Genomic DNA, 144179 nt, shown 5'->3' with positions numbered 1-144179 from the left:
CTGAAAGGGCAATATTACTCTCCCACTGTTTTTTTATGTATTTTTTGTTTTTTCAGGGAGACTTTAGAAACCCAATAATATTTTAAAAAAAAAAAAAGGCTTTCTATGGCCCACAATTAGAGAGAGAGAGGTGGCACAACCAGGAGTCAAGACTGGCGCACAAGCTGAAAGGGCAATATTACTCTCCCACTGTTTTTTATGTTTTTTTTTGTTTTTTTCAGGGAGACTTTAGAAACCAAATAATATTAAAAAAACCAAAAAAAAAAAAGGCTTTCTATGGCCCACTGAATGAGAGGGAGAGAGGTGGCACACCCAGGAGTCAAGACTGGCACACAAGCTGAAAGGGCAATATTACTCTCCCACTGTTTTTTTATGTATTTTTTGTTTTTTTCAGGGAGACTTTAGAAACCCAATAATATTTAAAAAAAAAAATAAATAGGCTTTCTATGGCCCACTGAATGAAAGGGAGAGAGGTGGCACACCCAGGAGTCAAGACTGGCACACAAGCTGAAAGGGCAATATTACTCTCCCACTGTTTTTTTATGTATTTTTTGTTTTTTCAGGGAGACTTTAGAAACCCAATAATATTTTAAAAAAAAAAAAAGGCTTTCTATGGCCCACAATTAGAGAGAGAGAGGTGGCACAACCAGGAGTCAAGACTGGCGCACAAGCTGAAAGGGCAATATTACTCTCCCACTGTTTTTTATGTTTTTTTTTGTTTTTTTCAGGGAGACTTTAGAAACCAAATAATATTAAAAAAACCAAAAAAAAAAAAGGCTTTCTATGGCCCACTGAATGAGAGGGAGAGAGGTGGCACACCCAGGAGTCAAGACTGGCACACAAGCTGAAAGGGCAATATTACTCTCCCACTGTTTTTTTATGTATTTTTTGTTTTTTTCAGGGAGACTTTAGAAACCCAATAATATTTAAAAAAAAAAATAAATAGGCTTTCTATGGCCCACTGAATGAGAGGGAGAGAGGTGGCACACCCAGGAGTCAAGACTGGCACACAAGCTGAAAGGGCAATATTACTCTCCCACTGTTTTTTTAGGTTTTTTTTTTTTTTCAGGGAGACTTTTGAAACCAAATAATATTAAAAAAAAAAAAAAAAAAAAAATATAGGCTTGCTATAGCCCACTGAATGAGAGATAGCGCACACACAGCAGTGGCACACAAGCCCTGACTGAGGCCAATATTTTTCTCCCACTGATTGATGTAGTGTTTCTGTGTTGAGGTAGATTTTAGAACACAAATCACGGAAAAAATAAATAGGCTTTCTATGGCCCACTCAGTGAGAGATGGCACACACAGGGATGGCACTGTAGCAGAAATGCCAATCTTAATCTCCCCCAAAAAAAAAACAAAAAAAAAAAAAAAACTGTCCTACAATTACTATCTCCCTGCAGTAATGTAAGCCAGGTATGGCAGGCAGCAATAGGAGTGGACTGATGCACAAATTAAATAAAAAGTGTGGACAAACAAAAAAGATAGCTGTGCAGAAAGGAAGGAACAAGAGGATATGTGCTTTGAAAAAAGCAGTTGGTTTCCACAGTGGCGTACACACAGCAATACAGCTATCACGGAGCCTTCTAGGGCAGCCCAATGAGCTACAGCGCTGAGGGGAAAAAAAAAAAAAAATAGCTTCCACTGTTCCTGCACACCGAAGGTGGTGTTGGACAGTGGAAATCGCTGCAGCACAAGCGGTTTGGTGGTTAGTGGACCCTGCCTAACGCTCTCCCTGCTTCTGATGAAGCGGCAGCAACCTGTCCCTAAGCTCAGATCAGCAGCAGTAAGATGGCGGTCGGCGGGAACGCCCCTTTATAGCCCCTGTGACGCCGCAGACAGCAAGCCAATCACTGCAATGCCCTTCTCTAAGATGGTGGGGACCAGGATCTATGTCATCACGCTGCCCACACTCTGCGTTCACCTTCATTGGCTGAGAAATGGCGCTTTTCGCGTCATTGAAACGCGACTTTGGCGCGAAAGTCGCGTACCGCATGGCCGACAAGCACAGGGGTCGGATCGGGTTTCATGAGACGCCGACTTAGCCAAAAGTCGGCGACTTTTGAAAATGATCGACCCGTTTCGCTCAACCCTAGTGGTGACATCATCAAGGTTACCGCAGGACACTGAGGCTGTGTTCCCACACTTCACTGTGAGCTGGGATGATTAACTGCAGTGAACACATTGAGATCACCGTGAGCATGATGAGAATCTCATGGTGCCCACGGTGATCTCAATGACGTCACCGCATTTCATCATCCTGGCTTACAGTGACTAAATACTTTTTTCCCCACTGTATATGTGTTTCACTTTTTGTACTGAAGAACTGAAATAAATTAACTTTTTAATGATATTCTAATTTTGTGAGATGCACCTGTATCTGTGTATATTCTTCATGTATAAATGTGTTGCACACTGTGCTGTAGTCCTGAGTCAATCCAATCCAGTTAGACTTTGAAACTTACCGGTTAATGATCAGACCACATTGGCTTTTATCTGTCTCTACTCTACATGTTTTGTACATTTTACGTCAAAAGATGATTCTTTGAATTCTATAATCTTATCTAGTCAACCACATTTATGTGCATAGTTGGAGCAAAGGTTAAGGTGATTTTTTTTTTAAATGCATTTGAAACATATATTTTTTAATGACTGGGCAACATCCAACTTCAAGAACTTGGATGTTTTTGGAAGTTCTAATAGTTCTAACTCTATGTTCTACTGGTTTTTCTCTTTTTGGATCCTTCAATACAGGAGTGTCTGCTATCAGCCTTTGGCCATCCGGTAAAAGAAGTACGTATAATGTAAAAATAAAAAAATAAAAAAATAAAATAAAATGGATGTAAAAAAATACAATTTGAGTTAACCAAAATTTATTATTTTTTTATTAAAAAAATAGGAAATTTCACTGTAATTTATGAAGAAGGCAAGAACTGTCAAAAATAAGGGACTCAGATACCCCCTGTATTAGACATAATGAGGCCTCATACTCATTCTGTTCACATTGTCATGTATTGGTCTCCTAGACACATAAAGGTTGTGCACTTTTGAGGGCTATATATCAAGAAAATGTACTCAAGACCACGGAATAATGTATGGGTGAGCAATATAATACCAAAAGGAGTATGTGGACATGATGGGTCAAATTTCTGCACCATTTCTACATCTCTTGGCAGGAAAATTAAGCTACAAAGTGTGCTTTGTTGGTGCCTTTTTGCAGCATTTTGGTGCTTTTTTGTCAAAAATACTCAACGTTTGCAAGACACTTTTGATTTCTCATTCACTTTGCTTGCATCAGGTTTTGCTACAGGTTTTGTCACAAATTTGTGCAGAAAATCTCAACAAAAATGCACCAAATCTGCAATGTGTACACATGGCCTAAATTTTTGAACAAGTTTTTAGAAGCTTATATAGCAACGAAATGTACCCAAGAATATGTAATACCCTATGGATAAGCAATATGATACCAATAAATTTGGAACAAGTTTTTTGAGTGTTATATGCAGTGCTGGTCGCTAGTGATGAGCGAGCATGCTCGCCACTATTCAGTGCTTGCGATGCTCAGAGCTTGCCGAGTAGGGGTTGCTCGGCTGGAGCTCGGGTCCCCACCCTGCATGTTTGGCGCTCTTTAGAGAGCCAATGAACATGCAGGGGCTGTGTGCTACACACTATAATGCCGCAGCCATGTTGGTTGTGGCATTACAGTGATTGGCTGACCACACAGCGTCATCAGGTCTATTTCAGACCTGGCGCCGCCATGCTCGTCACATGCTGGATCTGTGTGTGCAGCTGTTTGCAGGTGTCTGCGTGTGTGTCTGTGTGTGTGTGGGTGCCTGTGTGTGTGTACATGTGTCTGCGGGTGTGTGCAGGTTTCTGTGTGTGCGGGAACTCTACCGCCGGTACTCTCTGTCACAGTGCTGTGGAATCATGCTGGCAGATGTCAGCGTTAGGGTTGAGCAAAACGGATCGGTCATTTTCATAAGTCGCCGACTTTTGGCAAAGTCGGGTTTCATGAAACCCGATCCGATCCCAGCGTGGGGTCGGCCATGCGGTACACGATCTTCGCGCCAAAGTCGCGTTTCATATGACGCTTTCAGCGCCATTTCTCAGCCAATGAAGGTGAACGCAGAGTGTGGGCAGCGTGATGACATAGGTCCTGGTCCCCACCATCTTAGAGAAGGGCATGGCAGTGATTGGCTTGCTTTCTGCAGCGTCACAGGGGCTATAAAGGGGCGTTCCCGCCGACCGCCATCTTACTGCTGCTGATCTGAGCGTAGGGAGAGGATGCTGCCGCTTCGTCAGAAGCAGGGATAGCGTTAGGCAGGGTAAATTAACCCCCAAACCGCTTGTGCTGTAGCGATTTCCACTGTCCAACACCACCTTTTCTTTGCAGGGACAGTGGAGGCTAGATTTCTGTGCAACAGCTCTGTAGCTTATAAGGCTCCCTGATAGCTGCGTTGCTGTGTGTACGCCGCTGTGCAAACCAACTGCTTTTTTAAAGCAAAAATCCTGTTGCTCCTTCCTTTCCGCACAGCTATCTTGTTTGCTTGTCCTCATTTTTTGTGTGCAGCAGTCCTTTTTATTGCTGCCTGCCACACTTTTCAGAGATTATTGTAGGGAGATAGTAATTGTAGCACAGTCCTTTTTTTTTTTTTTTTTTTAATATCTTCCAGCCACTTTCAGCCCCTGAAACTGTGTAGTGTAAAACAGTGGGCCTGTATTTTTCTGCACTGTCCCACACCTAAGAAGGGAGATTGATATTGCCAATCAGTGCATCTGTGCCAGTCCTGTCTGTGGTATATGTCATTCATTTTGTGCCACAGAAACTATACTGTAATATAGTGGGCCTGATTAAATCACTAGTCTCCCATAAAAAAAAAAATAAAATAAAATAAAGGGAGAATAATCTTGCCTTTTCTGTGCATCTGCGCCAGTCCTGTCTGTGGTATCTGTCTTTCATTTTGTGCCACAGAAACTATACTGTGATATAGTGGGCCTGATTAAATCACTTGTCTCCCATATCCAAAAAAAATAAATAAAATAAAGGGAGAATAATCTTGCCTTTTCTGTGCATCTGTGCCACTGCTGTCTGTGGTATCTGTCATCCTTTTTGTGCCACAGAAACTATACTGTGATATAGTGGGCCTGATATATTCACTTGTCTCCCATATAAAAAAAAAATTAAAGGGAGAATAATCTTGGCAAACCTTTGCATCTGTGCCAGTGCTGTCTGTGGTATCTGTCATTCATTTAGTGCCACAGGAAATATACCGTGATATAGTAGGCCTTGATTTATTCACTTGTCTCCCATATCAAAATAAAAAAAAAATTAAATAAAGGGAGAATAATCTTGGCAAATCTGTGCATCTGTGCCAGTGCTGTCTGTGGTATCTGCCAGTCATTTTGTGCCACAGAAAATATACTGTGATATAGTGGGCCTGATTAAATCCTGCATTCTCCCACACATAAAGAGTGAGATTTCTATTGCCAGTATGTGCATCTGCGTGCGTCAGTCCTGTTCGTGGCATATCTGACAGCCTCTTTCTGCCAATCAAACTGTGTAGTGTAATACAGTTGGCCTCATTTTTTCCAGCATTCTCCCAGACATAAAAAAAGGAGATTTTAATTCACAACAAGTTTACGTACACCTTCTACCTGCTTGTACAGGACCACATTACGGTTGTTAATTTGGTTTAATTTTTTTCTGGGAGTAGGAAAACCGCTTTTAAAGCCGGAGCAGCAAAACAAATTTTGGCTTTCATTGCTGACTCTGCCTCTAGCTCTTTCGCCTCCTCCTCGGAAAGTGCCAAATGTAAGAGCAGTGCGTCGTCAGTGGATGTTCCCGGTCAGGGACAAGTCGCTTCCTTGTGTTCTTCACCCAGAACAACAGAGAAGGATGCGTCAGGCGACACAACAGGTTACTCCATGGAGCTATATACACATACCGTTCCTGGGTTAGAAAGGGAAATTGTTAACAGGCCATGCCCATTACAAGATGAATCGGACATGGAGTGCACAGATGCACAGCCACAGCCAGATTATTATGCTCAAAATCAACATATAGGTGCCGCGCTAACAGGAGGAACTGTGACTACGAATGAATCTTAGCCACCTACCTCACTGTTATGAACTAACGTGTCCACTCGGGACACTGGGCTGCTGCAAACCGTCCTCTGTAGTCTTGAAAGATCTATGATCCACACAGTGCAGCAGCACTGGCAATGCACTACCAGCCAGGGAGCGTCCTCCCGTAGTGCTAGAACCCCACTAATCTCACCGCTGTAGTTCCCGACAGGCAGCTACAGCCGATAATGCCGCCGAGCAGTAGCGTGGTGAGTGGGGGGCGTGGCTAATAGGTGACATCACCAGTCCGTATGACGGACACTCACAAGGGCCAATCCTGATGCGTTTCGAGGGTACCGACCCTCTTTCTCAAGGTATGGCTTCCCTGTCAGCGCTGGTTACTTTATAGCCACACTTCCTAATGTCATGCACAGCGTAAAGCCGCCCACCACCTGGGGACGTCTGCAGAAAACAGATCACAAACAAATGCATACTGGCCACCCCTTCGGGTGACCCACTGGAGGATACCTAAACCCTTTGATGATGCCAGGGGAATAAATACTAGTGGAAAAATACTTATTACGCCACTCTTCCCCATGGAAGATACCCCTTCCTGCTATCACATAACCAAAGCTCTGTTTAATAGTTAAAACTATATACCTTTATTAGACCTCTAAAAACATTACAATGCATAGTATAAACCCCTAAACACATGAATAAGTTACCCTAAAACCATTACACTCAATAAAACCTGACGATTCCTCATTTTATTAAAAAATGCCAAAAACTGTTAGTGAACCCCACCCCTAGATCTCTAAGTCCCAAAATTATACACATGGGGATAACTATACGCCGTTTTCAAAAAAATCCATTTTCTTTTTAAAATATTTTATTAAAACAATTTTAAAACTTTTTTGGACTAGTGATTATAATAATTATAATGCCAGAAACCCTCCCCCAAACCATAAAAATATACTTTTTTTTTTTTTCCCCTTTCCCCTTTGTTTGGTTTGTTTGAACCCGCGCAAATTTACAAAAGACCCTACCTCTTAAAAGGCAAACAATTCAATTTCATAATTGAGTCCTTTGGGAGCCAAACTATCTAGTGTGAAAATCCATTTGGATTCCACTTGTGACATGCTTCTCAGATAATCTCCGCCCCTTGGATTTTCCTTTACTAATTGAATCCCACAGAAGGAGGTGTGACTACATGACCGATTGTGTTTGTCCGAAAAATGGCGAGATAAAGGGTGCCCCAAAAAACCTTTTTTAATATTATCCAGGTGTTCCTTTATTCTCTCTTTAAGCTGCCTTTTCGTGCGGCCTACATAGAGTTTGCCACACTGCATTTGTTTGTGATCTGGTTTCTGCAGACGTCCCCAGGTGGTGGGCAGCTTTACGCTGTGCATGACATTAGGAAGTGTGGCTATAAAGTAACCAGCGCTGACAGGGAAGCCATACCTTGAGAAAGAGGGTCGGTACCCTCGAAACGCGTCGGGATTGGCCCTTGTGAGTGTCCGTCATACAGACTGGTGACGTCACCTATTAGCCACGCCCCCCACTCACCACGCTTCTGCTCGGCGGCGTTATCGGCCGTAGCTGCCTGCCAGGAACTACAGCGGCGAGATTAGTGGGGTTCTAGCACTACGGGAGGACGCTCCCTGGCTGGTAGTGCATTGCCAGCGCTGCTGCACTGTGTGGATGATAGATCTTTCAAGACTACAGAGGACGGTTTGCAGCAGCCCAGTGTCCCGAGTGGACACGTTAGTTCATAACAGTGAGGTAGGTGGCTAAGATTCATTCGTAGTCACAGTTCCTCCTGTTAGCGCGGCACCTATATGTTGCTTTTGATTTTGATTACTGGTTGGCAGGGTCGCACACTACGTGCCAAGGTGCCTGCAGCTGGAGTCTCGGGCCAGAGCTTAGCGCCAGTGTGTTATTTTACAGTGTCTGGTATTTACTATTGTGTGTGCATCACACGGAGGCAGCTTAATCATGGCCATTACGTGCTTAAGGCAAGATAGGGAATATCACCTGAATTACATTAGAGAGCCTGTAGGACAACCACGGATTTCAGGTACAGATTCAGACAAAGCTAGGGGGTTGTTGAAAGGTTTGGAGAAACTTCTTTTTAATGAGATGAGGGACCTCTGGGAGGTTGCCTCTCTAGAAAAATATGTCCAAGCACATAAGGTCCCAAAGGGCTTGGAAGTTTATAAATCCCTTGCAGGAGATTTTGGGGATTGTACCATACAGAAGGAGTGGGATGACATGTTTGCTGGTTTCTCTAGGAGGGCACTGGGATTTATTATTGAGAAACGGAGATTGAGTCTCCATAAAACTGGTGTTGAAATTCTGAATACATTTGAACAACTTAAAGTATATGATCATTTGGGGGAAATTCAGGATCTTGTGTCCAACATCATTTTTAGATTGGAGGAAAGAGAAAAAGAAATCAGGACTAAGAAAATGAAGAAATTTATTAGGGATAAAGTTACAGTGGAAGCATATTTTAGTCCTGTGCCGTGCTCGGCTACTCCCATTGTCCAGTCCTCCAATGACACTATCCCTAACTACCAGCAGACAGGGACAAATTTTATAGTAGTGGACGAATATAGAGTCACTCCACCACAAACACCATCCGATATTTCGGTGGTCTTTTCCACTTATACGGACACTAACTCTACGCAATATACCCCCGTGTCAATTAATAACAGACACCATATTGTGCAGGAGGAAACCCCTATGGCACCAATAGAGGATAATATGGACATACCGGAGCACTCAGAAGCCATATTGAACGACTCGGTAGTGGATCCGTGTACTCCTATCACTAGTGGCATCCCCATCAGGAATAGATACTCTCAATTGGCATCAACCTCTGAGGATCCTGGTACATCAGGCACGGTAGGGATGCCTACATTAGTTAATAAAAATAAGTCAAGTATAGTGGGTAAACCTCGGTGGCCACCACTTGCTCAAAGGAGTGTGAATTTCAATAAAAAAACATCATCAAAAAAATGTTTAACTAAAGAGTCAGGGGATAATAGCAAAAAAGGAGGGACTTCCAAGGCCTATCAAAATTTTTTTCGTTTAGGAAATACAAAAAACAGGGGAAGAGGGGAGGGAGGAAACTCTCCAAAACGAAAAAAGTAGAAAGGAGGGTTGAGACTCCACCGGTACAACAGACAATTTTCAATTTAAGTTTGTATGTTCTGACAGAGAATGAGGAATCCCTCTTGCGAAAAGGGTTAAAGTTTGCTCCCACTATGGAAACTAACCCGTTCAACTTATATGTATGCTTGAAAAAGTTCCTTCACAACCTGGTCGTTAAAAAACATTTTTTGAAAAAGGGACCAGAGGGTGTTGGTACACAAAATAGGGCAAATGGAGAGTACATACATACAACATTAGCAAAACCATCGGTATTTAACCCCATCAATGAATATTCCAATGCGTTCAATACATTTGAGACATTGGTTACTAGAGATATTAGAAAAATTCAAAAGAGGAACCCTAAATATGCACCGTGTAATCTTACTAGAGGGGAGAGAACCGCCCTGATAAGCATGCAGGAGAACCAGGACATTATTGTCCGCACAGCAGATAAGGGAGGAGGCATCGTTATTATGGATCGATCTATGTATCAGGCTGAAGCGACATGCCTTCTTAGTGATGAAACTACATATAAGAAACTGTTGGGGGACCCCACTAACCGGTTCATTAAACAGTTATTTGTGTTGGCCTCTAAGGGTAAATCCCTAGGCATATTAAATAAAAAAGAGTTCCAGTTTGTGTACAATAAGACACCAAGTGGACATCCACTTACAGAAATGTACTACACTCCTTCCGGCATACCTGAAGGATACAGGGGATACTATTAGGGCATTAGAAACTGTAATGTGGTCTGAGAAGTATGTATTGGGCACCTTAGATGTTAAATCTTTGTACACAATTATTGATCATGATAAGGGGTGCGTAGCAGCGGAACATTTCCTCAAACGTTTGTCTATTTATGATGTTACTCAGATCTCATTCATTGTTGAGAGTATTAAATTCATTTTAACCCATAATTATTTTGTTTATGGTAAACAATTTTATTTGCAAACCTGGGGCACTGCAATGGGGATGAAATTTGACCCAAGTTATGCTAATGTTTATTTTGGATTATGGGAGGAGTCACATATTTACAGGGGGGGCCAATTACGCAAGGGCCTCATTTTGTGGCATCGCTTCATTGACGATGTGCTTTTTATATGGGAGGGATTACAAATGGACCTACAAAGCTTTTTAGCCAGACTTAATGATAATGCCTTTGGCCTTGAGTTCACTCCCACAACAAGTAGCACTGATATTATTTTCTTAGATTTGAATATTTTCGTAGATAACGATAGGCTCTCCACTAAGTGTTACCGGAAGGAGGTTGATTGCAACAGCTATATACATACGGATAGTTGTCATCTACCAGCATGGTTGTTAAACATCCCAAAAAGTCAGTTCACACGTGTCAGAAGGAACTGTACTAGAGATCAGGACTATGATGTGGAATCTAAGTATTTGCTGGATCAGTTCACAAAAAAGGGTTATCATTTGCCATTCCTTGAGGAGGCAAGGGAGAAGGCAAAAACCCTATCGAGAACTCATCTGGTTCATGGTGTAAAACCAAGAAATGGGGCTCGTAGTATAGCAGAAGAAATCGGAAACCTTCCGTTTATTAATCAATTTCATGTTAATAGGAAAAAATTTACGAGCATCATCCAGAAACACTGGTCCATCTTAAAAGAGGGCAAGAATGTGGGGGAATTATTACTGGTTAATCCCAGGTTCATTTATAGAAGGGTCCAAAACATTGGGAGTATTATGGCCCCCACCATGAAAATGGGTATGGGGGGTCTGGGACATAAATCAACTGGCCACCAACAGTCCATGAATGTAGGATTCACTAATTGCAGAAGGTGTTCGTGTTGTGTACGTACAGTGAGTAAACATTCAGTTCAAAAGCTGTTCTGGAATGCGGATGAAACTAAATCATTCAAAATCAGGGATAGTATCACCTGCCACTCTAAAGGGGTTATTTACATTGTGAGATGCCCGTGTGGCAAACTCTATGTAGGCCGCACGAAAAGGCAGCTTAAAGAGAGAATAAAGGAACACCTGGATAATATTAAAAAAGGTTTTTTGGGGCACCCTTTATCTCGCCATTTTTCGGACAAACACAATCGGTCATGTAGTCACACCTCCTTCTGTGGGATTCAATTAGTAAAGGAAAATCCAAGGGGCGGAGATTATCTGAGAAGCATGTCACAAGTGGAATCCAAATGGATTTTCACACTAGATAGTTTGGCTCCCAAAGGACTCAATTATGAAATTGAATTGTTTGCCTTTTAAGAGGTAGGGTCTTTTGTAAATTTGCGCGGGTTCAAACAAACCAAACAAAGGGGAAAGGGGAAAAAAAAAAAAAAGTATATTTTTATGGTTTGGGGGAGGGTTTCTGGCATTATAATTATTATAATCACTAGTCCAAAAAAGTTTTAAAATTGTTTTAATAAAATATTTTAAAAAGAAAATGGATTTTTTTGAAAACGGCGTATAGTTATCCCCATGTGTATAATTTTGGGACTTAGAGATCTAGGGGTGGGGTTCACTAACAGTTTTTGGCATTTTTTAATAAAATGAGGAATCGTCAGGTTTTATTGAGTGTAATGGTTTTAGGGTAACTTATTCATGTGTTTAGGGGTTTATACTATGCATTATAATGTTTTTAGAGGTCTAATAAAGGTATATAGTTTTAACTATTAAAGAGAGCTTTGGTTATGGGATAGCAGGAAGGGGTATCTTCCATGGGGAAGAGTGGCGTAATAAGTATTTTTCCACTAGTATTTTTTCCCCTGGCATCATCACAGGGTTTAGGTATCCTCCAGTGGGTCACCCGAAGGGGTGGCCAGTATGCATTTGTTTGTGATCTGTTTTCTGCAGACGTCCCCAGGTGGTGGGCGGCTTTACGCTGTGCATGACATTAGGAAGTGTGGCTATAAAGTAACCAGCGCTGACAGGGAAGCCATACCTTGAGAAAGAGGGTCGGTACCCTCGAAATGCGTCGGGATTGGCCCTTGTGAGTGTCCGTCATACGGACTGGTGACGTCACCTATTAGCCACGCCCCCCACTCACCACGCTACTGCTCGGCGGCGTTATTGGCCGTAGCTGCCTGCCGGGAACTACAGCGGCGAGATTAGTGGGGTTCTAGCACTACGGGAGGACGCTTACTGGTTGGCAGGGTCGCACACTACGTGCCAAGGTACCTGCGGCTGGAGTCTCGGGCCAGAGCTTAGCGCCAGTGTGATATTTTACAGTGTCTGAGATTATTATGCTGTTCCTTTGACTCAGATCAGAACATTGCCCTCGCAGTGTACTGATCCAGAATCTGACCTTTATGACACTATTAAGCCCCGTCACGAATGCTATAGCACCGGCTTACACGGTGACCCAGAGGAAGGTTCCCAAGACATAGAAGAGGAGGTCATAGATGACACAGTTGTTGACCCCAATTGGCAGCCATTGGGGGAACAGGGTGCTGGCGGCAGTAGCTCTGAAGCGGAGGAGGAGGAGCCGCAGCAGGCATCAACATCGCAACAGGTTCCATCTGGCAGGCCCGTATCTGGTCAAAAACTTGTGGCAAAACCAAAACCAGTTGTAGGACAGCGTGGCCATCTGGTTAAAGTAGCTCAGTGTGCAATGCCTGAAAAGGTATCCGATAGTAGGAAGAGTGCAGTCTGGTATTTTTTTAACCAAGATCCAAAAGATCAGTGCAAAGTCATCTGTAAGAAATGCTCAAGGACCTTCAGCAGAGGTCAGAATGTTAAAAATCTAAATACAAGCTGCATGCGTAGACATTTAACCACCATGCACTTGCAAGCCTGGACTAACTACCAAACATCCCTTAACGTTGTAGCACCCTCTCACAATGAAGCTAGTCAGCAACGCTACATCCCTTTCCCTCACTGTAAGCCCACCGTTTACCACACCACCAGCAGTAAATGTGGCGGTTTCGTCGCAAGGCCAAAGCCGTCAGGGAATCACCAGGTTCGTGGTAGGAAACACTGTATTTTTTGGCAACAGCAAGAATACCATCACCAACACTCTCTCAGTCTGCCATGTCCACCGGCACCCCCGCTAGTTCCACCCTATGTAGCTCTCCAGTCCAGCTCACCCTACATGAGACTCTCGTTAGGAAAAGGAAGTACTCATCCTCGCATCCGCGTACACAGGGTTTGAACGCCCACATTGCTAGACTAATCTCGTTAGAGATGATGCCCTACCGTTTAGTTGAAACCGAAGCTTTCAAAGCCCTGATGGACTACGCTGTACCACGCTACGAGCTACCCAGTCGACATTTCTTTTCGAGAAAAGCCATCCCAGCCCTCCACCAGCATGTAAAAGACTGCATTGTCCATGCACTCAGGCAATCTGTGAGTAGAAAGGTGCACCTGACAACAGATGCATGGACTAGTAGGCATGGCCAGGGGCATTACGTCTCCATCACGGCACACTGGGTTAATGTGGTGGATGCAGGGTCCACAGGGGACAGCAATATTGGGAAAGCTCTTCCTAGCCCACAGTCTAGGAAACAGTTGGCTGTAGGCGTTCGTCCCCCCTCCTCCTCCTCCTCGTCCTCCAGCAGAATCGAGAGCTCGTCCACAGACCGCAGTCGCACGACCACTCCATCCGCAGCTGCCACTGTTGCACACGAGGTGTCCCATTATGGCACAGCTAGTAGCAAGCGTCAGCAGGCTGTATTGGCAATGAAGTGTTTGGGCGACAACAGACACACCGCTGAAGTTCTGTCCGAGTTCTTGCAGCAAGAAACTCAGTCATGGCTGGGCACTGTACATCTTGATACAGGCAAGGTAGTGAGTGATAACAGAAGGAATTTTATGGCTGCCATAGCCCTTTCACAACTGAAACACATTCCTTGCCTGGCTCACACCCTAAACCTGGTGGTGCAGTGCTTTCTGAAAAGTTAACACGACCTGCTCCTGAAAGTGCGCAGACTTTGCTCGCACATCCGCAATTCGCCCGTACACTCCAGCCGTATGCAGAACCATCAGCGGTCTTTGCAACTTCCCCAGCATCGCCTAATCATCGACGTTGCAACAAGGTGGAACTCCACACTGCACATGCTTCAGAGACTGTGCGAACAGAGGCGTGCTGTTATGTATTTGTTGGAGGATACACATACACGGGTAGGCAGTTGGATGGCAGACATGGAGTTGTCAGGTGTGCAGTGGTCGAAGCTACAAGACCTGTGTCAAGTCCTTCAGTGTTTTGAGGAATGCACACGGCTGGTTAGTGCAGACAACGCCATAATAAGCATGAGTATCCCCCTAATGCGTCTGCTGATGCAAAGTTTGACGCACATAAAGGAGCAGGCGTCTGCAGCCGAGGACGAGGGAAGCCTAGATGACAGTCAGCCATTGTCTGCTCAGGGAAGTCAACAGGACGTGGTGGTGGGCGAAGAGGCGGAGGACGAGGAGGATGATGGGGATGAGTATTTTTTGGATGAGGAAGCTTCTCAGGGGGCAACAGAAACTGCTGGCGTTGCAAGGCCGGGTTCTGGTTTTTTGAAGGAGACAAGTAACGTTGATTTGACTGAAAGTGCTCCTCAACCCAGCACATGCACAGATTTGACAACTGGAACATTGGCACACAAGGCGGATTATGCCTTGCGTATCCTCAAAAGGGACCCAAGCATTATAAAAATGATGACCGATGACGATTACTGATTGGCCTGCCTCCTTGATCCTCGCTATAAAGGCAAATTACAAAATATCATGCCACATGAGAACCTCGAACAAATATTGGCAACCAAACAAGCTACTCTTGTTTCCGTTTGATTCAGGCATTCCCAGCACACAGCGCCGGTGAGGTTTCTCATACGAGCTGCAGGGGGTAACAGGGCAGAGGTGTTAGAGGTTCACAAATCAGAAGTGGCGTTGCACAGAGGGGTTTTCTGACCAGGTTGTGGAGTGATTTCGCAATGACCGCAGACACGACAGGTACTGCAGCATCAATTCAAAGTGACAGGAGACAACATTTGTCCAGTATGGTTACTAACTATTTTTCCTCCATTATCGATGTTCTCCCTCAACCCCCCTTTGATCACTGGGCATCCAAAATAGACACCTGGCCTGGCTAGTGTGCTATCAGAAAGAGTATTCAGTGCTGCTGGTTCAATACTGACCGAAAAAAGGACTCGTCTGGCGACCCAAAATGTTGATGATCTAACCTTCATTAAAATGAGCCACGCATGGATTTCTAATTATTTTGCCCCACCTTTCCCGGCTGACACCTAGCCTTCCTGAAAAAAGGTCTTGCTTTGGGACTGGTGTTACTGACTGTTCCAATCTCGAAATTTGCAGCTGCTGTTTGTACAGCATACGACACGTTTACACCACCCTAAATGGCCTAACTCCCTTCACGGGGCCGTGGTCTCGCCACTTGGCGCAAGCACCCGTCAGAGTGCCGTTTGTCTGAAGAGGTGGGTGTGCCCACTTTTGGTCGACGGCACTGCCAATGGGTCCCTCATAGTACAATGAAGTGTCTCTGGCGGTGGTGGCACGCACCCAACGTTAGACACACCGTTGCAACATGAGGGGCCCTGGGCCTGTACCGCCGGCCACGAGAGAGTGCCCCCCCAGCTCAAACAGTGCTCTTCCACTAGCAAAAATATCTCTTGCTGCTCCACCACTGTTTAGTCTATGCGCTGAAATCCTTCAATGCCTGGCACTGACAATAACAATTTGTTGACATGTATGATGCTATTTAAAATAGGCAGGGGCCCTGTCCTACTTTTACAACAGTAAATACTTTGCACCAAATTACAATGTCTGAAAGTCAGCATAGGAGCCCAACCCTGTACCGAAGTATGCCCCCCCCCCCTTTTTTTTTTTTGGGGCGAGACATTGACATCTATTTAGTTTTTTGGAGTACTAAGTCTGGCTGCAGTCCCTCCTTCGAATTGTCCTCTGCTGAGCACACCAATGCTGCCTGTGTACCCATGCCACATAATGGAAGCTGCATAGAGCCTATTTAGTTATTTTAGGCCCTCTAAGTCTGTCTGCGGTCCCTCCTTCGAATTGTCCTCTGCTGAGCACACCAATGCTGCCTGTGTACCCCTGCCACATAATGGAAGCTGCATAGAGCCTATTCAGTTATTTTAGGCCTTCTACGTCTGTCTGCGGTCCCTCCATCGACTTGTCCTCCGCTGAGCACACCAATGCTGCCTGTGTACCCCTGCCATGTAAAAGAAGCTGCATAGAGCCTATTCAGTTATTTTAGGCCTACTAAGTCTGCCTGCGGTCCCTCCTTCGAATTGTCCTCCGCTGAGCACACCAATGCTGCCTGTGTACCCCTGCCACATAATGGAAGCTGCATAGAGCCTATTTAGTTATTTTAGGCCTTCTAAGTCTGTCTGCGGTCCCTCCTTCGAATTGTCGTCCGCTGAGCACAACAATGCTGCCTGTGTACCCCTGCCACATAAAGGAAGCTGCATAGAGCCTATTTTGTTATTTTAGGCCTTCTACGTCTGTCTGCGGTCCCTCCTTCGAATTGTCCTCCGCTGAGCACACCAATGCTGCCTGTGTACCCCTGCCAAGTAAAGGAAGCAGCATAGAGCCTATTTTCTTATTTTAGGCCTACTAAGTCTGTCTGCGGTCCCTCCTTCGAATTGTCCTCCGCTGAGCGCACCAATCCTGCCTGTGTATCCCTGCCACGTAAAGGAAGCTGCATAGAGCCTATTTTGTTATTTTAGGCCTTCTACATCTGTCTGTGGTCCCTCCTTCGAATTGTCCTCCGCTGAGCACACCAATACTGCCTGTGTACCCCTGCCACGTAAAGGAAGTTGCATAGAGCCTATTTTCTTATTTTAGGCCTACTAAGTCTGTCTGCGGTCCCTCCTTCGAATTGTTCTCCGCTGAGCACACCAATGCTGCCTGTGTACCCCTGCCACATAATGGAAGCTGCATAGAGCCTAATTTGTTATTTTAGGCCTTCTAAGTCTGTCTACGGTCCCTCCTTCGAATTGTCCTCTGCTGAGCACACCAATGCTGCCTGTGTACCCCTGCCACATAATGGAAGCTGCATAGAGCCTATTCAGTTATTTTAGGCCTTCTACGTCTGTCTGCGGTCCCTCCATCGAATTGTCCTCCGCTGAGCACACCAATGCTGCCTGTGTACCCCTGCCATGTAAAGGAAGCCGCATAGAGCCTATTTTCTTATTTTAGGCCTACTAAGTCTGTCTGCGGTCCCTCCTTCGAATTGTCCTCCGCTGAGCACACCAATGCTGCCTGTGTACCCCTGCCACATAATGGAAGCTGCATAGAGCCTATTTTGTTATTTTAGGCCTTCTAAGTCTGTCTGCGGTCCCTCCTTCGAATTGTCCTCTGCTGAGCACACCGATGCTGCCTGTGTACCCCTGCCACATAATGGAAGCTGCATAGAGCCTATTTTCTTATTTTAGGCCTACTAAGTCTGTCTGCGGTCCCTCCTTCGAATTGTCCTCCGCTGAGCACACCAATGCTGCCTGTGTACCCCTGTAACCTACTTTAAACTGCATAGAGCCTACTTTCCATTGTAGGCCTACTACCTCTGTCTGTCTCGGCCAGTCCACTCCTTGCAGTTGTCCTCCACTGAACAAAGCTATGCTGCCTGTGTACTCCTGTTACCAATTGTGAACTGCATTTATCCTACTTACTTATTTGTGCCTAGTAGCTGTGTAAGCCTGTCACAACAGTTGTCCTCCACCACAGAACCCAGCTATGCCACATGTGTACTCCTTTTACCAATTTTGAACTTAATATAGCCTTCATTTATATTTTAGGCCTACTTCGTGTGTCAGAGCCACTAATTACACATGCCCTCCTCCGCTGAACCACGCTATGCTGCAAGTGTACTCCACTTACCAATTTTGAACAGCATTTTGCCTAATTACTTATTTAGGCCTACTTATTGTGTCTGTCTCCCATTACAGTTGTCCTCCACTGCACAAAGCTGAGCTTCAATCTACAGGCTCTCATTAAGTAGTTGTTGTTTATATGTGTGGTTGGGGCCTATTAATGGTGTCTGCCGCTCCCTGGTGTTGTCCTCCACTGTGCAAAGCTGAGCTTCAATCTTCAGGCTCTCATTAAGTAGTTGTTGTTAAGATAACAGTGCAGTTGGCCTATTATTTTGTTTGGGGCCTACTAACGGTGTCTGCCGCTCCAAGGTGTTCTCCAGGTTTACTTGCCTGAGCTTCAATCTTCAGGCTCTCATTAAGTAGTTGTTGTTAATATGACAGTGCTGTTGGCCTACTATTTTGTTTGGGGCCTACTAACGGTGTCTGCCGCTCCAAGGTGTTCTCCAGGTTTACTTGCCTGAGCTTCAATCTTCAGGCTCTCATTAAGTAGTTGTTGTTAATATAACACTGCTGTTGGCCTACTAGTGTGGTTGGGGCCTACTAACGGTGTCTGCCGCTCCCTGGTGTTGTCCTCCACTGTACAAAGCTGAGCTTCAATCTTCAGGCTCTCATTAAGTAGTTGTTGTTAATATGTGTGGTTGGGGCCTACTAACGGTGTCTGCCGCTCCCTGGTGTTGTCCTCCACTGTACAAAGCAGAGCTTCAATCTTCAGGCTCTCATTAAGTTGTTGTTGTTAATGTGTGTGGTTGGGGCCTACTAACGGTGTCTGCCGCTCCCTGGTGTTGTCCTCCACTGTACAAAGCAGAGCTTCAATCTTCAGGCTCTCATTAAGTTGTTGTTGTTAATATGTGTGGTTGGGGCCTACTAACGGTGTCTGCCGCTCCCTGGTGTTGTCCTCCACTGTACAAAGCAGAGCTTCAATCTTCAGGCTCTCATTAAGTAGTTGTTGTAAAGATAACAGTGCAGTTGGCCTACTATTTTGTTTGGGGCCTACTAATGGTGTCTGCCGCTCCAAGGTGTTCTCCAGGTTTACTTGCCTGAGCTTCAATCTTTAGGCTCTCATTAAGTAGTTGTTGTTAATATAACACTGCTGTTGGCCTACTAGTGTGGTTGGGGCCTACTAACGGTGTCTGCCGCTCCAAGGTGTTCTCCAGGTTTACTTGCCTGAGCTTCAATCTTCAGGCTCTCATTAAGTAGTTGTTTTTAATATAACACTGCTGTTGGCCTACTAGTGTGGTTCGGGCCTACTAACGGTGTCTGCCGCTCCCTGGTGTTGTCCTCCACTGTACAAAGCTGAGCTTCAATCTTCAGGCTCTCATTAAGTAGTTGCTGTTAATATGTGTGGTTGGGACCTACTAACGGTGTCTGCCGCTCCCTGGTGTTGTCCTCCACTGTGCAAAGCTGAGCTTCAATCTTCAGGCTCTCATTAAGTAGTTGTTGTTAAGATAACAGTGCAGTTGGCCTATTATTTTGTTTGGGGCTTACTAACGGTGTTTGCCGCTCCAAGGTGTTCTCCGGGTTTACTTGCCTGAGCTTCAATCTTCAGGCTCTCATTAAGTAGTTGTTGTTAATATGACAGTGCAGTTGGCCTACTATTTTGTTTGGGTCCTACTAACGGTGTCTTCCGCTCCAAGGTGTTCTCCAGGTTTACTTGCCTGAGCTTCAATCTTCAGGCTCTCATTAAGTAGTTGTTGTTAATATAACACTGCTGTTGGCCTACTAGTGTGGTTGGGGCCTACTAACGGTGTCTGCCGCTCCCTGGTGTTGTCCTCCACTGTACAAAGCTGAGCTTCAAACTTCAGGCTCTCATTAAGTAGTTGTTGTTAATATGTGTGTTTGGGGCCTACTAACGGTGTCTGCCGCTCCAAGGTGTTCTCCAGGTTTACTTGCCTGAGCTTCAATCTTCAGGCTCTCATTAAGTAGTTGTTGTTAATATGACAGTGCAGTTGGCCTACTATTTTGTTTGGGGCCTACTAACGGTGTCTGCCACTCCAAGGTGTTCTCCGGGTTTACTTGCCTGAGCTTCAATCTTCAGGCTCTCATTAAGTAGTTGTTGTTAATATAACACTGCTGTTGGCCTACTAGTGTGGTTGGGGCCTACTAACAGTGTCTGCCGCTCCCTGGTGTTGTCCTCCACTGTACAAAGCAGAGCTTCAATCTTCAGGCTCTCATTAAGTAGTTGTTGTTAAGATAACAGTGCAGTTGGCCTACTATTTTGTTTGGGGCCTACTAACGGTGTCTGCTGCTCCAAGGTGTTCTCCTGATTTACTTCCCTTAGCTTCAATCTTCAGGCTCTCATTAAGTAGTTGTTATTAATATAACACTGCTGTTGGCCTACTAGTGTGGTTGGGGCCTACTAACGGTGTCTGCCGCTCCCTGGTGTTGTCCTCCACTGTACAAAGCAGAGCTTCAATCTTCAGGCTCTCATTAAGTTGTTGTTGTTAATATGTGTGGTTGGGGCCTACTAACGGTGTCTGCCGCTCCCTGGTGTTGTCCTCCACTGTACAAAGCAGAGCTTCAATCTTCAGGCTCTCATTAAGTTGTTGTTGTTAATATGTGTGGTTGGGGCCTACTAACGGTGTCTGCCGCTCCCTGGTGTTGTCCTCCACTGTACAAAGCAGAGCTTCAATCTTCAGGCTCTCATTAAGTAGTTGTTGTAAAGATAACAGTGCAGTTGGCCTACTATTTTGTTTGGGGCCTACTAATGGTGTCTGCCGCTCCAAGGTGTTCTCCAGGTTTACTTGCCTGAGCTTCAATCTTTAGGCTCTCATTAAGTAGTTGTTGTTAATATAACACTGCTGTTGGCCTACTAGTGTGGTTGGGGCCTACTAACGGTGTCTGCCGCTCCAAGGTGTTCTCCAGGTTTACTTGCCTGAGCTTCAATCTTCAGGCTCTCATTAAGTAGTTGTTTTTAATATAACACTGCTGTTGGCCTACTAGTGTGGTTCGGGCCTACTAACGGTGTCTGCCGCTCCCTGGTGTTGTCCTCCACTGTACAAAGCTGAGCTTCAATCTTCAGGCTCTCATTAAGTAGTTGCTGTTAATATGTGTGGTTGGGACCTACTAACGGTGTCTGCCGCTCCCTGGTGTTGTCCTCCACTGTACAAAGCAGAGCTTCAATCTTCAGGCTCTCATTAAGTAGTTGTTGTTAATATAACACTGCTGTTGGCCTACTAGTGTGGTTGGGGCCTACTAACAGTGTCTGCCGCTCCCTGGTGTTGTCCTCCACTGTACAAAGCAGAGCTTCAATCTTCAGGCTCTCATTAAGTAGTTGTTGTTAATATAACACTGCTGTTGGCCTACTAGTGTGGTTGGGGCCTACTAACGGTGTCTGCCGCTCCCTGGTGTTGTCCTCCACTGTACAAAGCAGAGCTTCAATCTTCAGGCTCTCATTAAGTTGTTGTTGTTAATATGTGTGGTTGGGGCCTACTAACGGTGTCTGCCGCTCCCTGGTGTTGTCCTCCACTGTACAAAGCAGAGCTTCAATCTTCAGGCTCTCATTAAGTTGTTGTTGTTAATATGTGTGGTTGGGGCCTACTAACGGTGTCTGCCGCTCCCTGGTGTTGTCCTCCACTGTACAAAGCAGAGCTTCAATCTTCAGGCTCTCATTAAGTTGTTGTTGTTAATATGTGTGGTTGGGGCCTACTAACGGTGTCTGCCGCTCCCTGGTGTTGTCCTCCACTGTACAAAGCAGAGCTTCAATCTTCAGGCTCTCATTAAGTAGTTGTTGTAAAGATAACAGTGCAGTTGGCCTACTATTTTGTTTGGGGCCTACTAATGGTGTCTGCCGCTCCAAGGTGTTCTCCAGGTTTACTTGCCTGAGCTTCAATCTTTAGGCTCTCATTAAGTAGTTGTTGTTAATATAACACTGCTGTTGGCCTACTAGTGTGGTTGGGGCCTACTAACGGTGTCTGCCGCTCCAAGGTGTTCTCCAGGTTTACTTGCCTGAGCTTCAATCTTCAGGCTCTCATTAAGTAGTTGTTTTTAATATAACACTGCTGTTGGCCTACTAGTGTGGTTCGGGCCTACTAACGGTGTCTGCCGCTCCCTGGTGTTGTCCTCCACTGTACAAAGCTGAGCTTCAATCTTCAGGCTCTCATTAAGTAGTTGCTGTTAATATGTGTGGTTGGGACCTACTAACGGTGTCTGCCGCTCCCTGGTGTTGTCCTCCACTGTACAAAGCAGAGCTTCAATCTTCAGGCTCTCATTAAGTAGTTGTTGTTAATATAACACTGCTGTTGGCCTACTAGTGTGGTTGGGGCCTACTAACAGTGTCTGCCGCTCCCTGGTGTTGTCCTCCACTGTACAAAGCAGAGCTTCAATCTTCAGGCTCTCATTAAGTAGTTGTTGTTAATATAACACTGCTGTTGGCCTACTAGTGTGGTTGGGGCCTACTAACGGTGTCTGCCGCTCCAAGGTGTTCTCCTGATTTACTTCCCTTAGCTTCAATCTTCAGGCTCTCATTAAGTAGTTGTTATTAATATAACACTGCTGTTGGCCTACTAGTGTGGTTGGGGCCTACTAACGGTGTCTGCTGCTCCCTGGTGTTGTCCTCCACTGTACAAAGCTGAGCTTCAATCTTCAGGCTCTCATTAACTTGTTGTTTATATAACACTGCAGTTGGCCTACTATTTTGGTTGGGCCTAGTATTGGTGTCTGCCGCACCTTGGTGTTGTCCTGTGTTATTTTCCAGAGCTTCAATCTTCAGGCTTTCGGGCTAGATTTGTAATATTAAACTGCATTGGGCCTAATAGTGTGCTTGGGCCCTTAAAACGGTGTCTGCCGCTCCTGGGTTTTCTACTCCACTGAACAAACCAATGCCACCTGGTTAGTCCTTTTACCAATTTTGAACTGCATTTAGCCCACTTTATTATTTGGGCCTATATCTGTGTTTCATCCTCATCCTGCCCATTGCCCAGCCAGTGCTAGATGAGTCTTGTGGTACATTGACCCAGACCACTACATTCCCCTTGCACGCTACACAGACACAATCTGACCCTGCTGAAAGTCAGGTTCCCCGTCCCGCATACTATACCACCTTACACAGGGACAAAGAGGAAGGTGCAGATGAAAGTGCAGGTTCCTTCATCAGGTGGGGGGGCATACTCGTTGGCGACGTCACAGGCACAGGGCCCCTCAGAGTACGCAGAAGTGTCGCTGCCGGTGGGAGGCGCCCCCGCCGTGCAAACACCGCCGTACTTTGAGGGGCCATGTGACCGCTCTACCCGACTGACCGGAGCTAATTGCCCCAGCGGTGTATCAGCTGATCGGCTCCGATGCTGTCACTTATGGCACAACTGTGTGGGAAAGTTCTCACACAACTGAACTGCCGTAAAGTGAGAGCACCGGAGTGAAGAACTCTGGTGTCACGGGGAGCCCAGGGAAGCTAAGGCTGGTTACCTGGGACCCTGTGATATCCCTCAGACTAAGGGAAACCCTGTCTGTCCCTCTCCCAGAATTTACACTACTGGTGTGCTTGTCTGGGCCACCAGGCCTGGCCCTGACTCCTGCTTCAACCCTAAGCTGAAACCACCACCCACGACCCAGTGAAGAGATATCACACCAATCCCCACAGAAAACACAGAGAAAACTGAAAATGCACCACGCCGCACACACACAGGAAAACACAATAATGTGCTCAGGGCAAAGCAAATACAAATATAGGAAGGAGAAATATAACAAAGGTTAATACGCCACCAGATACGATATATCTCCTACAAGACCGCCACTCCAGACTGGAATCACTAGGCACGAGGCACAAGCTATAATCGGCAACGCCCAAAGTCCAGCATGACTATTTAAAGGCCGTGGGCATGACCCAGACTCCAACCTGAGTACCAGCTAGATTAACCCCGGACAACCTGAATAAAGTCTTGCCGGCGCCACTGAACATATAGTGGACGTATGTTGAATTACCGCTGTCTGTCGGATGCCCTAGTGTGAATAGCGTCCGACATGACATTTGGTAAACTCTCACTGCAGCTCCGTGATTCATTGCAGGAGATATTAGCTACAAGGCATGTGGGAAGATCAAGGCTATGTGCCAGAATTGGCGCATCTATAAGATGCACATTTCTGGGGCGGCTGAAAGCTGATGTTTTTAGCCTGGGAAGGCAATATTCATTGCCCCTTCTCAGGCTATTAATATCAGCCCACAGCTGTCTGCCTAGCCTCTGCTGGTTTGATTTTATAGGGGGACCCTATATCAATTTTTTTCTAGGGTTCCCCTGTAAAATAGCCAGTAAAGGCTAAGCAAACATCGGTGAGCTGATATTAATAGCCTGGGAAACTTTATGGCTATTGGCTCCTTCCCAGAATATTAACATCAGCCCTCAACCGTCAGCTTTCCCTCTGCTGGTTATGAAAATTATGATGGAGCACAAGCAATTTTTTTTTATGTCTTAAAAAATAAAGATATTGCGTTTCACGCATAATTCATGTGTGTGTGTGTGTCTTTATTATACTCTTTATGAACCGTTTTATTATTTGGGGTATCTGGGGGACACCTGTTAATTATTAAACCTTGGGCTTGGTATTACATATATACTGCTCAAAAAAATAAAGGGAACACTTAAACAACAGAATATAACTCCAAGTAAATCAAACTTTTGTGGAATCAAACTGTCCACTTAGGAAGCAACACTGACAATCAATTTCACATACTGTTTTGCAAATATAATAGATAGCAGATGGAAATTATTGGCAATTATCAAGACCACCTCAATAAAGGAGTGGTACTGCAGGTGGGTACCACAGACCACATCTCAGTACCAATGCTTTCTGGCTGATGTTCTGGTCACTTTTGAATGTTGGTTGTGCTTTCACACTCATGGTAGCATGAGATGGACTCTACAACCCACACAAGTGGCTCAGATAGTGCAGCTGATCCAGGATGGCACATCCATGTGAGCTGTGGCAAGAAGGTTTGCTGTGTGTGTCAGCATAGTGTCCAGATGCTGAAGTTGCTACCAGGAGACAGGCCAGTACACCAGGAGATGTGGAGGGGGCCGTAGGAGGACAACAACCCTGCAGCAGGACCACTACCTCAGCCTTTGTGCAAGAAGGAACAAGAGTAGCACTGCCAGAGCCCTGCAAAATGACCTCCAGCAGGCCACAAATGTGTATGTTTCTGCACAAACGGTTAGAAACCGACTCCATGAGGATGGTCTGAGTGCCCGATGTCCACAGATGGCGGTCGTGCTCACAGCCCAACACCGTGCAGGATGCTTTGCATTTGCCACAGAACACCAGGATTGACAAATTTGCCTCTGGCGCCCTGTTCTCTTGACAGATGAAAGCAGGTTCACACTGAGCACATGTGACAGACGTGAAAGAGTCTGGAGACCCCGTGGAGAACAATCTGCTGCCTGCAACATCCTTCAGCATGACCGGTTTGGCAGTGGGTCAGTAATGGTGTGGGGTGGCATTTCTTTGGAGGGCCGCACAGCCCTCCATGTGCTTGCCAGAGGTTGCCTGACTGCCAATAGGTACCGAGATGAGATCCTCAGACCCCTTGTGAGACCACATGCTGGTGTGGTTGGCCCTTGGTTCCTCCTAATTCAGGACAATGCCAGACCTCATGTGGCTGGAGTGAGTCAGCAGTTCCTTGCAAGATGAAGGCATTGAAGCTATGGACTGGCCCGCCCATTCCCCAGACCTGAATCCGATTGAACACATCTGGAACATCATGTCTCGCACCATCCACCAACGTCACGTTGCACCACAGACTGTCCAGGAGTTGGTGGATGCTTTAATCTAGGTCTGGGAGGAGATCCCTCAGGAGACCATCCACCGCCTCATCAGGAGCATGCCTGCACATTGTAGGGAGGTCCTACAGGCACATGGAGGCCACACACACACTACTGAGCATCATTTCTTTGTCTTGAGGCACTTCCATTGATGATGGATCAGCCTGTAATTCAATTTTCCACTTTGATTTTGAGTGGGATTCCAAATCCTGGCCTCCATTGGTTAATAAATTTGATTTCCATTGATGATTTTTGTGTGATTTTGTTGTCAGCACATTCAACTTTGTACAGAACAAAGTATTCAATGAGAATATTTCATTCATTCAGATCTAGGATGTGTTATTTGAGTGTTGCCTTTATTTTTTTGAGCAGTGTATATATACATAAACCTAGAGGTATAGGGTGTGTGGGTGAAACACCAGCCAAGAGTGTAGAGATCCCACACAATGCGAAAAGTCTCACTACATATAGATATGAAAGAAAACTGGAGGATGAGGAGATTGTGAGTGCATATAAAAAGATTTAATTGATTGTAAAAAACAGCTATAATCACAAAAATATAATATCAACAAGGTAAAAAAGATACACAGGTAAAATGAGAGGTTACTCCATCAAACCCAAAGAGAGCCCATGTGTAAGGCAAGGTAAGGATGTGCACAACCTCAGTCACTGTTTTCAGTTTTATCCCCATGATAAATCTGTAAACATTACATGCAAAACGCGCGTTGGAGTACCAGCTCTTGCTTTTTTACCAGCCTGGTTCCTCCCTCACCCTTTGTTAAGCGATGCACTCCTTTTTACTTGTGTACCTCTGGGCCCACTTGGCCTTTACAAACCCTTGTCACACTTTGTGACTGAGGTAGTGTACATCCTTACCTTGCCTTACACATGGAATCTCTTTGTGTTTGATGGAGTAACCTCCGGCTAGCTTTTCACCTGTCTATCTTTGTTATCTTCTTGATATTATATTTTTGTGATTATAGCTGTTATTTTACAATCAATAAAACTTTTTTATATGCACTCACAAACTCCTCTTCCTCCAGTTTTCTTTCATATCAGTTCACAGCTCATCTCCTGCTCTCTCCCTTTCAGCTTGTGATAAGGCGCATTTACACTGCAAGATAATTGCGAATGAGTATTTTTAAAAATTATTATTTCATAATATTCGTGCAGTGTACACAGGCTGCTGATCACCCAATGAGTGCTAAATGTGTTTTCATAGGATGAAATGATCTTTTGTGCAGCAGAAAAGATCATAATTCTTGGGGGTGCATTGTCTTGTGTAAACACGACTCACATCACTGAGAACCATGGCTGCCAATGATCACTTTCTTCGGTCTGCCTGTGTAAACAGCCATTTAAATGACCTCCAATCAAAGGTTATATTGAGCCGCTGGTCAGGCCATGTAAATGGACCCTTACAAAGATGTCAATACAAATTTTGGTTGCTTAGAGAGCAGGTATCTGATAGCTAATGTTCAGTTCCTTGTTTCATTCCTATCAGTGAAGCATTACATAATGGTCATTGAAATCAGTGTGCTGTCTTGTAATGCAGGGATACAATGTTAGGTGTCGAGTTCTGATCGCTACACAGGGGGAATCTTGAACCATATTCTCTGCGGTCTTCCATTCTTCCTCAGCTGCAGAGGATTCGGCTCAGCAGAGACGTCAGTCCCAGCGTCTTTCTGAAGCTGATGCTGTGAGTCTGGTTACTGCTGCCGTCCCAGTTACAGCTATTGTAACCAGCATTAGGCAGCAGCAAGCAGACGCTCTTGGGACGAAGTCCTGCTTTTTGCCTACTGAGCATGCCCATGGGACGACCTCTCATTGGAGGTCGGAGGTCACATGCCCAGGTCCTCAAGCAGCTCTGATTGGACCGCTGGCAAGGTCCCGGAAGGCTGTGACTATAAAAGGTTTGCATGGCCACTCGGCCATGCACTAGTATAACCTGATATCGTGCTGTGTGGATGCACGTATGTACTGGTGAAAGCTCCTAAATTTTTCCCTTCCCTAGCGTTGTTGTCTGAGTGTGGGTGATTGAAGCTGATATAGCGCCAGTTAGTGCAATCCAACGCTGAGCACGAATTTACCAGAGTCAATAGTGGCGTTCACCAGTATGATGCTGTGCGCAATTAGTGCACTTTCCTACCTTAGATAGGGTGGTTAGTGGCGCTCGCCACACGACGCTGTTCTCACTCTATGCGCTAAATTGACTAGATAGTTCTCCAGGCATCACAGTTGCAGCGCCGTGCACTTAGTGGGTCTAGAAGGACTCTTATCCCACGTCCAACTGGCTGAATCCTGTGACCATACACTAGCGCTCTCAGCCAAGCTCTGTGACTCCTAACATGCTACGGCATTTACATTCCACAGTATTGTGGATCTGTGAAGCAACAGAGTCCACCTCTGTACACATCGAGTGACATTAAACCACGAGTGTTCATCTATTATACCGCTATATAGTGTCTGCCATTACCAGGCAGAAGGTAACATCTCTGCATGGTGGACCCCGGGCTGCGAATGCACCTTATCACTATCTTTATATTAATTGGTGCATTCTGCCAGCCCTAACATCCATAACCTTCTTCTGTAAAGGGCAATATTGTTAGACTACACCTATTCCAAGCGCCAATATAAAAGAAAAAATATTATGGCCTTGTAAGAGTAAGGCAAGGTTCAAAAAGTGCTTTTTTGTCTCGGTTGAAAATACAAACCGCAATGCGCTGCCTAATTGCTGGTCTACCAACCTAAATTTACAGCCTCATATGTGTCTCTGAGGCTGTAAGGTCAGGTCTGAAAAGTCTGGGCATTTTTTAATGCTTATAGAACGTGATGTACTATATACTCGAGTTAACCCGGTCTGAAGAAGCTGTTAATGTTTGCAGGCCTGCGGAATTTCACACATAAAAAATGGTGCGGTAGTTCCTGTGACGGAGCTAGAACAAAGAGGCTGATGAGAGGTGATGACTAATCCGTGTGGATATAGAGAATGTCATTTACTTACTATGCAGCGATAAATGCTGCTATTTACTATCATGTACGACATGCCTACCGTTATGTATGGAACAACATTATTCATGAAGGGTATAATTCTAGGAAGCCCCTGGAGATTACATGAAATTTTGTGTCTGTGTATTTCTTCTATACTCACCAGCCAAAATGTACTTCCAAGAAACTTCTAAATTGGAGTAATGGCCACTCTTACCAAATCCATATGAAACATATATGATGTTTGGATAGTAGAGGTAATAAATAGGTGGGGCAGTTTTGACAGTATAAGTGATAAATGGAGATTGCCCCCATTAGAACAATCAATGTCCCTTGTTCCGCATTCCTGGGAAGAGAAGGGAAGTGTCTGCAAAAATAGTGACTATCCTCACAGAAATTTATGGGACTCACGAAGGCATTTGAGCCTGTCGGAACTTTCATTAAGTTCATTAACGAGAGCTTCACCCAAGTACAGGCACCATCTCCATCTCATCTCAACTCTTCAAGTACCAAATCTGTAAAGTTTTCATTTGACCCTTAGGTTGCAAAGGTCACAGGTTTCGCACCCCTGGAGTAAGGCATAGAGGGTCACATCCTCCATAGAGAAAGGTGATCTTCATTCTATGTTCCGGTGTATAATGGAGGACCTAAATAGGAATTATATTTTGGCAAAACTGCAAACTGTTGCAACTTTAGAAAAAAAACTTGGTTTCAGTATTGAGATGTGATGTGTATGGTGAAATTATGTGCCATAAATGCAGTGGCTTCTTAATAAAAAAATATATATTTTAATTTCTCGTTTCAGATTCTCTTACGGTATCTACTCATTTCAATCATTCTAATTCACATCTGCTATTCTATTTTGGACCATCGATTCTACATACAAAGTCATCATGATTCCTTTAATTGTCACAAGTTTCCAGGTCTTGGAGAAACAGATAATTCTTATATAGTGACACTAACACAATTACTCTTATTTATAGACATGATGGTTTAACTATGGAGTGATGAATTTTCTCTTCTGAACTTAACGTTACTTTTTTAAGTAGATCTTCTGATATTTAAATAGGCCTGCTTTTTCCCCCTAAATTTGATACAGGAGAAATAAATTTGCTCAAATCTCAATATTGGAAAGCTTGAAATTGTTTGGAAAATATAATTGAGAGAGACTGAAAGAGAGAGCTCTGTTGACCATAAGAGCTTACACTCTACAGGAGAAAGAGGACTCTGCTGACCATAAGATCTTACACTCTACAGGAGAGAGAGGACCTCACTGACCATGAGAGCTTACATTCTACAGGAGAGAGAGGAGACCCTGCTGACCATAAGATCTTACACTCTACAGGAGAGAGAGGACCCCGCTGACCATAAGAGCTTACACTCTACAGGAGAGAGAGGACCCCACTGACCATAAGTGCTTACACTCTACAGGAGAGAGAGGACCCCACTGACCATAAGAGCTTGCACTCTACAGGAGAAAGAGGACCTCACTGACCATAAGAGCTTACACTCTACAGGAGAGAGAGAGGACCCCACTGACCATAAGAGCTTACACTCTACAGGAGAGAGAGGACCTCACTGACCATAAGAGCTTACACTCTACAGAAGAGAGAGGACCTCGCTGACCATAAGAGCTTACACTCTACAGGAGAGAGAAGACCCCACTGACCATAAGATCTTACACTCTACAGGAGAGAGAGAGGACCCCACTGACCATAAGAGCTGTCACTCTACAGGAGAGAGAGAACCCCACTGTCCATAAGAGCTTACACTCTACAGGAGAGAGAGAGGACCCCACTGACCATAAGAGCTTACACTCTACAGGAGAGAGAGAGGACACCACTGACCATAAGAGCTTATAGTCTTCAGGAGAAAGAGGACCCTGACAATCATAAGAACTTACACTGTTATGAATAAAGAGAGGACCCCACTGATCATCACTGATCATAAGAGCTTACACTTTACATGAGAGAGGACACTACTGATCTTAAAAGCTTATACTCTACAGGAGAAAGAGAGGACCCCACTGACCATAAGAGCTTACACTCTACAGGAGAGAGAGAGAGAGGACCCCGCTGATCATAAGAGCTTACACTCTATAGGAGAGAGGACCCCACAGACCATAAGAGCTTACACTCTACAGGAGAGAGAGGACCCCACTGACCATAAGAGCCTACACTCTACAGGAGAGAGAGGACCCCACTGACCATAAGAGCTTACACTCTACAGGAGAGAGAGGACCCCACCGACCATAAGAGCTTACACTCTACAGGAGAGAGAGAAGACCCCACTGACCACAAGAGCTTAAACTCTATATTAGAAGAAGAGAGAGCTTACACTCTACAGGAGAGAACGAGGGGACCCTACTGACCATAAGAGCTTTTACCCTACAGGAGAGAGAGAGAGGACATCACTGATATTAAGAGCTTATACACTACAATAGTGAGATATAGAAGACCCCTCAGACTATAAGATCTTACACTCTACAGAGGAGACTTACCCAGTAATTCTGGAAATGGAAATTGACTCTACTGTACAAACTGTGCTCCAGTAGGGATAGCTGATCTGTGATAGCCAAGATGTTACTACTACAGTACAAGGTGTGGAAATCTTCTAGATGTAAAACCTGTAGGACATTTTGGGGAAAACCAGGCAACCACACAAATATACATTAGATCCCCTGTATAATGCTTCAGCAGTGTGGAAATTGGTGCTGGTTAAATATTTTTTTTGGGGAGAACCCCAAATGAAAACTCAAAGTGTTTGTGCGAAACCGTGAAATTCAGGAAATTAGACTCAAACTCAATTTTATGAGTATCAATCTGCTCATTTCTACTAAATGGGCTTTCAAACAGTATTTCAATGTTAATCTCCAGGTGAATTGTTTTTCAGCAATATTAGCTTTCCTACGAACCAGAAATTAGCTCATTGCTATATAAAACCAGTCATTGAAATATAACATAGACTTTAGCCAGAAGAACTTGGTGGTTAAATTTGTTGTTAACATCACCTGAATAAGTCTTCCCATACTTTTCTTGAATTGAACTCTGTGGTCATCACAGACTGGGAGATGAGTCACAGAATTACTTGAAATGTAAATAAAAATTATTGCTAAAAAATCCATAAAGTTTGGAGGTCAGCTAATGGACTATTAGCTACTGAAAAACAATCAGAAATTTTATTACATTTTCTGAATGATAGGTTCAACAGCAAGTCAACAAGTCCTTCTCTAAAGTAGGTAGCAGTAGTGGTCAGCATGGGACAAGCTGGTAATGAAACACTACATGACACCTGTTCAAAAGAATAAATGCAAATTGGTTTTACCAAATCTGCAAGTATGAGAAATGCTGCAGCTCAATGTTCTGTGTAATAAAGAGGCAGGCCAAAAGTAGGTGGTTCATGACAGATTTTTGTCCTCAAAGGCTCATGGACATCGTGATGATGCTCTCAATAAAGCCCTAGTGTTAGCTTGCTTTTCTAAAGCTGCTGTATGTGTATGTTTAGGCCCTTCTAGCTCCCTTCTCTCCGCTCCACACAATCTATGTGTAGCTTTGCTGTGCGGAATATGGACCCACAGTGAAAAGCTCAGATGACTTTCATGTCTCATAGTGAAGGAGATTTTCAGTTAGTGTAGAGAGTCTGAACAGTTCTATACAGTTTATGAGCCAGGTATGTGAGAAAAATAATCTAAATAATTTTTAGAAACAAAATAGATTTAAAAAAAAAATAGAGAGCTGCTACAAAGAGCAAAAAATGATTCAAGAGCATCGGGTATGTTCATGCGTGACACTTAATCTACATTCATATCAATGGTCACCCAAGTAATGCGTCATTTACACGGAGAGGAAATTAATGATTTACAGACACTTCCACTTTGCAGCATAAGATAACATACTATTAAATGTGGGCAGCACGGTGGCTCAGTGGTTAGCACTGCAGCGCTGGAGTCCTGGGTTCAAATCCCACCAAGGACAAAATCTGCAAGGAGTTTGTATGTTTTCCCTATGTTTGCGTGGGTTTCCTCCAGGTACTCCGGTTTGCTCCTACATTCCATAGACATACTGATAGGGAATTTAGATTGTGAGCCCCATGTTAGCGCTATATAAAAATAAAGATTATTATTATTGTTAGGACTGGCAGAACGCACTAAATAATAATTAGAAAAGATATAAGGTGCGTTCGCAGGCCGGGGTCCACCGTGCAGCTAAGACACCTGCTGCTTGGTAATGATGGACTATATGGCGGTATAATGTGAGTATACAGACCGGTTAGCTTCACCCGGTATGAAGGAAGCGAACCCTGTTGCGTCACAGGGCCGCGACACAGCACAGAGAGCGCAAGCTAGGCAACACAGAACTCTGCCCCAAGACTCAGGGTAGGAGTCCCTCTCTTGCGCTCGACACCGCTACTATGGTGCCAGGGAAACAACTAAAGTAAATATTAACCGCACAGGAGTGCGTGCAGCACTGCTCTGGCGGACGCCTCTAACCACCCTAACTACGGCCAGGAAAGTGCACTATCTGCGCACGGCGCCGCTCTGGCGATTACTGCTAACTGGATTCAGCAACTTGTGTAATTGTGCAGGATAGCACTGTCGGGCGCTAGGTAGCTCTACCATTCGCGAGCAGGCAACATCAGTAGCGACTGGAATGATTCGGAGCTTTCATCCATCGACAGGCATTCATCCACAAAACACACACAAACAAGTTATTAAGTTTACACTAGCGCATGCTAGCAGCCTTGCGAACCTTTCATAGCAGTATCGCTCCGGGGCCTTCCTGATGGTCCAATAGGAGCCGCAACAGGACCTGAGCATGTGACCCCTTACCTCCAATGGGAGGTTGTCCCGTTGGCATGCTCAGTGTGGGAAAAGCAGGATTTAGTCCCTGAAACACCTGCTCACTGCTGAACAGTGCTGGCTACAAAGGCAGAGCCTGGAAAGGTAGCAGTACCCAAGTGCACTGTATCAGCTTGAGCCAGACGCTGGGACCAACATCTCTGCTGAGCAGCTTCCACTGCGGCTGGAGGATAATGGGAGACTGCAATGGACATGGTTCGAGATTCCCCCTGTGCAGTGGAGGGAACTCCACATCTAACAATTATTATTATTATTATTAAATGCCATATGATAGGACTTCTAGCAATAAAGTGCACAGGGGCTTATCATTACATCTTTTACTACTTGCTCATTTTATTTCAGCTTTATTGACTGCATAGCAGAAAAAGACAACTCAATCATCTAGGTCTTCAGAAATTAAAATGTAAAACAAGAAACTCAACTCCCTGGAATAATTCCTAAAAGTTTTAATCACATTTGTAGTTACATATATTTTTTATTTATTATTGCTTTTCAGCTTTCTTGTTCTGTATTATCTTACTTATGAGAAGACTCAGGTGATAACAGAGTACAAGTAGATAAATGTATAGCCACTCACGCCCAGCCGTTAATAACAACGATATGGAAAGTCATTTAGATATTGATCGTCTTTACTGTGTAGTGTCAAAGATCATTGCAACATAAGTGACGATCCTTCATTGTTTCCTCATTTTTAATTTTGAAACTGGTATTGGTGTTGAATGGTAAATGCATTGGGATTTTCAGGAATAACAGAATCATGACACGGCTGGTCATCCTACTCTTGGTTTTACCACTTTTAACAGGTAAGAGGGCACTGGAAAGTGTTCTGAATGTCTTAATGTCTGTTATCTTCATTTTTCCTTCAGTTAAAGTTTCAATGAAAAAAAAACACTGGATGTCAAATCTCAGTTGAAATAATTTTCTCAAAAATGTGTGTAAAATTTGTAATTGATTCACTGAAATTTTAATTACTAAAGTTAGGAAGATGGATGAATTTAGAGTCTTGTACACCTAAAACCCGTTCATGACCTCATGCCTAATTTACAAAATCAATTTGAATCTTTCTAACCATTGGCCTGAACATAGTATGGAGTAGGTGGTTGGGTAAGCTAAGAAGAAATCATGCTTTGGCTTGAGTTAGTAAGGCATCACTACCAAACTTTTGAGTCCAAGGGGGCCAGGTTTTTAGGTGAATTGAATGCGAGTGTGTTTCCCAACTTGATACTTCCTCCAGTCTACGTATTAAATGGATCTTGCTTATCCATTCCATATGGGATGGATGAGAGAGGGATTTCCAATGAATTGAGAGGAGATGTTTTGCTGCTCCAATCATTAATGCTAGTAAGTCATGTATTTTTGTTTTAAAATTGCTTGAAAGGCAAGGCAGAAGGACTTCCTTTGGTGTTAAGTCATTTTTTATTAATCCCAAGTTGCTCAGTGATTTATTTACTTCTGTCCAGAAAATCTGTATGTTAGAGCATGTCCAGAAAATACGGAACATGCTACCTATACCTGAGTTACATCTCCAGAAGAGATAAGAGTCAGAGGGTCCTAAATGATTTAAGAACTCCGGAGTTCTGTAATATCTAGATAGAAGTTTCTAGGAATTTTCTTGAAGAGGCACACACCTCGAAAAACCATGAGAGTATAAAAGTATCTTATTAACTTTGGACTCCTTTAGGTTAATGCCTAGGTCCTTTTCCCAAGACAATATGAAAGCTAGTTTAAAGGGTATTATAGGGAAAGGTAGGCTGCTATACAATTTTTAAATCATTTGAGGAAAAATGGAATTTAGTAAGTAGATCTAGTCATGTCCATTTTCCCTTATTCGGGAACTTAACTTTAAATTGTTTAAAAAGGTGAGTGACGTGGATTTGTTGTAAGAAGTTTACAGGATGCTTTCTGGCTTCTTTGAGCCAGGAGTTTATTATGGGTATTTTATTGGACATCAAATGGGATTTAGTGTAGGTAGGAAGGTGTGAATACAGATCATATATGTGTATGTAGTTGGGGTCGAATAGATAGGGAATAGTACAGATTGGGCGTGTTAGATTTATAAATGTTTTTGATTTTGGTATGTCTCTTCTGATTTTTAAGGTTGTTTTGGCAATCTCGATAATTTTATTATTTGATGGAGGTGGTATATCAATCCATGAATATTGGTAAGAATTGTTACTTAAGAGAAGAAGTTTCAAGTTATTATCCATGGATTGTTTTTGCGTCTGCACTAAGTTAAATCATCCACCTACAGGAGTTGCTTTGGAATATGAGTATATATCTAGATCACCTAGTGATTTAGGGTAGGCTAGTAATGTGAAGGGTAATCTAGCTTTTTTATATTTCAATGTATAGCTGGAAAAGATTTTCCTGATCATATTGAAAAATGCCTTAGGTAGATATATGGGCAGCATATTACATAGTTACATAGTTATATAGGTTGAAAAAAGACCCAGGTCCATCAAGTTCAACCTTTCTCCACCAATTGTCCATTTGTCACTACTTTAACTATAACCCAAAATGTTATGTATATCGAGGAAATCATTACCATAAAATGTCAACTAGAGATGAGCGGACTCAGGGATGTTCAGGTCCAGCGGCTTCGGCCAAACAGTTACAAAAAGTTCAGGTTTGGGTACCATAACATTACCCAGACCCGAACCCAGACCCCATTCACTAGAAAGGTGGACCCGAGCTCCACTGTTTGCCACGGTGTCATGTCCAAAACCACTTCTCATCAGAGGTGAAATCATCCCCACCGGTCAGAGAGCCACAGTTCCTTTTTTTTTAATTATTTCTTTATAGTGCAGGAGTGGCTGATGAATACTCTCATCCGTTGATCCTGCTCTCACTCTTATTAACAGCTGCAGGTGTCGGATAATGGGAGCAGTTGTCCCATCAGGTGACACGAGTGACTGGAGGTGAACTTTATACCTCTGATCACAACTGAGCGATTATGCTGTCTTTTGACAGCGTGGGAATGGAGGCTCTCTGACCAGCGGGGATGATTTCACTGCCGATCAGAAGCGGTGTTTGCCGGGCTGCCATAAACATGACAGCGTGACAAACACCTGGTGTTCGGGTAGCTAACCTGAATAGTAACATGGACTTCCTGGGTAAGTCCGTGTTCAGTGTCCGTGACTGAATAATAGGTTTTCGGTGTGGATACCGAACTTTACTGTTCGGGTTCACCCATGTTTAATGCCAACTAACCCTATCACTGGTAATAAAAACTTGCAGATAAAAAAGAAAAGCGCAGATAGGGTTTTATCTCATGATTTACAAGTGTCGTATTAGCAAAGAGCTGCTCACCTCATCATGGTGTAGTGAAAGCGTGTGTATGCCAGCTGCCGCAGATCCACGGGTCGACAAGCCACCATAACAAGAATGTAATAAAGGAAGATTTGTGGATTATGACCGAGCTGCTTGCCAATTCGAAGCCAGACGTAGTGGAGGAATCAATGGTGGTTTATTCAACGCGTTTCAGAGTCTATATGACATTAATCAACATCTGACTTCAAGTTGGCAAGCAGCGAGGACATTATCCACAAATCTTCCTTTATAACAAACTAACCCTATCAAGCGCTTTTTCAACATGTGTAGAAGCGTTAATGGGTTTTTGTTTTCAGTGTGTGTGTGATTGAAAGTAAAATCCTAGAAGCATTATCCTTTCTCTGTCTACCCTTCACAAAACCTATTTGGTCAGAATGAATCGGTTTTGGAAGGATTTTGCTAATTCTTATTGCCAGTATCTTTGCCCATATCTTGACATATAATAAAGAGATCGGGCGGTAACTGCTACATAGTTCTGGGTCTTTACTCTCGTTAGGTCTGTTTGAGAGGAGCGGAGCCTTGTAAAAAAATATTGAATACATTTGTTAGTTGGGGTAATAAGGGTTTGCTGAGCTTTTTATAGTATATAATTGGAAGTCCATTTGGGCCAGGGGGTTTCCCATTAGGGATAGTATTAAGGGTTTCCACTATGTCCTGCGAAATAAAGTAAGACATTAGAGCTTCACAGTCCCTTGCTTGGAGTGTACAGAGATTTGTTGAATTTAGGAAATCACTAATTTTGTCAGCCGCTTCTGAAGGGTTTAACAGCTATATCTTCAGTTTTATCAGCTGTTGTATTCTCAGTCCTTGAGGAAACCAGGCATTGTTGCATCCTCGTACTGGGGTACCCAAAAGGAGCCTGACTCTTCCAAAAAGGGTTGCAAAGCCACAACCCAGGGGGAGTCTGAGGTCCCAAGGAGTCACTGATGGGTTTCCAAAGGCCACTGGTAAGGACTTAATTTGTTGGAGATGTCACTTCCCTGGGCACATAGCTGTCCATTGTCCTATGTCCACCAAACAAACAGATGAACTGCAGCATAGAAAGGCATTGTTTGTATTGTGCCTATCCAGCCTGCAGTGTGCACTAGCAGCCCGGTGAGGAGCTGCAGGCATGTCCCGTGACAATAAATGGGGTACTAGTGTATGGATTCTTGGATTTGGGGAGTTTGGTGACCCTGGTATGGGCCATACTCATCCAACAGTTCATAGCCGAAAATCTCTTGGTCATGCGCTGGTGATCCAAGGACTACCTCATAGCCAGAGTGCCTGTAAAAACGAACTGTGGCACTGAGTCCCATGAGGTTGGACTTTAGCTTGTTCTGGGACTCAGTATTTTTGTTTTAAAGAATAGTATTTTTCATTTTCTTTGCCTAATGCCATAAAAATCTATAAAACGCTTGTGGGCTCATGGTACTCATTACACCCCTTGATGAATTTCTTCTAAGGAGTAATTTCCAATATTGGGTCACTTTTTATTGTTTTTTTACTGTTCTGCTACTTCAGGGGCTCTGCAAAAGTGATGGGGTTCAAGCAAACTCAGTAATATCTGTCCTCCAAGAAATGCCAAATAGCACTCCTTCCCTTCAAAGCCCGGCATTGAGTCCATATTTATGACCACAGATTGGTTATTGATGCACTTTAGAGGAACTGCATTACACATTTGGGTTGATTTTCCCATAATAATAATAACGATAATCTTTATTTATATAGTGCCAACATATTCCGCAGCGCTTTACAATTCAACAGTTCATATACAACAGTCATGACAAAGTTAACAATAATACAATAATTCAAAGATATTGATGACGCCGCAAAGAGCTTACAATCTGCAAATTTACAATCTTTTCCATACTATTCCTTCGGAATTTGAAAAATTTAGGGCTAAACAACAGTTAAATGGAAAACAACTGAAGTTTTTCATTTTTCATTCCACCTTGCATTTTTTCCTGTGAAGCACCTGAAGTGTTAACAAACTTACTAAATACTATTTTAAATATTATAAGGCCCTGGTGCTGTTGCAATTGGGGTAATGGGGCCTAGGGTTGATGTCAGCTGTGAATTGTCCAAAAAGACAGCAGCCATCAAGCCCTACTGTTAGTAATGGAGAGGTGTCAATAAGATACTCCCATAAGTAACCCAGCACTGAAACTATTTTTGTGTTTGTGTTTTTTACTTTAATTTGAAAAAAATGCATGCAGGTCCCACGTAGCCCAGGGAATCCTACGTAGTCTAGGGAATCCAGCATAGTCCACAAATCGAAACCTGAAAAACATAAAAAGAGAGAAATAAAAACAAGACACTGTCTCTCCTTCACCAATTCACCAATCCAACGCTTCACATGACATTCCACAATTCCATCGTTCTAAGCCTATGGAGCCTAATTCAGATGTTCCATAAGCTTTGAGCAGCAGCCTTTTCCGGCTCATGCTGCGTTCCGCGAGACCCAGCTACTGTGAAGAGCAGTAACATTACCCATTCATTTTCATTCATTATGCTGGCAAAACACTTGACTTGCTGCAGTCTACAGCACAATCACTGAATGGCCACGTATGTCACAAACATTTCCAAAATTCCCCAAAAAACATGTTTTTTTCCCTGAATTCAGTAATCTCAATCTCCAAGGATTACTTGAACCAAGACTGAAGCTAAGGAAGTATACATTTCTGCATCTTATGAGCCCCATGGAAAATTTTGGACCTAAGCCCACACGAGATTGTTGCCCCAGTAGTGTTGAAAAAAGTAATTCCCATGTTAACTCCACCTTCCATCAATAAAGGCCACATAAAACATCATCTTCTTAACTTCCACATCCATTGATAGTTCCCACACACAGAGGTCCTCATATTAATTCTCGCCTGCATTAAAATTGTCTCTACAAACAAATTCCTATATTTAATCCACCTTCCATTAATAATGCCCACACACAGAAGTTATCATGTTATTTCTCTCCTCCGTTAAAAGTGCCCCCACACAGAAGGCTTCATATTAATTCCCTCTTTAATTAATATTGCACCCCACGCAGAAGACTTTGTATTAATTCTTGATAGATTGATGGACTCTTAAATGAATTGATGGGATCTAATGGTTTTCTGTTCCACCATAGTTTAAATTTTATTTGCGTCCCAATGATGCACATGTAGTTGAAATCAATGTTGGCCACCAGTGGGTCCCTCCTTCCATCTGGACGATCGCAGTCCAGGCCAACAACAATTATCCCTCGATTTATCAGTCATCGAAGGACAGGTAAGATTGAGAGTATCTCACATTTGCAGCATTTTGGACCAGGGCTATGAATTTAGGACAGTCTCGATGATTCATGGACAGTTACCGGGAATGTAGATTTTGCCACAAAAAGGCAGCCAGAAAAATGTATGTGATATACGCTTCATGTCATGTCAACACACCTGCTATGAATATCAATAATAAAAATATAATAAAATACCAAAATTAGTAATATTAGTAATTATTAAAAGGGGGTTATCACTATCCAGAAGAATGGGAAGTCCTGAGTTCTCCAGCATTGTCAGGCAGTTTCATGCACAAACGTGACCACTTTTTCTGTTCAAAAGGGGTGACGCAGGAATCCCATTCTCATGGTCAATGATGATTTCCGTGATCAGACCCCCACTGATAAGATCATTTTTATCTCTTATAGATCATTGAGTAAGGAAAATAATAGAAACTGACATCCAGTATATCTTATTACATGGTCAAGGACAAAACTTACCAGGATAGCATATCTCCATGATTGAATATTCAGCTAATCTCTATTTTTACCAAAGCCCATCAGGATCTGTACTTGAAATCATTGGCTTATCCTACTTTTTATATTTGTACCATGGCATTTGCCATTTAAAATGGATTGTCCAGCCACTAATAAAAATTATACACAAAAATCCTCGGAATGCTTTAAAATAATTAAAAATCATTCCCTCTCGTTTAGTTGCTGCCCCCATTATTTACTGCTGCAGCTTAAGATGGGCATCAGTCACACGCCCATCTGGACCAATCCCTAAGTGCGAATATTGGCATGGAACCCAATCAATGTTGGGATAGAAGTGACAAGTAATTATAAAGTAAAATATTATTTATTGTATTATTTGAAAGAATTCTTAAAAATTATAGTGGCTTGACAACCCCTTTTTTACTCCTGTATTTGACTTAGAAATTGCTATAAAAATGGAGGCTATATTTTAGCAGTGAACAGTTTTTGTTCTTTTATTTTTGTTTGAATTTGTTAAAACTGACATTTTCAATAGACAACATAAAATAACATAAAATAATATAAAACAAATTAACAAACTCTAATAACATTACAATTGACATAATTTCTCCACAGTATTAGGGAAAAACAACCCACAGTCTGGAGATATGTCCATTCAAAGAACCAATGCTGGAAAATTAACAAACTCTCAACAGGATGCCATGACGAACCAAATATATCCTGTATGGAAGGAAAGTACGGTTTTAGAGGAGAGAAAGGTTACCTACACTGAGCAGAAAAAATCAAAAATGAAGAGAAACGTAGAAATGCTTGAAGACATTGAACAAGAGGATGCTCCGATGGAGCCTCCAGAAACTACCAAAACTCTTACAAACTCTCAAGAAGATGGAGTGCAAAAACAAAATCATCCTAAAAGGCAGAATACTATGGTTTTGGATGAAAGAACTGTTAGCTACAACAACGATCAAAAAAAATTTAGAATGAAGAGAAGTATTGAAATGTTTGAAGATGTTGAAGCAGAGGACATGCTAGTGCAACCTCCAAAAAACTCCCAAACTCCTAAAGGATCCAAAGATGAACTTACACCACCCAAAAGCTCTGGAGACAACCCAACTTCTACTGTGAAACCAAAGCACTTTGCAGCCACTACTAATCCACCATGTAAGTATCTTATTGATATTTATCAGACTCTCTCCACTGGCGTATTTTTTTATTAGGTGCATTGAAAGTTCTGGGTAAAACTCAGACTCACAGAATAGTCTAAACTGTTCATAGCATGGACTCAATCTGGTGCTAAAAAAACATTACTAGTCTATGTTGTTCTCTATCCATCTTACAGTTGGAGTAAGGTTTGTGTTTGCTTATCCATAACATTTCACTTTTAGGTCACGTTCACATATTCAGTATTTGGTCAGTATTTTACATCAGTATCTGTAAGCCAAAACTAGGAGTGGTAGTAAGGCAAACTGGGAAAATGTTAAAACAACACATAAAACAACATGGATCTGCTCACCTGGTGGTGTTTCACCAAGGCACCTCTATGCTGATGACACACAGATCTACATCTCTGGACCAGATATCACCTCCCTACTAACCAGAATCCCTCAATGTCTGTCCACTATTTCATCCTTCTTCTCCGCTAGATTTCTGAAACTTAACATGGACAAAACAGAATTCATCATCTTTCCCCCATCTCACGTGACCCCCCCAACGAACCTATCCATTACAGTAAATGGCTGCCCACTCTCCCCAGTCCCACAAGCTCGCTGCCTCGGGGTAATCCTTGACGCTGATCTCTCCTTCAAACCACATATCCAAGCCCTTTCCACTTCCTGCCGACTTCAACTCAAAAATATTGCACGAATCCGTTCATTCCTCAACCAAGAATCTGCAAAAACCCTAGTCCATGCCCTCATCATCTCTCGCCTTGACTACTGCAACCTTCTGCTCTGTGGCCTCCCCTCAAACACTCTCGCACCCCTCCAATCTATTCTAAACTCTGCTGCCCGACTAATCCACCTGTCCCCCCGCTATTCTCCGGCCTCTCCCCTCTGTCAATCCCTTCACTGGCTCCCCATTGCCCAGAGACTCCAGTACAAAACCCTAACCATGACGTACAAAGCCATCCACAACCTGTCTCCTCCTTACATCTGCGACCTCATCTCCCGGTACTTTCCTACACGCAACCTCCGATCCTCACAAGATCTCCTTCTCTACTCCCCTCTTATCTCCTCTTCCCACAATCGCATACAAGATTTCTCTCGCGTATCACCCCTACTCTGGAACCCTCTACCACAACACATCAGACTCTCGCCCACCATCGAAACCTTCAAAAAGAATCTGAAGACCCACCTCTTCCGACAAGCCTACAACCTGCAGTAACCACCGATCGACCAAACCGCTGCATGACCAGCTCTATCCTCACCTACTGTATTCTCACCCATCCCTTGTAGATTGTGAGCCTTCGCGGGCAGGGTCCTCTCTCCTACTGTACCAGTTATGACTTGTATTGTTCAAGATTATTGTACTTGTTATTATGTACACCCCTCCTCACTTGTAAAGCGCCATGGAATAAATGGCGCTATAACAATAAATAATAATAATAATAAATAATAATAATAATACCAAATGCATAAATCAGATGCTGGAAGACACGAGTTCAAAGGACAGAGAAAGAACATATCCGGGTGAAGTGTCACTGGATGCGCTGCTGATAATTGAATGAAATGGAATATTTTCATTAAACGCTTTATTTTAACAGGTTTACAAAGCCAACGCGTTTCAAGGTCAACGCAGGACCTCTTCATCAGGACAAAAACCTAGTGGATCCTTGTAGTAGATGATCTTCCTTATATGTGGTCCTTCCTTCCCAAACAGGCACAACAGGAGATATACTGGGTGTACAAACTTAACACCCTCTCCCCAAATGGCCTTAATGAGATAACAGACACTTTTTTGTAAAGCACTTCCTTTTCATTTTTGTTTTTTCCCCTGGTTTTTCAAGTAGTATTTACGATCCCTTTAGCTGTGTTCATTAAGGAGCCAGATAGTCTCATTAATTAATTATTGTTCCATAAGTCTAGATATATTGTAAGAGCTTCTTGTCCCGTTCTTATTCTCATTCACCATACACATACACTATGCAATGTAATTCATCAGCTCCTCCTGTGCCCCTGCACTATATTTCTTTAAAATTATTATTCTTTGGTGAGGTCACTTTTTGATTGTAGTTTCCCCTAATTATTCCCTGTGGATGTTTCAAATTCCATATATTGTCCCTCATAACATTCCCAATCGAGCACTGACTGTTTAGCACTAAGATAACACAGGGAACTTTTCCGGTCTTCTTAGCCGCGGGAGCGTGAGGTTCAGAGTTCAGTTCTTCATCATATAGCTGGCTTCTACCTCTCTTCTCCTGGACCCCCGCCAGGTGAGTCTTTGTTTCATCATGGTTTTATAGTGACACAAAAGCTTAAATTCTATCCATTACCTTCACACATTTTTTGTTTATTGATAGTTCTGGCTTTAGGCATACAATAAGCCTTTTTTGGTGATATTCTGCGCGGCTCTTTTTTCTTCAAATATACATATTTTAATTATTTTTTATATACTCTTAGTCATTATTCATTTTAATTAATTTCATTATACAATTCTTATACAAATATTTGAAATAATTTTTAATGATAAATAGTTTGACAAAATATTTCCAGGGTTGTTCTGGTTCCTTACACATTTTACACGTGTGTTTTTATGTGTGATTATTCAAGGTATCCTCTCAGTGGCTCGCAACAATGGATCTTGCACTTGTTCGCTCTAGAGACCAGATGTATACCTGTTCGGATCCCCCTGTTTTCCAGACACACATAAGCCCAATCAGTAAGAAGAAATATGAATGGCACTGAGAAAAACCGCTCTTAGTACTCACTGTTAAAGGATGAATGAGTCTGAATCACGGACACATTCCAGAAACCTTCACCTTGCTGGAGGTGCTTGCTATGAAGAAGGTGCATACAAAGTCCAATAAAACAAGAAAAAAGCAGCAGCACTCCAATTGTTGGTGAAAAAAACAACCTTAGTCCTTTATTACATAATAAAGATCATGGACAAGGTATTGCGGGTAAAAACAAGTGCAGATTATGCAGGCAAATGAAGCAGGACGACGGCCGTTTCGCGCAATAAGCGCTTCCACAGGTCCAGATACAGAGAATGGTAAGTCAGTTCTTTTAAATACACACATCTGATCACATTTGCATACAATTAAAAATCATGAAAACCACATGCGGCGATGTCAGCATAACATACAACAAGAATGTGCATTTAAAAAACTGTTCCTCAGAACAGTATAATCCAGAATGACAAAACATTCAACATTGAATGCAAATACAAAGGCTGTTTAGAGGTGATAAAACCCGTGTGAGACAAGTAATCTGAAAAACAGAAAAAGAAACATCAACGAACATCAAAAAAAAAAAAAAATTCTCAAAAAAACTTTTTAAAAAATTCTACAAAAAATTCTACAAAAAACATGAATAATCCAATCTTTCATTCAGTCCCAATGGACCTTGGGCATTTGCTTTAATAATCCATTCAGCTTCACGCCTCAAAAGAATTTTATTATGATCCCCCCCGCTTGGTGGTAATTTAACCACTTCCAAGCCTGCAAAACATAATACGCATGATATTTCTGATTTCGAAAAATTTGTGGCGTATTTGAAAAACATCAATGATGAAAATATGCGCTTTACTTCTAATTTTGGATGTAACAATTTGTGTTTTCTTGACATTGATATAAGTATCAAAGATGATGTTGTTATAACAAAAGTCCATAGAAAACCCACAGCTTCCAACTTATTGTTACATTATGATTCTGCCCACCCGCATTATACGAAAAAAAGTTTGCCTTACAGCCAGATGTTGCGTTTAAGGTAAATAAATAATGATGAAAGTGTGTTTCAACAGCAACTAGACGATTTAAAAACGCGGTTTGAGGCAAGAGGCTATCCAAAAAATTTGTTGAATGCATCTGAACAACGTGTTAAAAAAGTAACGCAATCTGCTTTGTTGAGGAAGAAATCAGGTCGCTCCTTAATGCGTTCTGGTAGTTCACAAAGGATTTTTAACTTTTGTTTTGAACATACCTCTCTTGATCAGGCGATTTATTCGTCCATACGCAAACATTGGCACGTTTTGGCTTCAGATGGGGTCTTGCACAAACGCGGTGAAATCGCTCCACGATTTTCTTATAGACGCACGACTAATCTAACTGATATGTTAGTGAAACACCGTATTTCTCAACGTAATACTATCTGGCTTTCTACTAATACCCCAAAAGGCAATTTTCGTTGTGGGGATTGCAATTTCTGTTCTTATCATCAAACAGGTAAATCGGTACAAATTGGCTCTATATCATCATGTAAGAGACTTGATCACATGGAAAACCAAATATGTGGTGTATATAATTCTTTGTCCATGTTCCTTCTATTATATAGGTAAGACTATAAGATCTGTCTTCATTAGATTCCATGAACATTTTCATTCAGTCACAACGGGCAAAGGCTCCCCTAGATTCATTAAGCACATTCAAGAAAAACATGATGGTAACCCTCGCTGCCTGCGTTTTGCAGGCTTGGAAGTGGTTAAATTACCACCAAGCGGGGGTGATCGTAATAAAATCCTTTTGAGGCGTGAAGCTAAATGGATTATTAAAGCAAATGCCCAAGGTCCATTGGGACTGAATGAGAGATTGGATTATTCATGTTTTTTGTAGAATTTTTTGTAGAATTTTTTAAAAAGTTTTTTTGAGAAATTTTTATTTTTTATTTTTTATGTTCCTTGATGTTTCTTTTTCTGTTTTTCAGATTACTTGTCTCACACGGGTTTTATCACCTCTAAACAGCCTTTGTATTTGCATTCAATGTTTGAATGTTTTGTCATTCTGGTTTATACTGTTCTGAGGAACAGTTTTTTAAATGCACATTCTTGTTGTATGTTATGCTGACATTGCCGCATGTGTTTTTCATGATTTTTAATTGTATGCAAATGTGATCACATGTGTGTATTTAAAAGAACTGACTTACCAGTCTCTGTATCTGGACCCGTGGAAGCGCTTATTGCGTGAAACGGCCGTCGTCCTGCTTCATTTGCCTGCATAATCTGCACTTGTTATTACCCGCAATACCTTGTCCATGATCTTTATTATGTAATAAAGGACTAAGGTTGTTTTTTTCACCAACAATTGGAGTGCTGCTGCTTTTTTCTTGTTTTATTGGACACATAAGCCCAAGCATGTGTTTTTCATTGAAGACAGCAAGGCACAATTTTATATTATTTATTTATTTATTTATTTATTTATTTATTTTTTGTTTCTCAGTAATTTCAGCTCACTGTGTTTTATGTCCTAATTAGTGATGAGCGAGTATACTCGTTGCTCAGGTTTTCCCAAGCACGCTTGGGTGACCTCCGAGTATTTGTTAGTGTTCGGAGATTTAGTTTTCATTGCCGCAGCTGCATGATTTACAGCTATTAGCCAGCCTGAATACATGTGGTGATTGCCTGGTTGCTAGGGAATTCCCACATGTAATCAAGCTGGCTAATAGCTGTAAATCATTCAGCTGAGGCGATGAAAACTAAATCTCCGAGCAGTCATAAATACTCGGAGGTCACCCGAGCGTGCTCAGGAAAACCCGAGCAATGAGTATACCCACTCATCACTAGTCCTAATGTATTTCCTTTTTAAAATAAGTAAGATGATTTTGTTTTTCATTTTAATCTTGTTTTAATATGATGAACTTTGACATTATCATGTTCCTGTTTGGTGGGTTTTTTCTAAAGAAGGACCACATATAAATATGATCATCTACTACAAGTTTTTGTCCTGCTGAAGAGGTCCTGCGTTGACATCGAAACGCGTTAACTTTGGAAACCTGTTAAAATAAAGTAGCTAAGGAAAATATTCCATTTAATTAAATTATCAGCAGTGCATCCAGTGACTCTTCACCCGGATATGTTCTAAACCAGGAGTGGGTGATAAATACAGAAGTGGTGCATATGTTTCTATTATACTTTATCTCTGATTGTTCCACTCCTGATTTTGCCTTACAAATACTGATGTAAAATACTGACCAAATACTGAACTTGCTTACATGGCATAGGGGTGCGGACAGCTTGCTATTTCTGTATGTGGGCCACATGGTTGAGTAAAACATTCTGCAGGACAATACATCAGTGTAAATAGTTTTACCCGGGGTGGACAAAACATTGATGAAGCCAAAGAAGCCACACAAGGGCCCAAGAAGTAAGGGGACACTAAACTCATTATGTCTACATTCAGGTCATATGGTTAAGGAAATTATTCAACACAGTGTTAGACAAGTACAAATAGTGTGACCCACTCATAACAGCAGCCATCTTGCCCTAGCTAAGGGTACCGTTTCACAGTGGCACTTTGATCGCTACGACGGTACGATCCGTGACGTTCCAGCGATATCCATACAATATCGCTGTGTCTGACACACAGCAGCGATCAGGGACCCTGCTGAGAATCGTACATCATAGCAGATCGTTTGGAACTTTCTTTCGTCGCTGGATCTCCCGCTGTCATCGTTGGATCGGTGTGTGTGACACCGATCCAACGATGCGTTCGCTTGTAACCAGGGTAAACATCGGGTTACTAAGCGCAGGGCCGCGCTTAGTAACCCGATGTTTACCCTGGTTACCGTCGTAAATGACGTCACCGCTGTGATCTGCTTTCACTTTACGGCCGGGAGTCAGTCAGTGCGGGAAGCAGACGGCAAGGGACCTGACGGACACCGGAATGTGAGTATGTAGTGTTTTTTTTTTTTTACATTTACGACAGTAACCAGGGTAAACATCGGGTTACTAAGCGCGGCCCTGCACTTAGTAACCCGATGTTTACCCTGGCTACCCGGGGACCTCGGCATCGTTGGTCGCTGGAGAGCTGTCTGTGTGACAGCTCCCCAGCGACCACACAACGACTTTCCAACGATCACGGCCAGGTCGTATCGCTGGTCGTGATCATTGGTAAATCGTTTTGTGAGATGGTACCCTAAGGCTTTATAGCCACCCTAGGCACTGGATCTCCAGCATGCAGTAAGAAGTAGGCCATTGGCCACAGATGTTTGATTAGATTGAGGTCTGGAGAAATTGGAGACCAAGTTAAAGCTCTGAAGCTTTTGCCAATATTTGAACATTCTGTTCTGATACAGGGTCTTCCAGACTTTGGATCCACCTTTCTTGGCCATTGGCCACATATGTTTGATTAGATTGAGGTCTGGAGAATTTGGAGACCAAGTTAAAGCTTTGAAGCTTTTGCCAATATTTGGACATTGTGTTCCGAAACAGGGTCTTCCAGACTTTGGATCCAACTTTCTTAGCCAATTACAAAAAGCTTTATAGAGTAGATATTGCTCTGGAGGAGCCGACTTATTCATACTTTATATACAAATGGTGAAACTGTTCATTTTACTTGAGGAAATTATTCTGTAACTCATGAGTTGCCGAATCAGTGTAACATACTGCGGAGCGCCCCCACACCGCCGCAGGGCCGAGGGGTACCCGGAGCCGGGCCTCTGGGATCTCAGTCCTGGGGTTGTCACGGTGGCTAGACCCGGTCCGTGGCCCTGTCTGTCAGTGGGGGACGTCCGTTGTAAATAGGTGCTGTTAACGGTGGTGTAGCGGTGCAGTTGTGGGGTGCAGGTCGCGGTAAATAACGAGGACACCAGGTTGCAGTCTCTTTACCTCTTTACTGAAGATGTGGGAGACCTCAGTCCAGAGCGCTGTTAACTGGGTTTTCAGAGACCGGCCGGTCCAACGACACATCAGGAGCTCTCTTTACAGGTGGGAATCAGTATCTACCTTCTAGCGCTGTGTGTTGTAGTTCTTCCCTGCTGAGCTCCCGGGATAGTCCTCACAACTGTTCCTTTCTGTCTCTACTGTTCCTTCTCCGTCCTCCAGTTGATATGGTAGGACGCACCCGTATGACGGGGTAGGCCTGGAGTTCTTCCGGGACCCTAGAGTCGCCCCTCTCCCACAGCTGCCTCCGTTGTCTGCTTAGGTGTTAAGTGAGACAGCCAACCTGTAGTTAGCTGCCCTGCCGTGGTTTGCAATGTACTTAAAGTCTCTTACTTGCTCGGCGTTCCGGCCACCGACTGTTTGCGCCTCAGAAGGATGTTGCCTCGGTCTAACAGCAAGACCCCTTCTGGTATTTCTCCTTTTCTGTATTCCCGTTGTTTACTGGTTAGTTCTGCTCTGAGGAGTCTGCCAGGATCCCATCCCTGACAGGTCCTCTCACTAGCTCTTCCCAGCTACTTCTCTCTGTCTTCCTGTCCAACCCCCAGTTTTACCAGAGTTGTGAGGAGTGGCCTACTAGATAGGACCACCCCCCCTGGTGGCCGGAGTGTGAAGTGTGGTGTGAGTGTACCTGATCAGAGAAACTCCCTAGTGCAATCAGACGCACCATAGCTCCCCGTAGTGGCGGAGCCACAGCACTGCAACAACCAGGACTCTGGGGTGCTGCACTCCCCCCCGGTTAAATCCAGTACTCCGGGACTGGGAAAACAAGAACAATAATACATGTTAACAGAAAACACACAAATTTTTGAAATAGCATAACAATTGAACATAACAGAGCTTCCCTTTACGGGAGGTGAGGATTCTTGAACGTTGCGAAAGTTTGGTCATGCACAGTTTATGACTCTCAGTTCAGTGGTTGAAACAGCGGGGACCCCGGGTAAACAAAGGGGCCCCCCTTGTGGAAGTTTTTGAGCAATTCACCGTCCATTACTCTAGTGTCCATTTAAAAACCTGTAACAAAAGGATATGCATACAAACATTTTCAATTACATAGCAGCCCTATCAATACCTCCAAGTTTTGTAACGGAGGGGAGTTTGATTTTGAGTGCTGCCTGTGGACCTTCGCAGCGCAGGGGTTGCTATTGGTCTAACAGGGCCCGCTATGCTTGCTACCGCTGGTGTAGTGCGCTGTTTTCTAACTACACTTCTAGTGAGTCTGGGTAGCACTGGCAGGTTGGGGCTCTCAGAGCTGCTGCTATCAACAGTGGGTACGGCAGGCTCACTGATAACAGAGGGAGGATTTGCCGGTTCAACGGTTGGCATGGCTTCTTCAGGCAAGGCTTGTTGAGGTTGCGGGACCGCATGATCTGGTACCACCATTGTTTCTGGTGGGTCCGGCTGTGGAAACATTAGAACAGGTACCGCGATGGCCTGATTTATCTGAGTCCAGGACTGGGGAAAGTCACCAAGGACAGTATGGAACATCTTCTCCTTTTCCACCGGCGGGGAGATTTCTGGGGCCGGGCCCCTCTCTTTCAACTTATCGGGGCAGACCTTAAGGTGATCCCTGGATACCGCTGTCGAGGTCTCCCCTCTGTCCTTGCTGATGAGACAGACCTTAGTGTTGTCGAAGTCGGATGGCAAGATGGTATACGGTTCCGCTTCCCATTGGTCATCAAGCTTGTGTAACCTCCTCTTTCGTTTAAGCACTTGCTCACCAGGTGACAGGGGAATCGCAGGAGCGTGTTGATTGTAGTCCCTTTCTTGTTTCTGCCTAGCCTGGGCGAGACTTCTCTCCACACACTCCTGTACTTCGCGGTATCTTCGCTGCCTTTCTGTATCCCAATCTGCCTCCGGCGAGGTATCTTCGGGTACTAGGACCCCCATGTCCAGATCAACGGGTAACCGACTAGACCTTACTCGCATCAGGTACGCTGGAGTACAGTTGGTGGAACTTACTGGGATGTGGTTGTACATATCCACCAAGTCAGGCAACTTTGTCGGCCACAGGTTCCGTTCCTCCACAGGCAAGGTCTTCAATAAATCGATTACTACCTGGTTCATCTTCTCGCACATCCCGTTGGTTTGGGGGTGGTACGGTGTAGTTCTGATCTTCTTACACCCGTACAACTGGCAGAATTCTTGGAACACTTCCGCTTCGAATGCAGGCCCCTGATCGGTCAGTACTTTCTCTGGGTAGCCATGGGGTCTACAAAAGTGCTGCTGGAAGGCCCTGGCGGCAGTCCTAGCTGTTAGATCCTTGACAGGCACAACCACCAAAAACCTGGAGTAGTGGTCCACGATGGTAAGGGCGTAGATATAGCCCGACCGGCTAGGCGTCAGCTTCACATGATCCAGCGCGACCAGTTCGAGCGGCCATTTGGTGATGATAGGCCGCAGGGGAGCCCGTTGACTGTCACGGTCCTTCCTTCGCAGACTACACGGACCACACTCTCGACACCACTTCTCAATGGTTCTCTTCATGCCAATCCAATAGAACCTCCCTCGGAGCAGCTTCTCCAGCTTCCTCCATCCGAAGTGTCCGGCTCCATCATGGTAGGCTCCCAGAACCATGGGCGCATCTCGCCTTGGCACCACTATCTGCCACACCAATTCATGAGTACGTGGGTCGATGCTCCTCCTGCACAACTTGCCATCATGGATAAACAGTTTGCTTCTCCCCTTCCACAGCTGTTGAGTTTCTTGTGGATCATCTGGGCCAGGGTGCAACCCAGCCTGCGTCAAGAGTTCCTTCACCTGACGGACCGCGGGGTCACTATCCTGGGTTTCTGCCCATCCGTGGTGGGGCAGGGGATTCAGCGTGGCATCCGGTTGGTTCTTGTGCCTGTTCTTCACATGGTGAGAGTTCTGAGTGGCTTTGGGGCGATGGAAGGCAGGCAGCTCCACCTCTTCAAGTGCCTCTGGGTCTTCTCCCACTTCTGGTAGATTGGGCATTCGGGACAGAGCATCGGCATTGGCATTCTGGTGTCCTGCCCGATATTTGATGGTGAAATCATAGTTGGACAGCCGGGCCATCCACCGCTGTTCCAAAGCCCCGAGTTTGGCAGTACCCAGATGCGTTAGCGGATTGTTGTCCGTGAAGACGGTGAATTTCGCGGAGGCCAGGTAGTGCTTAAACCTCTCTGTCACTGCCCAGACGAGGGCCAGGAATTCCAGCTTAAAGGAACTATAGTTGTCAGGGTTCCTTTCCGTGGGACGGAGTTTCCTGCTGGCGTAAGCGATCACCCTTTCTTTGCCGTTCTGAACCTGGGACAGCACGGCTCCTAATCCCACATTACTGGCATCTGTGTACAGCACAAACGGTTGATCGTATTCGGGGTAAGCCAGTATCTCTTCTCCCGTCAGTGCCGACTTCAAACAGGTGAAGGATTCCTCCAGCTCTTCGTTCCAATCAAAGGGGGTTTTCCTCCCCTTGGTCTTCTTTGGTTGGCCCACCAGCAGATTTTGCAAGGGTGCGGCCTTCTTGGTGAAATCCTTAATGAATCTCCGATAGTAACCTACCAACCCGAGGAACTGCCGGACTTCGTGGAGGTCACTAGGCTTTGGCCAGTCCTTGATCACTGTGACCTTGTCGGGGTCTGGGGCCACTCCTTCAGCGCTCACCACATGGCCCAGGTACTGCACTTTAGGTTTGAGCAGATGACACTTGGACGGTTTCACCTTTAAGCCGAATTTGGACAGGGCTTCGAACACCTCGGCCAGGTGCTTCAGATGGTCTTCGTAGGTCTTAGAGAAGACAATGACATCATCCAAATACAGCAGCACAGTTTCAAAGTTCATGTGTCCTAGGCAGCACTCCATCATCCTCTGGAACGTTCCTGGAGCATTGCACAGTCCGAAGGGCATGTAGTTGAACTCGCAGAGACCCATTGGTGTCGTGAAGGCCGTCTTCTCCTTGTCCGCCTCCGCTACAGGAACCTGCCAGTACCCACTGGTGAGATCTAAGGTAGAGAAGTAGTTAGCAGATTTTAAAGCAGCCAGAGATTCCTCTATCCTGGGCAGTGGGTATGCGTCCTTATGTGTAATGCGATTCAACTGCCTGTAATCAACACACATCCTCATTGTACCATCTTTCTTTTTAACGAGGACTAACGGAGCTGCCTAGGGGCTACAGCTGTCTCTCACCACCCCAGCCTCCTTCATTTCCCGCAACATGTCCTTGGCACACTGGTAATGAGCTGGGGGTACAGGGCGATATCTCTCTTTTATGGGTCGATGATCTCCCGTGGGGATGTGATGTTGGATCCCTTTCACCTGCCCAAAATCTGAGGGGTGTTTGCTGAATACCTGCTCGTACTCGTGTACCACCCTGTAAGCCCCCTGTATTTGATGAGACGGGGTGGAGTCAGTGCCCACATGCAGTTCCCGACACCAGTCTTTCGAGTGCTCTGCAGAACCTTTGTTCTCCGCCACGTTTGACGGGACCAAGGGTTCAGGTGTCTGTATTACACTATTATTGACAGTGAACAATTTGGCGAGCGTGGTATACTTGGTTAGGTGGACCTCTTCCTCCCCACAATTGAGGACACGTACGGGCACTCTCCCCTGTCGGACGTCAACCACCCCCCGGGCTGTCAGAACAGTAGGCCTATTGTCTGAATATACAGGTTCCACCAAGGCCTGGTAGTCCTTACCCCTGAGGCCTATGGCTGCTCGACACCATATTAACATTTCACTCTTGGGAGGTATCGCGATGGGGTTTGAATCACTTACAGTGACACGACCAATCTCACCACCAGTCAGCTCTACCTGCTGTCTCTGCATCAGAGCTCTGATTTCCTTCTGCAGGGCACGTTGCTCACTGTGGCCAGCGTTTTCTGCCACCTGTTGCAACAAAACAATCACTTCTGCAAGACAATTTTCTATAACATTAGTACCAAGAGTCATCATGGGATTACATTCTCGACGATCAATATCTACAATCACAATCCCTTGGGCTTTCAATTCCACCCACCCCACTTTGATGGTGACCTCCTTATACCCCACTTGTGGCAACGGCTGACCATTACTGGCGATTATGGTGAAATCATCGTCAGGGCCACGAGTAATATCAGCGTCCTCCCAATACCGTTTGTAGAGCACGTAAGGTATAGTCGTCACCTGAGAACCGGTGTCCAGCAAAGCATTCAAGGGGATTCCATCAATCACTACAGGGAGAACTGGTCGTCCTCCAATATACTTGGTTCGCCAATGCTGCGGGCCTGACCGTCCTACTCCTGGGGGTTGGCCCTTTGCCCCAGGGGTTGCTCGTTTAAAGGACAGTACCTTGCAAGATGGCCCACCTGATGACAGCGGCGGCAGATGGGTCGTCCATCCTGGTGGAAGCGATCGTCGGGCCGGCTCCTGGTCGGCGGAGTCCTCCTCCGTCGCATCCAAGGGACATCCTCCGGGCTGGAAGCCAACTGGATCTTCTCTTTGGGGGCCTCCTGTAGGGACTGTACCGTCCGGGCCAGGGCAGCAACGCTCTTGGTTAGCTCTTGCATCTGGAGACGGAGTCCTGCAGGGGAGTCGTCCTCGAAGCTCTGGGCGTCGGCCTCCGCGGCAACTGGGGTATCCGATGCCACCTCCTGGTGGTAGGTGAGAGCGGGGCGCCTGGGTGGTACTGCGCGGCTGGGCTGTCGCTCCTGCAATGCCTGGATAGCTTTATCTTTAAACTGCGCAAAAGTCAAGTCTGGATTTTGCATGGCCAGGAAGTGCAATTGGCCCCGCTGGTGACTGCACAGGAGCCCCTCGATGAACCGCTCCTTCAGGATTTTATCCTCATCCTGCATGCTGCCGGGGTCACTCTGCTTAATGGCCCGCATCGCTTCCTGGAGATTAAGGGCATAGTCCCGTAAGCTATCCTGCGACCTCTGTTTGCATCCATAGAAAGTCAGTTTAATCTCTGTGGCAGTGCGAGTATCAAAGGTGGCTTTAAGCTTGGCAAAAATCTGTTGTGCAGTTCCTTTATCCTCAGCGGGCCAGGATTTCACTTCTCTCAGAGCCGCCCCAAAGAGTTGACTGGTTATCATATGGACCTTCTGAGGCTCGGTTAGGGGATAGAACTCGAGCAGGCTGCAGAGCCCTTCTTTAAAGTCAGTGAACGTATGCGCCTCCCCAGAGTATCGTGGGAGCCAGGCCGCTCCGGGCAGGTAGGGCATGGAGAAGGGCATTATGGCTTTCGCATTAGCGGCAGTGTCCGACTGGCTGATGGGGGCAGCGGGTTCTGCGGCAGCCAGTGGTGGTATTAGGGCCGCGGCTTCGCCCGCTGCGGGGACCGGAGCTGCCCCTGCGTCCGCGGCTGCGACCGCCACCTCCTCTCCTCCCGACTCGAACATGGCCGTCCCTTCCTCCCACTAACCTGCTGGAGGTCGGAGTTCCTCTTCCGGGATTGGCGTCTCACCGCGCTTTCCGTTCCGCGCTTCTTTTGGCCGATCCCGCCCACGTAGCCAAGGCTCCTCCCTCCGCGCGCGGCAATGGCGAATTTTGGCGGTAACTTTCCGCGGCAAGCAGTAGCACACAGTTCTCTCAATAAAGCTACAGTTCATGCACAACAAATCACAGTCTCTAGGCACACATGACCTGATTCTTCAGGCTTAAGTAGATCCTGTTCGTGACGCCAAGATGCGGAGCGCCCCCACACCGCCGCAGGGCCGAGGGGTACCCGGAGCCGGGCCTCTGGGATCTCAGTCCTGGGGTTGTCACGGTGGCTAGACCCGGTCCGTGGCCCTGTCTGTCAGTGGGGGACGTCCGTTGTAAATAGGTGCTGTTAACGGTGGTGTAGCGGTGCAGTTGTGGGGTGCAGGTCGCGGTAAATAACGAGGACACCAGGTTGCAGTCTCTTTACCTCTTTACTGAAGATGTGGGAGACCTCAGTCCAGAGCGCTGTTAACTGGGTTTTCAGAGACCGGCCGGTCCAACGACACATCAGGAGCTCTCTTTACAGGTGGGAATCAGTATCTACCTTCTAGCGCTGTGTGTTGTAGTTCTTCCTTGCTGAGCTCCCGGGATAGTCCTCACAACTGTTCCTTTCTGTCTCTACTGTTCCTTCTCCGTCCTCCAGTTGATATGGTAGGACGCACCCGTATGACGGGGTAGGCCTGGAGTTCTTCCGGGACCCTAGAGTCGCCCCTCTCCCACAGCTGCCTCCGTTGTCTGCTTAGGTGTTAAGTGAGACAGCCAACCTGTAGTTAGCTGCCCTGCCGTGGTTTGCAATGTACTTAAAGTCTCTTACTTGCTCGGCGTTCCGGCCACCGACTGTTTGCGCCTCAGAAGGATGTTGCCTCGGTCTAACAGCAAGACCCCTTCTGGTATTTCTCCTTTTCTGTATTCCCGTTGTTTACTGGTTAGTTCTGCTCTGAGGAGTCTGCCAGGATCCCATCCCTGACAGGTCCTCTCACTAGCTCTTCCCAGCTACTTCTCTCTGTCTTCCTGTCCAACCCCCAGTTTTACCAGAGTTGTGAGGAGTGGCCTACTAGATAGGACCACCCCCCCTGGTGGCCGGAGTGTGAAGTGTGGTGTGAGTGTACCTGATCAGAGAAACTCCCTAGTGCAATCAGACGCACCATAGCTCCCCGTAGTGGCGGAGCCACAGCACTGCAACAACCAGGACTCTGGGGTGCTGCAATACAATGATGAATAATAGAGATAAAATATGACTAAATAATCTGTCTGTTGGAGGGTCCTACATAAACTGGATATTAAAGAGGTTGTCCATCCTATAAAAATAATAAAAAAACCTCACAAATTTGGTAGTGCCTGGAAAGTGCCTTTTGAGTTTACGGGAGAAATTGAAGAACTATGTTAGCAGCAAGTAATAGTATTCTTTTATCTATGTCTAATTTTGGCAAATTAACCACAGAGACCATATTTTAGCAAAATAGTTCAATTTACAATAAAAAAAAATAAAGTATAACAAAAATAATATATAAATTCCTACTGACTCCATTTATTTCTTTACAGTAATAGGGAAAAACAATTCAAAGTCTGGAGAACTGTCCGTACCAAAACCCAAGGCTGGAAATGTGACAATGACCCAACAAGAGGCAGTGCAGAAACAAAAACATACTGAAGGGCTGATGGGAAATACTGGGGTGCAGTCTCCAGAAATTGGAAAACTTCAAGAGGGTTCACCATCAAAAGGGTCTGGAAACATGCCCACTTCTACTGTTAAACCAAAGCCCACTGCAACCACCACCAAGCCACCAGGTAAGTGTCTTTTTGATATTTATCAGATGCTCTTTGGCATTGGCCATTGTTAGGTGAACTTCTACTGCCATTTAGGACTCTGAAGGACCCACAGAAAAAAGTAAACTTTTAAATAACATGGATTCAACTGGAAGCTCGAAACATTACCGGTTTCTGTTGGTCCATGTATGAAAGAATAAAAAAAATGTGGTAAGACATTTTTTATGGCGCAATACAGCAGATAAAGCATAATTAGTATTATCAAGAACACATGATAGCACAATATTATTGAGACGGAATACAGATGAACAATGAACCTAAGACCTTGGCCAACCGTGACCAACTGCTGTGACATCATTAGTGACATCATCAGAGCCTGGATAGAGTACTTCCTATATCAGCATGTGACAGACTAAGATGTAAATCACCCTTTAAAGGGGCTTTCGAAGAATGTAATAAAATAGCCCCATCACATAATTCAAGCAGCAGCCTGTACTAGGCAGATATCAGAATGGGCTGTTGTCTGATGAAAATCAGCTCCCTTGACCTTTGTCTCAACCGTCAGAATACCAATACTGTAAACACACATATCAGAGCTATCAGAGAAGTGTGTGATAGGAGAGGAAATGTATCATCTTTTCAGCTGACTGAGCATTGAGGACTGACTCTGGAGATAAAATGTTTTGTGCTTAGTCAGCTGACGAAAAGATTTATTTCTTTTGACGTCACAGCCTTTTCCTTAACTCATCGAGATATGTATGCTTGTGATACAGCTATTCTGTCAGCTGAGACACAGGTCTAGGGAGCTATGCTTCTTCAGACTGCAGTCAATCCTGACACGTGACTAGGGCAGGCTGCTGAGATGGCACATCCAAGGTACATAAAAGTCAATAATTCTTAATTTGTATTCATTAAAATGACAAACAAGGGATTTAAAACCGATGATTTTCTATCAAGCACCATGGTACCATGATTAAGAACGAGTGACTCGCCAGAAATGCGTAGGTTTTATATCCTTTGTTTGCTATTTTAATGGATACAGATTAAAGAATTATTGACTTTTATTTACCTTGGATGTGCCGTCTCTTCAGTCTTCACCCTGGTTTGTCATTGCTGCGCTGCACCCGCCTGAAGCATGGCATCCTTCAGGCCTATCATCTTGTCTGCATTTGAACTAGCGTGATCAAGCTCCTTCACCCTCTTTTTCTTATAGGACAGGCTGCTGTTAGAGTTATGTCACAGGGACCATTTTATTGCATTATTGATAGACCTATTTAGCCCTTTAACCCCCAAACCATTTTCCGTTTTTGCATTCTCATTTTTTGCTCCCCTTCTTCCCAGAGCCATAACTTTTTTATTTTTTTGGTCAATATAGCCATGCGAGGGCTTGTGTTTTGAAGGACAAGTTGTACTTTTGAACAACACGATTGGTTTTAACATATCATGTACTGGAAAACGGGAAAAATTTCCAAGTGTGGTGAAATTGCAAAAAAAAAGTGCAACTTTTTTACCATGTTAACTAAATGCTAAAACTGACCTGCCATTATGATTCTCCAGGTCATTACGAGTTCATAGACACCAAACATGTCTAGGTTCTTTTTTTATTTAAATGGTGAAAAAAAAATCCAAACTTCGTAAAAATAAAAAAGGGCGCCATTTTCCGAGACCCATAGCATTTCTTTTTTTTCTGATTTGGGGCTGGGTGAGGGCTTATTTGTTGTGCACCAAGCTGAATTTTTTATTGATACCATTTTGGTGCAGATACGTTCTTTTGATCACCCGCATTTTATTGCAATGTAGCGGCGACCAAAAAAGCAACGTAATTCTGGCATTTTGAATTTTTTTCTTGCTCCGCCATTTAGTGATCAGGTTAATTCTTTTTATATATTGATAGATTGGGCGATTCTGAACATGGTGATACCAAATATGTGTATGTTTGATTTTTATTGTTTTATTTTGAATGGGTCGAAAAGGGGTGATTTGAACTTTTATATATCTTAATTTTTTTTTATATTTTTAAAAACTTTTTTTCACTTTTTGCATGCTTCAATAGTCTCCATGGGAAAGTAGAAGCTGCAGATGTCTGATCGGCTCTGCTGCATACAGCCGCGGGTGGATCGCGTTCACTGTCCCCACAATCTAGATTCCATATTGCATAGACAAAAACTGAGGACACTACTACTATCTGATGATTCCTATGATGCTGCACAGTAGGAAAGAGGCGGAGGGAGATGAGGGAGAGCTGCAGAGAAGTACTTTGCAAGCCCAAGATTCCCAGCACCACAGTTTGAATAAATCAGAAGAGACTGCGGGGTGGGATCTCGGGCCGCGCATCCACGCAGGTGCAAGAAGCAAGACATCATGTGATGTCAGTGGACGAGCAGCGCTAACTGCGCATGCCCAAGAAAAAAGATTACAGCGCAGGTGCCGGGTAAATAACTGAACGCTGAGGAGGCGGCGCCCAGAAGAAAGGAGGAAATGACTGATGGCTGTGAGGTGTCTGTGTCAGGGGGGAAAGACCTGCCCCCCTTACAAACTAGAGGTATGAGGGGCAAATTATAATAGCGATTCTTTCAGCGGTGGAAGGGACCCAAACTAAAAGAGCCACCTTGGCAGAATGCAGCATTAGTGCTGCACAAGGTGAAGCCTGGGGGTGACAGGTTCCCTTTAAGTGTTCGTGGGAGTGGCCAGCATAATGCCGGTCAGTTTGTGGCCATTTTTCTTCACATGGATCGTCATGTGACCGCAAGGTCCTAGTGTTTTCACCTCTAGCCTGTTCATTTACTTATGCTCTGTTGATAGCTATGTAGCTCCTTTTGTCGATCACTGTTTTGCACATGTGCTATGTCAATGAGGGTTAGAGCATGTCACGATTCACACCGTGACTGTCAAGATCCCTTAGCCGCGGCCAGCAGTTTGTCACGAAATCCACAGGGATTCCTGACCACTGCCACCAATATGTCACGGATTGGGGTGACTTTAGACCAACAGACGGCTATCACATGTGCAGGGGGCTTATCTTAGTTATCCCTCCACTGCCACAATGTGATAAAAAAACACACACAAGTTTAATGACCTCTTAGGTTACAGCAGGGGCTTATTTTAGGTATCCCACTGCTCTTCAATATACCATGAACTGCAGGGATTTGTGTATCCCGCTTACAGTTCCACTTAAACCTTGCAGCTCTCTGGCGCCCCCCTTACCGTCAGGTCAGATTACGTACTGCACCTAGGGTAATTAGTCGCCAGAAAGGCTGCCTGCTATGTACTAGCTATTGGGCACGCTGCAGCGAGGCGATAACTACTCCCGCTCGGGCAGGAACAATAATTATCAAGCCGCAGTCGCTGCAGTGACACCCAACGGCCTGTACACGGTATTGCTGCCACCAGCTCCGATTAAACGGGTCCAAAGCTAACCCCAAAACAGTAGCGTAATTTCCCTTCAAGAGACTTAGGGTAGAGTGGGGAGAAAGAACTGGCATGAAATAATATACCCCACAAAAGGTAGGCAGTGCTTTATAAAAATATGTTACAAATGAGACAATTGCAAATATGTACAAGGTAATTATGAAAAGAAAAGGATTAAATGAAGAAAAGATAACACTCACATATTCTCAGATCATTGCATTGCAGGCAACCATACGTCCCAGCTCATTGGACGTGCTGAGGGCACTTCAGGAAAGGACAAGAAGACTCCAATCTGATCTCTTGGATGCCTGCCAGCACTTAAAACCTACAGTCTGTGACCTCACAGAAAGGGCTGGCTTTTCCAACCCCTCCTACTTCTTCTGCTAACTGATTTTTCCCTAACCTATATCTAATTTCTATAACTCCGCTACACAACATGCCATAGTTGTGACAAACCCAGCATTCATCTGGGATTAACGTGGGCTTTCTAATGAGATCAAATATGTCCTATTATTTACAGAGCAGCAATCCCTACTTCTTCACCCGATGGAGTTAGACATCTGTGTTTAGAGTGATGGGTAGATGCTTCGATGGAGATCAACGATATGTATTTATCATTCTCCTATCTTAAATAGTTTGCCTAATATCTCACAATAACAGAACAAAGGACTTTCAGATTCTAGAAGTTTCTAATCCAGTTAAAGCTGGGCACTTCCTACTACAGGAAATGCCGGTCGTAAATACCTTAGTGCGGGGGATGAGGGCTTGTGAGCTGAAAGTCAGGCATTTGCAGCCACAAGCTGTTACAGAATCACTCCAAGAAGGGGGGCTTAGCCCACAGCAGGCTAGCAAGAGAACTAAACTTATATGATATTTCCTACCATATCGTGACACCTCTCCCTTTTAGCGTGCGCTACGGCGGCAGAACCTCTCGGTATGCCTCCATGCGCACCTCCGTGGGTTCACTCTGGCGGGAGTGTCCATCTGCATTCCCATGCTCTTTGCCTGCTTTGTGTTTAATGGTGAAGTCAAATTGCTGAAGGGCAAGGCTCCAGCGTAGCAACCTGCCATTGGTTCCACACATGGTGCTTAGCCAGCGCAAAGGGTCGTGGTCGGTCACCACAGTGAAGGTGCGACCGTACAAGTAGGGCTGCAAGCGCTGCAGGGCCCAGACTATGGCCAGGCACTCCTTCTCAATGGTGGAGTAGGCCACTTCCCTCAGCAAAAGTTTCCGGCTCAGGTACAACACGGGGTGCTCTTGGTCCTCCGAGTCAACCTGGCTGAGCACAGCACCAAGGCCAAACTCGCTGGCATCGGTCTGTACCAAGAATGGTCGACTGCTGTCGACTGCTTTCAACAGAGGGGCGTTGCATAGTGCTGTTTTCAACGCCTGGAAGGCCCCCTCACAGCCATCTGTCCAGTTGACGATGTGGGGTAGCTTCTTCCTGGTGAGGTCCGTCAAAGGTTTTGCCAGGCTACTATAGTGCTGCACGAAGCGCCTATAGTACCCTGCAGTGCCCAGGAAGGACATCACCTGTTTCTTGGTTCTGGGAGTGGGCCAGTTCACGATCACGCCCACTTTGTCAGGCTCTGGCTTTAGGGTGTTTCCACCTACCCGGTGCCCCAGGTAGTGAACCTCCCTCATGCCCATCTGGAGATTTCCGGGCTTGATAGTCAGTCCTGCTTGATGAATTCGCCTGAGCACCTCCTCGAGATGCTGCAGGTGTTCATCCCAGGAGGGACTGAAGATGGCAATGTCATCCAAGTACGCCACAGGGAACTTCTCCAGTCCCTGAAGCAGGAGGTTGACCATCCGCTGGAAAGTGGCAGGGGCATTCTTCATGCCGAAGGGCATGACCGTGGACTCGTACAGTCCAAAGGGTGTGATAAAGGCGGACTTCTCCTTTGCCTCGGGGCTCAGGGGAATCTGCCAGTATCCACGACTCAGATCCATTATTGTCAGGTATTTTGCGCCAGCTAACTTCTCAAGCAGCTCCTCGATGCGCGGCATTGGGTGCGCGTCAGAGGCTGTAATGGCGTTGAGCCCCCTGTAGTCCATGCAGAACCGGGTGGCCCGGTCCTTCTTTGGCACGAGCACTACAGGTGAGGCCCACGCGCTCTTTGACCGTCGAATCACCCCCAGCTGTAACATCTCATCGATCTCCTGGTGCATAATCTGCTGCACCTGGTCAGAGATTCGATAGGGTGTTCGCCATAGTGGGGCGTGATTCCCGGTGTCCACCTCGTGGACGGCTAACTCAGTCCTTCCAGGCCGGTTGGAGAACACGACCCGGAAGGGTTCCAGTGTGGTTTGCAACTGCAACCGCTGTGGTTCATCTAGCGAGGCGCTTACCTCCACGTCCTCAATGGACCCACGGGCCTTGGCTTGGGCCAGCATGTCCAGGAGGGTGTCTTCCTCCCCTTCTTCGGGTGCGCTGCAGACCGGTAGGATGAAAGGTTCACGTTCGTGATGAGCCTTCATCATGTTGACGTGAAAGGCCTTTCGCCTACCCCGAGTGTGGTCAAGCGTGACCACATAGGTGACCGGGTTGAGCTGTTGGTGGACAACATACGGGCCCTCCCAGGCTGCCTGAAGCTTATCCGTTGGTACAGGAACCAGCACCCACACCTTTTGACCCATGTGGTAGGTCCGCTCCCGGGCGTTCTGGTCGTACCAGTGCTTCTGATCAGCCTGAGCCTGCGTCATGTTGTCATGCACCAACTGCGTCAAGGTCTGCATCTTGTCACGGAAGCGCATGACATACTCCACTATGGACACTTCAGAAGGGTTCGGCTCCTCTTCCCAGGATTCTCTTACCAACCCAAGGGGTCCCCGGACTCGCCTGCCGTACAGGAGCTCGAAGGGGGAGAACCCCGTCGAGGCCTGCGGAACCTCTCGGTAAGCGAATAGCAGGTGTGGGAGGTACTGCTCCCAGTCGCGCCCTTGAGTCTCAACCAGCATGCGTAGCATCTGTTTGAGGGTACCATTGAAGCGTTCACACAAGCCATTGGTCTGTGGGTGATACGCACTCGATACCAGGTGCTTTTTCTTACAGAGAGCCACCATTAGGTGAGACATAAATTGGGTCCCTTGATCAGTAAGCATTTCCCTGGGAAATCCTACACGTGAAAAGATGGCCAACAGGGCATCCGCCACCTTATCTGCCCTAGTTGACGACAGAGCTACTGCCTCTGGGTACCGGGTAGCGTAGTCTACCACAGTAAGAATATATCGCTTTCCAGAGCTGCTGGAGATGGCCAGCGGGCCCACAATGTCCACCGCAATCCTCTGGAAAGGCTCCTCTATCACTGGCAAAGGGATCAGGGGAGCCTTAAGAGCAGGCCCCGCCTTCCCCACTCTTTGACAGGTGACACAGGAGCGGCAGTAGTTTGACACATCTGTCCCCATCTTAGGCCAATAGAAGTGTTGAGACAGCCGGGCCTTTGTTTTGCTGATCCCCAAGTGTCCAGCTAGCGGGATCTCATGGGCAATCCGCAACAACTCACCCCGGAATTGCTGCGGGACGACCAGCTGTCTTTCCCTCAACCACTCCTTTTGTGATTCTCCGGGTACTGTCTCCCGGTACAACCTTCCTCCTTCCCAGAACACCTTCTCCTTATCAGTCTCGGAGAATGACGTCCCGGCGAGTTGTCTCAAACTCTCTAGGCTCGCATCTGTGTGCAGAGCGGCCTGAAACTCCTGGCTAGGGGAAGCCAGAAGCGACATCAGGGTCCCTTCCCCACAGGAGCCCTCTGGGACCTGCACTGGGTCCACCTCTGGTTCAGTCATACTGATGACTGAGGAGGGTCTGGGAGGCAGACAGTTATCTGCGTTCCGGGCACTCTGACTGCGGGTGACAGCAGCTACGTAGGCTGTCTCCCCGGGGATTTCCACAGACCCATCAGCCGACGCTGCTATGGGCTCTACCTCCCCATCCACCCCCATTACCTCAGGAGCATTGCTACTTATGGGCCAGTTACCTTCCTCGGTGGCACTGGTCAATTGCATGGCATCACCTTCCTCACGGTTCCCATGTATCTCCCCATTTCTTGTAGCACCGACACTTGCCCCTGCTAGGGGTTCCTCAGCCGTCTCACTCCGCAGAGCGACGTGGGTGAGCACTCCTGTACCTATGGACACATCAGCTTTCACAGAAACATCATTATCAGATACAGTTGGCACAGGTACAACATTTCCACCATCAATCCTAGGGAAAAAATGGTTATCAGATGCAACATCACAAGATAAAGCATGGTCAGGTAACACATGCGATTTCCCATCATCATCATCATCATCATCAGGGTTAACTTTACCCTTATTAGTAGATTGGGGAGGGGTGTCAATGACGAAGTGTGCCACCAACCTCCCCAAATCCGTCCCCAACAACACATCAGTGGGCAAATTATCAGACAGCCCCACTTCCTTCACCCCGCTCCCAGCACCCCAATCAATATAAACCCGGGCCATCGGTAAGGGACAGCTGATGCCCCCAATCCCAGTAACAGTTAGGGTTTTCCCCGGAATGATTTCTTCAGGGGCCGCCAGTTCGGGTCGGATGAGGGTTCGTTCAGCCCCGGTGTCCTTGAGGCCTGTAGCAACATGGCCTCCCACAATGACATGCTGTATGTTATCACACCCCCTCCCAGCCACACCACCCACCAGAACTGCTGCATTAGGCCCTGGGGCCTTGGATGAGGGGTTCTTCTGCTTGGCTGGACATTGGGGACTGATATGAGCTGTCTGCCTGCAGTGGTAACACTGGCGAAGTTCGGTGGTAGGTCTGGTGCTGTTGGCCACGGGGACAGGACCTCTGGTGTGTTGGCTGGCAGGGGTACTGGTGTTGGAGGCAGGCTTACCCCCTCTCCAGCTGGAGGTGACTGGCTTCCGCACTTCCGATCTACGGTTGGCCTCATAGGCATCGGCAATCTGCGCAGCTTTCGTCACGTCTTTGGGTTCTCTGTCCATCACGAACTGTCGCACCTCAGTTGGGCAAAGATGGAAGAACTGGTCTTTGATCATCAGGTCTCGCAGCTGGGCAAAGGTGGTCACTGACAGTCCTTGGGTTCACTGGTCAAAGTGGGTCCCCAGTCCATGCACCACATCACTGTAACTGTCGTGTGGGCCATGTTGGAGGGTCCGGAACTTTTTACGGTACACCTCGGGTGTAAGCTGGTACTTGGCTATGAGGGCCTGCTTGATAGCCTCATAGTCACCATCTTGTTCTTGAGGGAGGGCAGCAAACGCCTCCAGAGCTTTGCCTCTCAGCCCTGGTGTCAGGTATCGTGCCCATTCTTGTGTAGGCAGCTGGTACTGTCTGCAGGCTTTCTCAAAGGCCCGCAGAAAAGTGTCCAAGTCCCCATCCTTTTCCATAACAGGAAAGTGGTCGGGCCGGGGCTTTGGTGTCTGAGCGCTGCTGGGCTCACGACTGGACTGGGACGACCCCTGCATTTGCAGTCGGGCCATCTGCAGCTGGTACTCCCGCTGCGCTTGGGCCTCTCGCTCGGCTCGCTGGGCCTCTCGCTCGGCTCTCTCTGCCTCTCGCTCAGCTCGGGCCTCGGCCTCCTGCCGGTATTGCTGAATCAGCTGCCGACGTCCCTCATGGTCATCAGTGGGGAATTCTTTCAAGGCCGCCTGCATGTGGGGGTCCAATTCGCCCGGATTGCTAACAGGGCCAGCATTCAGTGGTTGGACCTCGGCTGCAGCACCATGTTCGCTGGTGCCGGCATCTGCGGCTCCTGGGCTCTGTGAGTGGTCTAGAGCGACTTCCCATTGCATCAGGACTGCGACCAGTTGGCTTTTGTTTTTGTTTGCATAGTCAATGTGCTGTGACTTGCACAAGGCCACAAGGGTGTCTTTGGTCTGCTGCTCATAAAAGGTTTCTCCCAGCACGACCATGGTTGCCAAATAAAAGATAGGATAGAAAAACGAAGAGAAAGGGAGGGGATAATTACCAGTACACAATTGTCTCACAACTAATAAGCACTGAGTTCGTTCTCCCAAACTTATTTGCGCAGAGTTCTCGCAAGAACTTTCTGCAAGTTTTTAGTGAGAGGAATGATTGCTCAAACCAAATCACTAATGCTCTAATATTCCACCGTCTTGCCACCAATTGTCACGATTCACACCGTGACTGTCAAGATCCCTTAGCCGCGGCCAGCAGTTTGTCACGAAATCCACAGGGATTCCTGACCACTGCCACCAATATGTCACGGATTGGGGTGACTTTAGACCAACAGACGGCTATCACATGTGCAGGGGGCTTATCTTAGTTATCCCTCCACTGCCACAATGTGATAAAAAAAACACACACAAGTTTAATGACCTCTTAGGTTACAGCAGGGGCTTATTTTAGGTATCCCACTGCTCTTCAATATACCATGAACTGCAGGGATTTGTGTATCCCGCTTACAGTTCCACTTAAACCTTGCAGCTCTCTGGCGCCCCCCTTACCATCAGGTCAGATTAGGTACTGCACCTAGGGTAATTAGTCACCAGAAAGGCTGCCTGCTATGTACTGGCTATTGGGCACGCTGCAGCGAGGCGATAACTACTCCCGCTCGGGCAGGAACAATAATTATCAAGCCGCAGTCGCTGCAGTGACACCCAACGGCCTGTACACGGTATTGCTGCCACCAGCTCCGATTAAACGGGTCCGAAGCTAACCCCAAAACAGTAGCGTAATTTCCCTTCAAGAGACTTAGGGTAGAGCGGGGAGAAAGAACTGGCATGAAATAATATACCCCACAAAAGGTAGGCAGTGCTTTATAAAAATATGTTACAAATGAGACAATTGCAAACATGTACAAGGTAATTATGAAAAGAAAAGGATTAAATGAAGAAAAGATAACACTCACATATTCTCAGATCATTGCATTGCAGGCAACCATACGTCCCAGCTCATTGGACGTGCTGAGGGCATTTCAGGAAAGGACAAGAAGACTCCAATCTGATCTCTTGGATGCCTGCCAGCACTTAAAACCTACAGTCTGTGACCTCACAGAAAGGGCTGGCTTTTCCAACCCCTCCTACTTCTTCTGCTAACTGATTTTTCCCTAACCTATATCTAATTTCTATAACTCCGCTACACAACATGACATAGTTGTGACAAACCCAGCATTCATCTGGGATTAACGTGGGCTTTCTAATGAGATCAAATATGTCCTATTATTTACAGAGCAATCCCTACTTCTTCACCCGATGGAGTTAGACATCTGTGTTTAGAGTGATGGGTAGATGCTTCGATGGAGATCAACGATATGTATTTATCATTCTCCTATCTTAAATAGTTTGCCTAATATCTCACAATAACAGACCAAAGGACTTTCAGATTCTAGAAGTTTCTAATCCAGTTAAAGCTGGGCACTTTCTACTACAGGAAATGCCGGTCGTAAATACCTTAGTGCGGGGGATGAGGGCTTGTGAGCTGAAAGTCAGGCATTTGCAGCCCAAGCTGTTACAGAATCACTCCAAGAAGGGGGGCTTAGCCCACAGCAGGCTAGCAAGAGAACTAAACTTATATGATATTTCCTACCATATCGTGACACCTCCCCCTTTTTGCGTGCGCTACGGCAGCAGAACCTCTCGGTATGCCTCCATGCGCACCTCCGTGGGTTCACCCTGGCGGGAGAGTCCATCTGCATTCCCATGCTCTTTGCCCACTTTGTGTTTAATGGTGAAGTCAAATTGCTGAAGGGCAAGGCTGCAGCGTAGCAACCTGCCATTGGTTCCACACATGGTGCTTAGCCAGCGCAGAGGGTCGTGGTCGGTCACCACAGTGAAGGTGCGACCGTACAAGTAGGGCTGCAAGCGCTGCAGGGCCCAGACTATGGCCAGGCACTCCTTCTCAATGGTGGAGTAGGCCACTTCCCTCAGCAAAAGTTTCCGGCTCAGGTACAACACGGGGTGCTCTTGGTCCTCCGAGTCAACCTGGCTGAGCACAGCACCAAGGCCAAACTCGCTGGCGTCGGTCTGTACCAAGAATGGTCGACTGCTGTCGACTGCTTTCAACAGAGGGGCGTTGCATAGAGCTGTTTTCAACGCCTGGAAGGCCCCCTCACAGCCATCTGTCCAGTTGACGATGTGGGGTAGCTTCTTCCTGGTGAGGTCCGTCAAAGGTTTTGCCAGGCTACTATAGTGCTGCACGAAGCGCCTATAGTACCCTGCAGTGCCCAGGAAGGACATCACCTGTTTCTTGGTCCTGGGAGTGGGCCAGTTCACGATCACGCCCACTTTGTCAGGCTCTGGCTTTAGGGTGTTTCCATCTACCCGGTGCCCCAGGTAGTGAACCTCCCTCATGCCCATCTGGCACTTTCCGGGCTTGATAGTCAGTCCTGCTTGATGAATTCGCCTGAGCACCTCCTCGAGATGCTGCAGGTGTTCATCCCAGGAGGGACTGAAGATGGCAATGTCATCCAAGTACGCCACAGGGAACTTCTCCAGTCCCTGAAGCAGGAGGTTGACCATCCGCTGGAAAGTGGCAAGGGCATTCTTCATGCCGAAGGGCATGACCGTGGACTCGTACAGTCCAAAGGGTGTGATAAAGGCGGACTTCTCCTTTGCCTCGGGGCTCAGGGGAATCTGCCAGTATCCACGACTCAGATCCATTATTGTCAGGTATTTTGCGCCAGCTAACTTCTCAAGCAGCTCCTCGATGCGCGGCATTGGGTGCGCGTCAGAGGCTGTAATGGCGTTGAGCCCCCTGTAGTCCACGCAGAACCGGGTGGTCCGGTCCTTCTTTGGCACGAGCACTACAGGTGAGGCCCACGCGCTCTTTGACCGTCGAATCACCCCCAGCTGTAACATCTCATCGATCTCCTGGCGCATAATCTGCTGCACCTGGTCAGAGATTCGATAGGGTGTTCGTCGTAGTGGGGCGTGATTCCCGGTGTCCACCTCGTGGACGGCTAACTCAGTCCTTCCAGGCCGGTTGGAGAACACGACCCGGAAGGGCTCCAGTGTGGTTTGCAACTGCAACCGCTGTGGTTCATCTAACGAGGCGCTTACCTCCACGTCCTCAATGGACCCACGGGCCTTGGCTTGGGCCAGCATGTCCAGGAGGGTGTCTTCCTCCCCTTCTTCGGGTGCGCTGCAGACCGGTAGGACGAAAGGTTCACGTTCGTGATGAGCCTTCATCATGTTGACGTGAAAGGCCTTTCGCCTACCCCGAGTGTGGTCAAGCGTGACCACATAGGTGACCGGGTTGAGCTGTTGGTGGACGACGTACGGGCCCTCCCAGGCTGCCTGAAGCTTATCCGTTGGTACAGGAACCAGCATCCACACCTTTTGACCCACGTGGTTGGTCCGCTCCCGGGCGTTCTGGTCGTACCAGTGCTTCTGATCAGCCTGAGCCTGCGTCATGTTGTCATGCACCAACTGCGTCAAAGTCTGCATCTTGTCACAGAAGCGCATGACATACTCCACTATGGACACTTCAGAAGGGTTCGGCTCCTCTTCCCAGGATTCTCTTACCAACCCAAGGGGTCCCCGGACTTGCCTGCCGTACAGGAGCTCGAAGGGGGAGAACCCCGTCGAGGCCTGTGGAACCTCTCGGTAAGCGAATAGCAGGTGTGGGAGGTACTGCTCCCAGTCGCGCCCTTGAGTCTCAGCCAGCATGCGTAGCATCTGTTTGAGGGTACCATTGAAACGTTCACACAAGCCATTGGTCTGTGGGTGATACGCACTCGATACCAGGTGCTTCACCTGCATTTTCTTACAGAGAGCCTCCATTAGGTGAGACATAAATTGGTCCCTTGATCAGTAAGCATTTCCCTGGGAAATCCTACGCGTGAAAAGATGGCCAACAGGGCATCCACCACCTTATCTGCCCTAGTTGACGACAGAGCTACTGCCTCTGGGTACCGGGTAGCGTAGTCTACCACAGTAAGAATATATCGCTTTCCAGAGCTGCTGGAGACGGCCAGCGGGCCCACAATGTCCACCGCAATCCTCTGGAAAGGCTCCTCTATCACTGGCAAAGGGATCAGGGGAGCCTTAAGAGCAGGCCCCGCCTTCCCCACTCTTTGACAGGTGACACAGGAGCGGCAGTAGTGTGACACATCTGTCCCCATCTTAGGCCAATAGAAGTGTTGAGACAGCCGGGCCTTTGTTTTGCTGATCCCCAAGTGTCCAGCTAGCGGGATCTCATGGGCAATCCGCAACAACTCATTGCTGCGGGACGACCAGCTGTCTTTCCCTCAACCACTCCTTTTGTGATTCTCCGGGTACTGTCTCCCGGTACAACCTTCCTCCTTCCCAGAACACCTTCTCCTTATCAGTCTCGGAGAATGACGTCCCGGCGAGTTGTCTCAAACTCTCTAGGCTCGCATCTGTGTGCAGAGCGGCCTGAAACTCCTGGCTAGGGGAAGCCAGAAGCGACGTCAGGGTCCCTTCCCCACGGGAGCCCTCTGGGACCTGCACTGGGTCCACCTCTGGTTCAGTCATACTGATGACTGAGGAGGGTCCGGGAGGCAGACAGTTATCTGCGTTCCGGGCACTCTGACTGCGGGTGACAGCAGCTACGTAGGCTGTCTCCCCGGGGATTTCCACAGACCCATCAGCCGACGCTGCTATGGGCTCTACCTCCCCATCCACCCCCATTACCTCAGGAGCATTGCTACTTATGGGCCAGTTACCTTCCTCGGTGGCACTGGTCAATTGCATGGCATCACCTTCCTCACGGTTCCCATGTATCTCCCCATTTCTTGTAGCACCGACACTTGCCCCTGCTAGGGGTTCCTCAGCCGTCTCACTCCGCAGAGCGACGTGGGTGAGCACTCCTGTACCTATGGACACATCAGCTTTCACAGAAACATCATTATCAGATACAGTTGGCACAGGTACAACATTTCCACCATCAATCCTAGGGAAGAAATGGTTATCAGATGCAACATCACAAGATAAAGCATGGTCAGGTAACACATGCGATTTCCCATCATCATCATCATCATCATCATCAGGGTTAACTTTACCCTTATTAGTAGATTGGGGAGGGGTGTCAATGACGAAGTGTGCCACCAACCTCCCCAAATCCGTCCCCAACAACACATCAGTGGGCAAATTATCAGACAGCCCCACTTCCTTCACCCCGCTCCCAGCACCCCAATCAATATAAAACCGGGCCATCGGTAAGGGACAGCTGATGCCCCCAATCCCAGTGACAGTTAGGGTTTTCCCCGGAATGATTTCTTCAGGGGCCGCCAGTTCGGGTTGGATGAGGGTTCGTTCAGCCCCGGTGTCCTTGAGGCCTGTAGCAACATGGCCTCCCACAATGACATGCTGTATGTTATCACACCCCCTCCCAGCCACACCACCCACCAGAACTGCTGCATTAGGCCCTGGGGCCTTGGATGAGGGGTTCTTCTGCTTGGCTGGACATTGGGGACTGATATGACCAGTCTGCCTGCAGTGGTAACACTGGCGAAGTTTGGTGGTAGGTCTGGTGCTGTTGGCCATGGGGACAGGACCTCTGGTGTGTTGGCTGGCAGGGGTACTGGCGTTGTAGGCAGGCTTACCCCCTCTCCAGCTGGAGGTGACTGGCTTCCGCACTTCCGATCTACGGTTGGCCTCATAGGCATCGGCAATCTGCGCAGCTTTCGTCACGTCTTTGGGTTCTCTGTCCATCACGAACTGTCGCACCTCAGTTGGGCAAAGATGGAAGAACTGGTCTTTGATCATCAGGTCTCGCAGCTGGGCAAAGGTGGTCACTGACAGTCCTTGGGTTCACTGGTCAAAGTGGGTCCCCAGTCCATGCACCACATCACTGTAACTGTCGTGTGGGCCACGTTGGAGGGTCCGGAACTTTTTACGGTACACCTCGGGTGTAAGCTGGTACTTGGCTATGAGGGCCTGCTTGATAGCCTCATAGTCACCATCTTGTTCTTGAGGGAGGGCAGCAAACGCCTCCAGAGCTTTGCCTCTAAGCCCTGGTGTCAGGTATCATGCCCATTCTTGTGTAGGCAGCTGGTACTGTCTGCAGGCTTTCTCAAAGGCCCGCAGAAAAGTGTCCAAGTCCCCATCCTTTTCCATAACAGGAAAGTGGTCGGGCCGGGGCTTTGGTGTCTGAGCGCTGCTGGGCTCACGACTGGACTGGGACGACCCCTGCATTTGCAGTCGGGCCATCTGCAGCTGGTACTCCCGCTGCGCTTGGGCCTCTCGCTCGGCTCGCTGGGCCTCTCGCTCGGCTCTCTCTGCCTCTCGCTCGGCTCGGGCCTCGGCCTCCTGCCGGTATTGCTGAATCAGCTGCCGACGTCCCTCATGGTCGTCAGTGGGTAATTCTTTCAAGGCCGCCTGCATGTGGGGGTCCAATTCGCCCGGATTGCTAACAGGGCCAGCATTCAGTGGTTGGACCTCGGCTGCAGCACCATGTTCGCTGGTGCCGGCATCTGCGGCTCCTGGGCTCTGTGAGTGGTCTAGAGCGGCTTCCCATTGCATCAGGACTGCGACCAGTTGGCTTTTGTTTTTGTTTGCATAGTCAATGTGCTGTGACTTGCACAAGGCCACAAGGGTGTCTTTGGTCTGCTGCTCATAAAAGGTTTCTCCCAGCACGACCATGGTTGCCAAATAAAAGATAGGATAGAAAAACGAAGAGAAAGGGAGGGGATAATTACCAGTACACAATTGTCTCACAACTAATAAGCACTGAGTTCGTTCTCCCAAACTTATTTGCGCAGAGTTCTCGCAAGAACTTTCTGCAAGTTTTTAGTGAGAGGAATGATTGCTCAAACCAAATCACTAATGCTCTAATATCCCACCGCCTTGCCACCAATTGTCACGATTCACACCGTGACTGTCAAGATCCCTTAGCCGCGGCCAGCAGTTTGTCACGAAATCCACAGGGATTCCTGACCACTGCCACCAATATGTCACGGATTGGGGTGACTTTAGACCAACAGACGGCTATCACATGTGCAGGGGGCTTATCTTAGTTATCCCTCCACTGCCACAATGTGATAAAAAAAACACACACAAGTTTAATGACCTCTTAGGTTACAGCAGGGGCTTATTTTAGGTATCCCACTGCTCTTCAATATACCATGAACTGCAGGGATTTGTGTATCCCGCTTACAGTTCCACTTAAACCTTGCAGCTCTCTGGTGCCCCCCTTACCGTCAGGTCAGATTAGGTACTGCACCTAGGGTAATTAGTCGCCAGAAAGGCTGCCTGCTATGTACTGGCTATTAGGCACGCTGCAGCGAGGCGATAACTACTCCCGCTCGGGCAGGAACAATAATTATCAAGCCGCAGTCACTGCAGTGACACCCAACGGCCTGTACACGGTATTGCTGCCACCAGCTCCGATTAAACGGGTCCGAAGCTAACCCCAAAACAGTAGCGTAATTTCCCTTCAAGAGACTTAGGGTAGAGTGGGGAGAAAGAACTGGCATGAAATAATATACCCCACAAAAGGTAGGCAGTGCTTTATAAAAATATGTTACAAATGAGACAATTGCAAATATGTACAAGGTAATTATGAAAAGAAAAGGATTAAATGAAGAAAATATAACACTCACATATTCTCAGATCATTGCATTGCAGGCAACCATACGTCCCAGCTCATTGGACGTGCTGAGGGCACTTCAGGAAAGGACAAGAAGACTCCAATCTGATCTCTTGGATGCCTGCCAGCACTAAAAACCTACAGTCTGTGACCTCACAGAAAGGGCTGGCTTTTCCAACCCCTCCTACTTCTTCTGCTAACTGATTTTTCCCTAACCTATATCTAATTTCTATAACTCCGCTACACAACATGCCATAGTTGTGACAAACCCAGCATTCATCTGGGATTAACGTGGGCTTTCTAATGAGATCAAATATGTCCTATTATTTACAGAGCAATCCCTACTTCTTCACCCGATGGAGTTAGACGTCTGTGTTTACAGTGATGGGTAGATGCTTCGATGGAGATCAAGGATATGTATTTATCATTCTCCTATCTTAAATAGTTTGCCTAATATCTCACAATAACAGAACAAAGGACTTTCAGATTCTACAAGTTTCTAATCCAGTTAAAGCTGGGCACTTTCTACTACAGGAAATGCCGGTCGTAAATACCTTAGTGCGGGGGATGAGGGCTTGTGAGCTGAAAGTCAGGCATTTGCAGCCACAAGCTGTTACAGAATCACTCCAAGAAGGGGGGCTTAGCACACAGCAGGCTAGCAAGAGAACTAAACTCATATGATATTTCCTACCATATCGTGACAGATCATTTATAGAAATAACCTTGACAACATAAAACAGGAAGTGGCCATTCACTTACACACACCTACGCACCTGTTGCTCCTGGATGCCTCCTACACCTGCTTTATTGGTTATTTACCTAATGATTTTGACTATATAAAGTTGACAAGTTTTCCAACTCCTCACTTTGCCCTGAGGAAGCCATGTTGTGTGGCAATACGCATGGGGTTCTTCCCTCTCCTCTATGATGTGACCAGGTGATCTTTCTTTCAGATTCCAACAGGTCTTGTACAGCCTTATTTATTTGCTCTCTCCTCCCCTTTTCCCTTTGACTTATGTTTTTTATATTCCTTTTCTTAGGGATATCTCCTTATCTTCTTCACCTTTAGGAATTATAATATTCCCTTTAAGGAGTTTAATTATCTGTAGTCCACAAAGCACAATTTTAGTTTATACTAGCGCATGGCTGAGCGGCCATGCAAACCTTTTATAGCGGCGTCCAGTGGTCAAATAAGGGCTGCTTCAGGACCTGAGCATGTGACCTCCGACATCCGATGGGAGGTCGTACCATGGGCATGCTCAATAGAGAAAAAGCAGGACTTAGTCCCAGGAACGTCTGCTCGCCGCTGACCCCTATTGGTTATAATAGTAGAAACAGGAATGACAATGGTAATCAAACACACAGCATCAGCTTGAGCAAGATGCTGGGACTGGTGTATTTGCTGAGCAGGCTCCTCCATTGCTGGGGAAAAATGGGAGACCACAAAGGACATGGTTCAAGATTCCCTCTGTGCAGTGGTGGGAACTGAACACCTAACATGCATTTTAATTTATGGAGTCTCTTGAGCTTTTGATGTTCTGTATTGTATAAATGGTGTTTTCTGTTTAGTGTGCCTTACCTCAGCACACTCCCGATGCACATAGTGGAGGAGACTGGATGGCACTTATACGGCCTTCCATGTTGTTATCTATCTGTAAATCTTTTTGGTTTTTTAATTGTTTTTAAATTGTCTTTTGCTTGTCTAATTTAAATTGCTTGAATAAAGATAATTTTGTTAAAAGTTGTATATTCAATGGTCATCCTTGCCTTTACACGTCACTCCCCTTTTGTTGTTCACAATCTAAATTCCCTATCAGTATGTCTTTGGAATGTGGTAGGAAACCGGAGAACCCGGAGGAAACCCACGCAAACACGGGGAGAACATATATACTAGAAACAAGAAAAAAAATCCTAGAAACCTCTGTCAAACAACATACGTACTAGATAAGGATCATATAATGCAAGGTTCATGTAAAGACGAGTCATAGGAAGATGTGCAAAAAATCACACTGAAATAGTGTGCACACACAATTAATTTTGTAGAATACCATAAAAGATCCATTAGAAAATAGTTTGTATAGGATATGAGGGCAATGTATAACATGTTGACATAGGCAAACTGGTACAACCTGAGTCAAAGTAGTACTGGCCCCAACGCACGTTTGGTACATATGTTGTTTGGTGTAGGTTTCTAGGATTTTTTTTCCTTGTTTCTGTCCAGACAGTACTCTTCAAACATTATTATTACATTTTTGATATTGGTTGATCCAATCTTTATATGGTATGGCTGTGGCCATCAGTTGTGTGGTAGTGTCTGTGTGTGTTTTCCCCAATTTTTAATGTTTTTATATATGTGTTTTCCATTATAAATAGTGCCCTCCTATGTAATCAACATAAAATTAAACATCATAAAAAATAAAGAATCTGCTTTATAAAGGTAATAATCAGGTCTGTCTGTACATAGATACTGTAGCTTGGTCCATCTCTAAAAAATAAGTAGAGTCACCACATGCAGCAATAAATATTAGCATCATAAAGTGATGGAAAAATCTACTTACTGGCAAATGCAGAAATTAAGAGGTTGTCCAAACACTAAGAAATTGTACAAAATAATAAAAAAAACTTGGATTTTTTTTACATTGCAACTCTTATTCTGAATTACATAGACGTTGATAGAAAATGTATATGTATAATTTTGCCAGAATCACCATAAACTTTGTATTCCAAACAAAGCAAAAATACTCTATATGATGCTAATGGCTTTATTAATAACCGCTTTCTCCATATTTTTAGGAAAAAACAAGCCACAGTCTGTAGAGCAATCAATACCAAGAACCAATGCTGGAAACGTCGCCATCTCCCAAGAAGAAGCTGTGCAAAACCAAAATCATCCAGAAAGGCCAACCATTGTGGTTTTGGATGAGAGAAATGTTAACTACAAAGATCAAAAAAATACTAAAAAAAAGGGGAACATAGAAATGTTTGAAGATATTGATCAAGACGAACCACTGATGAAGACTCCAGAAACTGCCCAAACTCCAAAAGGTTCCATCAATGAATTGACACCACCCAAAGAAGCTGGAAACAAAGCAAAGCATACCGCAGCCCCTGCCAAGCCATCATGTACGTGTCTTATTGATATTTGCCGGATAATCTATTCTTCACCAATGGTGATTTTTAGACACAGTATATTTCTCCGGCTAGGCTGATATCTGATGGAGCCACAGAAAAGTCTATAGCATGGATACAACCAGGTGCTAGACACTTTGCTGGTCTACTGGTGTGGCCACATTTTACCACACACTTGGTGCAAAGCGTTTGGTTGCTGCTCTACCATGCATTTATACTTCTGTATAGGACTATAGCCTTAAAGTGTTCATAGCATAGCCTCAAGAAGGTGGTAGAAGCAATGCTGGTCTATGATGGCTTCATTGCTCCTCACAGTTGGTGCACAGTTTTTGAATGATGTTCCACCAGATCCCACTTTAATAGTTCACTAAGCTCATTATTTCTAGACATTTATCATGTGATTTAGGAAAACAATCCGCACAGTGTTACACCAGTATAAATGTGTGACCCATATATACCATGGAAGCCATGCAATACCTTTTAAACCTTTCTAGCCATCCAAGGCAGGGGATCTCTAGAGCAAAGGAATAAGTATGGCCATTACTAGAGGTGCCGATCAGATTGAGATCTGAGACATTTGGAAACCAAATCAAGACCTTCAAGATTTTTTTCATGTTCTTCAAACCATTCTGGGTTTGCAATTACGGTAAATGCAATCCAATAAAAAATCGGATTGCACTGGGCCCAATGTTAAACTATGGGGCAGCTCACATCTTCTATTCATTTCTCATGTCGATTCAGCATGCAAAAACAGTAGCAGCATGCTGCAAATGGCAGCAAGAATCGGATCGCGCGCACCATACAAGCCTATGGGTGCGTGTGAAACATCGCACTGTAGTTGGATATCACCCTACTGCAATTCTCGCTGACACCGGCATATGGAGTAGATGGAGAAATTACTATCTCCATCTCCTAAGCACCTGTGCTCTGATTCTTTCATGCAAGAGGATCGGAGTACAGAGCACTGACACTCGGCTCACACTCACAGGAGAGCAGGAGCAAGAGTCATTAGCATATCGCAATTGATATTCTCGCATTGCATGCCATACGCTAGTGTAACACCAGCCTTAGGGTGGCGTTTTGGTGAACAGCCGTCCCACCCAGCTCTTTAGCTGTTCACAAAAAACCTGGCCCTGTCATGGCCGTTTTACCCCTCTCAGCACATAACACTCTGGAGCAAACTTCCAGGTTCATATCACTGAAGCTAACGCTCTCAGTGAAACATATCTCCCTTCCAGTACTTTACCAGTGACCCTCTTACAATATATACCTTACTATGTATAATATATAGATTATCTGTACTTCTAAATAACAATAAATGCATTATCTAAACAATAGCCAAGCATTGACTAAGTAATACTGCTATACAGTGATCAATACCACCAGATACTGTTATCAAATAACACAACATTGTACCTAAAAACATTGGAAAAATATTTACTAATTGGTTACAAACCGGACAACATAAACCCACCAAAATGACATATTGTACAGAATATATCACCATTTTAATAGTGCCTGACAGTAAATATCTCCATCCAGACAGTAGCCCCTAAGGTGCTCTATAGATAATTATGCTACACAAGCCAGGGGCTGATTCATCATTCATCCATTCACATTTACTTATGTTCAATAGATTCCTAATGAATTTATCTATAATAATATAATTTCTATACAGTATTGGAAAAAAATAAGTCGAGGTCTGAAATGTTGTCCATACTTCCCGAGAGTCCAACTGCCGTGGTTTTGGATGAAAAAATTGTTAACTACAATTTTCAGAAAAATACGGGTTTAAAGAGGAACATAGAAATGTTTGAAGACCTTGAACAAGAGGATACCCCTGTGCAGCCTCCAGACAGCACCAAAACTCCAAAAGGATCTACTGGTAAACCACAGCCTGGTGAAGCCACTAACAAGCCTCCATGTAAGTGTCTTATTCATATTTATCAGACTCTCTTTGATGTTGGTAATTTTTGGGTACAATTCTACTACTACCACTAGAAAAGCCTAAACTATTCATAGCAAAAAATCAACCAGGAACTAGAAACATCATTGGTTGTTGTTGGGCTCAATGATGGCCTCTATGTTGGCCTCATTACGCCACACAGTTGGTGTTTAGTTTTTAGTTGAGATCAGGAGAATTTAGTGACCATGTCAAAAAACGTTAAGCTTTTGTCCTGTTCCTAAATCATTCTTTGACAATTTTGGGGCATTCTGTGTTCTTATATAATGTTCTCCACTTTTTCAACCAGTGATGAGAACTTTCAAAGAGTAGATCTTCTGCTGGAGAACGCTACGCATTTGTATGCTATATTATTATAATTATTTATTAATATAGCGCCATTTATTCTATGGCGCTATACATGTGAAAAGGGGTGTACATAACAAAAGCCTAGTTCAATAATTTTGAACAAAATGAGACAACAACTGGTAGAGGAGGAGAGAGGACCCGGCCCACGAGAGCTTACAGTCTACTTATATAGAATATTGTAATGTCTTATTTTACCTGTAGAGGTGATTTTGAAACTTGGGAGTTACTGAAACATCCAGATTCACCACAAAATGGCTGAAGCATTTCCAGCTTCTGCTTTTATTTACTCCATGATAATCCCTCCAGATTGACTGGGCCATACCATTTGATGTGATAGTTGCAAATCATTATGGTGAAGCCCTTGGTCATGGGAATTTTTTCTAGCTCGTGAATTTTTATGCAATATGTAAGATGACAGTCAGATTATTCAGGCGATTTGCAAAAATGTGATGAAAAATTGTTTGAACTAACTGAATTCCTAAAAATATAACATCAATTTAATTTGCATTTGCAATCAATTTGCCCATCTCTTAAAAAAATTAATTAATGTGTAAACGCCTCATTGCTTTATTAATTTCTCCACAGTATTAGGAAAAAACAACCCACATTTTGGAGAGATGTCCATACAAAGGACCAATGCCATAAACCACCTAGCCCCTAGAAAAGATGCAGTGCAGATACTTATACATCCTGAAGGGCAGGAGGCACCTTTTGTTTTGGATGAGAAAAATATTGCCTATATTGATCACATGAAAACTATAATGAAGAGATACAGAGAGTTTTTTGAAGACATTGACCAAGATGATTCCCCGGTAGAGTCTCCGGAAACCTCCCAAATGCCAAAAGCTTCCAGTGACAGATTTACACCATCAAAAGGATCTGGAGACATCCCAACTTGTACTGTTAAATCACAGTCTTCTAATGCAACTACCAAGTCATTCTGTAAGTGTCTTGTTGATGTTTATAACATATTCTTTGGTAGTAGTCAATTTTTAAGTACATTTCTTGCATTGAATAGTGTCTTGATAAACGAGAACAGCTTGTACTATTCAGAATGAGGATTTAAGAAGAAACATTCAAGCAGAGATATCAGAAACATGGATAGCTATACAAGTCATCAATACTGTAATCTTGGACAATTCCTTTAAGATTTCCTTAACAAAAAATTATTGTAACCCAATGATCTATAATGGTCTTTAAAAAATGTTTGCTCCTAAGTGTCAATTGTCAAAAAGTTTCCAAGTATAATAGTGGTAAATTCTGAGTACATGCCTTATCCTTGTTCCTATTGGTAGTCCATTGTCGTAGGAGATTGCGGCAATGCCTGAGCAGCCTACTGTAAAAATCATATCGGGAGCACACAAATGTCATTGCTTAATTGCACTGTGAGACAATACTAGGAACTGAGTGGAAGCCAATGCACTGATTTACCGAGCAGACAACCAACTTCAACTGGCTGAAACTGGTGGCTCTTCAGATGTTTTTGAGCTATGGTTGAGACTCATCAGACCTAAATTTTTCTTAAGCAAATGAATGAAAAAAACAATCATACAGTTCCTCAGAAATTTAATTGACCTAAAGATAAAATTAGATATGAACTGAGTTATACTGTAAACAATTGACAGCTAGAGAGTAGGCAAATTATGTTAAGGTGGTAAGGTTTAAACATTTCTGTTATGGGCCATAAGCAAAAGGAAATCCATCCATTGAAAAATCCAACTTACAGTCTACAAAGAAAAATCTACTGTCTTAATTTATGTAGAGGTTATTATGTTGGCTATATCTTAGCATTTGAGGGAGTATGCATATTCTTTTACAAGTGATACATTTTTGCCAAAATGACCACAGACAACAATTCAGACTAATGTGTTTAAGTGTTTAACTGAGAGTAGAAAGGTAAAATATAACAAAAATACTGTAAAGCTTCTAATGAGTTAATCAGTAACTTCATTTCTCAATAGTGTTAGGAAAAAGCTACCTACGCTCAGAACAGTTGTCCATACAAAGAACCGATACTGGAGACACCACAGCTTGTCGGAATGAGGTAGCACAGAATCAAAACCATCCAGAAAGGCAGATCATTAAGATTATTGATGAGAGAAATGTCGACTACAATGACCAAAAAAAATCTAGAATGAAGAGGAGCATAGAGATGCTTGAATACTTTGAACAAGAAAATACCCCGGTGAAGTCTTCAGGAACCTTCAAAACTCCAGAAGGATCTGACCATGGATTTTTACCACCAAAAGAATCTGGAAATATCCTAACTTCTACTGTTAAACCAAAGACCAAAGCAGCCACTAACAAGCCATCATGTAAGTGTCTTATTGATGCTGTATTTATCAGTTGCTCTGCAGAAGTAATTATTTTTTGTTGCATTTATGTAGGGCAGTGTTGGATCCACTAAAAAACCTAAACTGTTTATAACATGGATTTAACCAGGTACTAGTTATATTACTGGTAGACGTTGTCCTCAATGAACCATACAGCTGGTATTGATGACTGTTCCCCCAAATCCAATTTATTGTAGTAAACTTTTTATTTTTACACATGCGCTATATAGTTGCGGAAGATCTTCTGTTCAATATTGTTCACTTATACCTAGCAGGATGTGCTGCCCCTTATAAGCCACTCTAGGCACTGGACTTACCGTATTTTTTGGACTATAAGACGCACCGAGCCATAACATGCATGACAAATTTTGGGGTGGAAAATAGCAAAAAAAGATTTTCATAAGATGGGGGGGGGGTCTGTCTTATCGTCCAATTTTAAGGTATCTTACCTGATGGCCAGCGGGGTTACTGGAGGCATGGTCCTTTCCTCAGGAAGCCGGTGGTGGCAAGAGTGGGGCAATGCTGCAGTCCCAGGGTATCCCAGCAGTGCTGTGGGTCTGGTGTCGGTGGTGAAACAGAGCAGAGTGTGTTGCATGGAGCAGGGTCCCTTCCTCAGGATGCCAATGTCAGATATATGTTGATGCTTTGGCCCTTTGTCCATGGTGAGCAGAGCCGGGTGCATCATTGGATTTTCGGCGACCATTTTCCTGAAGCTGAGGGCCGATGAGATCTCAATCTGCACAAGCGCGGCCTCCGGTGGCCATTTTCCTGAAGTCCACAGCCTCAGGAACATGGAGCGTTGAGAGGCCCAGCCAAGATCTCAATCCGCGCATGTGCCACCTCCAGCAGCCCATGGCTTCAGGAAGATTGCCGCAGGGAAACCAATGATGCACACCACACTGCTCACTGCCAACACCGAGCTTCAGCATTGCCACACTTCTGCCAACCCCCAGTTCCCTGAGCAAGGGACGATGCTACACCACTGCCGCAACCCCCTGGATAGCCTGCGTTCGGAATATAAGACGCACCCCCTATTTTCCTCCCCAATTTTGGGGGGAAATAGTGCATCTTATAGTCCGATAAATATGGTATATATCAATCAGAGACATTCAAACTTCTTCACCAGAGACTTCCGCCACCACTACCAATTCACCATGTAAGCATTATTGATATTTATCAGATGCTCTTCAGCAGTGCTCATGTTTTCTGGTTTATTTCTAGTACAGGGCAGTAACCTAATAGTCCCACAGAACAGTTTGTACTATTCAAAGCATGAAATAAACCAAGCTCGAAAAATATTTCTAGTTAATGTTTGCCTTATATCATCGCATGATTTTTCTATAGTTTTTGGCTGCTCTTCCACAACATCCTGAAGCTGTTCTTCTCGAGATCTAAACTCAAAATTTCCGGACATGGGAAATATATTTTGATCCAAATTCATAACTGGCAGAATGAAGCCACTTAAAATCTTTGCTTATGGCAAATTCTTGTTCTACCGTTTTCATGCTGAGAATTATAGCTAGGGGGTTGCATATGCCCCTGTGTTGGGTGCAAGTTGGAGATGGCAAGAAAAAAATCTGCCATTATCAGGATATTTAGATAAAGAAATAAGTCAGTATATTGAATCTTTTGCACTGAGTGAATAAAACTAACTCTGTCTACAGTACAGACAAATTTATAGGGTTTTCCACAATCATAAGAAATTAGTTACCTTGCTTCCTCCTCTGGACCCAGTGAACATGTTATCACTTGGTTTAGGAGTCGTGCAGTATCTGCTGGGTCCTAGTTCCTGCAAAGCAGTTAGGAGGCTGAAATTTCCCTGTAGTTGGGGCTAATATACCAAACCCAGTTGCAGAAGAAACCAGCAAAAACGTATGCATTGACATGTTAACAAATCCCACCCTCCAAGGTTTTTTAAGATCTTATTTGGTAAAAAGTGTTTCAAGTAAAAGAAAAAAAAAAGAAAAAAAGAAAATTGAGAAAAGACCATAGATAAAAAAAAAGTAAAAAGTTTTAGCGTTTTTTTGATCCTAAATAGAAATTAAAATATAAAAAAGTGACAAATAGATCAATGTTTCTATATTTTCTTTACATAATTCCCTAATATCAGCAAAAAAGGAACATTAAAAATACATAAAAAATAGAATAAAAAGTAAGTTGAATATCCGAATGAAAAAAAAAAACTAATTGCAGAGCAGCTTAAAGCGCATGTACACAAAATATGTGCAGAAAACGTGACTGGTCAGAAAGGATAATGGCCTGGTCATGAGTTGGTTATAATAACTATAGGTACCATAGTCCGACCATCATGTTCAATGGACAAAAGAAAGGGGTACGTAAAATGTAACAAAAATATTTTGTAAGCTCCTAATGACTTTTTTATTAATAACTTTATTTCTCCACAGTATTAGGAAAAAACAAGCCACAGTCGCGAGAGTTGACCGCAGGAAGAATCGGTCCTGGAAATGTCACAGTCTCTCAAAAGGGTGAAATGCACAAACAAAAAAATCCTGAAAAGTCGTCTATTAGGATTGTGGAGAAAAGAAAAGTCACCCACAATGGAGAGGATCAGGAAAAATCTGGAATAGTTAGGAACACAGAAATGTATGCAGGCATGTCTACAGCCATGCTGTTTTTTGCAGAAGCCTCAGGATCTGGTTCAGGTTCTGGTGAAGGACCTGAAGACACCTGGACCTCTACTGTTGAGCCAGTGCCCCAAACAATTTTCAGTTCACCATGTAAGTGCCACATAAATATTTATCAAATGCAATATATATATATTTCTGGCAAGGATTTTACCGATGTTTCCATGATAGCCTCTTTGCACCACACAGTTGGTGTATAATTTTTGGTTGCTGTACCACCACCTCTTAATATTTCTCCATAAGTTTGAGACCTTTAGACCTTGGCTCAATTTATGATGACCTAACATCTATCTTAGGATACATCATAATATCTGATCCGTGGTAGTCCACCATCCAGCACTCTTTGTTTTGAGCAGGTTACCCCAGAAGTACACAATTTACAGAGCTGGAAAACCACAGCTCCATAGTTTGTGTAGTAGACAGTTTAAAGAACTGCAGCTCAAATCCCACTCATTTCAAAAAGAACTAAGCTGAAATAGTGAAAACAAGCAACTACAAAGCGTTCACAATAGTGGTGCATTGCCAGTTATGGAGGGGTGATGTGCTAATAACTTATCAATGTGGGTACTAGATGTGACACCGCTTAGCCATGGACAACTCATTTAACAGGTAACGCAAGCTAAAAGAGGCTAAAGAATGAAATCCTGAATAGAAATATCAGAGAACTTTAATTCACCTGTAGAACTGAATCTTAGTAAAAAATAAGATATAAAAAATGACCCGTACAAAAGTATATAAATTATCCTTTTCTTTCAGTACCAGATTCAACAACGAAACAAACTTCTCCAGAATCTACAGGAAGCACCGAAGGAGAATCTCTGCGAACAGAGCCAACAGCATCCTCACTAACTGAAATTCCAACGGACACAAATGCAGTATCCTACACAGCAACAGACAAGACATCAGTATCTACTGCAGAGACATCTACAATAGTTGTAACAACAGCAGAAGCATCCTCACTATTGGCAATATCAACTGAAACATCTCCAGTATATGACCCAACAACGGGAGAAATATCCACAGCAGTTGAAATAATTACAGAGACCTCTTCCACAGCAGCAGAGACATCTCCAGTAGTTGACACAACTGCAGAAACCTGCTCATTGCCAAAAGTATCCATAGAAACATCTCCAGTATCCGACCTAGCTACAGAACGAACACATTCAGTAACTGATACTACAATATCAGAAGCATCTTCACTAACTTTTGTACCGTCAGAGACTTCTTCAGTATCTGATGTACAGACAAAAGGGACATCCGTGATTCCAGATTTCACAGCAGCAGAGACAGGCCCAGTGGTGGAAACAACTACAGAAACCTCTTCATTAACAGAAGTACCCACAAAAACGTCTCCAGTGTCTGAAATGGCAACAGAAGGAACACATTCAGTACCTGATACCACATATATAATAGAAGCCTCTTCATTATCTTCTGTACAGTCAGAGACTTCTCCTGGATCTGATGTAACAAACGTAGAAACATCAGTGGTGCCAAATTACACAGCAACAGAGACACCTCCAGTGGTTGAAACAACTGCAGAAACCTCATCATTACCAGACATATCCACAGAAAGTTCTCCAGTATCTGACCTAGCCACAGAAGGAACACATTCAGTATCTGATACTTCTACAGCAGAACCATCTTCGTCACCTTCTGTACCATCAAAAACTTCTCCAGTGTCTGATGTACAAACAAACGGGACTTCAGTGGTGCCAGATTCCACAGCAGTAGAGACAGTCCCAGTGTTGCAAACAACTACAGAAACCTCCTTATTACCAGAATTTTCCACAGAAACTTTTCCAGTGTCTCATGTAACAACAGAAGGAACATCAGTGGTGCCAGATTTCACATCTGTGGAGACAACTCAACTGGTGGAAACTACAGAAACCTCTCCACTGCCAGAAGTATCCACAAAAAACACTCCTGTATCTGTTCCAGATATCTCAACTGCGGAGACCACTCCAGTGGTTGAAGCAACAACTATAAATATCTCTACACTATCAGAAATATCAACCAAAATACCTTTACTATCTGATACAACAGGACCTGTTTCTACAAAAGCAACAGTAAAAGATACAAGCTTGGTGACTGTTTCTGAAAATTCAGAAACATCTCATCTAACAACGCCTGAAACATCAACAGCTGAGGAGGACACATTTACAACAAGGCCAGAAACTCCTTTGGGGACTGACAAAACAGACAAAACATCTCCTGTAACAAATCCTAAAACAGAGCCTCTTATATCAAGGATAACAACTGAAGGTGCTTCTTCTTTGGATGACACAACCATTTCAGAAAGACACACCATAACAGATACAGGAACCATTACACCAACATTATCCTCTCTGACAATTGAAGTATCTACTCTTGGTGATGAAACAACAGAAACTCCGCTAATAACTAATGAAGCAAGTACGCAAAGTCCTGCAGATACAACAGGGGTATTGTCTCATCCGACAAGCAAGACAGCAACAGAAACAATGACTTCTTCTATCAAAACGACGAGACAATCATCTCCAAAAATTACTTCAATGGTATCAGAAACATCTAATAAGATCATAATGACTGAAACAGTAGCTTTCTCAGAAACTTCTTCAACATTATCATTTTCAACCTTAGGGGAACCATCTCCAGAAGGCTCCACAACAAGATTTGGACCAACTTCGGTATCTCAAACATATCTTGTGACTGATAAAACAACAGATACATTAGCAAAAACTTCAAGCCTGGAAATAACACCATCAACTAGTGATGTTTCTACAATAAAACCCGACTCTTCTCACGTAACTCAAACAACGCACGATCCAACTGTTCTTGTGACTGATGAAACAACTAAAGAAACATCACTGCCAACAGTAATGACTTCAACAACTGTCAGACCAAGTGACGCAATACCTGCAAAAACTACTCCATTAGAGTATACAAAATCAGAAACAGTTTCAAAAACTTCCCATGTTTCTCAAGTCATAACCTCCAAAGAAGCAGAAACACCTAGTGATTCCTCAACCAAATTAGTTACAGTGGTAACGCCGGAAGCAACAGGCAAAACAACAGTTTCTGGAACTGAAGCAAAAACCTATGAAACAACGGGGGTAGTTAGTTCAACCGCAGCTACGGTTCCTGTGATTGTTACAACTGCATCTCCTACAATTAAACCTGTGTCTTCCTCGTCACCTCATACAACAGAACAAGAAATAGTGCCTACAACAATTATAGGAACAACTATACCAACTACTAATATCACTTCTACTACAACTACTACACCAACTACTACAACCACTACTACAACCACTACTACTACAACTACTACAACCACTACTACAACCACTACCACAACCGCTACTACAACCACTACTACTGCTAGAACTACCACAACTACAGCACCAGGTAATTATGCTTCCCAGTGGTTCTCTAGTTCTTTAATCTACATTCTTAAAGCATAAGGTAAATGCAATTTTAAAAAATTCAATGGTTTTATCTAATCTTTGATCCTTAGTTTTATTATGTTCTTTTGTTAACCCCATATGGCCACTCCAATCCTTACTATTATGACTCGGTGATGGCAATGGCATAGGATGTGTACCCTCAGTATTGCAGGCAGTGGGCTTCAAATGTAATGTGCAGCCAACATTGTGATTGAAGACCACAATCTTTGACTTTTAGTCACTTAGATGGCATAGTGAATAGCTCAAAATATTCCATATATAAGGTTGAGTTCACATTTTCATAAAAGAATATTTGCCCAACGTAGTCATGAACTCAAATGATTTTCGGATTATGAAGTGGCTATTGTTGCCGCTCACGTAAATTTTTCTACCCCTCTGATACAATTCCCTTAATGGAGACTAGATTACTCATGATGTCTCCGGCTTTGAACAAGGGGGTAGTGTCATGATCTCAATGGCAAGAGAACATAGCATAAGCATATATAGGAACTAGCTCTTGGAAGATGGGAACTGAGCTGACCATGAACTAAACCTAACGCACAACTAGCAGTGGCCGGGTAGCATGCCTACGTTGATTCTAGATGCCCAGCACCAGCCGGAGGACTAAATAAAGCTAGCAGAGGAAAATATTAGTCCTAGCTCACCTCTAGAGAAATACCCCGAAAGGAGACAGAGGCCCCCCACATGTATTGGCGGTGAGTTGAGATGAAATAACAAACGTAGTATGAAAATAGGTTTAGCAAATTTGAGGTCCACTTACTACATAGCAGAAGACAGAAAGGACACTTTCATGGTCAGCTGAAAACCCTATCAAAAACACCATCCAGAAATTACTTTAAAACTCTGGCATTAACTCATAACACCAGAGTGGCAATTCCTGTTCACAAGAGCTTTCCAGACACAGTAACGAAACTACAGCTGTGAACTGGAACAAAAATGCAAAAACAAACATGGACAAGAGTCCAACTTATCTAGTAGTTGTCTAGGAGCAGGAACAAGCACAGAGAGGCTTCTGATAACATTGTTGACCGGCAAGCAACTAACAGAGCAGCAAGGTTATATAGCGACTCCCACATCTTGATGGGAACAGGTGAACAGAGAAGATGAAGACACCAGTTCAATTCCACCAGTAGCCACCGGGGGAGCCCAGAATCCAAATTCACAACAGTACCCCCCCCTCAAGGAGGGGGCACCGAACCCTCACCAGAACCACCAGGGCGATCAGGATGGGCCCTATGAAAGGCACGAACCAGATCGGAGGCATGAACATCAGATGCATTCACCCAAGAATTATCCTCCTGGCCGTATCCCTTCCACTTGACCAGATACTGGAGTCTCCGTCTGGAAACACGAGAGTCCAAGATTTTCTCCACAACGTACTCCAACTCACCCTCAACCAACACCGGAGCAGGAGGCTCAACGGAAGGCACAACCGGTACCTCATACCTGCGCAATAATGACCGATGAAAAACGTTATGAATAGAAAAGGATGCAGGGAGGTCCAAACGGAAGGAAACAGGGTTAAGAATCTCCAATATCTTATACGGGCCGATAAACCGAGGCTTAAACTTAGGAGAAGAGACCCTCATAGGGACAAAACGAGAAGACAACCACACCAAATCCCCAACAGAAAGCCGAGGACCAACACGACGGTGGTGGTTGGCAAAAAGCTGAGTCTTCTCCTGGGACAACCTCAAATTGTCCACCACCTGCCCCCAGATCTGATGCAATCTCTCCACCACAGCATCCACTCCAGGACAATCCGAAGATTCCACCTGACCAGAGGAAAATCGAGGATGAAACCCCGAATTACAGAAAAACGGGGACACCAAAGTGGCAGAGCTGGCCCGATTATTGAGAGCGAACTCCGCCAATGGCAAAAAAGCAACCCAATCATCCTGGTCAGCAGACACAAAACACCTCAGATATGTCTCCAGGGTCTGATTAATCCGCTCGGTCTGGCCATTCGTCTGAGGATGGAAAGCGGACGAAAAAGATAAATCTATGCCCATCCTAGCACAGAATGCCCGCCAAAATCTAGACACGAATTGGGTCCCTCTGTCAGAAACGATATTCTCAGGAATACCATGCAAACGAACAACATTTTGAAAAAACAGAGGAACCAACTCGGAAGAAGAAGGTAACTTGGGCAGAGGAACCAAATGGACCATCTTAGAAAAACGGTCACACACCACCCAGATGACAGACATCTTCTGAGAAACAGGCAGATCTGAAATAAAATCCATCGAGATGTGCGTCCAAGGCCTCTTAGGAATAGGCAAGGGCAACAACAATCCACTAGCCCGAGAACAACAAGGCTTGGCCCGAGCACAAACGTCACAAGACTGCACAAAGCCTCGCACATCTCGTGACAGGGAAGGCCACCAGAAGGACCTTGCCACCAAATCCCTGGTACCAAAAATGCCAGGATGACCTGCCAACGCAGAAGAATGAACCTCAGAGATGACTCTACTGGTCCAATCATCAGGAACAAACAGTTTATCAGGTGGGCAACGATCAGGTCTATCCGCCTGAAACTCCTGCAAGGCCCGCCGCAGGTCTGGAGAAACGGCTGACAATACCACTCCATCCTTAAGGATACCTGTGGGCTCAGAGTTACCAGGCGAGTCAGGCTCAAAACTCCTAGAAAGGGCATCTGCCTTAACATTCTTAGAACCCGGTAGGTATGACACCACAAAATTAAACCGAGAGAAAAATAATGACCAGCGCGCCTGTCTAGGATTCAGGCGCCTGGCGGTCTCAAGATAAATCAAATTTTTGTGGTCAGTCAATACCACCACCTGATGTCTGGCCCCCTCAAGCCAATGGCGCCACTCCTCAAAAGCCCACTTCATGGCCAAAAGCTCCCGATTCCCAACATCATAATTCCGCTCAGCGGGCGAAAATTTACGGGAAAAGAAGGCACAAGGCCTCATCACGGAGCAGTCAGAACTTTTCTGCGACAACACTGCCCCAGCTCCGATCTCAGAAGCGTCGACCTCAACCTGAAAAGGTAGAGCAACATCAGGCTGACGCAACACAGGGGCAGAGGAAAAACGGCGCTTAAGCTCCCGAAAGGCCTCCACAGCATCAGGGGACCAATCAGCAACATCAGCACCCTTCTTAGTCAAATCGGTCAATGGCTTAGCAATATCCGAAAAACCAGCAATAAATCGACGATAAAAGTTAGCAAAGCCCAAAAATTTCTGAAGACTCTTAAGAGAAGAGGGCTGCGTCCAATCACAAATAGCTTGAACCTTGACAGGATCCATTTCAATGGAAGAGGGGGAAAAAATATATCCCAAAAAGGAAATCCTCTGTATCCCAAAAACACACTTAGAACCCTTCACACACAAAGAATTAGACCGCAAAACCTGAAAAACCCTCCTGACTTGCTGGACATGAGAGTCCCAGTCATCCGAAAAAATCAGAATATCATCCAGATACACAATCATAAATTTATCCAAATAATCGCGAAAAATATCATGCATAAAGGACTGGAAAACTGACGGAGCATTAGAAAGACCAAAAGGCATCACTAAATACTCAAAGTGGCCCTCGGGCGTATTAAATGCGGTTTTCCACTCATCCCCCTGCCTGATTCGCACCAAATTATACGCCCCACGAAGGTCAATCTTAGAGAACCACTTGGCCCCCTTTATGCGAGCAAACAAATCAGTCAGCAACGGCAATGGGTATTGATATTTAACAGTGATTTTATTCAAAAGCCGATAATCAATACATGGTCTCAAAGAGCCGTCTTTTTTTGACACAAAGAAAAAACCGGCTCCTAAGGGAGATGACGATGGACGAATATGTCCCTTTTCCAAGGACTCCTTTATATATTCTCGCATAGCAGCGTGTTCAGGCACAGACAGATTAAATAAACGACCCTTTGGGTATTTACTACCCGGGATTAAATCTATGGCACAATCGCACTCTCGGTGCGGAGGTAACGAACCAAGCTTGGATTCTTCAAAGACGTCACGATAGTCAGACAGGAACTCAGGAATTTCAGAGGGAATGGATGATGAAATGGAAACCACAGGTACATCCCCATGAGCCCCCTTACATCCCCAGCTCAACACAGACATAGCTCTCCAGTCGAGGACTGGGTTGTGAGATTGCAGCCAAGGCAATCCTAGCACCAAATCATCATGTAGATTATACAGCACCAGAAAGCGAATAATCTCCTGGTGATCCGGATTAATACGCATAATTACTTGTGTCCAGTATTGTGGTTTATTATTAGCCAATGGGGTGGAGTCAATCCCCTTCAGAGGAATAGGAGTCTCCAAAGGCTCTAAATCATACCCACAGCGTTTGGCAAAGGACCAATCCATAAGACTCAAAGCGGCGCCAGAGTCGACATAGGCGTCCGTGGTAATAGATGACAAAGAGCAAATCAGGGTCACAGATAGAATAAATTTAGACGGTAAGGTGCAAATGGAAACAGATTTACCAAGCTTTTTAGTGCGCTTAGAGCATGCTGATATAACATGAGTAGAATCACCACAATAGAAACACAACCCATTTTTCCGTCTAAAATTCTGCCGCTCGCTTCGGGACAGAATTCTATCACACTGCATACTCTCTGGCGACTTCTCAGTGGACACCGCCAGATGGTGCACTGGTTTGCGCTCCCGCAAACGCCTATCGATCTGAATAGCCATTGTCATGGACTCATTCAGACCCGCAGGCACAGGGAACCCCACCATAACATCCTTAATGGCATCAGAGAGACCCTCTCTGAAAGTCGCCGCCAGGGCGCACTCATTCCACTGAGTAAGCACAGACCATTTACGGAATCTTTGGCAGTAAATTTCCGCTTCATCTTGCCCCTGAGATAGGGACATCAAAGTTTTTTCTGCCTGAAGCTCCAAATGAGGTTCGTCATAAAGCAACCCCAAGGCCAGAAAAAACGCATCCACATTGAGCAACGCAGGATCCCCTGGTGTCAATGAAAAAGCCCAGTCTTGAGGGTCGCCCCGGAGCAAGGAAATCACAATCCTGACCTGCTGTGCAGGGTCTCCGGCAGAGCGAGATTTCAGGGACAAAAATAATTTGCAATTATTTCGAAAATTCTGAAACCCGGATCTATTTCCCGAGAAAAATTCCGGCAAAGGAATTCTCGGCTCAGATACAGGTGCATGACAAACAAAATCTTGCAAATATTGTACCTTCGTGGCGAGATTATTCAAACCTGCAGTTACACTCTGAAGATCCATTACAAACAGGTGGACACAGAGCCATTCAAGGGTTAAGAGGAGGTAAGAAGCAGCTAGACAGCAATTAAGGGCTAGGCAGCAAAACTCTGAGGGGAAAAAAAAAAAAATTTCCCTTCAACACTTCTTTTTCTCCTGCTTCAGCCCAAACAATTAACACTTTGTGGCCGGTCAAACTGTCATGATCTCAATGGCAAGAGAACATAGCATAAGCATATATAGGAACTAGCTCTTGGAAGATGGGAACTGAGCTGACCATGAACTAAACCTAACGCACAACTAGCAGTGGCCGGGTAGCATGCCTACGTTGATTCTAGATGCCCAGCACCAGCCGGAGGACTAAATAAAGCTAGCAGAGGAAAATATTAGTCCTAGCTCACCTCTAGAGAAATACCCCGAAAGGAGACAGAGGCCCCCCACATGTATTGGCGGTGAGTTGAGATGAAATAACAAACGTAGTATGAAAATAGGTTTAGCAAATTTGAGGTCCACTTACTACATAGCAGAAGACAGAAAGGACACTTTCATGGTCAGCTGAAAACCCTATCAAAACACCATCCAGAAATTACTTTAAAACTCTGGCATTAACTCATAACACCAGAGTGGCAATTCCTGTTCACAAGAGCTTTCCAGACACAGTAACGAAACTACAGCTGTGAACTGGAACAAAAATGCAAAAACAAACATGGACAAGAGTCCAACTTATCTAGTAGTTGTCTAGGAGCAGGAACAAGCACAGAGAGGCTTCTGATAACATTGTTGACCGGCAAGCAACTAACAGAGCAGCAAGGTTATATAGCGACTCCCACATCTTGATGGGAACAGGTGAACAGAGAAGATGAAGACACCAGTTCAATTCCACCAGTAGCCACCGGGGGAGCCCAGAATCCAAATTCACAACAGGGTAGAGTCTCATAAAATTATACTTACTCCCATCTAATTGCTGGCAAAACAGCTATCTCCTAATATTGTGGAATGTGATTGTTTCCTCTGTGATCCAACATTTATCTGTCACCGAGTATACTAAGGAATTAGGGAAAGAATCAGGTGATCGCATTTGGATGACCTTTGTGGGACTAAAACATATAGATAATTAATGAAAGTTTGATAAAATTGCATTTACAAAGAATTTTTCATAATTAAAAAAATATTTGGCAAAAGTAAAAAGTAAAGAAAATAACAAACATATTTGGCTTTGATGCAATCATAAGAATCTGTATGAAGTCTTAACAATGGTGCCTATACAGCAAAGTGTTCTTGTGATGGGAGACTTTTGTAACTGGAGTTAGATAAATATTATTTTGCATGGATCCTTAAATTCAAATTTCTAAATTTTACTTCTATTTTATAACAGGTGTATGCCTTAATGGAGGAAAATATGATGGAATAAAATGTAATTGTAGTGATATGTTCTATGGGCCTCGTTGTGAAACTATCATAGATAGAGTTGATCCTGGTAAGTGATGATTTTTTCTGTATCCAGACTATCCTAGACTTATTGGACCTAGCATCAGCTTCTACGTTATTGAGAACCTGTTTGATCTGATTGTTATCCTACATAGTATTTCTGTTTTGGTAACCTACAGACTTATTTTCCTTAAAGGAGTATTCTTACAAAAAATATTTAGAATCTCTTTACTACTTACACTCACCGGCCACGGTACACCATGCTAGTAACGGGTTGGACCCCCTTTTGCCTTCAGAACTGCCTCAATTCTTCGTGGCATAGATTCAACAAGGTGCTGGAAGCATTCCTCAGAGATTTTGGTCCATATTGACATGATGGCATCACACAGTTGCCGCAGATTTGTCGGCTGCACATCCCAAAGATGCTCCATACAAGGCAGGATGGATCCATGCTTTCATGTTGTTTACGCCAAATTCTGACCCTACCATCCGAATGTCGCAGCAGAAATCGAGACTCATCAGACCAAGCAACGTTTTTCCAATCTTCTACTGTCCAATTTCGATGAGCTTGTACAAATTGTAGCCTCAGTTTCCTGTTGTTAGCTGAAAGGAGTGGTACCCGGTGTGGTCTTCTGCTGCTGTAGCCCATCTGCCTCAAAGTTCGATGCACTGTGCGTTCAGAGATGCTCTTAGGCCTACCTTGGTTGTAATGGGTGGCGATTTGAGTCACTGTTGCCTTTCTATCAGCTCGAACCAGTCTGCCCATTCTCCTCTGACCTCTGGCATCAACAAGGCATTTCCGCCCACAGAACTGCCGCTCACTGGATTTTTTTTCTTTTTCGGACCATTCTCTGTAAACCCTAGAGATGGTTGTGCGTGAAAATCCCAGTAGATCAGCAGTTTCTGAAATACTCAGACCAGCCCTTCTGGCACCAACAACCATGCCACGTTCAAAGGCACTCAAATCACCTTTCTTCCCCATACTGATGCTCGGTTTGAACTGCAGGAGATTGTCTTGACCATGTCTACATGCCTAAATGCACTGAGTTGCCGCCATGTGATTGGCTGATTAGAAATTAAGTGTTAACAAGAAGTTGGACAGGTGTACCTAATAAAGTGGCCAGTGAGTGTATGTGATTAATGGAAGACTGGTGGGTGCCTGACTGCTGAGACCTCAGGGATCTCTATTAACAGCGATGTCTGCCATTCTCAGTGTTGCCTGATGAGGAGACCTGAGTAGTCTCGAAAGCTTGCTATTTGTTACCAACTTACCATCTTTTTATATAGCCATTAACCACCGAGGACTTTCAGGTCTTAATATTTTTCTGTCTACTGGCTAACAGGGTACAAAGATGTATATTTTTACTCTTGCTCTCAAATAATTTTCCTGGTCAAACATGTCTTGATTTGTTGGGGTGGTAGACTGTTCTTTTCTGGTGGTCAGACCACCACCTCGCAAACATTTTTCAACTATCCAAAGATGGGTAACTTATTTTCCCCAACTCACCCTTGAACATGTATACTACATGTCTTATAGTTATTTACCAAAAACTAATTGGTCCAAAACTCAAACTCCAAAATTATTTTAACCACTGGTAATATTAATTTAACAACGGCCCCTCTCCATATGAAACTATAACATTTTGACTTCAAAGATTGAGGTACCTACTATTCACCCTCAATTTATGAGATAAAGCATAGACTTATTACATCGTTATCTCTGCAGACCATGTGTTACGTGGAAGACTATTCATCTAAATAAAAGCAAGTAACAGCATAGAGAGCTGGACAGCCCTCTGAAATATTAAAAAAAAGTATCCAAGTAGCACATCATGGTCAGATAATAAATATATGCCTATGTAGATTGTTTAGGATTACTGATATGTTTTACTAACTTTTTGAATATTAAGCATTTCGAATTCCACATCTTATTTTCTCCTGCAGTAAAGTCAGTAGACACTTTTGTGAAGGTTGAGTTGAAGATCACCAATATAGATTATGATGACAATTATAAAAACAATGAATCACAAGAATATAAAAAATTTGAAACGGAGTTTAAACACGAGGTAAGAAGAAAGGATGATGACAGTTTTCCACACCCCATACCCATGTCCACTTGGCTGAGTGTGCACATGTCCACAATGGGCAGAGGTGAGCAAGCCACTGCGGGACACTTCTCGTGGTGACATCTCCCTTGGGCTAAAGGGATTGTATTATAAAGTTCGACATGCTGATCCTTCATTCTCATGTCAGAATTTGTTAGGGGATAATTAAAAAGCCTCCAGACACATAGGATAGTCACATCCTCCCATCAAAATCAATGGATTTGTCCAGTTTTGCTCTAATGTGTCTAGAGAGGGTTGTCCCATTTCAGGAAATGTTCTGCCCTGGTTGCAGTTTATTAAATATTAAAAAGCCACACTGTACACTCTCTGGCACTTCTCTACGTCCATGGTAATTGCCGGCAGCACTGGCGTCAAGTTAGACAATCATTGAGCTCAGTGGCTCTTCTCGTGGAGATGGAACACTACCCTTCAGAGCCTATAAATTCACAGAATGGCTTTTGCTGGCCTGTTGACATGACGTCTCTGTGACGGCCAATGTTAGACACCGGAAAATGGGCAGAGACTTCCCGGTGGACCCAAGGAAGGTGAGTACAGTGAGTTTATTATTTTTTAACAAAATGTAGCCAGGGTAGAACAATGTCTGAAAGAGAACAATCCTTTTAAGCCTGAACTACACTTTTGCTTTAGTTCCAGCATGTTTTAATCTTAATCTTTGTTTAAACAGATGAACGAAGTCTATAAAGATTTGGAAGGATATAAAGATGTAATAATTCTGAAAATAAAGTAAGCCTCTTCCTTTTTTGGTTAAATGTGTTGAACAGGGCATTGGTCTTGAGCATAACATTCACCATAGTTGGCCTTTGGAACCATGCAAAGAGTGTAGGCCTTAAATGAGGATCTTCATGTATGCAAATGTCATTTAAAGGGGTTGTCCGGTCCAAATTGATAAGTCTGTAGTCACTCTATGTGACTGCAGACTTATGAATCCCCGCAGCGCATGCACTGTGCACTACAGGGATTCACCATTATCTGACTCGGGACTAGAGGGTATTTATGCTTTATACATACTCCCGGCCAGTGGGCAAGGCCTCACTTTCATACACTTGTATGAAGTGAGGCCACGCCCAGTTGTCAGCCACATCCATTGGACGGGGCACAGCCTCGCTCAATATAAATGTATGGAATGACATCACGCCCACTAGACAGGCTCTTGCTGCTAGTATGTATAACTCATACATACCATCCGTCCCTGGTCAGAAGCCAGCGAATCCTTGCAGCGTGAAGTGCGGGCGCTGTGGGGATTCAAAAGTATGCAGTTTCATAGACGATTTGGACCAGACAACCTCCATCTAATAGTTAATGCACAGCTATTAATACTCATTATTCTAGAGTTATAATATAGTAGTGACCAAATTACTTGTACCATACCACCAATTTTGTTCCATCAAATACAAGTGTTCACAACAGGATTTGAAATGTTCACTACAACAATGGGTCAATAATTGGAGACATTAAAATTGTCCTTGTATGGAACTTTTACACATTTCATATTAATAGGAGTACAACTCATAGCCATAGAACCTGTTTCAACATCTGAAGGTTGTAGACCAGGGTTTCTTCCTTTATAGAGAGTATAGACCATTGGTAGAGCCGCTACCCCATTGAATATGAAGGGCCCCTTTCATTACGGGAGAAGATTACGTTTTCAACTATATCATTATTTTTCTGTAAGACTTTATAATCATCATTTTTTGGGGTGTTTTTTTTATTATTTCTAACGGTGTTTATCATGTGAGTTATGGTAACAGGTCTTCTCTCTTACTTCAATTTTTACATTAAACCGTATCTTTAGTGGCCAAACATTTTTTCCTTTTTTCATTCTTCATTTTACATTTTTTTTACTTTTGTTCCTTTTTTTAACCCCAATAGGCCCCATACACTAATATAGTTTTACAATTAGCCCCATATAGTAATTCTGGCCCCCAATCAGTAATAATGTCTTTAATCCTGTTACAATGTTCCCTGTCCTGTAATAGTGCACCCAATCTTGTAATGTCCCCTGTTCCTGTGATGAACTGCAGTTCACATCCCCTTCTGATGCCACTATTATGTCAGTGAGATCAAGTGGTACAATCTCCCCACTATAACCAACTATCACACTATCACACAAGCACAGGGAGGCACAGAAAGCCCTTTTCGCTAGCTCCAGTTAAACAGAACCACCAATTCCTCATTAGATATAAGCCTGGTCCATTAACGGTATTATATCCGGCCAGAAACCAGCCCCGGCAGCATGTGAAGTTAAACCAAGAACACGGACGTGTGGATTCATGAATCAAGTTAAAAGAGCAGCTCATGGTAAATTAGATATTTAATTGTCTTAAGGGCACACTAGACAAAGCACTATATACACAATAGATATACATATACAATGGTCATATATATATATATATATATATATATATATATATACTAGCTGTACTACCCGGCTTCGCCCGGGTTAATGACTGCTGTTAGCAAAATAGAATGTGTTAACAAAAATTTATTCTGCACACAAAAACCACAAAACAAATAGATAGAAATGTAATTATTAAAAGGCAAAAACTAAGCAAATAGAAGCATTTCACAACATATATTAGCTTTGTTATACTGAGAATGTCTTTGTTGCCTATATTAACCAATCAGAGCTCAGGTTAATTAACTGTAGCAAAATAGAAGCTGAGCTGTGATTGGTTGCTATTGGCAGCCTGATAAATCCCCAGCCAACAGGAAGCCCTCCCCCCTGGCAGTATATATTAGCTCACACATACACATAATAGACAGGTCATGTGACTGACAGCTGCCGTATTTCCTATATGGTACATTTGTTGCTCTTGTAGTTTGCTTATTAATCAGATTTTTATTTTTGAAGGACAATACCAGACTTGTGTGTGTTTTAGGGCGAGTTTTATGTGTCAAGTTGTGTGTGTTGAGTTGCGTGTGGCGACATGCATGTAGCGACTTTTGTGAGATGAGTTTTGTGTGGCGACATGCGTGTAGCAACATTTTGTGTGTTGAGTTGCATGTGACAGGTTAGTGTAGCAAGTTGTGTGCAGCAAGATTTGTGCATGGCGAGTTTTGCGCGTGGCGAGTTTTATGTGTGGTGCATTTTGAGTATGTGCAAGTTTTGTGTGAGGCAACTTTTGCATGTGGTGCAACTTTTGTACATGTGGCAATTTTTCTGTGTGTGCAAGTTTTGCATGAGGTGAGTTTTCCATGAGGTGAGTTTTGCACGTGTGGCGAGTTTTGCGTGAGCCTAGTTTTGCATATGGCGAGTTTTGCATGTAGCGAGTTTTGAGTGGTGACTTTTGTGTTTCGACTTTTATGTGGCGAGGTTGGTGTGTGTGTGTGGTGAAATGTGTGCTGAGGGTGGTATATGTGTTCAAGCACGTGGTAGTGTGTGGCGCATTTTGTGTTTGTGTTCATATCCCCGTGTGTGGTGAGTATCCCATGTCGGGGCCCCACCTTAGCAACTGTACGGTATATACTCTTTGTCGCCATCGCTCTCATTCTTTAAGTCCTCATTGTTCACATCTGGCAGCTGTCAATTTTCCTCCAACACTTTTCCCTTCACTTTTTCCCCATTATGTAGATAGGAGCAAAATTGTTTGGTGAATTGGAACGCGCGGGGTTAAAATTTCACCTCACAACATAGCCTATGACGCTCTCGGGGTCCAGACGTGTGACTGTGCAAAATTTTGTGGCTGTAGCTGCGACGGTACAGATGCCAATCCCGGACATACACACATACATACATACACACATTCAGCTTTATATATTAGATATACCTGTATGTAATCTCCTGTATATAGTATATACCTGTGTGTCATCTCACCTATATATAGTATATATCTGTGTGTCATCTCCTGTATATAGTATATACCTGTATGTCATCTCCTCCTATACATAGCATATACCTGTGTCATCTCCTCCTGTATATACTATATACCTGTAGGTAATCTGCTCCTGTATATAGTATATACCTGTGTGTCATCTCCTCCTGTATATAGTATATACCTGTATGTCATCTCCTCCTGTATGTAGTATGTACCTGTATGTCATCTCCTCCTCTATATAGTATATACCTGTGTGTCATCTCTCCTGTATATAGTATATATCTGTGTGTCATCTCCTCCTGTATATAGTATATACCTGTGTGTCATCTCCCCTGTAAATAGTATATACCTGTGTGTCATCTCCTGTATATAGTATATAGCTGTATGCCATCTCCTCCTGTATTAGCCCTCGTTCACACGTTATTTGGTCAGTATTTTTACCTCAGTATTTGTAAGCTAAAATGGCAGCCTGATAAATCCCCAGCCAACAGTAAGCCCACCCCCTGGCAGTATATATTAGCTCACACATACACATAATAGACTGGTCATGTGACTGACAGCTGCCGGATTCCTATATGGTACATTTGTTGCTCTTGTAGTTTGTCTGCTTATTAATCAGATTTTTATTTTTGAAGGATACCAGACTTGTGTGTGTTTTAGGGCGAGTTTCGTGTGTCAAGTTGTGTGTGTTGAGTTGCGTGTGGCGACATGCATGTAGGGACTTTTGTGAGATGAGTTTTGTGTGGCGACATGCGTGTAGCAACTTTTTGTGTGTCGAGTTGCATGTGACAGGTTAGTGTAGCAAGTTGTGTGCAGCAAGTTTTGCGCATGGCGAGTTTTGCGCGTGGCGAGTTTTATGTGTGGTGCCTTTTGAGTATGTGCAAGTTTTGTGTGAGGCAACTTTTGCATGTGTTGCAACTTTTGTGCATGTGGCAATTTTTCTGCGTGTGGCAATTTTTCTGCGTGTGCAAGTTTTGCGTGTGGCGAGTTTTGCACGTGTGGCGAGTTTTGCATGTGGAGAGTTTTGCGCGTGGCGAGTTTTGAGCGGCGACTTTTGTGTTTCTACTTTTATGTGGCGAGGTTGGTGTATGTGTGGTGAAATGTGCACTGAGGGTGGTATATGTGTTCGAGCACGTGGTAGTGTGTGGCGCATTTTGTGTGTGTGTTCATATCCCCGTGGTGGTGTGATTATCCCATGTTGGGGCCCCACCTTAGCAACTGTACAGTATATACTCTTTGGTGCCATCGCTGTCATTCTTTAAGTCCCCCTTGTTCACATCTGGCAGCTGTTAATTTGCCTCCAACACTTTTCCTTTCATTTTTTCCCCATTATGTAGATAGGGGCAAAATTGTTTGGTGACTTGGAAAGCGCGGGGTTAAAATTTCACCTCACAATATAGCTTTGACGCTCTCAGGGTCCAGACGTGTGACTGTGCAAAATTTTGTGCCTGTAGCTGCGACGCCTCCAACACTTTTCCTTTCACTTTTTCCCCATTATGTAGATAGGGGCAAAATTGTTTGGTGAATTGGAAAGCGCGGGGTTAAAATTTCACCTCACAACATAGCCTATGACGCTCTCGGGGTCCAGACGTGTGACTGTGCAAAATTTTGTGGCTGTAGCTGCTACGGTTCAGATGCCAATCCCGGACATACATACATACATACATACATACACACACACACACATTCAGCTTTATATATTAGATATATAAATACAGGTGGTAGTACACAAGGTATAAGCAAATGAAACATGTCAGATACTGTCTTGTTGTTCGACCAAGGAGCTGGACCGCATGGTGGGTGTGAGGTGGCAGATGTTTCCAGTTCCTTCCAACATGTTCCCCTATGTGACCCCTCTCAAAAGTGAACAGCAAGAATGAGATAGAGAGAGAGCCAACTGGCCTCACAAGACATTGCAATCCAAAATCCTTTGGTAATCTGCAAATTACATGATGCCTTGCACACAGTCAAGGCATTCAATGCCAGAGGCAATAAAACAACCCCAACATATCTTTGAACCTCCATCATATTTGACTGTAGGTCTTGTGTTTTTTTCTTTGTAGGCATCATTCCATCTTTGGCAAACAGTATAATGATGTACTTTAATAAAAAAGGATCTGTCCAAAAGATGCTTTCCCTGAATGATTTTGGTTTATTTATGTACATTTTGGAAAATTGCAGTCTATCTTTTTTATGTCTCTGTATCAACAGTGGGGTCCTCCTAGGTCTCCTGTTATAGCATTTTATTTAATTCAAAAGTGGATGGATAGTTCATGCTCATACTGACGCACCCTGAGAATGCAGGACAGCTTGAATTTTCTTGGAACTTGATTGGAGCTGCTGATCCACCATTCGATCCATCCTGAGTTACAACCTTTCATCATTTTTTTCTGATGTCCAGGGAGTTTAACTACAGAGCCAGTTGTAGACCGTGTACCTGGGTGGTCTCCCCAGGTTACAGCTGGCCATGGACAAAGAACACGATCAGGCAATTTGTCAAGGAACTATTGTTTTACTGACAATGGAGTCTGAGTTTCCCTGGAACTAAAAGGGAAAACATGGCAAAGTTTCACACACACCTACTCAGTGTCCACTAGGACCCCTGTGCTGCACAACTTTTGGGCTCAGAATGTATTATCAAATGAACTATAATTTGCCTGACCTATACTTCCGCGTAATGCGGTAGCTGAGTGTCATGATCCAGGCCAGGTTTTGGTTTTATCTTTCCTTTCCCGGTCTGGTCATGTTAGGGGCTTACTTTCCCTGCCTCGTTCCTGTGTCCAGTCTGCTATATCTCTGTGCTGCAACCTGTGTGCAGTGCCAGTTATATTGCTTGCCTTCGGCATGCTAGCTGGCTCTGGTGAGTTCGTGATCTGTCTTGCTGACCCAACCCGTGTCTGTTGACCTTCCATCTACCCATCCCCACTCCTCATTTCCCAGTGTGTTTGGATTCCCCAGTATTTGACTTTAGCTTGGCTCTGACCTGATTTCGTCCCTGTCTTCTGGTATTTCTGCTACTGACCGGTACTGACCTTTTGCTCTCATGTGACTCTGCGCCTTGGCTTTCCCTTTGGTACTGCGCTACCCTCTGGTATCGACTTGACTCTATGACTATTCTACTGTCACCTAGTGGTAGCTTTGCTGTATTGCTGTAGATTTGTTTCTTAATAGGATTTTCAGCTCACTCTCCACTCTACTGCCATCTAGTGGAGTTTGTGTTACTCTGCATTAACCCTCAGTATTACAGCATGACTCTGAGGACTTAACCACAGACAACAATGCAATTAGATGAATGAAAGAAGCTGGCCCAGCAGTGGTGCAGCACAGAAGTTAACAAACTTAGCAATTCTCTAACCACTCTTTCCCCCCACTCACAGGTGGTTCTCCAAGTGGAGAGGTCTGTTAAGAGTAAATGTATATAAGCCTCTCTAATGCTGCGAGCATTTAGCTAGTGTTCATACAGATCTGCTAGCAAACAATATCTTTGAGGGAGAATCTAAATTTGGCACAAACTCTCTTTCTAGGTCCAGGTGCACACACCCACCAAAATCACTGTGGCGGGGCCGGAGCTCATGACTTACTGACTGTATCCTTGTAACTGGGGATCATCCACTCGGCTGTTAGCTGGGAGGCCAAGAAGTGAATGACGGGTTTGTCACACGAACCATGGATTAGCCCGGTAGACTTGCAGGAGGCTCCCCTCCTCATAGCAAATGGCATGAGGGGATTGCAACTGTAGTCCCTCCATGGAATTCTCTCTCTAACAGACATTATGGAACAGGTGCACACTTTTCAAGAACTTTGGCCAATTTCTGGAACATCACGAACTCTAAGCTACAAGGATCACAGCGGATCTGTCACATGCCCGTGATCCTTGGGCCAGGTCTCACCTAGTACTGAAAAACACCATGAGGTCTATAATAGAGTCTATCTAAGTGGCAACAGTGATCTTTTGTAGCTGGAGTCTGACACTGCATGTCCTTTCAACACCATCTCACACTTTGGTTGTAAAGTTTTTGATTATGTTGTGCAGAAATGGAGAAAGGAACATCATGTTCTCTGGAGATGGACTTGTAACCTTTAGATTGTTGATATTTTTCAACTATTTTTGTTCTCAAGTACTCCTCTTTCTGTTCTCCATGATTAGTGTGGCCCACACAGATATACAATGCAAAGACTGAGTCAATGTCTCCTTTTATTAGGATGGTTTTACACTAGCGTACAGGAGGACAGCGGATGGCAGCGTACTTCCTCCCTTCTTCCTCCATGAAACCCCACCTATGTTCTGCCTATGCTCCGCCTACTCTTGCGTGTTGCATTGCCCTACGTACCTATCTTTAACATTTGGGTGCTGAGGCATCCGCATACATTTGCATGGCCTGCGTACCCAATGTTAAAGATAGTTAGGCAGGGCAATGCAGCTTGCATGGAGTAGTAGGTGGAGCGTAGGTGGGGTTTCATGGAGGAAGAAGGGAGGAAGTACGCTGCCATCCGCAGCCCTCCTGTACGCAAGTATGAAACCAGCCTTTACTGATTTCAGTTGTGATTTTCATATTTGCCCACACATGTTACTTGCCAGAGTTTGATTGAGCATCACATGCTTGAAACAAAGTTGCTAATCCACAATTTCATCTGGCCCATTTTGGGGGTTTTGCGTGAAAGAATATATAATTTGCATTTCTTTTCTCTGTTTTTTTTGTTGTTCCAATACACACAAAGGAAATAAACATGGGTATAACAAAACGTGCAATTGCAATAATTTTCGTGGAGAAATACTTCATTTTCTGGAATAATTTCCAGGTTGGCAACACTTTCGGCCATGGCTGTATATATACGTAAATGTGTGTCTATACTTACCTGATATAACTCCTTGGTGGTATTTTGCCATTTGATATTGTAATCCTACATTCATTATATGTCACTCATCGGCCTCTACTTGCTTTCATCCTTACTTGTTTTTACCAATAACTTTTAAATGTAGTAGCTGTGTGACTCAGTAAAATATTTTCATATACTGTATATGGATTGTATCTGATGTTTGACTTAATTGGAAAAACACTTACATGGTATATTGTGCAATATCTGGATTTAGTTATCATATAAATGTCCTTGTTGATGTTGGTGCACAGTTGTAAGCTTGTTCCCACCTTTATAGCTAAATGTTCCTTTCATTGTATATGCAGCCATTCAATTCTAAAAATCAAAATTGACCCAAAATTTTTGTCAAAGAGGTCAGAAGAACCCAATTATCCAGAATTATATTCCTATTGACATGTTTTAAGGGAGTGTGTGAAATATGATTAAGTCTACAGAATTCCCACCATCATCGCTGTCTGGACTGTTGGGTGGACATTAGATAATGACAACCTATTAATAATTTATATTTGACTTTGACAGGAGTGGGAGTATCATAGTGGACCATAAAGTGATTGTGGAAATTCAATATACGGAAAATGCTGATGTGACAGAACAATATGAACACATTTTTGAACAAGTTAAGGAAAAAGTGGAAACTGTAAAAAACACTAACTGCACAGACACAAGTGAGTACATCAATGTCTTCATCATTGTACTTAAAATAATACTTGTGTCAAATATGTTAAGAAGTTCCTCATCTAATCTTGTCAGGTTACATTTCTAAAACAGAAAAATTGGGTCAAAGTGTATATAAATGTCGTACCAACCTGCATGTATTGTGCTCATTGTTGTGTGTGACACTAGGACACATCATCTACGTTGACCTAATGATGTGTCAGCTTTCAACAAATATCTTTAAACAGGACCTTTCACCAATTTTTTACTTTGAATTGGAAACATGACGTAATTAGGACTGCAGAGTGACGTAAAACCTGTTTTTTTTTATTTCACCTCTCTGTTGCCGAGATATTAGCAAAGTATTTGGCACCTAGTGAGTTAACTTTTGTTAAGTCCAAGTGGGTGTTATTATAAACTTATCCCTGTGGGCGTATACTTCTCCCTGCATGAGTTGCCCAGTCACATGCAGGCAGAAACACACAGGAGCAAGAAGTACACGCCCCCAGTGAAAACTATCTGATAACTCTCACATGGATTTAAGAAAAGTTAACTCATTAGGTGTCAAATACTTTAATTGCTGATATCTCCACTTTTACATTACCTGTCCAATTCAACAGGACAAATTTGGTGAAAGGTTCTTTTTAACCCTTTCTCCCCCCAAGCCTGTTTTCATCTTCATGAACAGGCCAAATTTTACAATTCTGACCACTGTCATTTTATTTGGTAATAACTCTGGAATTTTTTAACAAATCCCACTGATTCTGAGACTGTTTTTTCGCGACTTATTGTACTTCATGACAGTGGTAAAATTTGTTCGATATAACTTAACTTAAATTTGGCAAAAATTTGAGGCAGCAGTTATTCTGGACTTCATCTGGCCACTGTTAAGTGGTTTCCTTCCTTTCCTGTGGCTGACGGCATTTTTATGCAAACCTAAAAAGACACACACAGCCGGATCATTGGCCAGACAGTGTCCAATGTCCCCATCAGCTTCATTATAGAGAATCTTCCTCCGGGGGTTCTGTCTGAATCATGTATATCAGAGATTTATATGGAAACCCCTGTGTAAGCGCTCAGTGCTGAGTGCAGGATAAATGTGAGCTGAGTCTTACTGCCAGATCTTTGGGAGGCAGAATGAACGAATCAACTCCAAATCAAGTCCTCTTTCCTACTGTACCAGTCGATGACTCGAATTAAGATTATTGTGCTTGTTTTTTTATTATGTATACCCCTTTTCACATGTAAAGTGCAATGGAATAAATGGTGCTATAATAATAACAAATAATAATAATTAATAATAATAACCAACAGCAGGTGAAGAATTGGTTTTATTTATCTTTTGCGCCATTCCTTGCTTGTATAAGTGATTAGATGACTTTATTCTTCGGGTCCGTGCGATTACAGCGATACCAGATTTATATCGGGTTTTTTATATTTGGCAGCTGTCACACACTAAAAGACGCTTTTTAGTTGCAAGAAGTAGTTTTTGCATCACCACAATTTGAGAGCTATAAATTTTCTATATTTCTGCGAACATAGTCATGTTATGGCTTGTTTTTTGCAGGACAAATTGATGTTTTTACTGGTACCATTTTCGGGCACATGACATTTTTTGATCACTTACTATTCCAACTTTTGGGAGACAGAATGAACAAAAGTCAGCGATTCAGAAACTGCTTTTTTTAGTGCCGTTCTGCGAGTGGTAAAATTGATACAGCAGCTTTATTTTGTTAGTTCAGTACAATTACAGCGATTCCACATTTATATGTTTTTATAAAAAATAATTATTTTTGCACTTCTTTATTTTGAGAGTTTAGATCTTTTTTTTTTTCCATTAATGAAGCTGTTTGGTTGCTTGTGTTTTTGCTGGACAAGATGTTTTCAGCGATACTATTTTTATTTACATTCATCTTTTTGATCATGTTTTATTCCACTTTTTGTTTGGCAATATGCTGATAAAGCATTGGTTTCTTTCCTTCATTTTTTTATGGTGATCACTAAAAGTGTTATCTAATGAGACATTTTTATAGGGCGGGTCATTCAGGACGTGGCAATACAAAATAAGTAATTTTTTTTGTTTATTTTTTATTTTTTCATAAAAACATTAATTTAAGAATACAGTATATTTTTAGTTAGTATTTTATTATTTTGTGATTTTTGTTAAATACTTTTACAATTTTTTTTTAAACTTTTTTTTTATTTAGTCCTTCTATGGGACTTTCACTTTCACGGCTCTGATTGCAGTTATAAAGCATAGCATTGATCGAGCATTACTATGCTTTGTACCTTTCTCTGCTCGACCAAAAACAAGCTAGTTAGATCATGCACTGTGCATGATCTAGCTGGCTTGCTAGCACTGGTGACCTGGGTGTCATCATGACGACATCGGGTCACCATGGCAATGATTGGGCTTCCACGATGACATCATGAGGTGCTGATGGGAGGGCAGAGGAAGCCCCTCCCTCTCCCTGCCTTCTAAATGCTGCGATCGATAGCACACGAGTCGAGCCCATCAGAGCATCCGACTTTCTTGATTCTAGTAATGAACACTCAAGCATTTTAGTGCTTACTCATCACTAATTGCTATACTAAGCTTGGTGATTTATGTTGGTGATTTTATGCGTCATGTACTGATGGTGGGTATGGTGCTGCAGTCATGTACTGACTGTGGTTCTGGTGCTACATTTATATATTGACGATGGTCCTGGCTCTGCATTCATGTGCTAATGATGGGTTCTTTGCTGCATTCATGTGCTGACACCGGTTTCAGTGTCACATTCATGTTTGGTGGGTCTGGCACTGCCTTCATGTAATGACGGTGGTTCGGATATTGTACACATGTAACAATACAAAATGAGCTTCATGGCTATGTTTATACTTAAAAAGTCCTCAAAATGTTTTATCATTTGTTTTTTGCCACCATTTTCAAAAATTGCAGCAAAAAGCACTGCAATATGTGAATGCAGCTTATAATGGTTGCTTACTTCTGCATCAAGAGGTGAGTAGTACTGGTAATGTCAAGTTTGTACATACCTACAAGGACACATTAACAATAGGCATATCCTACTCTGAGGAAAAGGACAGACATATTTTACCTATTGAATGTGGACACTTCCTAACAGGTCCAATTCGGATTTACCAGACAACCCCTGAAGCAAAGTGGTCAGAGGTAGGACAGAGAGAATGATGCTATGGAAATGTTGCACATGATTTTTGGCATCAGGGAAAGGCTATATTGTATGTGGGCTGGTGGGTCGATGTGGCGGTGTAAGGGGGATGACAGCACCGCTGGTACCTGTGTGTCGGGTCCGGAACTGAAAAGGCTGCATCCTCTGTTCCTGGGGGAAAGCTTTAGTGAGGCAGACCTTCCTCCTGACATCTGGGGCGGGAATGTAAAAGGAGAAAGCACTCGCAGCAGAGCAGATTTGACTCCAACCCAGGACAGCATGCAGAGAGGTAAGCGGCACACTCTGCTTCCCGTTCCCCCCGCCGAGTACCGATGCTTCAACAGCCCCCATCGACTGCAAAGGGGCCGTACCAGAGAAAGAGAGAGGCCAGGAGTGCTGCAGCAATCCAGAGAGAGAGAGGGACTGCTGCGCACAGAGAAGCCATGTGTTCAGCAGCAGCCAGGAAGAGAAGTGCTCCGACCTGGGAAAACCAGCCACGAGCAGGTCACCATCCGTTGTCTCCCGCCGCCATCCGCAGAGGCCAGTGAGTATGGCCATCCCGGATCATCTGTATAGCGCAACCCCACGCTCAAGCACCCCCACTGCCACCGCTGACAGAGACTGTGAGGAGAGACATGCAGGGTGCCCGTTGATCACCACCGAGCAAGATGCTGAACGTTCCTGGCTAGTGAGTATTGTGTGCGTGGTGTCAGAGAGAGATTGAGTGCAGCACCCCGCCAGAGAAGCAGCACGCCAGTGGTTATCGGCACTTCTGTCTTGGCAGGAGCAGGCAGCACGCAGCATAGTAAGAAGAGCGCAGCGCGCCCAGTAGCTGACAGAAATCTAGGTGCCATGTGCTTCATGACATGAGAACAGCACACTTGCCGCAAAGAGAAAACCGAGTGCTGGATAGACTTGTGTAACCCACCTTACCAGCATATACTTTCCCACTCACTGGAGACCCTGATTTTGTCAGTTTATATTTGCTGAGCCACGTTGGGCTCGTACAGTACTGTGGCCTGCACCCGGATCAGCCACTGTAGCATATGGACTAGGCTCAGCGGAAGGTACTGGAGACCGACCGCTGCCGCCAGAAGATGGGGCATTGTTGCCCACAGGACCTTCCCAGAAAAGAGACCGCACCAGCCGTTGCCAGTGCTATTGAGTTCCCAGCAGGAGTTACAATTTGAGGAACTTCCGACACAAGTGCTTCACAGGAACTGCCATTCCTTGAACCGTTATTCTTTACCTCCCAATATCCTTTGCTATCCATACTGTTTACTTCACTTTTTAACCCTTTACCTCCCTGCATGGAGTATTCTCCTGTTATTAAACCTGTTAACCCTTGCTCTGCCTCCTGTCTCTCACTGCATCGCGTGCAACCTGCTTACAGCAGGGCTGTTTTTTTTATCTTGCTCCAGCCCTGTTAGGCAGCCAGAACATTACCATGTAGTTCCGTTATTCTGTGAAGTGGACATCTCGAGCTCTGTGACGCTTTACAATGTGACACAACCATTAACTGCTCTCTGTGCTTACTCCTGCAGATACGACATGTTATGCTTATGATAATGCATATGGAAACGTTACAGAAGAGGAAATACAAGGTGAGAAGAAAGCAAATTCTCATTTGAATTATTCTCTTTACTTAGCTTAATATTTATATTTTTTAATGTGACTTACAGATTATTGTACGGTGATAATTACGCCCGGCTTTAAAGAGTTTTACACAGAAGTGATCACTTCTGAAGGTCTGACCTGCATTTCTCACTGCGATCCGTCATCACGGAACTACCATGACTGTAATGAAGGTCAATGTGTGATACAGAAGGAGACAGGTGTACAGTGCTAGTAAGTGTGCCGCTAACCTTCTTAACTTGGTGTTGTATAGCATGAATGTGTGACTCCTGAATGTAGAAACTAGTAAGAAGAAGAAACTTTGGTGAAAGTGAGATCTTTCAAGATATTTATCCCAAAAGTACTGATTAGAATCCAACTCAAGGTTAAAGGGACATTAAGCCTACAAATATATATATATATATATATATATATATATATATATATATATATATATATATAAATATATATACAGTATATATACTGTATATTATAAGTTTAATGTCTACTTACCCTTGAGTTGGATTCTAATCAGGTAAAAGTGAAGTATAAATGAATGAATGTTATATTGGGAGCTGAGCTCATGGGGTAGGATCTGTGATCCTCCGAGATGAAGTGGGGAGGGCTCATGTCATGCATGGCGCATGTCATGAAGGGGTTAAGTTTGAAAGAAGACACAAGTCCATTGATTTCAACCTAGAACCTAACATGTTTCTCAAGAAAAAATATTACACCCCAGCAGAAGCTAATTGCCCCATATTAGGGCACAGTCAGATGGTCAGATAGATTGAAAAGAGATCAGAACGCTTGGCGGCTCCCCCTGTTATGAACTATACTTTTTGGCTCCCTCTTGTGGTCACTAGCGGTATGGCTCTTGGATACTCTTTCCCCAGGTTGGTAGTCACCTGGTTCGTTAAGACTCTGGGTGTTTCTATTTAAACTTCCTGGAGTCTTAGTCCATTGCCTGGCATCCATGTAATCAGTCCTTGTCTGGTTGCTCTTGTCTACTGGTCCTGATTTTTGCAACATAAGCTAAGTCCTGCTTTCTTGTTTTTTGTTTATTTGTATTACTCTGTTTTTTGCCCAGTCGGTACGGGGGTTCTTGGATATTCAGCGTGGATATTTTGGTAGGGTTTTTCGCTGACCACATAAGTCCGCTTTCTATATTTCTGCTATTATTTAGTGGGCCTCTCTTTGCTGAATCTAGTTCATACTTACGTTTGTCCTTTCCTCTTACCTCACCGTTATTTGTTGGGGGCCTGTATCTACTTTGGGGTACCTTTCTCTGGAGGCAAGTGAGGTCTGTATTTTCTCTGAAAGGGTTAGTTAGATCTCCGGCTGGCGCGAGACGTCTAGAACCAACGTAGGTACGTTCCCCGGCTGCTGTTAGTTGTGGGCTAGGATCAGGTATGTGGTCAGCTCAGTTACCACCTCCCTAAGAGCTAGTTTTTATGTTTGCAGACTTTGCTGAAGACCCTGAGATCCTCTGCCATTAGGATCACAACAGTATGCCAGGCCCCTGAATAGTTAATGCATTACAGAAGTGGGATTAAAAGAAAAAGAAGTTCTGAGTTTTTTTTTTTTTTTTTTTCTTCCCCTTTACCTCTGAATGGCTTGAAACTCTGCTGCAGACATGAATGTGCAAACTCTGATTACTAGTGTGGATCAGCTTGCTGCTCGTGTGCAGGGCATTCAGGATTTTGTTGTTGGCAGTCCTATGTCAGAACCTAAGATACCTATTCCTGAGCTGTTCTCTGGAGATCGATTTAAATTTAGGAATTTTAGGAATAATTGTAAATTGTTTCTATCTTTGAGACCTCGTTCGTCTGGAGACTCAGCACAGCAAGTTAAAATTGTTATCTCCTTCTTGCGGGGCGACCCTCAGGATTGGGCTTTCTCATTGGCGCCAGGAGATCCGGCATTGGCGAATATTGATGCGTTTTTTCTGGCGCTCGGATTGCTTTATGAGGAGCCTAATCTTGAAATTCAGGCAGAGAAGGCTTTGCTGGCTATTTCTCAGGGCCAGGATGAAGCCGAAGTGTATTGCCAAAAATTTCGGAAATGGTCCATGCTTACTCAGTGGAATGAGTGTGCTCTGGCCGCAAATTTCAGAAATGGCCTTTCTGAAACCATTAAGAATGTGATGGTGGGCTTTCCCATTCCTACAAGTCTGAATGATTCTATGACGTTGGCCATTCAGATTGATCGGCGTTTGCGGGAGCGCAAATCCGCTAATCCTTTGGCGGTGTTGTCTGAACAGATGCCTGATTTAATGCAATGTGATAGAATTCAGACTAGAACTGAACGGCAAAATCATAGACGTCAGAATGGGTTGTGTTTTTACTGTGGTGATTCTACACATGTTATATCAGCATGCTCTAAACGCCTAACAAAGTTTGTTAGTCCTGTCGCCGTTGGTAACTTGCAGCCTAAATTTATTTTGTCTGTGACTTTAATTTGCTCATTGTCTTCCTACCCTGTTATGGCGTTTGTGGATTCAGGCGCTGCCCTGAGTCTTATGGACCTGTCGTTTGCCAGGCGCTGTGGTTTTGTCCTGGAGCCTTTGGAAAATCCTATTCCTCTTAGAGGAATTGATGCTACGCCATTGGCGGAGAATAAACCGCAGTATTGGACACAAGTGACCATGTGCATGACTCCTGAACATCGGGAGGTGATTCGTTTTCTTGTTCTGCATAAGATGCATGATTTGGTTGTTTTGGGTCTGCCATGGTTACAGGCTCATAATCCTGTTCTGGATTGGAGGGCTATGTCTGTGTCAAGTTGGGGTTGTCAGGGAATTCATTGCGATTCCCCGTCGGTGTCTATTGCTTCCTCCACTCCTTCAGAAGTTCCTGAGTATTTGCTTGACTATCAGGATGTGTTCAGTGAGTCCAGGTCCAGTGTTCTTCCTCTTCATAGGGACTGTGACTGCGCTATAGATTTGATTCCTGGTAGTAAGTTTCCTAAGGGACGATTATTTAATCTGTCGGTACCTGAGCATGCCGCAATGTGTTCTTATATAAAGGAGTCTTTGGAGAAAGGACATATTCGTCCATCCTCTTCCCCTCTCGGTGCGGGATTCTTTTTTGTGGCCAAGAAAGACGGATCTTTGAGACCTTGTATAGACTATCGGCTTCTGAATAAAATCACGGTTAAATTTCAATACCCTCTGCCACTATTGTCGGACTTGTTTGCTCGGATTAAGGGTGCCTGTTGGTTCACCAAGATAGATCTTCGTGGTGCGTACAACCTTGTGCGCATTAGGCAGGGAGATGAATGGAAAACTGCATTTAATACGCCCGAAGGTAATTTTGAGTACTTGGTGATGCCTTTTGGGCTCTCTAATGCTCCTTCAGTGTTTCAATCCTTTATGCATGACATCTTCTGGAAGTATCTAGATAAATTTATGATTGTTTATCTGGATGACATTTTAGTTTTTTCTGATGATTGGGATTCTCATGTAAAGCAGGTCAGGATGGTGTTTCAGGTTTTGCGTGATAATGCTTTGTTTGTGAAGGGCTCAAAGTGTCTCTTTGGAGTGCAGAAGGTTTCTTTTTTGGGTTTTATTTTTTCCCCTTCTGCTGTGGAGATGGACCCAGTCAAGGTCCGAGCTATTCATGATTGGACTCAACCCACGTCTGTTAAGAGTCTTCAGAAGTTTTTGGGTTTTGCTAATTTCTACCGTCGTTTTATTGCTAACTTTTCTAGCGTTGTTAAACCTCTGACGGATATGACCAAGAAAGGTTCTGATGTCGCTAATTGGGCTCCTGCGGCCATTGAGGCCTTCCGGGAGCTGAAGCGCCGGTTTACCTCGGCGCCTGTTTTGTGCCAGCCTGATGTCTCACTTCCCTTTCAGGTTGAAGTGGATGCTTCTGAGATCGGTGCAGGAGCTGTTTTGTCGCAGAGAGGCTCTGGTTGCTCTGTGATGAAACCATGTGCTTTCTTTTCCAGGAAGTTTTCGCCGGCTGAGCGGAACTATGATGTTGGTAATCGGGAGTTGTTGGCCATGAAGTGGGCATTTGAGGAGTGGCGTCATTGGCTCGAGGGAGCTAAGCATCGTGTGGTGGTCTTGACTGATCACAAAAATCTGATGTACCTCGAGTCTGCTAAACGCCTGAATCCTAGACAGGCTCGTTGGTCATTGTTTTTCTCCCGTTTTGACTTTGTGGTCTCATACCTGCCTGGTTCGAAAAATGTGAAGGCTGATTCTCTCTCTAGGAGCTTTGTGCCTGACTCTCCTGGAGTCTCAGAGCCGGCTGGTATTCTTAAAGAGGGAGTGATTTTGTCGGCCATTTCTCCTGATTTGCGACGTGTGTTGCAGAGATTTCAGGCTGGTAGACCTGACTCTTGTCCACCTGATAGACTGTTTGTTCTTGATAAATGGACCAGCAGAGTTATTCCGAGGTTCATTCCTCGGTGTTGGCAGGGCATCCTGGGATTTTTGGTACCAGAGATTTGGTGGCTAGGTCCTTTTGGTGGCCTTCCTTGTCACGGGATGTGCGTTCTTTTGTGCAGTCCTGTGGGACTTGTGCTCGGGCTAAGCCTTGCTGTTCTCGTGCCAGCGGGTTGCTTTTGCCCTTGCCCGTCCCGAAGAGGCCTTGGACACACATTTCCATGGATTTCATTTCAGATCTTCCGGTGTCTCAGGGGATGTCTGTCATCTGGGTGGTGTGTGATCGTTTTTCCAAGATGGTCCATTTGGTGCCCTTGCCTAAGTTGCCTTCCTCTTCCGATCTGGTTCCTTTGTTTTTTCAGAATGTGGTTCGTTTACACGGCATTCCTGAGAATATCGTGTCTGACAGAGGATCCCAGTTTGTGTCCAGATTCTGGCGATCTTTTTGTGCTAAGATGGGCATTGATCTGTCATTCTCGTCTGCCTTTCATCCTCAGACTAATGGCCAAACGGAGCGAACTAATCAGACGCTGGAGGCTTATTTGAGATGTTTTGTTTCTGCGGATCAGGATGATTGGGTGACCTTCTTGCCATTGGCTGAGTTTGCCCTCAATAATCGGGCTAGTTCCGCTACTTTGGTTTCACCATTTTTCTGCAACTCTGGTTTTCATCCTCGTTTCTCCTCGGGTCATGTTGAGCCTTCTGACTGTCCTGGGGTGGATTCCGTGGTTGATAGGTTGTAGCGGACTTGGAATCATGTGGTGGACAACTTGAAGTTGTCACAGGAGAAGGCTCAGCGTTTTGCCAACCGCCGCCGCGGTGTGGGTCCCCGACTTCGTGTTGGGGATTTGGTTTGGTTGTCTTCTCGGTTTGTCCCTCTGAAGGTTTCCTCTCCTAAGTTTAAGCCTCGCTTTATTGGTCCTTATAGAATTTTGGAGGTCCTTAATCCGGTGTCTTTTCGTTTGGATCTTCCTGTGTCGTTTGCCATTCACAATGTGTTCCATAGGTCTTTGTTGCGGCGGTACATTGTGCCTGTGGTTCCTGCTGTTGACCCTCCTGCTCCGGTCTTGGTTGAGGGCGAGTTGGAGTATGTGGTGGAGAAGATCTTAGATTCTCGTCTCTCTAGACGGAGGCTTCAGTATCTGGTCAAATGGAAGGGCTATGGTCAGGAGGATAATTCCTGGGTGGTCGCCTCTGATGTTCATGCGGCCGATTTGGTTCGTGCCTTTCACGCTGCCCATCCTGATCGCCCTGGTGGTCGTAGTGAGGGTTCGGTGACCCCTCCTTAAAGGGGGGGTACTGTTATGAACTATACTTTTTGGCTCCCTCTTGTGGTCACTAGCGGTATGGCTCTTGGATACTCTTTCCCCAGGTTGGTAGTCACCTGGTTCGTTAAGACTCTGGGTGTTTCTATTTAAACTTCCTGGAGTCTTAGTCCATTGCCTGGCATCCATGTAATCAGTCCTTGTCTGGTTGCTCTTGTCTACTGGTCCTGATTTTTGCAACATAAGCTAAGTCCTGCTTTCTTGTTTTTTGTTTATTTGTATTACTCTGTTTTTTGTCCAGCTTGTTCATAATGTGATTCCTGATTTTGCTGGAAGCTCTAAGGGGGCTGATATTCTCCCCCCATACCGTTAGTCGGTACGGGGGTTCTTGGATATTCAGCGTGGATATTTTGGTAGGGTTTTTCGCTGACCACATAAGTCCGCTTTCTATATTTCTGCTATTATTTAGTGGGCCTCTCTTTGCTGAATCTAGTTCATACTTACATTTGTCCTTTCCTCTTACCTCACCGTTATTTGTTGGGGGCCTGTATCTACTTTGGGGTACCTTTCTCTGGAGGCAAGTGAGGTCTGTATTTTCTCTGAAAGGGTTAGTTAGATCTCCGGCTGGCGCGAGACGTCTAGAACCAACATAGGTACGTTCCCCGGCTGCTGTTAGTTGTGGGCTAGGATCAGGTATGTGGTCAGCTTAGTTACCACCTCCCTAAGAGCTAGTTTTTATGTTTGCAGACTTTGCTGAAGACCCTGAGATCCTCTGCCATTAGGATCACAACATCCCCCGACCCGAGCGTGACAGCTGCATTGAAGATGTCACACTGTGGTTGGGAGAGCCTCCAGCCAGTTCGTGCACTGTGTTCCGATCAAGGTCCAGTTTTTATCGCTGTCTGAATGAGCCCTTTGAGGAAAAATTCCTTCCTGGCTACACATACGGCCATCAGACTAGTTGCTTTGAAGAACTTCCCTTTTCAGAGTCTAGCACCCATAACCTGTAATATCATCTTTATCTAGAAAGGCATCCAGGCCCTCTTTAACCCTTTAATGATCACCGATATGCCTTTTAACAGCAGCAGTAAAGGGTACTCGTTCCTCAGCACTGCTTTTTTAACGCCACTGAGAAATAAGGGTATTGCTTCCCCAGCTTTGGAAAATCTCCAGGGTGTCGACTATCGGGGGTAGGTGAGACCCCAGAAAACATGATTCAGGTCAGTTTTTACCGTCCCCAGTGTTGTGCTTGCCGTTATTCACTGAATTTAAAAAAAAAGTCCAATTTCCCATTTATTTCTCTCTCCTCGGTTAGGATCTAGCATACCAGAGGAGAGAAATGGGATCCCTCAAACCACTCAGGTACCTCCGGTGTCCCCGGACCCTCCGGCTCCATCCCACAGTCCTGCTATGTCATCATCTCAGGAATAAATGGCAGACGCATGCGCAAATGCGCCCGCCGAGATCTGCGGGCTGCCACCCAGCAACAATAGATTTTTCCTATTGTTTAATTTTGATCACTGTGATAGACCCTATTACAGTGATCAAAATAAAAAAAATGTAAGGATACCGTCACATTAAGCGATGCTGCAGCGATATAGACAACGATGCCGATCGCTGCAGCATCGCTGTTTCGTCGTTGTGTGGTCGCTGGAGAGCTGTCACACAGACAGCTCTCCAGCGACCAACGATGCCGAAGTCCCCGGGTAACCAGGGTAAACATTGGTTTACTAAGCGCAGGGCCGCGCTTAGTAACCCGATGTTTACCCTGGTTACCAGTGTAAATGTAAAAAAAACCAAACACTACATACGTAGTATGTAATTCCGGTGTCTGTCGCGTCCCCCGGCGTCCGCTTCCCTGCACTGTGTAAGCGCCGGCCTTGAATCAGAGCGGTGACATCACCGCTGTGCTCTGCTTTACGGCCGGCCGGCACTTACACAGTGCAGGGAAGCGGACGTCGGGGGACGCGACAGACACCGGAATGTAAGTATGTAGTGTTTGGGTTTTTTTACATTTACAATGGTAACCAGGGTAAATATCGGGTTACTAAGCGTGGCCCTGTGCTTAGTAACCCAATGTTTACCCTGGTTACCAGTGAGGACATCGCTGAATCTGTGTCACACATGCCGACTCAACAATGTCAGCGGGTGATCCAGCGACGAAATAAGGTGCTGGCCTTCTAGCTCCGACCAACGATGTCACAGCAGGATCCAGATCGCTGCTGCGTGTCAAACACAACGATATCGCTATCCAGGATGCTGCAACGTCACGGATCGTTATCGTTGTTAAGTTGTTCAGTGTGAAGGTACCTTAACTCAAACCCCCCTTTATCACCCCCTTAGTTAGGTAAAAATAACAATTATCAATTTTTCCATTAGGGTTAGGGTTGGGGTTAGAGCTATGGTTAGTTTTGGGCTAGGGTTAGATTTGGGGCTAGGGTTAGGGTTGTGGTTAGAGCTAGGGATCGTGTTGGAGCTAGGGTTGGGTTTAGGGTTGTGTTGGAGTTAGAGTGGTATTGAGGTTAGGGTTGTGGTTAGGGTTATGGTTGGGATTACAGTTATGGTTGAGATTAGGGTTAGGGGTGTGTTGGGGTTAGGGTTATACTCAGAGTTGAAACATATAGGATTCATCCACAAATTACCAATAAGTTAACATAAGTAAATCTCCATGTGTTCAGAAGGGTTGCAAAACCCCTATTGTGCCTTCATGAATAATGGCAATATGGGAATACATTTCTAAAATGTTTTACTTTGTTCCAACACAGTTGTGCAAGGACAGATCTCTACATATACACAGGTCCTAAATGCACAGGGAGAATCCTAAAATCAGGAGTATATGGAGGTGTTGGAGCAGCCATTGCGATTCTCTTGATCATTATTTCCACTGTGGCATTCTTCATCTACAATGAAAAAAAGAAAAAGACATCTTGGTGAGTTCTGTTGAGGAATACCACCTTCATTTAATAAATCCCATGTATTGACTAGGTCAAATGAATGGATATGGAGCATTATTTGCCATGTATTGGCCCATGGTAATTTTCGACCTCTTCTCCCTTGTTTTCATTCTTTTCATCCCCAATTTACCAAAGCTGTGACTTTTTAATTCTTCCACGTAGATAGTAACATAAGGGCTTGTTCTTTCTATAATAAAAGGTGTACAATTGAATGAAACATTTACTTATGGAAATTCAGAAGGAAACATCTTTTGTGGGGTGAAATTCTGAAAGAAAAAAAAAATACCACCGTTTTGGCTCTTTTTCATAGAATCATAGAATGGTAGAGTTAGAGGGGACCTCCTGGGGCATCTGGTCCAACCCCCTGCTCAAAGCAGGATTCACTAAATCATCCCAGACAGATGTCTGTCCAGCCACTGTTTTTATTTTTAGGGCATTCACTGTGTGGTGAAAATGACCTAGTTACTTAATTCCCATAGGTTTTTTATTATTTTGTTAATAGAATGGCATAAAAAGGAATAATTTGCACCAATTGGAGCCAGCAGTTACAGGTAGGGACAGATAATGTAACATAATTCGTACTGGCTGTAGTTGAGGTAGACCCATTACGCACTTCCAAAGAGTTATATAAGTTTAAAAAAATTAATTAATAAACACAACTGCCAATGTCATAAAATAACAACATAAATTATACAAGCTACTTATTTGCTCTTCCAGACACTCGGTTGACTGCTTATGTTTCGTTTCTTTAGGGACATGTACAGCAAAGATGACAGAGATAAATGGTACGAATATGATGATGACGAATGGAGCCAGGAACGTGGATTTAACAACCTGAACTTAGAAGGAGAACCTAAAGAGGAAGGTGTGTATAGTATGAAGGCATCACATGATGTTAGACATACGCATATACAATGTGCAATACTTGATTTTGGATCTATATGGATTTTGGACTATGGGCTTGATTCATTAAAGGGGTGGTTCACTACTTGGACAACCCCTTCTCAATCTGAATGTTTGCCTCAATTAAAATAAAATCACCTATACTCATGTTTCGTGCCATTACAGCGCTGTCCACATTTGCATTTTTGGGGCACACGTGAGGTTATGCCACGTGAGCCAAGCGCGCCCTATCAGTGCTGGGTTGCTGTCCCCACCTTCGGACAACTAAGTAATTAAGAGGAATTGAGCACCACCACAACCCTGACTTACTCTTAATTACTTATAACTTGGAAGGAGGGGATATTGACGCCAGTGCTGATTGGGGGCAGGACTCATATGACATAATAACCTCACATGAGCCATGGGAACTTGAGTCGCGACACGACTATAATGGCTCCAGCAAAGGAGGTGAGTTTAGGTGTTTTTATTTTAATGAAGGAAAATATTCAGATTGATACGTGATTGTCCTTTATAATTCACATCATTTTTGTACAACTCAGAGATTGTGTAAAAATTTTGCAACTTTTAGCATTTTCAAACTAGATTGAGTATGTATGGGAGGCAGCGTGATGAAGCCCACCTAAATCCTGCATTTTGACACCACTTTGGTGGTGCAAAATTTACTAGACATGTTTTCCAGTTACTGACTGGAGTTCATCTATGACTGAAGAACGCGGCCCTTAGGCTACGTTCACATTTGCGGTGTGCGCCGCAGCGTCGCCGCCGCAACGCACAGCGCAAATGTGAACACATGCACAACGCAGCTTTTTGCGCCGCATGCGTCCTTTTTTTCATTGATTTTGGACGCAGCAAAAATGCAACTTGCTGCGTCCTCCGCGACCCGACGCGGGCGCCGCAGGGACGCATGCGGCGCAAAAAGCAAGTGCACCGCATGTCCATGCGCCCCCATGTTAAATATAGGGGCGCATGATGCATGCGGCGCCGCTGCGGCGCCCGCCGCTGCGGCGGGCGCCGCTAATGTGAACGTAGCCTTATAAGATGTGCCTAACTTATTAAGTGGCATGCTCCTCTTCATGAATTAGATGCATCTGACTCCAACAAACACCCTCATTAAGACTGGCATGTACAATGCTGGTCTAAATTGTTTGTCTCCCAAATGTTCAGCCCGGGCCACTACGATTAGTATCTAATCTAGTTTCTAAACTACAGAAGGAAAAGCAGATCTTTTGAAAGCTTTTAACTTCTCAGTTTGTTCATATCGCTTTTCTTCATCACTTCAGATTCACCTGTGAGCAGTCAGTGCTCTAAAGAGAAATTCAGGCCTAGACTGGAAAAAGTGGACACATCACTTCAGGTATTTTTCATTTTACTCTTCCATCCCCATTACTAGAGCCTGTTTGTGAGTTGTAGCCAAGCTCGGGGTACAGATTGCTTTCACTTAACTTCCATGGTTTGGAGAGCATAAATCGAGTGACAGGTTCCCTTTGACTATTGGTGTTGACTTATGGGTTCAGTTGTTGTCACATTTTTGGACACCCATTATAAGTCTGTATTAAGATTTTATAAGAAAAAAAGAGACAGCTGACAGCACATCAGAAAAAAAGGATGCACAATCCAAGTCCACAGACCCAATTGGACGTAGTAACTCCAAAATAAAATATGAACAGCATCCAGTCCAGATGAATGATTGGAAAAAACTTTATTCCGCCATTATACAACATTTCGACCAAATAGTCTTTATCAAGTATAGGTATACTTGATAAGACTATTAAGACTTTTTGTCTGGACAGAAGGTTTATTGGGTGTGTAAATCTATAAATCTATAAATTCTTTTTTAGCCTTGCTATTAGTGTTGAGTATTCCGATACCGCAAGTATCGGGTATCAGCCGATACTTGCTGTATCGGAATTCCGATACTGAGATCCGATACTTTCGTGGTATCGGGAATCGGAATCGGAAGTTTCCAGTGTATGGTTCCCAGGGTCTGAAGGAGAGGAAACTCTCCTTCAGGCCCTGGGATCCATATAAATGTGTAAAATAAAGAATTAAAATAAAAAATAGGGATATACTCACCTGTCCGGAGGCCCCTGGACTTTACTGCCGTAACCGGGAGCCTTCTTTGCTTAAAATGCGCACGTTTAATGGTTTCCGTGACGTCACAGCTTCTGATTGGTCGCGTGCCGCCCATGTGACCACGACGCGACCAATCACAACAAGACGTTATGTAATTTTCAGGTCCTGATGCCTAATTCTAGGCATTCAGGATTTGAAAATTACATCACGGCTTGTGATTGGTCGTGTCGCGGTCACATGGGCGGCACGCGACCAATCAGAAGCCGTGACGTAATTTTAAAATGCGCGCGTTTACTGCCTCCCGTGACGTCACGGCTTGTGATTGGTCGCGTCGCCCATGTGACCGCGACGCGACCAATCACAAGCCGTGACGTAATTTTCAAATCCTGAATGCCTAGAATTAGGCATGCAGGACCTGAAAATTACGTCACGGCTTGTTGTGATTGGTCACGTCGCGGTCACATGGGCGGCACGCGACCAATCAGAAGCCGTGATGTCACGGAAACCATTAAACGCGCGCATTTTAAGCAAAGAAGGCTCCCGGTTACGGCGGTAAAGTCCAGGCTGCGTCTGAGAGGTGAGTATATCAATATTTTTTATTTTAATTCTTTATTTTACACATTAATATGGTTCCCAGGGCCTGAAGGAGAGTTTCCTCTCCTTCAGACCCTGGGAACCATCAGGGATACCGTCCGATACTTGAGTCCCATTGACTTGTATTGGTATCGGGTATCTGTATCGGATTAGATCCGATACTTTGCCGGTATCGGCCGATACTTTCCGATACCGATACTTTCAAGTATCGGACAGTATCGCTCAACATTACTTGCTATACAATGAGTTTAGACACTTTTTATTGCTCTAATTTTTGCCATTATGTATTCCAAAATTTGGGACATTTACGCAAACTCTATCGTCTCTGTTTTAATTCTGTCTTTTTTGTCTTCTTTTATTTTGACTAATAAAGTTTAAAATCCAGAGACCTGAAGTATCTACTGCCTGAGACATCAACTGTCCCAAGAAAAGTTCTCCAAGCCATTAAGAGATCTAGACATCAACCAGGACTGAAGACCCCAGACATGGAAATTTACAACTTAGAAACCAGTGGCTTATAAATTTGAACAACATACTCAACTTCCTATATCAGAAGTAAATTGTCCAAAATACACAACAAAAGTACAAAAACTCAACAAAATTGCACAATGATGGATTTAAGATCAAGAATTGGGATTTTGGCTTCAGAAACCTCACATTGCTCTCTTATATTCAATAGTACTGTTCACTTTACTTCCGACACATTGTAGGAATGTTCCTTCCTCATTGAAGAGCAATGACGAACAATCCAACCAGATCTACCCACATTGGAAAGATTGTATCTTACTTCCTGAAAATTCTGGATGTCCTCCTTCATTCTTGTAGACCATAAACTCCACCCGCCGTATGTATCGAGATAAAACCAAAATAAATTTCTGGCTTTGTGTTCATTGTGTTACCATCACTTGTTATCAATTATTTATGCTAAACATTTTGGAATTTTCATATTGCAAAATTGTATTTAATATTCTTAACTTAACCTAAACTTAAACTATTAAATTATTGTTAATAAAATAAAAATGTGCTTTGGTTATTAAATTGACCTAAAATCAGAAAGTGGAAGGAATTTGGAGTAGAGTGAGTTGGCATTTGGGATCTACACAACCAGAAGAATCGCGGTTTGAGTCATTACCTTCAAGATATGCAATCAGATTGTGATCATTTAAAAAAGCAAAAAATGACAATAATCAGTGAAAAGAGACAATTTCTTTGCAGAACATAATTTTTGGGGGTTGGTAATAAAATAACATTGCATGAAAATTACCGTGACGTATCTCGTCAATGTCAGTTCTTCACTTCTGAATTATTAAACACAGTGATCAATTTATAATATACATGCTTCTTCTACCTGTAGTTTTTGATAGAATTCTGAGACATATGTACAATATAGGTTTTCCATGTGGTTGTAAATTGGCCCCTTTATAAGGAGAGACAATTCTAAGTGTTGGTGAGTAGGGTTGAGCGAAACAGATCGGCACTTTTCAAAAGTCGCCGACTTTTAGCAAAGTCGGGTTTCGTGAAACGCGGTACACGATCTGTAATCCAAAGTCGGGTTTCGTTTTTTATATATATATATATATATATATATATATATATATATATATATATATATATATATATATATATATATCATAGAGACACACATATATATATATATTTATATTTACTTCAGCGCGACAATGTTGAAAAGCCGGTAATTCAATTGCCGGCTTTTCATTTCTCCTGCCTAAACCTGACATGATATGAGACATGGTTTACATACAGTAAACCATGTCATATCCCCGTTTTTTTTGCATTTTCCACACTACTAATGTTAGTAGTGTGTATGTGCAAAATTTCGGCTCTCTAGCTATTAAATTTAAGGGTTAAATCGGGGAAAAAATTGGCGTGGGCTCCCGCGCAATTTTCTCTGCCAGAGTGGTAAAGCCAGAGACTGAGGGCAGATATTAATAGCCAGGAGAGGGTCCACGGTTATTGGCCCCCCCCGGCTACAAACATCTGCCCCCAGCCACCCCAGAAAAGGCACATCTGGAAGATGCGCCTATTCTGGCACTTGGCCACTCTCTTCCCACTCCTGTGTAGCAGTGGGATATGGGGTAATGAAGGGTTGATGTCACCTTGCTATTGTAAGGTGACATTAAGCCAGATTAATAATGGAGAGGCGTCAATTATGACACCTATCCATTATTAATCCAATTGTATGAAAGGGTTAAAAACACACAGACATTATTAAAAAGTATTTTAATGAAATAAACACACAGGTTGTTGTAATATTTTATTGCTCTCTCAATCCACCTGAAGACTCTCGCTCTAAAAATAATAAACCAACAATATACATACCATCCGAGGATCTGTCAGGTCCCACGATGTAAATCATTCTGAAGGGGTTAAAATATTTTACAGGCAGGAGCTGTGCTAATGCACTCGGTGCTGCCTGTAAACCCCGGCGAATGAATGAAGGTAATGTAGGTCAATGACCTGTAATTACCTTCATTCGCTGTGATGCGCCCTCTGCTGGATGTCCTCATGAACTGCAGCCTGGGAGCTTTCTAGGAAAGTTCCCACTCTCGTGGTCATTTGAGGACAACCAGCAGAGGGCGCATCGCCACGAATGAAGGTAACTATAGGTCATTGACCTACATTTCCTTCATTCCCCGGGGTTTACAGGCACGAGCACAGCTGCATTATAGCAGAGCTCCTGCCTGTAAAATATTTTAACCCCTTCAGATGGATTTACCTCGTGGGACGTGACAGTTCATCAGAGGGTATGTATATTGTTGGTTTATTATTTTTCCAAGCGAGGGTCTTCAGGTGGATTGAGAGAGCAATAAAATATTAAAACAACCTGTGTGTTTATTTCATTAAAATACTTTTTAATCATGTGAGTGTGTTTTTTTAACCCTTTCATACAATTGGATTAATAATGGATAGGTGTCAGAATTGACACCTCACCATTATTAATCTGGCTCAATGTCACCTTACAATAGCAAGGTGACATTAACCCTTCATTACCCCATATCCCACCGCTACACAGGAGTGGGAAGAGAGTGGCCAAGTGCCAGAATAGGCGCATCTTCCAGATGTGCCTTTTCTGGGGTGGCTGGGGGCAGATGTTTGTAGCCAGGGGGGGCCAATAACCATGGACCCTCTCCTGGCTATTAATATCTTCCCTCAGTCACTGGCTTTACCACTCTGGCAGAGAAAATTGCGCGGGAGCCCACGCCAATTTTTTCCGCGATTTAACCCTTAAATTTAATAGCTACAGCGCCGAAATTTTGCACATACACACTACTAACATTAGTAGTGTGGAATATGCAAAAAAAAGGGGGATATGACATGGTTTACTGTATGTAAACCATGTCTCATATCATGTCGGGTTTAGGCAGGAGAAATGAAAAGCCGGCAATTGAATTACCGGCTTTTCAACATTATCGCTCTGAAGCAAATATTAAAAAAGTATGCTTCCCCTTTGAATTGCATTGGGTTTCGTGTTTTGGCCGATCCCCGACCCCGACTTTTCAATAAGATCGGCCGATTTCACTCGACCCGACTTTTGAGAAAGTCGGGTTTTGTGAAACCCGACTCGATCTCAAAAAATGAAAAGTCGCTCGACCCTAGTGGTGAGAGCCAGCAAAGGAATGTAGAGTTTTCATGTGCTACAATGTTAAAAAAAAAGTGAGTACATAAAGTATTTTCAGGTTAAATATTTTATCAAAAGTGTAAACTTTCGGCAAAAAAATTTGCATTAAAGTCTGGAAAAAAAATTGGAAATGCTCAGAAAATAAACTTGAGGTGACAGGAAATAGTGCGAGAGAAAGAGAGAGAACCTCGCTGACTATAGGAACTCACACTTTATAGGAGAAAGATAGGACTACATTGACCATAGGAGCTTGCAATCTACAGAAGAGAGAGGACCCAGTTGATCATAAGAGCTTACACTCTACAGGAGAGAGAGAAGATTCCACTGATCGCAAGATCTAAGATCTTACACTGCACGGGCATTAGAGAACACTGCTGACCATATGAGGCTACACTCTACAGGGGAGAGAGAACCCCAATGTACATAAGAGCTCACACTCTACAGGAGAGAGAGGACCCCACTGACCATAAGAGCTTACATTCTACAGGAGAGAGAGGACCCTGCTGACCATAAGAGCTTATACTCTACAGGAGAGAGAGAACCCTGCTGACCATAAGAGTTTACACGCTACAGGAGAGAGAGGACCCCACTGACCATAAGAGCTTACACTCTACAGGAGAGAGAGGACATCTCTGACCATAAGAGCTTACAATCTACAGAAGAGAGAGGACCCCACTGACCATAAGAGCTCACACTCTACAGGAGAGAGAGGACCCACTGACCATAAGAGCTTACATTCTACAGGAGAGAGAGTACCCTGCTGACCATAAGAGCTTACACTCTACAGGAGAGAGAGGACCCCACTGACCATAAGAGCTTACACTCTACAGGAGAGAGAGGACATCACTGACCATAAGAGCTTACACTCTACAGGAGAGAGAGAGGACCCCACTGACCATAAGAGCTTACACTCTACAGGAGAGAGAGGACCCCACTGACCATAAGAGCTTACACTCTACAGGAGAGAGAGGACCCCACTGACCATAAGAGCTTACACTCTACAGGAGAGAGAGGACATCACTGACCATAAGAGCTTACACTCTACAGGAGAGAGAGGACCCTGTTGACCATAAGAGCTTACACTCTACAGAAGAGAGAGGACCCCATTGACCATAAGAGATTACATTCTACAGGAGAGAGAGAGAGAGAGAGAGGACCCCACTGATCATCAGAGCTTACACTCTACAGAAGAAAGAGTCTAAGGTCAGGGTCACACTTGCAAGTGCAATGCGAGAAACTCGCATCAATGCCCTGCACTGCTGCCGGCACTCCGATCGGACCATATGGCTGCATGTATTTCTATGCAGCAGAATGCTCTGGTCCCGAGTGCCGGCAGCAGTGCCAGGTATTGATGAGAGAGACTAGTTTGAGTTTCTTGCATCGCACTCGCAAGTTTGACCCCGGCCTAACCCAGTGACTCTGGAGATGCACAACAAATCTGCCATAAAAATTGTTCTCCACTGGGAACCGGTGATCTGTGAAAGCCCAGGTACTGACCACCACTGTACAAGGTATGATAATCCAAAAAATGTCATTGTTGTAGGGCATTATGGGAATGCAAAAGTATGGTAGGCTGCTCTCTGATGCTTTTGCAGTGTGGGAAATTGTGGTTGCCAAGTTTTCTTTTCTGGGAGCCGCAAACTGAACCTCAAAGTGTTCGGAATCTCATGAAACCATGAATTTCAGGAAATTCCATTCAAATTTGATCTACAGATCAATATACTCATCTCTGCTTATAATAGCAATAACAACTTATGTGCAGTAGATATCTGACACTCTAAGGATAACCAAGGTTCTGAAAGAGTTCACTTTCATAGCAGTACGAATGGTGACTAATCTCATAAAAGAACTCCACTACCATTGGCATTTACACTGCTGTACACTGTGCTCTTCCAGACTAATTCTATATTCTGCAAGCTTGGCTAAACATATTGTCTGATGAAGGATGGCAACACCAAAAAACATTCAGGCAAAAGCTGATGTGTCACTTTTAAAGTGTGCAAAGTGATTTATGGTATATTAATCTGATAAGAAATCCTCAGTTCCTCCACCATCTCAACCCAAGTCAACCAAAGGTCACCAGTGCATTGACGGTCAGCTGATACATGGTGCCCAATTGAAATGCTGCAGCGTTTAAGAGGCCAACATACCTGGCTGAAATCATACAGTCAGTGTCTGATACATGGTGTTCATGGATTGGGCAGGGACCGCAGGGACATTTAATTAAATAAATGACATATGAAGAATCGCAGCTGTAAAAGCCACGAATCGGAAAGCGTTTGCCCAACCTGGGATGAGTAAATGTGTCGCCTTTCGTAATATTTGAGCACTGTAAGCAGTGTAAGCAAGGAAATGTGCCCTTGCGTGAAGACGTCAGAAATGTTTGTTTCATCTCAGTTCTTGAGCTACCAATATCTGCCCTGCGTAAAAGGTTCCGCAAACTAGGTGGTTTTATTTATAGCACATCAATGGAGGGATCTGAAATTCTGTTATGTCGGGATAAGATGACTCAAGAAGTGACCAATGTCGAAAAATAATTTTCTGAAATAGTGACATAAACGGATGATAGGTATTGACAAAGGCCATACTTTGTCTTTTGGATCGTAATATTTTAGAGGATGAGTTATCTGAAGGAAACCTGAGGAATGAATCAGGATAACCCCGATTGCTATTGAGTTCCCGGCAGGAGCTAAAGTTTGAGGAACTTCTGACACAAGTGCTTCACAGGAACTGCGGTTCCTAAAACGTTATTCTTTACCTCCCAATATCCTTTGCCATCCATACTGTTTACTTCACTGTTTAACCCTTTACCTCCCTGCATGGAGTATTCCCCTGTTATTAAACCTGTTAACCCTTGCTCTGCCTCCTGTCGGTCACTGCATCCCGCACAACCTGCTTACAACAGGGCTGTTTTTTAATCTTCCTCCGGCCCTGTTAGGCATCCAGAACTTTACCATGCAGTTCCATTATTTTGCGAAGTGGACATCTCGAGCTCTGTGACGCTTTACAATGTGACACAATCATTAACTGCTCTCTGTGCTTACTCCTGCAGATAGGACATGTTATGATTATGATAATACATTTGGAAACGTTACCGAAGAGGAAATACAAGGTGAGAAGAAAGCAAATTCTCCTTGGAATTATTCTCTTTACTTAGCTTAATATTTATATTTTTTAACGTGACTTACAGATTATTGTACGGAGATAATTCCTCAAGGCTTTAAAGAGTTTTACACAGAAGTGATCACTTCTGAAGGTCTGACCTGCATCTCTCACTGTGATCCATCATCACGGAACTACCATGACTGTAATGAAGGTCAATGCATGATCCAGAATGAGACAGGTGCACATTGCTAGTAAGTGTGCCGCTAACCTTCTTTACTTGGTGTTGTATAGTATGAATGAGTGACTCCTGAATGTAGAAACTAGTAAGAAGAAGAAACTTTGGTGAAAGTGATATCTTTTAAGATATTTATCCCAAAAGTACTGATTAAAATCCAACTCAAGGTTAAAGGGACATTAAGCCTAGAAATATATATATTTCTAAGTTTAATGTCTACTTAACCTTGAGTTGGATTGTAATCAGGTAAAAGTAAAGTATAAATAAATGAATGTTATATTTGGTGCTGCGTTCATGGGGTAGGATCTGTGATCCTCTGAGATGAAGTGGAGAGGACTCATGTCATGCATGACGCATGTCATGAAGGGGTTAAGTTTGAAAGAAGACACAAGTCCATTGATTTCAAATTAGAACCTAACATGTTTCTCAAGAAAAAATATTAAAACCCAGCAGAAGCTAAATGCCCCATATTAGGGCACAGTCAGATGGTCAGATAGATTGAAAAGAGATCAGAACTCATGGTGGCTACCCCGACCCGAGCGTGACAGCTGCATTGAAATACTTGAAGCTGTCACACTCTGGTTGGGAGAGCCTCTGGCTAGTTCATGCACTGGTTCAGGTCCAGTTTTTACTGCTGTCTGAATGAGCCCTTCGAGGAAAAATTCCTTTCCTGGCTACACATACGGCCATCAGACTAGTTGCTTTGAAGAACTTCCTTTTGTAGAGTTCAGCACCCATAACCTGTAATATCATCTTTATCTAGAAAGGCATTCAGGCCCTCTTTAACCCCTTAATGACCACCGATATGCCTTTTAACAGCAGCAGTTAAGGGTACTTGTTCCTCGGGGCCACTTTTTTAACGCCGCTGAGAAATAAGGGTATAGCTCCTCCAACTTTGGAAAATCTCCGGGGTGTCGGCTGCTGGGGGTAGCTGAAACCCCAGATAACATGATTCAGGTCTGTTTTTACCATCCCCAGTCTTATGATTGCCGTTATTCACCGAATTAAAAAAAAAGTCCAATTTCCCATTTATTTCTCCCTCCTCCATCCCACGGTTCTGCATGTCATCATCTCAGAAATAAATGGCAGACGCATGCGCAGTGCGCCCGCCGAGATCTGCCGGCCGTCACCCAGCAACAATAGGAGATTTTTCCTATTGGTTAATTTTGATCACTGTGATAGACCCTATCTCAGTGATCAAAATAAAAAAAAATAGTAACTCAAACCCCCCTTTATCACCCCCTTAGTTAGGTAAAAATAATAATAATCAATTTTTCCTTTAGGGTTAGGGTTAGGATTGGGGTTAGAGCTAGGGTTAGTTTTTGGCTAGGGTTAGGTTTGGGGCTAGGGTTAGGGTTGTGGTTAGAGCTAGGGTTCGGGTTGGAGCTAGGGTTGGGTTTAGGGTTGTGGTTAGGGTTATGGTTGGGATTACGGTTATGGTTGGGATTAGGGTTATGGTTGGGATTAGGGTTAGGGGTGTGTTGGGGTTAGGGTTATACTCAGAGTTGAAACATATAGGATTCACCCACAAATTACCAATATATTAACATAAGTAAATCTTCTTGTGTTCAGAGGGGTTACAAAACCCCTATTGTGCCTTCATAAATAATGGCAATATGGGAATACATTTCTAAAATGTTTTACTTTGTTCCAACACAGTTGTGCCAGGACAGATCTCTACATATACACAGGTCCTAAATGCTCAGGGAGAATCCTAAAATCAGGAGCATATGGAGGCGTTGGAGCAGCCATTGCGATTCTCTTGATCATTATTGCCACTGTGGCATTCTTCATATACAATGAAAAAAAGCAAAAGACATCTTGGTGAGTTCTGTTGAGGAATACCACATTCATCTACTAAATCCCATGTATTGACTATGTCAAAGGGATGGATATGGAGCATCATTTGCCATGTATTAGTCCATGGTAATTTTCAACCTCTTCTCCCTTGTTTTCATTCTTTTCATCCCCAATTTACCAAAGCTATGAGGTTTTTATTCTTCCATGTAGATAGTAACACAAGGGCTTGTTCTTTTTTATAATAAAAGGTGTACAATTGAATGAAACATTTACTTATCAAAATTCAGAAAGAAACATCTTTTGTGGGGTGAAATTCTGAAAGAATAAAAATACCACCGTCTTGGCTTTTTTTTCATAGAATCATAGAATCATAGAATGGTAGAGTAAGGGGACCTCCTGGGGCATATGGTCCAACCCCCTGCTCAAAGCAGGATTCACTAAATCATCCCAGACAGATGTCTGTCCAGCCTCTGTTTTTATTTTTAAGGCATTCACTGTGTGGTGAAAATGACCTAGTTACTTATTTCCCATATGTTTTTTATTATTTTGTTAATAGAATGGCATAAAAAGGGATAATTTGCTCCAATTGGAGCCAGCGGTTACAGGTAGGGACAGATAATGTAACATAATTAGTACAGGCTGTAGTTGAGGTAGACCCATTACGCACTTCTAAGGAGTTATATAAGTTTAAAAAAATAAATTAATAAACGCAACTGCCAATGTCATAAAATAACGACATAAATTATACAAGCTACTTATTTGCTCCTCCAGACTCTCGGTTGACTGCTTATGTTTCGTTTCTTTAGGGACATGTACAGCATAGATGACAGAGATAAATGGTACGAATATGATGATGAATGGAGCCAGGAACGTGGATTTAACAACGTGAGCTTAGAAGGAGAACCTAAAGAGGAAGGTGTGTATAGTATGAAGGCATCACATGATGTTAGACATACCCATATATAGAGTGTGCAACACTTGATTTTGGATCTATATGGATTTTGGACTATGGGCTTAATTCATTAAAAGGGTGGTTCACTACATGGACAACCCCTTCTCAATCTGAATGTTTGCCCCAATTAAAATAAAATCACCTATACTCATGTTTCGTGCCATTACAGCACTGCCGGCATTTGCATTTCTGGGGCACACGTGAGGTTATGTCATGTGAGCCAAGCGCGCCCTATCAGTGCTGGGTTGCTGTCCCCACCTTCGGACAATTAAGTAATTAAGAGGAATTGAGCGCCACCACAACCCTGACTTCCTCTTGATTACTTATAACTTGGAAGGAGGGGATATTGACGCCAGTACTGATTGGGGGCAGGACTCATATGACATAATAACCTCACATGAGCCATGGGAACGTGAGTCGCGACACGACTATAATGGCTCCAGCAAAGGAGGTGAGTTTAGGTGTTTTTATTTTGATGAAGGAAAATATTCAGATTGATACGTGATTGTCCTTTATAATTCACATCATTTTTGTACAACTCAGAGATTGTGTAAAAATTTTGCAACCTTTAGCATTTTCAAACTAGATTGAGTATGTATGGGAGGCAGCGTGATGAAGCCCACCTAAATCCTGCATTTTGACACCACTTTGGTGGTGCAAAATTTACTAGACATGTTTTCCAGTTACTGACTGGAGTTCATCTATGACTGAAGAACGCGGCCCTTATAAGATGTGCCTAACTTATTAAGTGGCATGCTCCTCTTCATGAATTAGATGCATCTGACTCCAACAAACACCCTCATTAAGACTGGCATGTACAATGCTGGTCTAAATTGTTTGTCTCCCAAATGTTCAGCCCGGGCCACTACGATTAGTATCTAATCTAGTTTCTAAACTACAGAAGGAAAAGCAGATCTTTTGAAAGCTTTTAACTTCTCAGTTTGTTCATATCGCTTTTCTTCATCACTTCAGATTCACCTGTGAGCAGTCAGTGCTCTAAAGAGAAATTCAGGCCTAGACTGGAAAAAGTGGACACATCACTTCAGGTATTTTTCATTTTACTCTTCCATCCCCATTACTAGAGCCTGTTTGTGAGTTGTAGCCAAGCTCGGGGTACAGATTGCTTTCACTTAACTTCCATGGTTTGGAGAGCATAAATCGAGTGACAGGTTCCCTTTGACTATTGGTGTTGACTTATGGGTTCAGTTGTTGTCACATTTTTGGACACCCATTATAAGTCTGTATTAAGATTTTATAAGAAAAAAAGAGACAGCTGACAGCACATCAGAAAAAAAGGATGCACAATCCAAGTCCACAGACCCAATTGGACGTAGTAACTCCAAAATAAAATATGAACAGCATCCAGTCCAGATGAATGATTGGAAAAAACTTTATTCCGCCATTATACAACATTTCGACCAAATAGTCTTTATCAAGTATAGGTATACTTGATAAGACTATTAAGACTTTTTGTCTGGACAGAAGGTTTATTGGGTGTGTAAATCTATAAATCTATAAATTCATTTTTAGCCTTGCTATTAGTGTTGAGCATTCCGATACCGCAAGTATCGGGTATCGGCCGATACTTGCTGTATCGGAATTCCGATACTGAGATCCGATACTTTCGTGGTATCGGGAATCGGAATCGGAAGTTTCCAGTGTATGGTTCCCAGGGTCTGAAGGAGAGGAAACTCTCCTTCAGGCCCTGGGATCCATATAAATGTGTAAAATAAAGAATTAAAATAAAAAATAGGGATATACTCACCTGTCCGGAGGCCCCTGGACTTTACCGCCGTAACCGGGAGCCTTCTTTGCTTAAAATGCGCGCGTTAAATGGTTTCCGTGACGTCACGGCTTCTGATTGGTCGTGTGCCGCCCATGTGACCGCGACCAATCACAACAAGACGTGACGTAATTTTCAGGTCCTGATGCCTAATTCTAGGCATTCAGGATTTGAAAATTACATCACGGCTTGTGATTGGTCGCGTCGCGGTCACATGGGCGGCACGCGACCAATCAGAAGCCGTGACGTAATTTTAAAATGCGCGCGTTTACTGCCTCCCGTGACGTCACGGCTTGTGATTGGTCGCGTCGCGGTCACATGGGCGACGCGACCAATCACAAGCCGTGACGTAATTTTCAAATCCTGAATGCCTAGAATTAGGCATTCAGGACCTGAAAATTACGTCACGGCTTGTTGTGATTGGTCACGTCGCGGTCACATGGGCGGCACGCGACCAATCAGAAGCCGTGATGTCACGGAAACCATTAAACGCGCGCATTTTAAGCAAAGAAGGCTCCCGGTTACGGCGGTAAAGTCCAGGCTGCGTCGGAGAGGTGAGTATATCAATATTTTTTATTTTAATTCTTTATTTTACACATTAATATGGTTCCCAGGGCCTGAAGGAGAGTTTCCTCTCCTTCAGACCCTGGGAACCATCAGGGATACCGTCCGATACTTGAGTCCCATTGACTTGTATTGGTATCGGGTATCGGTATCGGATTAGATCCGATACTTTGCCGGTATCGGCCGATACTTTCCGATACCGATACTTTCAAGTATCGGATGGTATCGCTCAACACTACTTGCTATACAATGAGTTTAGACACTTTTTATTGCTCTAATTTTTGCCATTATGTATTCCAAAATTTGGGACATTTACGCAAACTCTATCGTCTCTGTTTTAATTCTGTCTTTTTTGTCTTCTTTTATTTTGACTAATAAAGTTTAAAATCCAGAGACCTGAAGTATCTACTGCCTGAGACATCAACTGTCCCAAGAAAAGTTCTCCCAGCCATTAAGAGATCTAGACATCAACCAGGACTGAAGACCCCAGACATGGAAATTTACAACTTAGAAACCAGTGACTTATAAATTTGAACAACATACTCAACTCCCTATATCAGAAGTAAATTGTCCAAAATACACAACAAAAGTACAAAAACTCAACAAAATTGCACAATGATGGATTTAAGATCAAGAATTGGGATTTTGGCTTCAGAAACCTCACATTGCTCTCTTATATTCAATAGTACTGTTCACTTTACTTCCGACACATTGTAGGAATGTTCCTTCCTCATTGAAGAGCAATGACGAACAATCCAACCAGATCTACCCACATTGGAAAGATTGTATCTTACTTCCTGAAAATTCTGGATGTCCTCCTTCATTCTTGTAGACCATAAACTCCACCCGCCGTATGTATCGAGATAAAACCAAAATACATTTCTGGCTTTGTGTTCATTGTGTTACCATCACTTGTTATCAATTATTTATGCTAAACATTTTGGAATTTTCATATTGCAAAATTGTATTTAATATTCTTAACTTAATCTAAACTTAAACTATTAAATTATTGTTAATAAAATAAAAATGTGCTTTGGTTATTAAATTGACCTAAAATCAGAAAGTGGAAGGAATTTGGAGTAGAGTGAGTTGGCATTTGGGATCTACACAACCAGAAGAATCGTGGTTTGAGTCATTACCTTCAAGATATGCAATCAGATTGTGATCATTTAAAAAAGCAAAAAATGACAATAATCAGTGAAAAGAGACAATTTCTTTGCAGAACATAATTTTTGGGGGTTGGTAATAAAATAACATTGCATGAAAATTACCGTGACGTATCTCGTCAATGTCAGTTCTTCACTTCTGAATTATTAAACACAGTGATCAATTTATAATATACATGCTTCTTCTACCTGTAGTTTTTGATAGAATTCTGAGACATATGTACAATATAGGTTTTCCATGTGGTTGTAAATTGGCCCCTTTATAAGGAGAGACAATTCTAAGTGGTGGTGAGTAGGGTTGAGCGAAACGGGTCGATCATTTTCAAAAGTCGCCGACTTTTGGCTAAGTCGGCGTCTCATGAAACCCGATCCGACCCCTGTGCTTGTCGGCCATGCGGTACGCGACTTTCGCGCCAAAGTCGCGTTTCAATGACGCGAAAAGCGCCATTTCTCAGCCAATGAAGGTGAACGCAGAGTGTGGGCAGCGTGATGACATAGATCCTGGTCCCCACCATCTTAGAGAAGGGCATTGCAGTGATTGGCTTGCTGTCTGCGGCGTCACAGGGGCTATAAAGGGGCGTTCCCGCCGACCGCCATCTTACTGCTGCTGATCTGAGCTTAGGGACAGGTTGCTGCCGCTTCGTCAGAAGCAGGGAGAGCGTTAGGCAGGGTCCACTAACCACCAAACCGCTTGTGCTGCAGCGATTTCCACTGTCCAACACCACCTTCGGTGTGCAGGGACTGTGGAAGCTATTTTTTTTTTTTTTTCCCCTCAGCGCTGTAGCTCATTGGGCTGCCCTAGAAGGCTCCGTGATAGCTGTATTGCTGTGTGTACGCCACTGTGGAAACCAACTGCTTTTTTCAAAGCACATATCCTCTTGTTCCTTCCTTTCTGCACAGCTATCTTTTTTGTTTGTCCACACTTTTTATTTAATTTGTGCATCAGTCCACTCCTATTGCTGCCTGCCATACCTGGCTTAGATTACTGCAGGGAGATAGTAATTGTAGGACAGTTTTTTTTTTTGTTTTGTTTTTTTTTGTGGGAGATTAAGATTGGCATTTCTGCTACAGTGCCATCCCTGTGTGTGCCATCTCTCACTGAGTGGGCCATAGAAAGCCTATTTATTTTTTCCGTGATTTGTGTTCTAAAATCTACCTCAACACAAAAACACTACATCAATCAGTGGGAGAAAAATATTGGCCTCAGTCAGGGCTTGTGTGCCACTGCTGTGTGTGCTATCTCTCATTCAGTGGGCTATAGCAAGCCTATTTTTTTTTTTTTTTTTTAATATTATTTGGTTTCTAAAGTCTCCCTGAAAAAAAAAAAAAAACCTAAAAAAACAGTGGGAGAGTAATATTGCCCTTTCAGCTTGTGTGCCAGTCTTGACTCCTGGGTGTGCCACCTCTCTCCCTCTCATTCAGTGGGCCATAGAAAGCCTATTTATTTTTTTTTTTAAATATTATTGGGTTTCTAAAGTCTCCCTTAAAAAACAAAAAATACATAAAAAAACAGTGGGAGAGTAATATTGCCCTTTCAGCTTGTGTGCCAGTCTTGACTCCTGGGTGTGCCACCTCTCTCCCTTTCATTCAGTGGGCCATAGAAAGCCTATTTATTTTTTCCGTGATTTGTGTTCTAAATTCTACCTCAACACAAAAACACTACATCAATCAGTGGGAGAAAAATATTGGCCTCAGTCAGGGCTTGTGTGCCACTGCTGTGTGTGCTATCTCTCATTCAGTGGGCTATAGCAAGCCTATTTTTTTTTTTTTTTTTTTAATATTATTTGGTTTCTAAAGTCTCCCTGAAAAAAAAAAAAAACCTAAAAAAACAGTGGGAGAGTAATATTGCCCTTTCAGCTTGTGTGCCAGTCTTGACTCCTGGGTGTGCCACCTCTCTCCCTCTCATTCAGTGGGCCATAGAAAGCCTATTTATTTATTTTTTTAAATATTATTGGGTTTCTAAAGTCTCCCTTAAAAAACAAAAAATACATAAAAAAACAGTGGGAGAGTAATATTGCCCTTTCAGCTTGTGTGCCAGTCTTGACTCCTGGGTGTGCCACCTCTCTCCCTTTCATTCAGTGGGCCATAGAAAGCCTATTTATTTTTTCCGTGATTTGTGTTCTAAATTCTACCTCAACACAAAAACACTACATCAATCAGTGGGAGAAAAATATTGGCCTCAGTCAGGGCTTGTGTGCCACTGCTGTGTGTGCTATCTCTCATTCAGTGGGCTATAGCAAGCCTATTTTTTTTTTTTTTTTTAATATTATTTGGTTTCTAAAGTCTCCCTGAAAAAAAAAAAAAAACCTAAAAAAACAGTGGGAGAGTAATATTGCCCTTTCAGCTTGTGTGCCAGTCTTGACTCCTGGGTGTGCCACCTCTCTCCCTCTCATTCAGTGGGCCATAGAAAGCCTATTTATTTTTTTTTTTAAATATTATTGGGTTTCTAAAGTCTCCCTTAAAAAACAAAAAATACATAAAAAACCAGTGGGAGAGTAATATTGCCCTTTCAGCTTGTGTGCCAGTCTTGACTCCTGGGTATGCCACCTCTCTCCCTTTCATTCAGTGGGCCATAGAAAGCCTATTTATTTTTTCCGTGATTTGTGTTCTAAATTCTACCTCAACACAAAAACACTACATCAATCAGTGGGAGAAAAATATTGGCCTCAGTCAGGGCTTGTGTGCCACTGCTGTGTGTGCTATCTCTCATTCAGTGGGCTATAGCAAGCCTATTTTTTTTTTTTTTTTTTTAATATTATTTGGTTTCTAAAGTCTCCCTGAAAAAAAAAAAAAACCTAAAAAAACAGTGGGAGAGTAATATTGCCCTTTCAGCTTGTGTGCCAGTCTTGACTCCTGGGTGTGCCACCTCTCTCCCTCTCATTCAGTGGGCCATAGAAAGCCTATTTATTTTTTTTTTTAAATATTATTGGGTTTCTAAAGTCTCCCTTAAAAAACAAAAAATACATAAAAAAACAGTGGGAGAGTAATATTGCCCTTTCAGCTTGTGTGCCAGTCTTGACTCCTGGGTGTGCCACCTCTCTCCCTTTCATTCAGTGGGCCATAGAAAGCCTATTTATTTTTTCCGTGATTTGTGTTCTAAATTCTACCTCAACACAAAAACACTACATCAATCAGTGGGAGAAAAATATTGGCCTCAGTCAGGGCTTGTGTGCCACTGCTGTGTGTGCTATCTCTCATTCAGTGGGCTATAGCAAGCCTATTTTTTTTTTTTTTTTTTTAATATTATTTGGTTTCTAAAGTCTCCCTGAAAAAAAAAAAAAACCTAAAAAAACAGTGGGAGAGTAATATTGCCCTTTCAGCTTGTGTGCCAGTCTTGACTCCTGGGTGTGCCACCTCTCTCCCTCTCATTCAGTGGGCCATAGAAAGCCTATTTATTTATTTTTTTAAATATTATTGGGTTTCTAAAGTCTCCCTTAAAAAACAAAAAATACATAAAAAAACAGTGGGAGAGTAATATTGCCCTTTCAGCTTGTGTGCCAGTCTTGACTCCTGGGTGTGCCACCTCTCTCCCTTTCATTCAGTGGGCCATAGAAAGCCTATTTATTTTTTCCGTGATTTGTGTTCTAAATTCTACCTCAACACAAAAACACTACATCAATCAGTGGGAGAAAAATATTGGCCTCAGTCAGGGCTTGTGTGCCACTGCTGTGTGTGCTATCTCTCATTCAGTGGGCTATAGCAAGCCTATTTTTTTTTTTTTTTTTTTAATATTATTTGGTTTCTAAAGTCTCCCTGAAAAAAAAAAAAAACCTAAAAAAACAGTGGGAGAGTAATATTGCCCTTTCAGCTTGTGTGCCAGTCTTGACTCCTGGGTGTGCCACCTCTCTCCCTCTCATTCAGTGGGCCATAGAAAGCCTATTTATTTATTTTTTTAAATATTATTGGGTTTCTAAAGTCTCCCTTAAAAAACCAAAAATACATAAAAAAACAGTGGGAGAGTAATATTGCCCTTTCAGCTTGTGTGCCAGTCTTGACTCCTGGGTGTGCCACCTCTCTCCCTTTCATTCAGTGGGCCATAGAAAGCCTATTTATTTTTTCCGTGATTTGTGTTCTAAATTCTACCTCAACACAAAAACACTACATCAATCAGTGGGAGAAAAATATTGGCCTCAGTCAGGGCTTGTGTGCCACTGCTGTGTGTGCTATCTCTCATTCAGTGGGCTATAGCAAGCCTATTTTTTTTTTTTTTTTTTAATATTATTTGGTTTCTAAAGTCTCCCTGAAAAAAAAAAAAACCTAAAAAAACAGTGGGAGAGTAATATTGCCCTTTCAGCTTGTGTGCCAGTCTTGACTCCTGGGTGTGCCACCTCTCTCCCTCTCATTCAGTGGGCCATAGAAAGCCTATTTATTTATTTTTTTTTAATATTATTTGGTTTCTAAAGTCTCCCTGAAAAAAAAAAAAAAACCTAAAAAAACAGTGGGAGAGTAATATTGCCCTTTCAGCTTGTGTGCCAGTCTTGACTCCTGGGTGTGCCACCTCTCTCGCTCTCATTCAGTGGGCCATAGAAAGCCTATTTATTTTTTTTTTTAAATATTATTGGGTTTCTAAAGTCTCCCTTAAAAAACAAAAAATACATAAAAAAACAGTGGGAGAGTAATATTGCCCTTTCAGCTTGTGTGCCAGTCTTGACTCCTGGGTGTGCCACCTCTCTCCCTTTCATTCAGTGGGCCATAGAAAGCCTATTTATTTTTTCCGTGATTTGTGTTCTAAATTCTACCTCAACACAAAAACACTACATCAATCAGTGGGAGAAAAATATTGGCCTCAGTCAGGGCTTGTGTGCCACTGCTGTGTGTGCTATCTCTCATTCAGTGGGCTATAGCAAGCCTATTTTTTTTTTTTTTTTTTTAATATTATTTGGTTTCTAAAGTCTCCCTGAAAAAAAAAAAAAACCTAAAAAAACAGTGGGAGAGTAATATTGCCCTTTCAGCTTGTGTGCCAGTCTTGACTCCTGGGTGTGCCACCTCTCTCCCTCTCATTCAGTGGGCCATAGAAAGCCTATTTATTTTTTTTTTTAAATATTATTGGGTTTCTAAAGTCTCCCTTAAAAAACAAAAAATACATAAAAAAACAGTGGGAGAGTAATATTGCCCTTTCAGCTTGTGTGCCATGTCATGATCTCCATGGCTAGAGAACATAGCATAAGCCTATATAGGAACTAGCTCTTGGAAGATGGGAACTGTACTGACCATGAACTAAACCTACCGCACAACTAGAAGTAGCCAGGTAGCATGTCCTACTTTTTATCCCTATATGCCCAGCGCCGGCCGGAGAACTAAATAATGCTAGCAGAGGGAAATATAAGACCTGGCTCACCTCTAGAGAAATGCCCAAAAAGGAGACAGAGGCCCCCCACATATATTGGCGGTGATTTTAGATGAAATAACAAACACAGCAGGAAAATAGTTTTAGCAAATTTGAGGTCCGCTTTCTAGATAGCAGAAGACAGAAAGAACACTTTCATGGTCAGCAGAAAACCCTAACAAAACACCATCCAGAAATTACTTTAGGACTCTGGCATTAACTCATAATACCGGAGTGGCAATTCCTGATCAACAAGAGCTTTCCAGACACAGTAACGAAACTGCAGCTGTGAACTGGAACCAAAAAGCAAAAACAAACATGGACGAAAGTCCAACTTATCTAGTAGATGTCTGGGAGCAGGAACAAGCACAGAGAGGCTTCTGATAACATTGTTGACCGGCAAGCAACTAACAGAGAAGCCAGATTATATAGCGACACCCAGATCTGATGAGAACAGGTGAACAGGAAAGATGATGACACAAGTTCAATTCCACCAGTGGCCACCGGGGGAGCCCAAAATCCAAATTCACAACAGTACCCCCCCCTCAAGGAGGGGGCACCGAACCCTCACCAGAACCACCAGGGCGATCAGGATGGGCCCTATGAAAGGCACGAACCAGATCGGAGGCATGAACATCAGATGCAGTGACCCAAGAATTATCCTCCTGGCCGTATCCCTTCCACTTGACCAAATACTGGAGTCTCCGTCTGGAAACACGGGAGTCTAGGATTTTCTCCACAACGTACTCCAACTCACCCTCAACCAACACCGGAGCAGGAGGCTCAACGGAAGGCACAACAGGTACCTCATACCTGCGCAATAACGACCGATGAAAAACGTTATGAATGGAAAAGGATGCAGGGAGGTCTAAACGGAAGGAAACAGGGTTAAGAATCTCCAATATTTTATACGGACCGATGAACCGAGGCTTAAACTTAGGAGAAGAGACCCTCATAGGGACAAAACGAGAAGACAACCACACCAAATCTCCAACACAAAGCCGAGGACCAACACGACGGTAACGGTTGGCAAAAAGCTGAGTCTTCTCCTGGGACAACTTCAAATTGTCCATCACCTGCCCCCAAATATGATGCAATCTCTCCACCACCGCATCCACTCCAGGACAATCCGAGGACTCCACCTGACCGGAGGAAAATCGAGGATGGAACCCCGAATTACAGAAAAACGGGGACACCAAGGTGGCAGAGCTGGCCCGATTATTGAGGGCGAACTCCGCCAATGGCAAAAAAGCAACCCAATCATCCTGGTCAGCAGACACAAAACACCTCAGATATGTCTCCAGGGTCTGATTAGTCCGCTCGGTCTGGCCATTAGTCTGAGGGTGAAAAGCAGACGAAAAAGACAAATCTATGCCCATCCTAGCACAGAATGCCCGCCAAAATCTAGACACAAATTGGGTTCCTCTGTCAGAAACGATATTCTCAGGAATACCATGCAAACGAACAACATTTTGAAAAAACAGGGGAACCAACTCGGAAGAAGAAGGCAATTTGGGCAGGGGAACCAAATGGACCATCTTAGAAAAACGGTCACACACCACCCAGATGACAGACATTTTCTGGGAAACAGGCAGATCTGAAATAAAATCCATCGAGATGTGCGTCCAAGGCCTCTTAGGAATAGGCAAGGGCAACAATAATCCACTAGCCCGAGAACAACAAGGCTTGGCCCGAGCACAAACGTCACAAGACTGCACAAAGCCTCGCACATCTCGTGACAGGGAAGGCCACCAGAAGGATCTTGCCACCAAATCCCTGGTACCAAAAATTCCAGGATGACCTGCCAATGCAGAAGAATGCACCTCAGAGATGACTCTACTGGTCCAATCATCAGGAACAAACAGCCTATCAGGCGGACAACGATCCGGTCTATCCGCCTGAAACTCCTGCAAGGCCCGCCGCAGGTCTGGAGAAACGGCTGACAAAATAACTCCATCCTTAAGGATACCTGTGGGCTCAGAGTTGCCGGGTGAATCAGGCTCAAAACTCCTAGAAAGGGCATCCGCCTTAACATTCTTAGAACCCGGTAGGTATGACACCACAAAATTAAACCGAGAAAAAAATAATGACCAGCGCGCCTGTCTA

The 144179-nt window shown here is 44.0% G+C and overlaps 1 protein-coding gene across 2 annotated transcripts; it reads left to right on the top strand.

Moving 5' to 3' along the window:
* The first annotated feature begins 34276 nt into the window (after positions 1-34276).
* LOC143774312 (uncharacterized) lies at positions 34277-136450 on the top strand. 2 transcript variants are annotated; one of them, XM_077261762.1, is made up of 19 exons: positions 34277-34414; positions 41281-41826; positions 57439-57684; positions 77361-77690; positions 79375-79620; positions 80593-80949; positions 81969-82322; positions 84746-85078; positions 85742-88372; positions 95011-95112; positions 97008-97129; positions 97854-97912; positions 106402-106547; positions 130195-130254; positions 130333-130498; positions 132142-132306; positions 133089-133198; positions 134207-134280; positions 135962-136450. In XM_077261762.1, exons 1-19 carry the CDS (start codon positions 34369-34371, stop codon positions 135995-135997), a joined length of 6129 nt encoding a protein of 2042 aa, XP_077117877.1. In that variant the 5' UTR covers positions 34277-34368; the 3' UTR covers positions 135998-136450. The 2 variants fall into 2 exon arrangements, with proteins under 2 accessions (XP_077117877.1, XP_077117876.1); XM_077261761.1 differs by lacking the exons at positions 130195-130254; positions 130333-130498; positions 132142-132306 and adding exons at positions 111251-111310; positions 111389-111554; positions 119744-119908.
* The last annotated feature ends 7729 nt before the right edge of the window (positions 136451-144179 follow it).

The sequence above is a fragment of the Ranitomeya variabilis genome, chromosome 5, assembly GCF_051348905.1.
Source record: "Ranitomeya variabilis isolate aRanVar5 chromosome 5, aRanVar5.hap1, whole genome shotgun sequence".
Lineage (NCBI taxonomy): Eukaryota > Metazoa > Chordata > Amphibia > Anura > Dendrobatidae > Ranitomeya > Ranitomeya variabilis.
Note: the sequence above shows the minus strand (reverse complement) of the source record. Positions and strands in the feature narration are given on the sequence as shown.

What these genes read in the sequence shown, in the direction of transcription:
- LOC143774312 (XM_077261762.1), top strand. Translation starts at nt 34,369, where the DNA reads ATGACACGGCTGGTCATCCTACTCTTGGTTTTACCACTTTTAACAG. An exon ending in AGCCACTAACAAGCCATCAT is followed by an intron (nt 82,323 to 84,745) that starts GTAAGTGTCTTA and finishes ATTTCTCCACAG; the next exon opens with TATTAGGAAAAAACAAGCCA. An exon ending in CACTAACTGCACAGACACAA is followed by an intron (nt 106,548 to 130,194) that starts GTGAGTACATCA and finishes TTACTCCTGCAG; the next exon opens with ATAGGACATGTTATGATTAT.